Raw genomic sequence first — 144,179 nt, 5'->3', positions numbered from 1 at the left:
TAGGGAGAGCGTTAGGCAGGGAAGAAGACAAAAAAACTGCTTCTGCTGCTAGCGATTTGGCCTGCACAACACACAAGTCACTGTGTGTGCAGTGCAAGGGGAGGCTATATTGTGGTGTATCAGTGGTGTTGGTTGTTGGGCTGCCTTCTAAGGCTTCCTGACACGCTGGCATTGCTGTTTACCAACTGCTCCGCAAACTGCTTTTTTAAAAGCAATCCAATCTCCCTTATCCTCTCGTCACTTTGGTCACAGGCAACTGTGCCATCGAGCATGTCACATAGCGCTCAGATATCAGTGGGCCGCACACAATCCACAAGTGTCCAGTGTCCAAAAGTGTACGCAGAGATTCAAAATCTCCATTATCCTCTCGTCACTTTGGTCACAGGCAGCTGTGCCATCGAGCGTGTCACATAGCGCTCAGATATCAGTGGGCCGCACACAATCCACAAGTGTCCAGTGTCCAAAAGTGTACGCAGAGATTCAAAATCTCCATTATCCTCTCGTCACTTTGGTCACAGGCAGCTGTGCCATCGAGCGTGTCACATAGCGCTCAGATATCAGTGGGCCGCACACAATCCACAAGTGTCCACTGTCCACAAGTGAAAGCAGAGATTCAAAATCTCCATTATCCTCTCGTCACTTTGGTCACAGGCAGCTGTGCCATCGAGCGTGTCACATAGCGCTCAGATATCAGTGGGCCACACACAATCCACAAGTGTCCACTGTCCACAAGTGTACGCAGAGATTCAAAATCTCCATTATCCTCTCGTCACTTTGGCCACAGGCAGCTGTGCCATCGAGCGTGTCACATAGCGCTCAGATATCAGTGGGCCGCACACAATCCACAAGTGTCCACTGTCCACAAGTGTACGCAGAGATTCAAAATCTCCATTATCCTCTCGTCACTTTGGTCACAGGCAGCTGTGCCATCGAGCGTGTCACATAGCGCTCAGATATCAGTGGGCCACACACAATCCACAAGGTCCAGTGTCCAAAAGTGTACGCAGAGATTCAAAATCTCCATTATCCTCTCGTCACTTTGGTCACAGGCAGCTGTGCCATCAAGCGTGTCACATAGCGCTCAGATATCAGTGGGCCGCACACAATCCACAAGTGTCCACTGTCCACAAGTGTACGCAGAGATTCAAAATCTCCATTATCCTCTCGTCACTTTGGTCACAGGCAGCTGTGCCATCGAGCGTGTCACATAGCGCTCAGATATCAGTGGGCCGCACACAATCCACAAGTGTCCACTGTCCACAAGTGTACGCAGAGATTCAAAATCTCCATTATCCTCTCGTCACTTTGGTCACAGGCAGCTGTGCCATCGAGCGTGTCACATAGCGCTCAGATATCAGTGGGCCGCACACAATCCACAAGTGTCCACTGTCCACAAGTGTACGCAGAGATTCAAAATCTCCATTATCCTCTCGTCACTTTGGTCACAGGCAGCTGTGCCATCGAGCGTGTCACATAGCGCTCAGATATCAGTGGGCCGCACACAATCCACAAGTGTCCAGTGTCCAAAAGTGTACGCAGAGATTCAAAATCTCCATTATCCTCTCGTCACTTTGGTCACAGGCAGCTGTGCCATCGAGCGTGTCACATAGCGCTCAGATATCAGTGGGCCGCACACAATCCACAAGTGTCCACTGTCCACAAGTGTACGCAGAGATTCAAAATCTCCATTATCCTCTCGTCACTTTGGTCACAGGCAGCTGTGCCATCGAGCGTGTCACATAGCGCTCAGATATCAGTGGGCCGCACACAATCCACAAGTGTCCAGTGTCCAAAAGTGTACGCAGAGATTCAAAATCTCCATTATCCTCTTGTCACTTTGGTCACAGGCAGCTGTGCCATCGAGCGTGTCACATAGCGCTCAGATATCAGTGGGCCGCACACAATCCACAAGTGTCCACTGTCCACAAGTGTACGCAGAGATTCAAAATCTCCATTATCCTCTCGTCACTTTGGTCACAGACAGCTGTGCCATCGAGCGTGTCACATAGCGCTCAGATATCAGTGGGCCGCACACAATCCACAAGTGTCCACTGTCCACAAGTGTACGCAGAGATTCAAAATCTCCATTATCCTCTCGTCACTTTGGTCACAGGCAGCTGTGCCATCGAGCGTGTCACATAGCGCTCAGATATCAGTGGGCCACACACAATCCACAAGTGTCCACTGTCCACAAGTGTACGCAGAGATTCAAAATCTCCATTATCCTCTCGTCACTTTGGTCACAGGCAGCTGTGCCATCGAGCGTGTCACATAGCGCTCAGATATCAGTGGGCCGCACACAATCCACAAGTGTCCACTGTCCACAAGTGTACGCAGAGATTCAAAATCTCCATTATCCTCTCGTCACTTTGGTCACAGGCAACTGTGCCATCGAGCGTGTCACATAGCGCTCAGATATCAGTGGGCCGCACACAATCCACAAGTGTCCACTGTCCACAAGTGTGTGCAGAAATTCTAAAACTCCCCTGTCCTATAGACACCTTGTACCTTGTTTTACATTACTATATAGTTTGTTGGATTTTGTCTACATTTCTACCAAAAATGAGGAAGGCTGGTGGAAGAGGCCGTGGAATTGGGCGGGGGTTGGCAGCTGGTAATGATGGTGTTGGTGGTGGATCTGATGGTAGTGGCAAGAGCAAAATAGGACCAAATGCAGGAGGTGCTGACCCTGCGTCATCGTCTGTCTACATAAGGCCTCGAACGCTTAGTTTTCTAGGAGTTGGCAAACCGCTTTTAAAGGCAGAGCATCAGGAAAAAGTTTTGTCTTACATTGCTGACTCAGCCTCCAGCTCTATCGCCTCCTCTTCTTCAGTTGTAAAAAGTAAAAGCACTGAGTCGTCATTGGAGGCTCATGTTCATGAACCACACCTTTCCTTGTGTCCTTCACCCCAACCAAGATTGAAGGATGACGCAGGCCATACTACTGATTACTCCATGGAGCTGTTTTCACATACCATGCCTGGATTATCAAGTCAAATGGTGAATTACCCAGGCCAAGATGAATCTGACATGGAGTGCACTGATGCACAGCCGCTGATGGATGATTCTGCTGGTACATTCACTCAGAGCACTACATTGTCCTTGCAGTGTACAGAGCCAGATTTTGACCCTGATGAGACTCAGGTGCCCCTTCCCGCACACTATACCACCATACACGGTGACACAGAGAAAGGTGCACATGACATAGAAGAGGAGGTGATGGATGACCCAGTTGTTGACCCAGATTGGCATCCATTGGGGGAAGAGGGTGCTGCTTCTAATAGCTCAGATGAGGAGCATCCACAGCAGACATCGACATCGCAACAGCTGTTATCTGGCAGGCCCGGAGCACTCCAAAGACAGGTTCCAAACATCAAAAGAGTTGCTGGACAGCTTGTCCAGAGGGTCAAAAGATCACAGCGTGCTAGGCCGCAAAATGTCTGCCAAAGTAGGAAGAGTGCAGTGTGGCAGTTTTTTGAACAAAATCCTCATGATCAGGCCAAGGTTATCTGTAAGAAGTGCGCAAAGACCTTTAGCCGAGGGAAAAATCTGAAAAATTTGAATACCAGTTGCATGCTTAGACATTTAACCAGCATGCACTTGCAAGCGTGGACACAACACAAAACCTCAAGTGCCACATGTGCAACTGATCACAACGAAGGTAGTCAGCAACGCTACATTGTTTCCCCCACTGTAAGCACACCGGTTAGCACAGCAGCAAATGTTGAGGTGTCGTTGCAAGGCCACAGCAGTCAGGGAATCCCACTGTTATATCAACGAAAGACTGATTCTAGGCCATCAGAAAGAACACCAACTCCATCACCATCATCAACCCTCTCTCAGTCCGCCCTGTCCACCGCTACTTCCACCATATGCAGCTCTTAAGTCCAGCTCACCCTCCCAGACACTATGAGTAGGTCAAGAAAGTACTCAGTCTCTCATCCGCGTACACTGGGTTTGAACGCCCACATTGCCAAACTAATCTCGTTTGAGATGATGCCCTTTCGGTTGGTGGAAAGCACAGCTTTCCGCGAACTCATGGCCTATGCAGTACCACGCTATGACCTACCCAGTCGCCACTTCTTCTCTCGCAAAGCCATCCCAGCCCTCCACCATCATGTGAAAGACCGCATTGTCCATGCACTCAAGCAGTCAGTGAGCGGAAAGGTGCACCTCACAACTGATGCATGGTCCAGTCGGCATGGCCAGGGCCGTTACGTGTCCATCACTGCGCACTGGGTTAATGTGGTGGATGCAGGGTCCACAGGGGACAGCGGTGGTGGGACAGTGCTGCCTAGCCCACGGTCTAGGAAACAGTTGGCTGTAGGCGTTCGACCCTCCTCCTCCTCCTCCAGAAGCGACAGCTCGTCCACAGAGCGCAGTCGTACGAGCACTCCATCTGCAGCTGCCACTGTTGCACACGATGTGTCCCCCTATCGAGCAGCTAGTGGAAAGCGTCAGCAGGCTGTGTTGCAGATGATGTGTTTGGGCGACAGACACACCGCCGAGGTGCTGGCCGAGTACTTGAAGCGACAAACTGAGTCATGGCTGGGCAGTGTACATCTTGAGGCAGGCAAGGTAGTTAGTGATAACGGCCGTAATTTTGTGGCAGCCATAGCCCTTTCAAAACTCAGCCACATACCTTGCTTGGCTCACACCTTGAACCTGGTGGTGCAGTGCTTCCTCAAAAATTATCCGGAGTTAACAGCCCTGCTCCAGAAGGTGCGAAGACTGTGCGCGCACATCCGCCGGTCGCCTGTACACTCCGTTCGTATGCAGAAGCTGCAGCGATTGCTCCACCTTCCCAACCACCGCCTCATTATCGACATTGCAACAAGGTGGAACTCCACCCTGCACATGGTGGAGCGGCTGTGCGAGCAGAGGCAGGCCATAATGCATTTGTGGGAGGATACACGGCCAGGCACTTTGAGAGCAGACATGGAGTTGACAGGCGTGCAGTGGTCGAAGCTGAAAGACCTTTGTAAAGTCCTTCAGTGTTTTGAGGAATGCACACGGCTGGTAAGCGCAGACGACGCCATCCTAAGCATGAGCATCCCACTTATGCGTCTGCTCATGCAAACTTTGACGCACCTTAAGGAGCAGGCGTCTGCAGCCAATGTTGATGAGGAGGAAGAGGAGGAGGGAATCCTTGATGACATTCAGCCATTGTCTGCTCAGGGACCTCTCCTGGACGAGGTGGAGGAAGAAGAGGAGGAGGAGGAGGAGGATGATGGGGATGATTACTTAGGGGAGGAGGATGCATCTCGTGGGGCAAGTGAAAATGTTGGCGTGGCAAGGTCTGGTACAGGGTTTGTGCGTGACTGGAGGGATGTGGATTTGCCAGAAAGTGCTCCTCCACCCAGCACTCGCAGTGCATCATTGACACCGGGAACATTGGCCCACATGTCAGATTATGCCTTGCGGATCCTAAAAAGGGACCCCCGCATTGCCAAAATGATGAACGATGACGACTACTGGTTGGCCAGCATCCTGGATCCACGCTATAAAGGCAAATTACAAAACATCATGCCACAGGAGAACCTTGACGTAATATTGGCTAATAAACAAGCAACTCTGGTAAATCGGTTGCTTGAGGCATTCCTAGCACACAGCAGCGGTGATGGTTCTCACACGAGCCGTACAGGCCGGGGGCAGCTTGGCAGAGGTGGTCGTGGTGCACACAGCAGAAGTGGCATTGGAGACAGGGGTTTCATGACAATGTTGTGGACTGATTTTTCAAATACCGCTCACACAACTGGTAATACTGCATCGATGGAAAGTGACAGGAGACAGCAGTTGTCAACTATGGTTACAAACTACTTTTCCTCCCATATCGATGTTCTCCCACACAGGTCATTCCCCTTTGACTATTGGGCCGCTAAACTGGACACCTGGCCTGAATTGGCCCAATATGCCTTACAGGAGCTCGCTTGCCCAGCTGCAAGTGTGCTATCGGAAAGAGTCTTCATTGCAGCTGGATCAATCCTGACAGAAAAAAGGACCCGTCTGTCAACCCAAAATGTGGATGATCCAACCTTCATTAAAATGAACCACGCATGGGTTTCCAAGGATTTTGTCCCACCTTCCCCTGATGACACATAGGGTGACAGAAAAATGGCTTGCTTTGGTCCACCTCTTCCTGGTACTTCACCTATTTCGCCTTTTGCATCAGTTGAATGTCCAACATCAACATATGCCACTTTCTAAAACTCCCTAACTGTGCTGCCTCCCCCCCATGGCCGGGGTCACCACCTAGCGCACGACACCGTGCGAGTGCCGTTGCCCTGGACAGGTGGGTAGGCCGACTCTTGGGCGCGGGCACTGGCACAGGGTCCCTCATAGTGCAATCAAGTGTCTCTGACGGTGGTGGTGCACACCCGCCGTCAGACACACCGCTGTACTATGAGGGGCCCAGTGCCAGTACCGACGCCCACGAGTGGGCCCCCCTTGCTTGGCCAGGGCCCCAGCATTTGCAATCTTTACCTCTCCCTGCTCCTCCGCTGTGTAATCTGGGCCGTCAAATCCATACTGTGCCTGACACCGTCTGAGCCTGCCTCCTGATGTATAGACATATATTTTGAATGTGTACGCTATCCATACATGTTATCCGGGGATACGGTACCCCTTCTAACCTTTGTGAAATGACGTGCAATCCATACTGGGCCTAACACCGTCTGAGCCTGCCTCATGCTGTATAGACATATATTTTGAATGTGTACGCTATCCATACATGTTATCCGGGGATACGGTACCCCTTCTAACCTTTGTGCAATGACGTGCAATCCATACTGGGCCTAACACCGTCTGACCCTGCCTCATGCTGTATAGACATATATTTTGAATGTGTACGCTATCCATACATGTTATCCGGGGATACGGTACCCCTTCTAACCTTTGTGCAATGACATGCAATCCATACTGGGCCTAACACTGTCTGAGCCTGCCTCATGCTGTATAGACATATATTTTGAATGTGTACGCTATCCATACATGTTATCCGGGGATACGGTACCCCTTCTAACCTTTGTGCAATGACGTGCAATCCATACTGGGCCTAACACCGTCTGAGCCTGCCTCATGCTGTATATACATATATTTTGAATGTGTACGCTATCCATACATGTTATCCGGGGATACGGTACCCCTTCTAACCTTTGTGCAATGACGTGCAATCCATACTGGGCCTAACACCGTCTGAGCCTGCCTCATGCTGTATAGACATATATTTTGAATGTGTACGCTATCCATACATGTTATCCAGGGATACGGTCCCCTTTCTAACCTTTGTGCAATGACGTGCAATCCATACTGGGCCTAACACCGTCTGAGCCTGCCTCATGCTGTATAGACATATATTTTGAATGTGTACGCTATCCATACATGTTATCCAGGGATACGGTACCCTTTCTAACCTTTGTGCAATGACGTGCAATCCATACTGGGCCTAACACCGTCTGAGCCTGCCTCATGCTGTATAGACATATATTTTGAATGTGTACGCTATCCATACATGTTATCCGGGGATACGGTACCCCTTCTAACCTTTGTGCAATGACGTGCAATCCATACTGGGCCTAACACCGTCTGAGCCTGCCTCATGCTGTATAGACATATATTTTGAATGTGTACGCTATCCATACATGTTATCCGGGGATACGGTACCCCTTCTAACCTTTGTGCAATGACGTGCAATCCATACTGGGCCTAACACCGTCTGAGCCTGCCTCATGCTGTATAGACATATATTTTGAATGTGTACGCTATCCATACATGTTATCCGGGGATACGGTACCCCTTCTAACCTTTGTGCAATGACGTGCAATCCATACTGGGCCTAACACCGTCTGAGCCTGCCTCATGCTGTATAGACATATATTTTGAATGTGTACGCTATCCATACATGTTATCCGGGGATACGGTACCCCTTCTAACCTTTGTGCAATGACGTGCAATCCATACTGGGCCTAACACCGTCTGAGCCTGCCTCATGCTGTATAGACATATATTTTGAATGTGTACGCTATCCATACATGTTATCCAGGGATACGGTACCCTTTCTAACCTTTGTGCAATGACGTGCAATCCATACTGGGCCTAACACCGTCTGAGCCTGCCTCATGCTGTATAGACATATATTTTGAATGTGTACGCTATCCATACATGTTATCCGGGGATACGGTACCCCTTCTAACCTTTGTGCAATGACGTGCAATCCATACTGGGCCTAACACCGTCTGAGCCTGCCTCATGCTGTATAGACATATATTTTGAATGTGTACGCTATCCATACATGTTATCCGGGGATACGGTACCCCTTCTAACCTTTGTGCAATGACGTGCAATCCATACTGGGCCTAACACCGTCTGAGCCTGCCTCATGCTGTATAGACATATATTTTGAATGTGTACGCTATCCATACATGTTATCCGGGGATACGGTACCCCTTCTAACCTTTGTGCAATGACGTGCAATCCATACTGGGCCTAACACCGTCTGAGCCTGCCTCATGCTGTATAGACATATATTTTGAATGTGTACGCTATCCATACATGTTATCCGGGGATACGGTACCCCTTCTAACCTTTGTGCAATGACGTGCAATCCATACTGGGCCTAACACCGTCTGAGCCTGCCTCATGCTGTATAGACATATATTTTGAATGTGTACGCTATCCATACATGTTATCCAGGGATACGGTACCCTTTCTAACCTTTGTGCAATGACGTGCAATCCATACTGGGCCTAACACCGTCTGAGCCTGCCTCATGCTGTATAGACATATATTTTGAATGTGTACGCTATCCATACATGTTATCCGGGGATACGGTACCCCTTCTAACCTTTGTGCAATGACGTGCAATCCATACTGGGCCTAACACCGTCTGAGCCTGCCTCATGCTGTATAGACATATATTTTGAATGTGTACGCTATCCATACATGTTATCCGGGGATACGGTACCCCTTCTAACCTTTGTGCAATGACGTGCAATCCATACTGGGCCTAACACCGTCTGAGCCTGCCTCATGCTGTATAGACATATATTTTGAATGTGTACGCTATCCATACATGTTATCCGGGGATACGGTACCCCTTCTAACCTTTGTGCAATGACGTGCAATCCATACTGGGCCTAACACCGTCTGAGCCTGCCTCATGCTGTATAGACATATATTTTGAATGTGTACGCTATCCATACATGTTATCCGGGGATACGGTACCCCTTCTAACCTTTGTGCAATGACGTGCAATCCATACTGGGCCTAACACCGTCTGAGCCTGCCTCATGCTGTATAGACATATATTTTGAATGTGTACGCTATCCATACATGTTATCCAGGGATACGGTACCCTTTCTAACCTTTGTGCAATGACGTGCAATCCATACTGGGCCTAACACCGTCTGAGCCTGCCTCATGCTGTATAGACATTGTGATGTACAATATCTGCAAGATATGTTTTCTGTTGCAATGTGCTAACAAATCCTCCATCCTAGGACATTGTAAACTGTCAGTAGTAGGAATTCCTTCCCCCCAGGTTTTACCAACCCTGCCACTTCCTCTGGAAGAGCAGGAATGTTAATTAGCTAGACCATCTTCCTCACACCATTTGGCTTCTCTCAGCTGAAAGAAAAATGCGGGAAAAAGGTCTTTGTTTGAAATAAAACTTTAAGAGCCTGCCCTGCGAAAACCGTACCAAGTAGAGATATGAAAATCATATTTTTGTAACCTGAGCGGTCCCAGCTTCGAGACCGCGTATGTTTCGAAGTTCTACCCTGTCCAGAACATGAGATAGGATTTGCGCCCAAATGGATGGTCATATCGCATAGATGTTTGATGTTTTCTTGATGGGCTCATTACGCTGGGAAACATGATACCACTGATGAGTCCATACCAGCTTCTCCCATAAAGTTATAGCTAATCTAAGTTTTGTAGCCAAAACATAACTTGGATAAGAGAGGTGGGATCAACCCAGAATGCACCTCTCTGTGATGTCACATAGGAAAGTCTATAAGGCATTCCCTGGCAGAACCAGCTCAGAACAGCTGCAGAGTCCGTGCTGACAAGAACTCAGATGAGCGGAGAAGTGCAGCTCCGCCTCCACCCACCTTAGCCGCATGGTCTGCCTAAGGAACAATATGGAACTGTGAGTGTAATCTCTTTGTTTTCTCCACTTTTATTTTATACCTGTACTGTACATATTTTATGTCTCAATTTTATAGCAACTTTTATCTGTAATCACTGTCCTCTTTCGGAAAATAAATGAAATAATTATTTAGATCTGTCTCTATGCTCTAAGACTCGAACTATACGCCTTTGATAGATAATCGCTACTAATTCAAGGGGTTTGCCACGGACCCTCTTAATTTAACACTGTGAATTAAGTAACCGTGACTGGTGGCAGCGCGTTGTGTACGGCTATTACGGCTTGCTGGCAGTCTAGAAGGGTCCTATATTGCTGAGTAAGGGGCTTCAGCCACAGCATTGATAATTCCCTTACTGCAGAAGCCTAATTGCCGGTTCACAACAGGCAGCCCGTCCGGCGACCAATTATCCTAGGTGCAGTTCCCTGACTGACCTGAGGGTAAGGGGGGGCGCCGGAGAGCTGCGAGTTCCAAAGTGGAACTGAGAAAGTGGGATATACATAAATCCCCGCAGTGCTTGGAAGATTGATAGCAGTGGTGGGGCATCCAAATTAAACTCCCCCTGCGGCAAATTGTAGAGCGAGATTAGCTTGCTGGATATTTTTGGTCACATGGTGCCAGTGTTGGGATAACTAAGATAAGCCCCACTGCGCCTGTGATAGCCGTGTGCCGGCATTGTGTCACGCCCCTCCGTCCGCTGATACACCCGTGTCAGTGGTGGGACTGTGACATAGTGGTGACACAGGGTCCGCTGTCCGTCGCGTTTTGGTGGCAGCGGGACCCCCGTTAGTGTCGCCCGTAAGTGGACGAACGGCGGTGGGCTGTTCGTCACAGACATATATTTTGAATGTGTACGCTATCCATACATGTTATCCGGGGATACGGTACCCCTTCTAACCTTTGTGCAATGACGTGCAATCCATACTGGGCCTAACACCGTCTGAGCCTGCCTCATGCTGTATAGACATATATTTTGAATGTGTACGCTATCCATACATGTTATCCGGGGATACGGTACCCTTTCTAACCTTTGTGCAATGACGTGCAATCCATACTGGGCCTAACACCGTCTGAGCCTGCCTCATGCTGTATAGACATATATTTTGAATGTGTACGCTATCCATACATGTTATCCGGGGATACGGTACCCCTTCTAACCTTTGTGCAATGACGTGCAATCCATACTGGGCCTAACACCGTCTGAGCCTGCCTCATGCTGTATAGACATATATTTTGAATGTGTACGCTATCCATACATGTTATCCAGGGATACGGTACCCTTTCTAACCTTTGTGCAATGACGTGCAATCCATACTGGGCCTAACACCGTCTGAGCCTCCCTCATGCTGTATAGACATATATTTTGAATGTGTACGCTATCCATACATGTTATCCAGGGATACGGTACCCTTTCTAACCTTTGTGCAATGACGTGCAATCCATACTGGGCCTAACACCGTCTGAGCCTGCCTCATGCTGTATAGACATATATTTTGAATGTGTACGCTATCCATACATGTTATCCGGGGATACGGTACCCCTTCTAACCTTTGTGCAATGACGTGCAATCCATACTGGGCCTAACACCGTCTGAGCCTGCCTCATGCTGTATAGACATATATTTTGAATGTGTACGCTATCCATACATGTTATCCGGGGATACGGTACCCCTTCTAACCTTTGTGCAATGACGTGCAATCCATACTGGGCCTAACACCATCTGAGCCTGCCTCATGCTGTATAGACATATATTTTGAATGTGTACGCTATCCATACATGTTATCCGGGGATACGGTACCCTTTCTAACCTTTGTGCAATGACGTGCAATCCATACTGGGCCTAACACCGTCTGAGCTTGCCTCATGCTGTATAGACATATATTTTGAATGTGTACGCTATCCATACATGTTATCCGGGGATACGATACCCCTTCTAACCTTTGTGCAATGACGTGCAATCCATACTGGGCCTAACACCGTCTGAGCCTGCCTCATGCTGTATAGACATATATTTTGAATGTGTACGCTATCCATACATGTTATCTGGGGATACGGTACCCCTTCTAACCTTTGTGCAATGACGTGCAATCCATACTGGGCCTAACACCGTCTGAGCCTGCCTCATGCTGTATAGACATATATTTTGAATGTGTACGCTATCCATACATGTTATCCAGGGATACGGTACCCTTTCTAACCTTTGTGCAATCACGTGCAATCCATACTGGGCGTGAGAACGGCTGGCGAGCTGTTAAGCAAGCTACAGCACCTGTCCAGACAAGTACAGGGATTCCCTAGCGAGGAGACTTATTTGATTGTTTTCTATGTTGGGACAGCAATTTTTGGGGAGCACTATACTCTGGAGAATGATAGATGGGGCCCACCATACACTGGAACATTCCAAAGGTGGACATCAGACACTGGAGCAGCATTTACAGGGCCCATTATACACTAGAGCATTAGAAATGGGGCCCATTATGTTTGGAGCATTATTTGGGCCCATAAGACAGTGGAGCTTCATCCATGGGGACCAACATATACTGTAGCATTATGTGGAGCTCATCATATACTGTTTCAAACATTATATGGGACCAATGATTTTGTATGGAGAAATAGATGGGCCTCGTCATGAGATGTAAAAAGTGAGGTATTTTTCATTGTACTATACCGCTATTTCTCTGCCGTATCGGAGCATGATGAGTTGTGGTATGTGTTAAAGGGGCGCTCTTTCGCCCAGGGCACATGAAAACCTGCAGCCAGCCCTCCCCCCCACAAATTTAGCCAAATAACCCCCATTTTTCAGTGCGTAACTTGTATTATGAAGTTAATTAAGGTTGACAAGCTTAAGTAAGAAGAATTGATGCTTTTGGCATTCAAATGGGCACTGTAGGTGTGTTTCCTGTCCTCCTCTCACTGCCGACTTTTATTCCCCATTGACTTACATTGGGTTTCGTGTTTCGGGACGACCCCGACTTTTCCCTATAATCGGACGATCTTGCTCGACCCGACTTTTGGAAAAGTCGGGTTTCACGAAACGAAACGCGACCCTAAAAAAGCAAAAGTCGCTCAACTCTAGTCATTACAAAGCTAACTTCAATATAAGATGAATGATGTGTCTGGGGATACCCTGCTAGGTTCTCTAGCCCAGTTATATAGCCGAGAAGGTTTCAGAACCAAAAGTGTAACTTAGAGAAAAGAGGATGACACCGGTAACTCGGCCCCTTTTATGATGTCATTACCCAGAACTATAGAGCACACTCACTCAGTTGGGAGGTGATTCGAGCTGGAGATTCCATGCCAAAATGAACTCAGATGAGTGGAGACATTTGGCTCCGCCTTCTCCCCACATGGTTAGCCTAAGACCATCTAAGCAAATGTAAGTGTTGATTTCTGCTTTTAAACCTGTTTATTTTATATTTGCATTATACATATCTAATGTCTCAACTTTGTAAGATCGTTTTATATCTGTAAACACTGCCTGTCTTTTGGGAATAAATTATAACTTTATTAGTCTGTCTTCATGCTCTAAAAATGAATTTACGTGCCTTTAAGATAATTACACTACTAATTTGGGGGTTTGCTATGGACCCTCTTAATTAACTCATTGATTAAGAGAATCGTAGCTGGTGGCAGCAAAGTGTGATTTGGCCGAGTGGGCTAGCTGACAATGACGGAAAGGGGTTTTATAAGCTGATTGTGTGGCTGCGGCCAAAACATTTATAATTCCCTCACTGCAGTGGCCTAATCGCCAGTGCACAACAAGCAGCCCGGTCGGCGACCAATTATCCTAGGTGTAGTTCCCTGACTGACCTGAGGGTGAGGGGAGGCGCCGGAGAGCTGCGAGTTCCAAAGTGGAACTGAAAAGTGGGATATACATAAATCCCCGCAGTTCGTGAAATATTGTTAGCAGTGGTGCGACATCCAAAATAACCCCCCTGCGATAAATTGTTAGGGCAAGACTAGCTTGCTGTTTTTTTATCACATTGTGGCAGCGGAGGGATAATTAAGATAAGCCCCCTGTGCATGTGATAGCCGTGTGTCGGCAGTGCATCGCGTCCCTACGTCCGTGACATACCGGTGTCAGCGGCGGGATCGTGAGATATTGGTGACAGCAGTGGGATTGTGAAATATTGGTGGCAGCGGTGGGATGATCATAGAGCATTAGGCTATGTGCACACGTAGTAAAAGGTGCTGCTGATTTTTCCACGCGGATTTGGAAAAATCCGCAGGTAAATTCACAGGTCAAAAGACCTGCGGTTTACCTGCGGATTAGCCTGCGGTTTAGCCCTACGGGTTCACACCTCTACAATGGAGAAGGTGTGAAACCGCTGCGGATTCCACACAAAGAATTGACATGCTGCGGATTTGAACCTGCAGCAAATACGCGCGGAAAAATCCGCAGCATATGCACAGCGTTTTTCATTTTACCATTGAAAACAATGGTACTGTACAACGCAGCTAAATCTGCTGCGGTCACGCGAGCCAAAAACGCTGCGGATCTGCAGCAGAATCCTCAACGTGTGCCCATGGCCTTAGTGATCTAGTTTGAGCAATCATTCCTCTCACTAAAAACCTTCACGGTTCCTGCGGGGATCCTGCATCACAGGTTTTGGAGAACAGACTCAGTGTTTACTAGTCCAGAGACAATTGTGTGTACTTGCGAGTATCCCCTCCCTTCTGTTAGTTTTTCTATTCTATCTTTTATTTGGCTATTTGGCAACCATGGCTACGCCGGGTGAATCTCATTATAAGCAGTTGAAGAAGGACGCCGTGAGTGCCCTGTGCAGGGCATGCAAGATTGATGACACCAACAAGACCAAAGCCCAGTTGGTCACGACTCTGGTGCAATGGGATGAGAGCCAGGGCACAGAAGGCAGCACCAGTGCCAACGGTGCAGCCGCAGAGGTCCAGCTGATGCAGGCCGGCCTGACCGGCAACCAGGAAGTCGTGGACGATATGGACAGGTGCCTACAGCTGATCCTGTAAACTCAAGAGAGAGCTGAGCACCAAACAGAAGCCCAGCGGGAGGCTGAGAGAGCTGAGCGCCAAGCACAGCAAGAGGCCCAGCAGCGGGAAGCCCAAGCTCAGAGAGACTACGAACTTGAGCTGCTTCGGCAGGGGGGAATACCCCCTGGAGCCATGAGCCCAGCAGCCAGAGTCCTAAACCCCGGCCAGAGCATTTTCCTGTGATGAAAAAGGATGGGGACTGGGACACTTTTCTGCGGGCTTTTAAGAAAGCCTGCAGACAGTACCGGCTAACTACGGACCAATGGGCCAGGTACTTGACCCCAGGGCTAAAATGCAAAGCTCTGGAGTCGTCTGCTTCTCTCCCACCAGAAGAAGATGTCAACTATGTGGCCATCAAGCAGGCCCTGATCGCCAAATACTGGCTAACCCCTGAGGTATACCGAAAGAAGTTCCGAAACCTCCAACGTGGCCCACATGACAGTTATAGTGATGTGGTGCAAGGACTCAGGACCCACTTTGACCAGTGGATCCACGGACTGTCAGCGAACACCTTTGAACTACTGAAAGACCTGATGATCCAAGACCAGTTCTTACATCTGTGCCCAGCTGAGGTCCGACAGTTCATCCTGGACCGAGAACCAACGAATGCGGACAAAGCTGTGCAGATCGCCGACAACTATGAGGCCAACCGGAAGCCAGAGACACGGAGGCCAGTCACCGCCAGCTGGAGAGGGGGTAAGCCTGCAACCAACCCCAGTGCCCCTGCCAGCCATCCCTCCGGAGGTCCTGTCCCTGTTGCCAACACCAGGCCTACTACTGACAGTCGCAAGTGTTTCATCTGCAGTCGGACTGCTCATATCAGTGTAACCTGTCTGGAAAGGCAGAAGAACGGCCCAGCCAAGGCCTCTGGGCCCAACGCCTCTGTTCTTTTGGAGGGAGGGGTGGTTGGGAGGATTGATGACAACTTGCAGCACGTCCGGGTGGGGGCCCATCTTGCTACAGGCCTCAAGGACACTGGGGCTGAAAGAACCCTCATCTGCCCTGGACTGGCGGCCCCTGAAGAGTTTTTTGGTTTATTGAGGGGAAAACCCTAACTGTCACCGGGATTGGAGGCACTCGCTGTCACTTGCCAGTGGCCCGGATTTTTCTTGATTGGGGTGCTGGGAGCGGGGTGAGGGAAGTGGGGGTGTCCAAAAACCTGCCCACTGATGTTTTATTGGGGACTGATTTGGGGAGAATGTTTGCCTACTACGTCCTGATGATGATGATGATGATGATGATGATGATGATGATGATGGGAAACTGAATGTGTTACCTGCTAATGCCTTGATGAGTAATGATGCAACTAATAACCATTTTTTCCCCAGGAATGATGGTGATGTAAATGTACCAAAGAAATTTGATAACCATTCTTTTCCTAGGAATGATGCTGATGATGTATCTGTGCTGACTGAACCTGTTAACCATTTCTCTGAAACGGTAAATGTGTCCACGGGTACCGAAGTGCTCAGCCCCGTCGCTCTGCGGAGTGAGACGGCTGAGGAACCCCTAACAGGAGCAAGCGTTGGTGCTCAAGGAAATGGTGAGGTGCATGGGAACCGTGAGGAAGATGATGCCATGCAACTGACCAGTGCCACCAAGGAAGGTAACTGGCCCATAAGTAGCACTGCTCCTGAAGTGTTGGGGGTGGATGGGGAGGTAGAACGCATAGCAGCACCGGCTGGTGGGTCTGTAGAAATCCCCGAGGAGACAGCTTACATAGCCGCTGTCACACGAAGTCAGAGTGCCCGGATTGCAGGTAGCGCCCTGCCTTCTGGACCCTCTTCCGCTACAGGAGAGACTGAACCAGAGGTGAACCCAGAGCAGGTTCCAGAGTGTCCTAGTGAGGAAGGAACCCTGACGTCACTTCTGGCTGCCTCCAGCCAGGAGTTCCAGGCTGCTCTGCACTCAGATGCGAGCCTGGAGAAATTGAGACACCTTGCCTAGACGCCCACCTCCGGGACTGATAAGGAGAGGGTGTTCTGGTAACGAGGAAAGTTGTACAGGGAGACAGTACCAGGAGAATCCCAAAAGGAGTGGTTGAGGGTAAGACAGCTGGTCGTCCCATATCAGTTCAGAACTGAGTTGTTGCGGATTGCCCATGAGATTCCACTCGCTGGACACTTGGGGGTCAGCAAAACTAAGGCACGGCTGTCTCAACACTTCTATTGGCCCAAGATGGGGACAGATGTAACAGACTACTGCCGCTCCTGTACCACCTGTCAAAGAGTGGGTAAGGCGGGGCCTGCTCCTAAGGCTCCCCTTATCCCTTTGCCAGTGATAGAGGAGCCTTTCCAGAGAATCGCGGTGGACATTGTGGGCCCGCTGACCGTCCCCAGCAGCTCTGGAAAGCAATACATTCTCACCGTGGTAGACTACGCTACCCGGTACCCAGAGGCAGTAGCTCTGTCCTCAACCAGGGCAGATAAGGTGGCGGATGCACTGGTGACCATCTTTTCAAGGGTAGGATTTCCCAGGGAGATGCTTACCGATCAAGGGACCCAATTTATGTCTCACCTAATGGAGGCTCTCTGTGAGAAAATGCAGGTGAAGCACATGGTATCGAGTGGGTATCACCCACAGACCAATGGTTTGTGTGAATGCTTCAACCCTCAAACAGATGCCCCGCATGCTGGTTGAAACCCAAGGGCACGACTGGGAGCATTACCTCCCACACCTGCTATTCGCTTTCAGAGATGTTCCGCAGGCCTCGACAGGGTTCTCCCCCTTCGAGCTCCTGTATGGCAGGTGAGTTCGGGGACCCCTTGGGTTGATAATAGAATCCTGGTAAGATGAGCCAAACCCCACAGAAGTGTCCATCGTGGATTATGTCATGTGGTTCCGTGACAAGATGCAGACCTTGACGCAGTTGGTACATGACAATGTGGTGCAGGCTCAAGCTGACCAGAAGCACTGATACGACCAGAACGCCCGGGAGCGGACCTACCAGGTGGGTCAAAAGGTGTGGATACTGGTCGCCGTACCAACGGATAAGCTTCAGGCAGCCCTGGGAAGGCCCATATGTCGACCACCAACAGCTCAGCCCGGTCACCTACGTGCTCATGTTTGACCATGCACAAGGTAGGCGCAAGGCCTTTCACATCAACATGATGAAGGCTCATCATGAACTGGAAGCCTGCGTCCTACCGGCCTGCAACCTGCCCGAGGATGGGGAGGAGGATCCCCTCCTGGACATGCTGGCCCAAGCCAAGGCCGGTGGGTCCATCGAGGACATGGAGATAAGCGATTTTTTAACCATACCCCAGCGGTCGCAGTTGTGGGCCACCTTGGAACTTTTCCGGACCATGTCCTCTAACCGACCCGGACAGACTGACTCAGCGGTACACGAGGTGGACACGGGGAATCATACCCCACTACGGCGAATACCTTATCAGATCTCTGAGGAGGTGCAGCAGGTTATGCGCCAAGAGATCGATGAGATGTTACAGCTGGGGGTGATTTGACGGTCCAGGAGCACGTGAGCTTCACCTGTAGTTCTCGTGCCTAAAAAGGATCGGACCACCTGGTTCTGCATGGACTACAGGGGGCTCAATGCCATCACAACCTCTGATGCACACTCGATGCAGCGCATCGAGGATCTGCTTGAGCGGTTGACAAACGCAAAATACATATCCATCATGGATTTGAGTCGAACATACTGGCAGATTCCCCTGAGCCCTGAGGTGCAGGAGAAATCCGCCTTTATAACCCCCTTTGGACTGTACGAGTCCATGGTCATGCCCTTCGGCATGAAAAATGCCCCTGCCACTTTCCAGTGGATGGTCAACCACCTGCTCCAGGGACTGGAGGAGTATGCAGTGGCGTACCTGGATGACATTGCCGTCTTCAGTTCCACCTGGGAGGAACACCTTCAGCATCTCCAGGAGGTGCTCAAGCGTCTTCACCAGGCAGGCCTGACCATCAATCCGGGAAAGTGCCAGATGGGCATGAGCAAGGTCCACATCCTGGGGGCACCGGGTAGGCGGGGGTTCCATGAGTCAAGAGCCAGAGAAAGTGGACACAATTGTGTCCTGGCCCACCCCAGGACCAAGAAACAGGTGATGTCCTTCTTGGGCACTGCAGGTTACTATAGGTGGCTCGTACAGGACTATAGTGCCCTTGCAAAACCCTTGATGGACCACACCAAGCAGAGTCTGCCCCAAACAGTTCTCCATCCTCCTCCTTCTTGACCTGTCCTCTGCCTTTGACACAGTTGACCACTGCCTACTGCTACAGATACATTCTTCCCTTGGCATCAAAGACCTTGCCCTGTCCTGGATTTCCTCATACCTTTCTAACCGCACATTCAGCGTTTCCCACTCCCACACTACCTCCTCATCCCGCCCCCTCTCTGTTGGAGTCCCCCAAGGCTCTGTCCTGGGACCCCTACTTTTTTCCATCTATACTCTTGGCCTAGGACAACTCATAAAGTCCCATGGCTTCCAGTACCACCTGTATGCAGATGACACTCAGATCTACCTCTCTGGCCCAGATGTCACCTCACTACTGTCCAGAATCCCGGAGTGTCTATCAGCTATATCCTCCTTTTTCACCTCTCGCTTCCTCAAACTCAACGTAGACAAAACTGAACTCATTATCTTTCCTCCATCTCACGTATCTTCCCTACCCGATCTATCTATTATGGTAAATGGCATCACGCTCTCTCTCGCACCTGAAATCTGCTGCCTCGGAGTAACTCTCGACTCTGCCCTGTCCTTCAAACCACACGTCCAATCTCTTGCCACCTCCTGTCGCCTCCAACTCAAAAATATTTCCAGAATCCATCCCTTGCTCAGTCCTCAATCTACTATAACTCTTGTACATGCCCTCATCATCTCCTGCCTTGACTACTGCAACACTCTCCTCTGTGGCCTCCCTGCTAACTCTCTTGCACCACTCCAGTCTGTCCTCAATTCTGCTGCCCGACTAATCCACCTCTCTCCTCGCTACTCCCCTGTCTCCCTCCTCTGCAAATCCCTCCATTGGCTCCCAATTCCCCAACGAATCCAGTTCAAACTACTAACACTGACCTACAAAGCCATCCACAACCTTTCCCCTCCCTATGTCTATGAACTAATCTCCCAATATCTTCCCTCACATAATCTTCGATCCTCCCAAGACCTCCTACTCTCCTCCACACTTATTAGTTCCTCACACAAAACCACCTCCAAGATTTCTCCCGAATATCCCCTAACCTCTGGAATGCCATGCCTCAACACGTCCGATTATCCACCACCCTCAGATCCTTCAAATGGAACCTGAAAACCCATCATTTCAGGAAAGCTTACAGCCTGCAATGACCATTCTGCCGCCTCACCACTGCCTGAGCTGCTGCCTCATCACCATCAGAGCTGCTGCACCCCCGACCTTCTGTCTCTTCGCCACTATCCCGTAGAATGCAAGTCCGCAAGGACAGGGTCCCCTCCCCTCTGTACCAGTCTGTCATTGTAAATTTGTTTACTGCTAACGATATCTATAACTTTGTATGTAACCCCCCCTTCTCATGTACAGCACCATGGAATTAATGGCGCTATATGAATAAATAATAATAATAAAAATAATAATAATAATAAAAAACAGTCAACTGGACAGATGGCTGTGAGGCGGCCTTCCGAGCTTTGAGAACAGCGCCGTGCAGCTCTCCAGTGCTGAAAGCAGTCGACAGCAGTCGCCCGTTCCTGGTCCAGACCGATGCCAGCAAGTTTGGCCTTGGTCTGTGCTCAGTCAGGTCGGCTCAGGGAACCAGGAGCACCCCATGTTGTACCTGAGCCGGAAACTTTTGCCCAGGGAAGTGGCATACTCCACCATCGAGAAGGAGTGCCTGGTCATGGTCTGGGCACTGCAACGTTTGCAGCCCTACATGTGCGGGCCACCTTCACGGTGGTAACCGACCACAACCCTCTGAGCTGGCTGTACACAGTGTCCGGAACCAACGGAAGTTGCTATGCTGGAGCCTTGCTCTTCAGCAGTATGACTTTACTGTACAACAAAAGAAGGGTCGCAAGCATGGAAATGCCGATGGGTTGTCCCGCAGGGGCGAACCCACAGAGGTGCACATGGCAGATTACTGACAGGTTATGCCTCCGTAGCACACTCTAAAAGGGGGAGGTGTAAGGATAATGTAAGATATGACTTCTCCAGAACATTCCAGAATCTTCCATTCTGTACCCTACAGATGAGACGTTTGCCTATCAGCCCCTGTGACCCCCCTTCCTCCCCCAACAGCTCACACACCAGTGTAACTTCACTGCTAGCAGCTCTGTGTAATCTGAGATCCCAGCGAGGAGTCTCCCTCCCGCCTCCCCTCAGTTCAGATTCAAAGCCAGGAAAGGATTTCTTTTGTTTGGAGCAACATGTGCTTGGATAATTATGGGAAATATTAAAGAGGCTGGATCTCAGAAACAATATGCGACAGAGAGATAAAAATTACATATTGGTAACATGCACCGATCGGGCTTCACTACAGTGGTTCTTGCTAAATCCTAGTGTTGACAGAACCAGAGAAACAGAGTTCTCCTATACAGAGTGGAATAAACAGCTAGTGTTTGATGTCATTACAAAGCTAATTTCAATATAAGATGAATGATGTGTCTGGGGATACCCTGCTAGGTTCTCAAGCCCAGTTATATAGCCAAGAAGGTTTCAGAACCAAAAGTGTAACTTAGAGAAAAGGGGATGACCCCGGTAACTCGGCCCCTTTTATGATGTCATGACCCAGAACTACAGAGCACACTCACTCAGTTGGGAGGTGATTCGAGCTGGAGATTCCATACCAAAAGGAACTCAGATGAGTGGAGACGTTTGTCTCCGCCTTCTCCCCACATGGTTAGCCTAAGACCATCTAAGCAAATGTAAGTGTTGATTTCTGCTTTTAAACCTGTTTATTTTATATTTGCATTATACATATCTAATGTCTCAACTTTGTAAGATCGTTTTATCTCTGTAAACACTGCCCGTCTTCTGGGAATAAATTATAACTTTATTAGTCTGTCTTCATGCTCTAAAAATGAATTTACGTGCCTTTAAGATAATTACACTACTAATTTGGGGGTTTGCTATGGAAACTCTTAATTAACTCATTGATTAAGAGAATCGTAGCTGGTGGCAGCAAAGTGTGATTTGGCCGAGTGGGCTAGCTGACAATGACGGAAAGGGGTTTTATAAGCTGATTGTGTGGCTGCAGCCAAAGCATTTATAATTCCCTCACTGTAGCGGCCTAATCGCCAGTGCACAACAAGCAGCCTGGCTGGCGACCAATTATCCTAGATGTAGTTCCCTGACTGAGCTGAGGGTAAGGGTGGCGCCGGAGAGCTGCGAATTCCAAAGTGGAACTGAAAAGTGGGATATACATAAAGCCCCGCAGTTCGTGAAATATTGTTAGCAGTGGTGGGACATCCAAAATAACCCCCCTGCGATAAATTGTTAGGGCAAGACTAGCTTACTGTTTTTTTATCACATTGTGGCAGCGGAGGGATAATTAAGATAAGCCCTACTATGCATGTGATAGCCGTGTGTCTGCAGTGCGTCGCGTCCCTCCGTCCATGACATACCGGTGTCAGCGGAGGGATCTTGACAAATTGGTGACAGCAGTGGGATCGTGACATTTCTGAACAGACGATAGCCCTGTAAATTAGCTGCCCAGTCATGTCTCTTGTCCAGCCATGTCTCAGATATCCCCACCACATCATAATTATGTTCCAACAAGATTAATTCTAATTCCTCCATTTTGTTTCTAGAGGCTTCTGGCTTTAGTATACATGCACTTTATGTATCTCTCTGTACCTCTATTCTTTCTGAAATTATTAATTGTTCTAACCCCACCCACCATGCCACCCCCACCCCCAATTTCATTATTTGTGCCCAGGTCTATATCTGCACTGTCTTCCCCTCCTATAAAATGAATACTCTCACCCCAGTACCTAGTTTAAACACTCCTCCAACCTTGTAGCCATTTTCTCCCCAGCACAGCTGCACCCTCCCCATTGAGGTGCAGCCCATCCCTAGAGTAGAACCTGTAGCCAAGTGAGAAGTCGGCCCAGTTCTCCATGAACCCAATCCCCTCCTTCCTACAGCAATTCCTGAGCCATTTATCTCCCTAATCTCCTGTTGCTTCACATAATCCCAAAAGTAAAAGTCTAAGGCTGTCAGAACTCGGGATCTTGGTATACATGTATACTTTCCTGTGACTGGTCAAAAGTGCACCATGACTTTACGGACACACTGTATTCCACCTTTTCCAGGTCCATCGGAGTAACTCCAACAGTGCCTGTCAGACTGAGCTGGGCAGATTTCCTCTAGACCTGGCAGTTCTGAAGTGGGTGCTGTCACTTCGAGCTCAAAGAACATAGTAGTGTGGCGCCCCTGAGGCTCAGTCGCCACAGAGGTACTGCACCTTCTCCTAAGGTGTAGTGCCCCACCACCTAGGTAAGTTGGGAACTCTGTTATGAATGAGATACTGAGGAGGAAAAAACAAAAAGCAAGCTAAGCCCAGAAAACCGGAGAGGTTGGTAACTAGCGGATTGCAGACCCCTGATCCTATCCACAACAACTAGCAGTAGCCGTGGAGCGTGCCTACGGTGGTCCTAGACGCCTCGTAGAAAGAAGAAAGAAAGAAAGGGAAAATCTAAACTGCCCCAGAGCAGACCCCAAAGCAATAGACAGCCCCAACATGTATTGTCGGTGAAACAAGATGAAAACACAGATAGAAAAATAGGCTGAGCAAACGATGGGGCCCTCACTAACTAGAAAGGACAGGAAAGAAAAGCTGCTGTCTGCAATCACGCAAAAAACCCTGCCAAAAAAAATGTCCAACACGTCTGATAGAAAAAGGCCCTGAAGTCGCTAGACTTCAAAACACTATATCAGCACTCAGGTATATTCTGAAGACAGAGCAAAAGAGAACAACTGATCAGAGACAAAATGGGGATTCAGCCCTGTCCCAGCCAGGGCTGGCTGAAAACGAAAACTAAGTAAACCAGACAAAAACTCATATGAACAATAGCAGAGAAAACTTAGCTTTAGGAAGGCAGGAACCAAACTGGAAACCAGAAGCCACAGTCAGGAAAAATCACCAGCAAGAAACGAGGGAATCGGCTGCCTTAAATCCAATAAGAAACTCCTGATGTCCAATCGCAGTCCTCTTCCTCAGGTGGCCAGTCTCTGCCATTTAGATCAGCTTCATTACCTCCCTTCACCAACAGAGGGAGTCCAGATAGAGAACTCACTACTCCTCTGTCAGCACAGCCAGCTCCATAACCCTCACAAGAAGCCAGAGGCAAACCCGAAAATGAACTCACAACAGAACAACTTTCCACACTCCAAAACCTGCACCCCACACACAGGAAAGTTCAGCAGGACCACATTGTGGCTCCATACTTAGAGGGTAGCAGAGCACCTTTCGTGGGTCCTTGCTTCATAACACGAGATGTGCTGGGAGGTGGGTGGAGTTGAGATATATAAAAGGTTGGGAAGGTTTAGAACTACAGAATCAGTCTGGAGGTGCAGTCTGATAGAGGGTCAGAGAGGAAGGAAGCCACTCGGGAGGAGTGGGGATCCCTGGAAGAAGGGATGGAGGAAGGATTGCTGCAGCTGCCTCAGTGACCTGAGCCAGCTGGCACGGGAAAGGAACAGAAGGAGAAAGACGTAGAACTGCAGCCTAAGCTTCCATAAGAGAGAGAAGGAGCAGTGCGGAATGAAGGAGTAGGAGAACAGAGAGGAGTTGTGGGTTGGAAGAGGAACCCTGCCTATAGGTTCTCAGCGCAAGGCCAGGGCCGGGTCCCCGAGGTTGTATCGACACTTATGGTTCTGCAGCAGACACTAATGGAGTAGTTGGCTGTAAACGCACTACTCCCATCTAAGACTTGGGGCACAACAGCAACTGAATAGAGAGCCAGGACTCCGGAGAAGGGAGTCCCCGAGAGAGGCTACAGCTGTCTGCCATATGAGTAGAGTTGTTAGGAACATCTGACAGGAGGAACTTCAGAGTACCACGGCACTGGAGCTCTTCACACCTTAAGGCGCAATAGAGGAGTCGTTCAGGAGAGGTACATGTTGGCGGAGTGTTGGAAAGGAGAATCCTGACTTGCTCGGGAGGTTGAATGAGTCTCTGCCCCGGAGGACACGGTACGGTGGCAGGCACCAGTGTGTACCACGAACTGTGAGTAAAGCTTTGGAACTGCAAGCCCTGGTGTCTTCCATTCATTTGTGCGCCAACACCATCAGCACCACTACATCTGGGTACCAACATTCCTCACACCGCCTGCGCCTATACACTGCCCTGGGGTTACAGCTTCACCTGTGGGGAGCTACACCATCTATGCTGCAACACACCATCAGCCCCAGAGGATCTGCACGCAGCGTTGGCTTAACATCTTGCTTGCCAAACACCACAGGTGGCGTCACGAACTATCACATAAACTATATCACAAACCACCATTGATTTGGGCGCCCAGGACCACGGACCAGGTCACAGCTGCCGTGACATATCCCACTGACACCGGCCTGGTGCCGAGTACCCCACTGCCCTGGGAGGGCGACCCAATTTTGGCGTCACAAACAGGATGACAAGACCCGATACCATCAGGTTCTGTGTGCCTGAAATTTGTGAGACTTTACACTTTTGAAAATGTGCAGAAGACCTGATTTGATAGACTGTAAAATTAACATTAGAAATGGCTGCTGGCGCGGAGAAGAAGGGCGTGAAGAGACGGGAGGTCCTAGGAAAAGACCACAAAGAGTATGGGGCCTTCCCTGCCTGAATTACTATGTGACAGTGACATGGCCCAGCCCCCGAGGGGTTCGTATTCTGGCTTGGTATGGAGGCGCTGGAAGAAGACACCGCCCCCGGAAGGAGTGGCAGTAGAAGCCAGTGGCGCGAAAGGGGTCGAGGCAGGAAGAAGAACACCAGAACGCCATTTTGGAGAGTGAGGGAAAGAGGCCTGCAGAGCATGGGGAAACGTATCTCCCTGGCGCCATGTCTGAAGGCTCCAACCCGATCTCAGGGATGAATCACCAACAGCTGGAGGACGAGATTATCCAGCTGACGTGCCACCTGCGACTGAGGCGAGAAGCGCTATGGACATTGAACCTGCAGTGCACCCAGGAGGGGCCTACACCTGCGGTACCCGCGACACCAGTACCCGCCGCTGCTGCACCGGATCTTTTCCTGGCAGACCTTGTGGAGCTTGGAGCCGCTGCCATGCCATCGGCAGCGTATTCTGTCCCTTCTTTGCCGCTGATACCGGAGGAGTTGTATACAGCCCAGGGAGCTGAAATGGAGGAAGAGAAGCTCCTGCCCAGATCTGGCATGGCTGCGCAGGTCCAGCCAGTGACCCCCGCGGAATCGGAGCTGCCATGGGCTCCACCGCAAATCCTGGTGTCTCACCGAGCAGCGCTCGCTGCCACCACGCCTGCACCGGAGGAGAGACCGCACCGAAGGGAACTCTCGGGTATATACCCCTGCCTTCCTAATGGGTTGATGGGGAGGGGGAGGAGGACCCTGCTGCTAGGGGTACGGTTAGAGCCGGCACGCCCGATCCGATATCTTCAGGGAAGAGGGGGGTCTGGATCATTTTGGGACGGTGATCTCGGGATTCCTTCTCTGCCAAGTCCCCAGGTAGTGGCCTGCCAGCGCCGACAAGCTGCAGAAGCCCTAGGAGCTAAACCTCGTACCAGGATAGCAGAACCACCTATCGAGGAGGAGCAGTTGATGGGCATTGAGATACAGCATGGGTTCCATTTGCCACAGCTTCAAGGTCCTTTAGTGAGAAACCAGAATCAGGATGAGGACAGTCCCAGTTCAGCTTCCAGAACCCCAGGAGGGGACCACAATTAAGAGAAATTTATAGTAAATCTCGTTATCCAGGAGGGTTTGTTTGCGCTGTTGTGCCTGTTTCTATTTTTGTTGTTATCATGTTTTTCTGGTAGCACTTTTGGTGCCTAATTTTTGCAGTGGCAGTGTTCTTCAATTTTGAACTACAGTGATCATGAACTTGGAGTGTATCACAAACTCTCTTGTAAATAGTTTGCGCCTCTTTAGGTGCTCTCTCTTGGTTTTACATAAAATACACTTTGCGAAGATGGTGTTTTACATATAAAAGACACTTTGCGAAGATAGTGTTTTACATAAGGACACTTTTCGAAGATGATGTGTACCTCAAAGGACACTGCAAGAAATCCCGGCTGGGAGCGGTGTCCAGCACTTACAAGAATCCTTGAAATGTTATACAGTATTTGATAATGTGTTTTATAAGAGTATTAGTAACTGAGAAATGGCTTTTATAGAAGAATTAGGAATGTCTGATATAGAGATGAGTGATATGAATAAAGAATTGAAAGTGACAGGTGACGGACCAGGTATTTGTGGTCAGCGTCTTCCGTCTAGAGAAAGAGAGAAAAATGAGAGAACAATGTGTTACCGAGAATAGCACTTTGAATTGAGAATGGCACTTAGAATTAAAAATTTTAGATAGAATTGTTTGTAACGTTCAAGATGAGTACCTCCTATACTAGGAAGATTAGTATAATAAAAGTTTGTTATGCATTACAAAATTTTTGTATGTTTTTTTGCTATCTACTTTGTTACCTTGCAGCCCACGGACGTGCTGTGTTTAACGGGGGGTATGTGGCGCCTCTGAGGCTCAGTCGCCACAGAGGTACTGCACCTTCTCCTAAGGTGTAGTGCCCCACCAACACTCCAACACCTGCACCCCACACACAGGATAGTTCAGCAGGACCACATTGCGGCTCCATGCTTAGAGGGTAGCAGAGCACCTTTCGTGGGTCCTTGCATCGTAATACGAGATAACATCAGACTCTCACCTACCATCGAAACCTTCAAAAAGAGCCTGAAGACCCACCTCTTCCGACAAGCCTATAACCTGCAGTAACCACCGATCGACCAAACCGCTGCACGACCAGCTCTACCCTCGCCTACTGTATTATCACCCATCCCTTGAAGATTGTGAGCCCTCGCGGGCAGGGTCCTCTCTCCTCCTGTACCAGTTATGACTTGTATTGTTTAAGATTATTGTACTTGTTTTTATGTATACCCCCCTCACATGTAAAGCGCCATGGAATAAATGGCGCTATAACAATAAATAATAATAATAATAATAATAATCTTGCTTGCCAAGCACCACAGGTGGCGTCACGAACTATCACATAAACTATATCACAAACCACCATTGACTTGGGCGCCCAGGGCCATGGACCAGGTCACAGCTGCCGTGACATATCCCACTGACACCGGCCCGGTACCGAGTACCCCATAGCCCTGGGAGGGCCACCCAGTAGCAGTGCTCCGAGCTCCCAACATCATAAAGCCCTGCTACATATAGGTGGTCCACATGAACCAGGACTCCAGAAATAACTCCCAAACCCAACCGGACCAAAACACCAATCACACCAGCCTGACAAAAGCCAGCATTATGAAGATGGCAGACAATGACCAGTAGAGGTATGTCCATGACTGGAGGAATTATATCATCATGTCACAGAAACTGACCATGTACTGGAGTCTACAGAGAGACTGCAGACTGGCTCCATATCTGGAGACTCTCCTGGACCCCAGAGCTTGCAAGATCTTGAGCCAGTATAGACTCAGTGCCCACAATCTGAACATCAAACTCGGCCAGTACAGACAAAGTTGGAAGCACAGGGAAGACAGACTGTGCCCATACAGTGGCCTGGAGGGTGAGATTCACTCCCTGCTACACTGTACCAAATACTCAGCAGTGAGGGACACTCCAGGAGACTCTCCAGTCTCTTCCAGGATTTCAGCCCCATGAAGGAGGAAGAGAAAACATGCAACCTGTTGGGGGAACAAGAAAGTGCGGTGAAGAGAGTAGTGCAGTATGTTAGCGTGGGGGACAGAGCAGCACAGTGTGTTCGCATAATGCCACAGGCTGCGAGAAAGACAACTATGATATGCTATGAACTTCCATAGTCCCCACCCTGTGCCCCATCCATCATTCCTAAAGTCCCTATCCCTATTGTTCACTTTCTTTGGTAAAACCAATACAGTTTCTTTGAATTAGATAGATAATAAATAGATAGATAGATAGATAGATAGATAAGGTACTTTGTGCAGCAAAACATCCTACTGCCACTAGGTGGTGCTCTTATATAGTATCTTTGCTTTTCCTATTTTTTATCTTTCGCATTCTAACTTCATAGGAATTTTTCCGGATCTATTTCGGAATCTTATCACTTCTGTCGTTCCCCATAATAGGTTTCCAACACAAAAAAAATTATTTTACCTTTTGCCTATAGGTGAATGAAGCTACAATATAATGACAGAAACTGCAAAATTCTCATTGATTATCATCAAAATCATGGGCTTATAGAGGAAAATTGAAAATAATCCCATATAGCTCCCTAATTGTTGATTTTTTGTATTTATTTTTTTACTATAGTTAATATTAAAGCTTGTGCCAACGTTCCTAAAAACAGATATGCACATGGTGAAGGAAGCCATTTTTTTAAGTTGCAGTAAACAGATTTTTATGATATTGGACAGAAATCAGGGCTAAGCGATTACTATTTAATAAAAGGAGGACAATGAGGTTCCTACACCCATTTCGAGGGATAGATCAAAACTCGGTGGCGGACAGTTATAAATGAAAAATTCCACACAAAAAAATTAACCCATCCTGACATTAAGCCCTTTATAATTGGCTGAAATAATGTTGCCAAAAATTTGAAATTTTTTATGTAAATGTTGGTCATAAAGAGGGAAAAAATATGAAAATCAGTAGTGGTTTATTAATTTTTGAATTTTTTTTTATTTGCCTTTTTTTAATGGGCTTGAATATAAAATCTGATTACATTTTCACACCTCGGCGGAGAATGTAAGATACCTTCAGCACCATTTTTGGTCGCTTCCTTCTCGGCGTTCGATGTGTTCTAATGTTTATCACGAACAGGGAGAAGAGAGTGCCAAAAACAGCAAACATCATCCCCAAACCTGATCGTTCTGCTCGACCCAGTTCTTCTAAGCCCAGCCAGCTGGCAGGAAGAGATAAGGGCATTAAACTGGTTAGGATATCATTGCCCCCAGGAGCTTGCACTCTATCCAGATAACCAGATAGGGAGTGACAGCTGGGATTAATACGAGCCTATTAAAGGTCTTTGTTTAACACCGATAAGTGTCAACACGGCGTCGAGGTCATGAAAGGGTTATAAAATCGTCATCTACAAATTAAAACCCACCCTTAATGTCGCAGCATTTCGTACCCGCGAAATACTGTGGGAATTAATTCTATATATTTTCCCACATGTCAGCTGGGATTCACAGAGGAGCATCAAATAGGCATTATACCGTGGAAGGGGTGGGGGATGGAGGGTTTAACAATTTAGGAGGGAGACCAAAAATCATCATTTTCTAGAGACAGAGTGACCCAAAGAATTTTTAGATTTTTCCCTTTTATTCAAGTTTCAATTTTTAATAATATTTCATCATTTTGTAAGTTTTTTGTAAACATATTTTGTGGTTTCTGAGGACCATTTTTTTATTAGGAATTTGCAAAAACTAAAAAAAAATTAAGTTTATAAGAAATATATATTTTTTTTAAAAAAAAGGTTTCATTCATGTACATATTCACGCCAACACATTTTATTTCATGTTTTGTGCTTTTTGCCATTTTACAGTTCTGGTTATAATAGGAAAACAGTAAAAAAAAAACAAAAACTTTTTTTACCTCTTTTTTTTTTTGGAGTAGCCATCTATTTATTTTTTGTTACTTTTGATTTTTTTTTATTATAATATAATAGCAACACTGAGGTTTTTTTTTAATACCCACCCCCACAAGAAAGACTTTTCATATTCATTTTTGTTAATGTACTGTAAATCCTCTTTGGCATTCCTATGTTCAATGTTTCCAGGACTCCAAGTTTTTATATAACGGCTGGTGGAAAAGAAAGAGTCTTTTGATGGAATCTGCTCTAAACTAGTCATTTTTCAATGAAAAGGCAGAAAAAAAAACATTATAATAAAAACTATACAAAAATGTTTCAAACCACTTGAGAAAATTTTGAGGAGTCAAAAAACCATGAGTTTTTCAAGCAGAAACTGCTTCAGGAAACTATCCTGCCTTGGGGGAGTTTTTCTTTTCCTGGAGGGTGATGTGCACATGGAGTCTTTTTGGAGTGGAAACAGTAGAAACTGAGAGGAACCTCTCCAATCCCCTTAAAAAAAACTCAAAACTCCTCAAAAAATTTTTATTTCCTTAAGAAGATTTGAAAAGTTTTTGAAGCATTTTGGGAGAGTTTTTTTCTGCATCACTTTTGAGGCCTAATGAGTAGATAGTGTCTACTTTGGAGCGTTTTTCATCAGGAGATGCTTCAAAAAAAGTGACACACACTTTCCCCTTCCCCATCAGGTGTTTTTAAAAGTCAGAAGAGGAAAAAAAAAACTCTGAAAAGACCAAGTCTATGAGCAAGAGGTTTTACAATAGAGGTTGTTAGGTGTGTGCACGCTGAAGTGAAGACCTGATTTGTCAAGACCGGCATTTTTCATACTAGTCTTGATTTGGGGATGGGTTTGAGATGTACGGTATGCACCTCTATTCACGTCTCGCTGCATACCTAACTCCAGTCAGGTATTAAGGAACGCTACCACTTGTCATAAATTTGCCAAGTAGGGGTTGCCACATTCCATCACACTTCCATCACGTACTATACCAGAGAAAAGCGACAAGGGCATAAAAATGCCAAAAGTTGCAAAAATGTAGCTTTTTTAAGGCTATGTGCCCACGTAGCGTTTTTCAAGCGTTTTTTTCCTGAGCAGAAACGCATGCCCTTGCCAGGGAAAACGCATGCGCTTTTTGACACACGTTTTTGACGCGATTTTCAAGCGTTTTGACATGCGTTTTCCTATGCGTTTTTGCAATTACAGTGTATGTATGTGGAATCGCATGCGATTCCGCAGAATTAATGAACATGCTGTGTTTTTTTCCGCTAAGCGTTTCTGCAGCTGAAAAAAACGCACCATTAGCACAACATGTGCGTTTTCCATTCTATTACATTAGATGCTTTTCTTAAGCGTTTCCAAAGCAGAAATGTTTGTCTAAAAGCGCTGCGGAAACGCTTAAAAAACGCAACGTGGGCACACAGCCTAAGGCTTGTTTTCTCGTGTAATAGCTTTAAGAAATTTGAGCCTGTGTCTTTTTGCTGAGTTTTTGGAGCAGAAACTCCAGGTTTTTGAGGTATTTTGAATTTTTGAGAGGGATTTTTAGTGTTTCCGCTAAAAAAATCTCAAAAAAATTTGTGCACATAACTTTGGTGCATATGCACACATTATTGTATTCAGGCAGATTCCTTATGCAACCCACCTGAAAATGTGCTGCGAAACCTCAACTGAAAGTGAACATAGTGCACAGCAATGTAAAATCAACATTGCTGTGCATATGTTCTGTCTTTTGTTACTTTTTTTACCACTTGAGGGTTATGAAACCGTAAAACATTTTAAGAAGAAATATGTTGCCCGTGCTTTATAGATGAAATCTTAGGAAAAAGACACTGGCAGCAGAGCTGCAGCAAAAAACATGGCAAACTGCCAGCAAAACTGCTACGTGAAAAAGAGAACTGACTTTTTCCAGAATCAGCTTCACCTATGTAAACCATGTCCGCCAATGTCTTAAAGATGTTGTGTGCACATACAGCGCTTTTTTAGATGGGTTTTTTTAGGCGCAGACCAGTTACAAATGCTACACAAAAATCTCTTAGGGCATGCTTACACTGCATCCTTTTTCCAACTTTTTACACTCAGAGATTGTTCCCAAAAAATCCTAAAAAAAATATTTAAAATAACACGTCCAACCTTCAGGCATTTTACATTAGGAAGAAGCTCAATATTTTAACATACAATATCAAAAAAATACAGAAAATGCCAGGAAAAAAAATGTAAAAATGAGAAAAGTAGAGTTTCCTTCTGAAAAAAACTGATGTTTTTGACAGCCGGAAAAAGACATAGTGTGAACATGCTCTTTTTGATACCTGGTGGTAAATGTAATTTATTGTCCTCCTCCCAAAAAAATCTATTCCATTTTAAGCAAGGAATTTATTTAGTCAGGGAGATAATTGTTGGTACACTTACATTGTCTTTTTTGACAATATGCCATTGCATCTCCGTACTGCCTGTTTATAAGAAGTTTTCGACAGAAGGGACATTCTCTTGTGCTCCTAGCACCTTGGACTAGGTGTGACCACAAGATTCAAGATTTTTATACACTAATGCTACCACGCTAATTGCGGTTTTAATTAGGACCTTTCCCACAATGTGTCCTTAGGACCGCCAAACATGTGATACCATTTTGAAAGTACTCCACTATGTGAACAGGACTGAAAATTGTTAAATAGGACCTCACCTCCTTACTGACTAAAATACCACAATGTCTGTCCACTATTTCATCTTTCTTTTCCGCTTGCTTATTAAAACTGAACATGGACAAAACAGAATTCATCATATTTCCCCCATCTCACTCTACCCCTCCACCAGACCAATCCATCAACGTCAATGGCTGCTCATTTTCCTCAGGCCCGCATGCTCAGTGCCTCGGGGGTGATCCTCGACTCTGCCCTCTCTTTCGAGCCAAATATCCAAGCCCTAGTCTCCTCCTGCTGACTCATACTCGAAAATATTTCCAGAATCCGTGCATTCCTTGACCATGAAACCACAAAAACACTAGTGCACGCTCTTATCTTCCGCCTCGACTACTGCAACCTCCTACTCTCTGGCCTCCCCTCTAGCACTCTGGCACCACTCTAATCCATCCTAGACTCTGCTGCCCGACTAATCCACCTGTCTCCCTGTTATTCCCCAGTCTGTCCTCTCTGCCTTGCCCTTCACTGGCTTCCTATAGTCCAGAGTCTCCAGTTCAAAACCCTATCTATGACATACAAAGCCATCCACAACCTGTTTCTTCCATACATCTGCGACATGATCTCTTGGTACTTACCTACATGCAACTTTCTATCCTTTCAAGATCTCCTTCTCTACTCTCCTCTTATCTCTTCTTCCCACAACCGCATATAAGACTTCTCCCGTGCTTCCCCCATACTCTGGAACTCTCTACCCCAACACATCAGCCTCTCGCCTACCACGGAAACCTTCAAAAAGAACCTGAAGACCCACCTCTTCCATCAAGCCTACTTCCTGCAGTGATCCTCAGTCTACTGAACTGCCGCACGACCAGCTCTACCCTCTACTAGTGTATCTTCACCCATCCCCTGTTGACTGTGAGTCCTTGTGGACAGGGTCCTCTCTCCTTCCTTACATGTGTGTGCCTAGATTTGCTCATGTTTATTGTACTTGTCTATATTTGCCCCTTCCACATGTAAAGCGCCATGGAATAAATGGCGCTATAAAAATGTATAATAATAATAAATAGGCCTGTGGATGGGTAGATTTATGACTAGGATATATTTGAAAAACCTTCTTCATGAAAGAAGACCCCGGCCTCAAATCAGACAGATCAGTTGAATAGTTTGCTCAAATTTTGTCAGAAAATTAAATTTGTTTTTAAATTATTTGAATTTGTTCCTTAATCTGGGGACTCTCCATATCCCAGAGCATGACAAACATAGGGTGAAAAAAATACATTGCCTCTCGCTTGTCTCACCACCGCAGCCTCATGTCTGGTCCTCCACATGTCCTCTTCGACTCAAAAGGCTTGAGGTTTAAGGCACCAAGAAGGCCTTAGACATTACAACATCATGACATCACGGCACATGCAACTCATGGAGGCCTACTCAGTAAAGATGATGGAACAACCTAGGATAAAGCGTGGAGCACTACATGACGAGCTGAGATGAGGGACAGGTGAGCGGCCAAGATGATTTTTTTTTAATCCCACTTTCTATTATTCAGCAAAATGCCTGCCGGACACCATTTTGCTGAATCCACAAAAGAATTTGGACTGCGGAAAATCAGATCACAGGAGGGAGGACAAATCCAAACAACAACCAGTGGTCATAATAAAATTGCTTTATTTAAATAGTAGGGCAAGGAACATATACAACATGCTTCATAGCTGAATAATCATTGCCAGCGGATAGGGACACAGTAAACCATGTTGCCAATAGTGCTAAAAAATATTGTCATATATAGAATTGCCTTCTAAATATGACAATATTTTTTAGCACTATTGGCAACATGAAACATATATAGCAAAGGCCTAATCAGCAAATGTATCATAATAGAGTACCTATAGAACAACTGCTAGCAAAAAAGCTGATAGGCAGCGAATCCAGTGAAGATCAGAATATACTTGCATATATCTGCATACATACTTGCATACATACTTGCATATTACCTGGAAGACGCCGTTATGGGCAAACAGAGGGTCCCTGTGTCCGCCCCAACACGTGTTTCGGAACACCTTCGTCAGGATTCGTCCTCCTTCCTGTTCTATATGAATTTTGAAACCGGTCAATTATAGTCCTCGGTAGCTGATTATAGTGGTACGTTGACTACAATTGGGTTTGATATGTCTGCAAGATTTTCCCACATGATATCTATACCGGTTTTCACTACGCTTTCTGCTTATTGGAAAATCAGATCAGCTCATCTCTAGCATTCATTGATTTGTTTGGATGCGAGTAGTCCTCCAGAACTGTGCTCTCTTGTTCCTCAACATACCCACTAGTACTTTCCCCCAGGCTTGACAATAATTTGAGCGCAGTGACAAACTTAGTATTGTAGAGTAAAGATATAAATACGTCCAACACATTGTTCTGAGAAAATTAAGCAGAAAATTTAGAAAGAAACAAATTTTGTTCTCAATGAATAAAGTTGCGAAAATTTGTAAATACTGTATATGGTGACGAAAGCCAATATTATTCTTCAACAAAATTAGAAATTTACTTTTCTTGAAAAGGACAATGTAGTTTTGAAGAAATTAGCAGAATTTCAAACTTTTGGTCAAAATTTGAAATTTGAACCAATGATGCACAACACTGATCAATTTCAAAATTAAAATTTTCCAACTTTTTCACAGGCTGATTTATTCCACAAGGGAAAAGAACCACACAAAAACACACCAGTAAATTAACTTTTTTTCAACCTTTTATGCAAATAATAGATCATTTTCTCTGCACCACGACTTGGGGATTAATAAGGTAATCCTATCAAAGTCCATCTGCTGGTATTGTTGGTATAAAGCAAAAATAAACACCACCTTTCCTGGTGCTGTATCCACTCCTGGACATCATTGTACGAGGTAGGAGGAACAGACGAGAAGAATGACTGGTAGCAGATTTCCTGCTGGGGCCGACAAGAAAGACATAAAAAGAATTTAAACAAACTTTTCCCAGTCAGTGGATAGAAAGGCCATTCATGTTGCCTTGTGTAAGTCCTCTGTCCCCTGCTCTCTTTATTAAGTCCATTTTTTTTTAATTCCAGTGTGTGAAGGTTTCTAAAAAGGTGCTATTTCGTGGGTACAATCACAAAGGTCACCGGCCTGAGAAGAAGGTCATTCGGGCTGAATAGTCATACGGGCATTGTCCTGTGGCCTCAGAAGATGTCTTCCTTAACTAACGTGATAAAATAATATAGAACCGCCTCTCCTATAGTCCCTGAGAGACTATACTCAGGGACTTAAAGACAGAGATTAACAAGCCATTAAAACCTACATACATGGCCCTGAACAATGGAAGGTAGTAAGTAATTGCAGTTTATTAGGAAAACTCAAGCGGTTGTCATGATTGCTTTGCAGGCAATAAACTGGTGTATTTCTGTTTTCTTTCTCTTTAGCAATTTTTGGGGAACAAATAACACTAAGACAAAATTGGGTCTTTAATGATTACGATGCATTATTTTACCATTTTTGGTAATTTAATTGCTTACCTATAACTGTCAATTACTATAATATAAAGATCAATATAAAATCATAAAAAGTGACATAAAATAAAAAGGTTTCTATGTTTTATCAAAGTCATTGCTTTCAAGTGTTCTTCTGTGCGGGTGTATAAGTACCGGTCCTGTCTACAGTAAAATTAGAGGGCATTTATTCTTTAAAAATAAAAATGGGTTTGATTTTGTCGGGAATTAAAAAAAACAATATCTATGTTTTATCAAAGTCATTGCTTTCAAGTGTTCTTCGATATACAAGTCCTGGTTTTGGCTACACCAAAATTAGAGGGTATTTATTAAAAAAAAAAAACAACTGAGATCGATCCTGTTGTTAATCAGAATATTTAGAGGACTAGTTCTAGGTCAACCATGGCAGTCAGCATTGGTGCAGGTCTTCTTGCACAAAATACCCGTCCCAAGACAACTATCTACATCACCTTTGGTTGCTTAGTTTTTTAATACTTTTTAGTCTTTTTTTCATCTTCTGACAATTATAATTTTTGGTCCATTTTACGACGGAAACCACTTAGGAACAAAGAAAAAAAAACTTTCCTAAAAAAACCTTTCCAACTATAGATTAAAAAAAACAACAGTTTCCAAAAATGTATCGTTGGGGCCATTTTGGTCATTTTATTGACTCCTATGAAAAGGTGTAACAGGTAAAATACAGAGGGATCTAAATTCTACTGTAGTGTTTTGTAGTGGAAGGTGAATGTGGCCCAAAGGACATATATACGACTTTTGTGAGTCAAAATTATAAAAAAAAAAAAAAAACTAAGCCTAAAATCTTTTTTTTTCTGGATCCATAGTGGTCATTATTGCAGACATCAAACCTCATACTCTCACACCGACCCTGGAGATATCAGATCCATCCTCTTCCCCCCTCCACCTACTTTCCCTTTCTAAATTTCAGTCACACAGTAATGGTGCAGCTATTAACCCTCACCAAAAAAAATGTCCCCTTTCAATAAGGTTCCATTCCCTCTGGACCTAAACATTACTCACTGAAATCCACCAGATATCTAATTAATATCTGTACAACTTTTACTCGAGAACCCGACATTATGATTTTTTATGTTTTTATTGGATTTGACTAGTGTTATATGAATCAAGATTATTAAAGACAAAACAGTAAGAACTAATTTTATACAGTTTATACTTTATACATTTCATTAATCAATTAGTCAGTGTTTTTTTTTCCTTAAATGTGACGATTAAATCTTGTTAACACTGTCACCATTTATCCATTTTTTTATGTGTGTGTTTTTTACATTTTGAACTACCTCAAAAAATAAAACAAAGTCTAAGTTCAAAATTAAATTTTATTTCACTTTTATACAGTTTCATAAAATTACAGGAAATATTTGACATAAATGTCATACAGCGCTTATAAATTGTGTTACATAATAATCTCCATGTTTCCACTGGGAAAACTTTGTTTTCAACAACAAACATCAAAATCCTAAAAATTCAATATAAATAACTAGAATACTGTAAAAATGCTTTTTAGGACCCAAAAATTGCCTGAAATAACAGACATAACTCATTAGTTTGTATGTTTATGCCTACATAATGACATCATATAATGATTATAATGATTCATGATCATTTTCTAACAAATTTTCCCACCTTCTATTCCGAAATGTAGATTATTTGTATTTTACAACATTTTGTAATTTTGTATTCACGCGACAGTGTAATAATACGGTAATTTTTCATTACAGCCCCTAATATAACCCCTAATTTTTACCTATAAGAACATCCTATCATTTTATTCAGGTCTTCTAAAAGAATAATGGAAAACACTTTGTATTCAGTCAAGTTATTCACTAAATGTTCCACAAATTTACCTAAACTTTCTGTTAAAAAAAATATAATTTAAAGATTCAGTTTTGTTAACACTGAGACCACTTAAAATTGTTGACCTGGTCTTAAAATTAACAGTTAATAACAATAATAATAATAATAATCATCATCATTGTGTATTGCAATTCATAATAAATTATTTTACTACATAAAATGACTTCTTCCGATTAGCCCTAAAAACTGAAAAACACCAATTTTATCCTATATACAATTAGCCATAAAGCAAAACCATAAATAGAACTCCAAAAAGAAAATTCTTTAATTACGGCCAGGGTAACAATTTAAAGATATGTAAGTTTATTGCAGATTTCATAAAAGACATGGATAATAAAAATCAGACAACAACAACCCACAGATACAGAAAAAAAGAAAGATGGATACACTCGAGAGTAATAGAAAAATCCTGATAGATCATGCAAAAAGCAATATATATACTGTATATATAGCTGGTGTCTATAAATACAGACACCGATGATACTCAATTGTCGCCTTTGTGTATATATATATATATATATATATATATATATATATATATAAATAAATAATTTCAATGTGACTACGATATTAGTCCCATATGCACATTATCATACCACTCATAGTTAAATTAGAGAAATAGCCTCCAAATATGGACAATCATAGAAAGTAACATAATCCACACTGCACAGTGCCCTATAATGTAAAAACACAATAGCAGATATGCACATCCTGTGCCAAGGGTATAAAGCCATGCAGCACAATCAGCAAGGCCTGTAATGTAGCATAAGAACAAGTGGAGGTATAATTACCTATGACTGGTAAATGGGGACCCACCGCACCTGACGTGCGTTTCGCTTGAAATGCTTCGTCCAAGGATCTCCCAATAAGCCATAAAACAAAAATATCTATAAAAGGGTTTTTGAGAACAAAAATAACATTTTTTTTTTGTTTTCCATTAAATGATATAATGCACAGCTTAAACCTGATCACTCTGGATTACTTTATCACATGTTAAATTAGGGAAACTATTATATAAAAAAGATAGACAGACAGACAGACAGACAGATAGATAGATAGATAATAGATCAATTTCTAATAGGTAGAGAGATAATAGATGATAGATAGAAGATAGATAGATAGATAGATTTTCAAGAGGTAGAGAGAGAATAGACAGATGAAAGATAGATGATAGACAGATAAAAGATAGATGATAGATAATAGACAGATAGATAGATAAATAGATAGATGGACAATAGATATAGAATAGATAGATATTTTTTAATAGGTAGAGAGATAGTAAATAGATAAAGAGAGAGATAGATAGATAATAGATAGATAGATAGATAGATAGATAGATAGATAGATGAACAGCACCAACGCCTCCCAGACAACTATTCCGCTGTCATATAAATATGTTATAAGAAAAGCAGGCAGCATTCCAAAAATACTCAACAAAGGCGACTTTATTAGTCCATCTCCAGTGTGACAACGTGAACATCCTTTCTAAAGTTGATGGCTAGATAGATAGATAGATAGATGATAGATAGATAGATAGATAGATAATAGATAGATGATAGATAGATAATAGATAGATACATAGATAGCTAATAGACAGATAGATAGATATATAGATAGATAATAGATAGATGATAGATAGATATATAATAGATAGATAGATTTATAGATGATAGATAGATGATAGTTAGATAATAGATAGATAGGTAGATAGAAAGATAGATAGATAGATAGATAGATAGATAGATAGATGATAGATAATAGATAGATAGATAGAGGAATAGAAAGATGTGTAATAGATAATAGATAGATAAATAATAGATGATAGATCTATGGATAGATATATGTATAGGTAATTAATTGAAAAAATAAATATATATGATACATTGGATTGAACAATAGGTGCAGCTCTAGCAACAACAAATAAAAGATAAAGGGTCCAAAGCCCCCAGGCAGAACCAAACCTTGATAATATCCAGAAGAATGGATTCAGCACTCCAAGGTCAAAAAATGTGAGTGGTTTATTGACCCATTATGATGGCGACATTTCATTCCAAGTGCCTGAGAAAGTTCCACACTTGGAACAAAGCATCACCATCATAATGGGTCAATAAACCACTCACATTTTTTGACCTTGGAGTGCTGAATCCATTCTTCTGGAAATATAGGAGAGATAGAGAAATTGATAGATAGACAGGCAGACAGATAGATAGACAGATAGATAGATAGATAGACGGGCAGACAGATAGATAGATAGATAGATAGATAGACGGGCAGACAGATAGATAGAAGGATAGATAGATAATAGATAAATAGACAAATATGAGATACAGAGATAGAATATTTTTTCCTTTTTGTGAAAAAAGTTGCCAATATACGGTAAGTAATATATATGATGAGCCAAATTTACACAATATCAGCTCTAATATTTTTTCCTCTTTTAAACATTTAGAAAAAGTTTGATGCCACCTCGCTCAAAATTGTGCATAATCCATAAATCCACTGTTTATCGAGAAGCAAACATAATTAATGTTATAGAATAAAAATCAGTGTGAAAAAAAAGAATTCATTTTACTTATTAGAAAACGTCATTCTTACACACTGATGGATAATAATTCCTAATTACTAGTGACATAATAGAAACTGACCCACGGAATAAATGTGGAAAGGCGCAATGTACAATATATTTCTCAAAATTAAAGAAAAAAAAAAAAAAGAAAAGCAAAATCATTTTTGCTTTACGTCTAAGCCTAAATTCTAAAAAGCTAAATTCCAAATTCTTAGACTGAAAACAGTGATGGAAAAATTTCTAAAGGTCCAAATGGAATTAGTACAAAAAATACATATGTAGGTATAAATAGGCATTTTTCTTTTATATTTAGGAGTTTAAAAAAAATTTGATTTAAATTTGTGGCAAACCCTTTTAACAATGTGAAAAAAAATCAGTTCAAAAAAGTTGAAAATATCAAACGTATCTAGACAAAGAATTACAGATTTTTCTTGAAAATTACTTTAAAGGACCAAAGGTCAAAGAAAAAAGTGAGGAGTAATTGAAGATGTGGTTCTCCCTTTGGGTTAATTTCAATATACCTGATTGGAAAAAAAAAAAGCTCCACTACTCATGAAAAAAAAACCTCCAAATGCCACATACGACATACGGATAATGAATCTGTTACTAAAGACTGCGAACAATGGTGAAATGCGCTTTGTGCTGATCACCTTTTGGCTTTGTGATCAGCGCTGGTTTACCATTCCGCTTAGATGTTGTCGACAATAAAATGGTTGGTGCGTTGTGCGAGGAATTCACACTGCAAACCCATCATTTCTGCCATGTGAGCCTGTTATTACCGTCACTTGTTATTGTTAACCGCAACTGTTGTGTTATTATGGCGCACAAGCTTTTCACATCACTTTAGTTGTTTATTTTACCTACAAAAGCTAAAAGTCAAAAATGTTATTTCTATTTAAAAAAAAAAGTAATAAAATTAATAAATAAAAAAAAAAAAGGTCACTGATGTCCAGAGGATGAACTGTTTTTCTTTCTGTTGGAAAATTTAGAATACCAGTTAGATGCAACTGATATTTGCAGTACGCTACTACGGCCATTAACCAAAGCATTTACGTTTAGGAAGGTTAAGTTAGAGTGTAACATTTATTTTTTAACACATTTATTTTTTACACAAACATACATGTTTAACCATATAAATATATATATATACACACGTTTAACTATATATATACAGTATATGTATACATTTATATTTATATGCAAACATATAAATGTACACATATATATGCATATATACAAGTTTTATTGAATCTACATATACACACAAATATATGCATACATATGAATATACAAAAAGATATGCATATATATATTCACATTTGACTATCAATACAGTATATGTATGCATTCATATACATATTCATCTATAAATACACACGCAAACGCGTCTGAATATATATATTTGTATACACATACACATTTACATACATAAAAATGCAAATGAAGATATGCATAGATACACATAAATGTTTGACTATATATGTATATATATATAAAATACACACATGCATATATATATATATATACTGTGTCTTTCTAGATTTTTCTTCGAAGAATATCCATCAATTTTGATGTTCCTTGAAGAAAAAAGAAAATATCATCCAGGATTCTGATTAAAGATGCAGATGTGTCCTGAAAAATAATGCTGCTGTAACCTACACTCCCATACAGCGCACAGTATTTCAAATTTGCATATATGCTAATGAGGCTATAATGATCAGTCAGATATGCATGACTGTAAGGACTTGACTAAAATAAATACATAAAAAAGGTGAAAAAAATGGATTCCCACCCTTTGAAATAAAATCCCTTCTGTTGGTTAGTCCACCCTTTACCACATCTGCATATCTTTTTTTTTAAATATAATACGTATACTTTACGTATAAGCTACGTGGAGCGTTCCTTTGTAGTTCATGTATCCTTACACCATGTCAGTTCCCCCTTTTTCCTCTCAAGGAGCTTCCTTCCACTCTCCAAAACGATCCCATTTTCTTCAAGAGCTTTCCCCTCAAAGACCAGAGAAAGAAAACAAGAGGGGGAAATATATTTTGAAATTGGGTGAAAAGACTTTCAAAGACGTATTCTACTTGGAATGAATTTTTCACATCTGCCATTCATAGGTAAGCTTCTAAAATTCTCTATTCCTGGCATACAATAGGATAACGACGTAGCTATGGGAGAAAATAAGATAGAAATAGTACTGAGTGCCGTTGTGAAAGCACAGTAGCTATTAAGTTCTTTTCTAAAAAATAAAATTAAAAATATTTAAAAAATTATGTATACTTTTTCAAATTAAAAAATTAAGAAAAAAAATAGTGCAATTTTGAAAACATTGTAAATTCCGTAAACAGTACAGTAAAGAGATTTTTTTAGGTAAAAAAGGGAAAGCAATCAAGAGGTGTCTGTAGTTAATTATAATTATATGCCTCTTAGCTTCCTTTCGGCTAATGAGCATTTTTTTTTAACAAGGTGGTGTAAGGGGGGTGGGGGAAGGTCACGTGGGTTTATCGAAGGCGTGCTGAAATCAGCTCCCAGGGAGTGCTAACAATATGAAAAGATTTGTCTGAACAAAAGACAGAGACACAAGAGGCTCAAATTATCCAACTTGGTGAGAAAATAATATTAATATATCCACAGACGCAAAAGAGAATGAGAAGAAATTAAATTTTTTAGCAAATTTCAATAATTTACATTTGACAATTTATAATTTGCAGGCTTTAGATTTAAAGTCGATAATAGGAATGTAGAAAAGAAAAACTATAAATATTTTGATTTACTTCATTTGCCGACGATATGACAAAAACACCAAGCTAAGGTTTTGTTTTTTTAAGTTATAAAATCAAAATGTTTTCAATATCATAAACAAAACACCAGACTCACCTATATTTGAATCAGTGCTGAAAATCCCCCTTAAAAGGAATCATGCAGTCATGGGGTGACAATTTTGTAGAGGTGGATGATATAAACAGAATATCCTAAGGTTTCAAAAATAAAAAATGAAAAATTTTGGAAAGTCGATAAACAGCAGTTGATAATAATCCATATCTTTCTGATTTTGTTTTCTTTTTTTTTTGTTTTAATCTGTCCACAATCAGAGCAGAGGAGATATGGTGGACCCATTTGGCAGAAGCTGTTATTTTGAAGCCGTAAGTATGGGAATTGTTTATTTAGCTGAAAGGACCGGACATGCAAATTTTCTTGGCTAATTATGCTGGTATGGAAGTCTGGGTACTTCAAATGCATTAAAAAAAGCACACACAAGGGTTTAGTCAGTGGAACAAAACAAGCGTTGGAATTGAAGGCTGGTCTATGGGAGAGAACAGGGTGTCTGCGAGGGCCTTTTGACAATGAACTTGAGACATCTCATTAACATTCAGTAGACTGCCTGTCAAGTTCAGGACGTACTGAGTTCCCAGGCAAGAAGACAGAAAAGTGAATTCATTGTGCATTTTCTACGGACCATTAGTCCAACTTCCAAAGACGGTCTCAAAATGAGCCCTGGAAACCAGACGTAAAAGAAAAAAAAAATGTAGATACAGAACCTATGAAGAAGGCAATTTAAACACCTCTGGAAGATCAAGGAGGACAATATTTGTCCAGCAATGGTCAAGTTTGGATAATTTGTAGAGAACGTATTGACCAAACTGTAAAGTTAAAAAAATAGTGTATAATGGTCATTTAAAGTGACTTCGATTGGAATTTTTTATTTCGTAAAGGGAAATATTCCCCAAATTGAAAATTAGAGTCTAAGAATTTGATCTTTTTTTGTCTAAAAATTCATTTTTTTTCTTCCTAGGAAGATTGAGTAGAATTTCTAAATTTGTGAAATAAAGTATAAGAGGAGGGGACCGCAGTTTATTAGGTGTCCATAAGCCATCCCACGCCCCTTCTTCTCCTTTCTTACCACTCCCCCTTGTTCAGTCATACCCCAATCAACATTTTCTTTGGTCAAAACTGAAAAGAATGCAAGGAGGAGCCAGAGGAGAAAGAAGTATTTATGTGAAAAGAGCCACGCTATGATTGTCTTTCACTCATTTTTTTTCTTGCCCGGGAGCTTCGGGTGGTGGAGAGGCTCTTGAAGTCGATAATTGTGGGGTATTTGTGTCTACTATGGAGCTGCATAATCATTCGGCATGAAGACCTGACTTGTGGTGCAAAAAAAAAAAAGGCTGTGGAGGCAGAGCAAAGCGCATAGGCATAAAGAAAAGGACGGATTCTGAGACCCCTCAAAAGCCATGGAGAAAAATCCTGAATGGATAGCACCTTTTTTACGTCACTCGGAGATGCAACCAACTGCCACAAGAGGGTAGGATGTCAGAAAAGACACTCATTTTGCTAGCATCTCCAAGAATCCTGCATCCACAGGGGCAATGCTGAGATTACACGGTGAGTAATATATTTTTTTATTAGAATTTCTTTTTTTTATTGAGCCGTAATTTTCAATTATATTTAATTCTTTAAGAAATCAAATTCATGATTTCCAAAATTGATTTTTTGTATGGCAATTTCTAAATATGCCATTCAACTGATCTGTAGAATATTTATGATGTTATGATTAAGCGGCACAATTTAAGGAAAAAGAACTCTCATAGACATGTCTTAGCTGTAGGCCAAATATTATAAAACATTCACCATGACCGGAGATTTAACCCTTCAGCCAGAGCTCCGTATGGCATTACGAGCAGACACGGCATCTCTCTTCTCATTATAATATTCCGTGCCAGCACATAGCATCTTAATTTAACAGGATTGGGGGAGGCAAAGTGGAATTGTGCCGGAACGATGGGCCCCCTATTATGTGTATGAAAAGGCCTAGACGAGCAGTGACTTCTTGTATACCTATTCTGCATTTCCACTTACCAGGTTGTGTACGACTGAAGTGACCGAAATGGAAAAAATTTCCATTTACAAGAGAGAATTAATTGACATAAGAAAGAACAGTCAAAAAAACAAACAATGAATTTAATGTAAACTCCCAACTGTAAATGTTTCCATTTTTAATTATTTATAGATTTAAAAAAACATAATTCTTATTATTATTATGATTCATAGTATTTTTTAAAAAAAAGAAAAATAATAATTTTTTCAGAATTGGTTTGCAATAGTGTAGGGCCTAAGATGAAATAACTGCTTGCTCTTAATTTTATACATGAGGCTTATATCAATGCGTTTAGCTGTGGATTATTGTAGTTTGTGACAATTATAGTATTCCATAGGTCAGAGTGATAGATAGATAGATAGATAGATAGATAGATAGATAGATAGATAGATAGATAGATAGTGGATTATATAAATAGATAGATAATATAAAGATAATGCATTATAGATAAAAGATAGATAGAATATAGATGATAGATAGAATATAGATGATAGATAATAGATAGATAGATAGATAGATAGATAGATGATAGATAGATAGATGATAGATAATAGATAGATGATAGATAGATAAATGATAGATAAATGATGATAGATAATAGATGATAGATAGACAGATAATAGATAGATAACAGATAGATAAACAGATAATTGACAGATAGATAATAGATAAATATATAATAGATAATGTAGAAGATAGATAGATAGATAGATAGATAATACATAGATAGACAGATAATAGATAGATGATGCATAGATAATAGATAAATAGATAGATAGATAATAGATAGATGATAGATAGACAGATAGATAGACAGATAGATAGATAGATATATAGATAGATAGATAGATAGATAGATAGATAGATAGATAGAGACTTTTGATGCCAGGCCTAGACATATACTATTATTTGTCTCTCACTGCTGATAGTGACATGTAGAGTTGATGATTGCCCACACTGATTATCCTGTGATACAGATTATGTTGGTATATTGATTATAGATGCAATAATTGATACACAAGCAATAACCTTCCCAGATGTCAGTGTCCCCTTGCGCAGTGTCGGTGGATGTGTATCAGACACTACCATCTGATCAGCAGGCCTCAGCGACATGTTTGGCCACACGTAATGTTCCCTGTTACCCTAATGGTGGCTGCATGTGCTCGGTGGGGGATTTTTGCCCCTGGTACAGGCCGCAAGCTGCATATTGCCAGCTTACAATATATAATTGTATTTCTTATTTTCTTTTGTAGAGACATAAGAGGGGGCAATTCAAGAACAAAAAGGTATGAAAGCTTCAATTCTGTCACCTGATCTCTCTCTCTCTAAATATATATATATATATTCTTTGCACCCTTATACTATTTTATTGTTTTATTATAAATATTAAGCAAAGTCACACCGACAAACCATAAACATAGACTGCAAGAAAGAGAACTATGATATGCCATGGACTTCTATAGCCCCATCCTGGATCTGCCCCCATCCCCCCATCCACCTTCCCTATGCCATGGACTTCTATAGCCCCATCCTGGATCTGCCCCCATCCACCATCCCTATGCCATGGACTTCTATGGCACCCACCCTGGATATGCCCTAATCCCCCATCCACCTTCCCTATGCCATGGACTTCTATAGCCCCATCCTGGATCTGCCCCCATCCACCATCCCTATGCCATGGACTTCTATAGCCCCATCCTGGATCTGCCCCCATCCACCATCCCTATGCCATGGACTTCTATAGCCCCATCCTGGATCTGCCCCCATACACCTTTCCTACAGCCCCTACCCAACATCCCTACAGTCCCTATCCCTATTCCCTTTTGAACACTTGCTTTGGCAAAACTAATGTGTATTTAGTCCTGCCAATAAAGCTTCTTTGAATCTTGAATCTTGAACTACAGGCATCCAAAATCTATCTATCATTTATCTATCTATCATCTATCTATCTATCTATCTATCTATCTATCTATCTATCTATCTATCTATCTCTAGATCCAATATCAATCCAACAAATTCTATGCACCATATATATTTATCTATATATCTCTGTCAACTATAATCTCTCTATTTATCTCTCATATCTATCTATCATCTTTTATCTATCTATCTATCTGTCATCTATCTGTTTTCTATCTATCATCTATCTATCTATCTATTAATCTATCTATCCAGCTATCATCTTTAGAAAGGATGTTCACGTTGCCACACTCTCTGTTATCTATTATCTATTTCTCCGTTATCTATTATCTATTTCTATCTATCTCATATCTATCTGTCTGTCTACCTATAAGGAGATAGACATACTGCCCACTTTCCCCTTGTAGACACAGTATCATTACAGCATATTTTAATGTGCAACGTGCACTTGGACATGCTTTGTATGTGATAGTGTTGTGTTCTGCCCGACAGTAGGGAGAGCTAGGGTTAATGATTGGGACCAACCCAGAGTGGGAGTGGCTAAAGTGAAAGGACAGAGATGTTTCCTGTTAGAAAGACATATGGGATCCAGTGTGCCACAGAAGCATACCTAAAGTCTAATTAGTGAGCAGGGCCACGTGACATTGGTGTTCCTGAATTGAGTGGAGATCAAGGCAGTGGATAGCGACATCCGCAGTAAAGGAAGAAAAATGATCAAAGGACAGAGTGATGTACCAGAGATGGATCCTGGGACAAGACGCTTAGAAGTACAGCCCGAGTTCACCTGACAGACAGGTATCGGTAGTTCCCAGGTGTCATCAAGCAGAGAAGCTAAGTGCTTTCTACAGTGGCACACCAGTTCCCCTAAGGGAGAGGAGGACATGGAACCACGGGTTGAGGACAGGACTCTCACTTACCGGACTATAGTACCGCATTGGGCTGTGGTGAAGACAAAGGAACTTGAGGCAGAAACAAGTAAGCTTGGAAGAGGTAGAGAGACCACATGTGAAGATGCCCCATATTGTACATGCCAAGCAGGTGACGTTGGGCACCCACTGTCTATTCTACATAATCCCCAACAAGTTACTGGTAACTATAAGGCTATGTGCACACGCTGCGGTTTTGGCCACTGCGGATCTGCAGCAGTTCTGCAGACAGTGTACAGTAGCATGTTATCCTATGGGATTTACAATCCACTGTGCACATGCTGCGGATTCTTAACTGCGGAAAAGCTGCGGTTTTGAATCCGCAGAAAGAAATGACATGTCACTTCTCTTCTGCGGATTCTGCTGCGGTTTACCATCTCCTCCATTGTAGAGGTGATAAACCGCAGGGAAAACCGCAGGTCAATCCGCAGGTGAAACTGCAGGTCATTTTACCTGTGGTTCCGCAGATACAAATCCGTAGACCAATCCGCAGCGTGTGCACATAGCCTAAGCCTGTTTATTTCCGAGTGTTGATTGCCCTTATTGAATCGTTTAATATCCGATCCTGGACAATCAAAGTTACCAGCATCATATGGTCTGAAAGGGCCTAGCAAACCATAAATAAATATCACACACCAGCCAGGACCCCAAACTACATGTAGCGTGCCGGGGCCTCAAAGATGAGCACCTGTTACATATCTATCTATTATCTATCATCTAACTATCTGTTATCTAGCTATTACCTATCATCTATTATCTAGCTATGTCTTACCTATCTGTTATTTTTCATCTATAGCTACTAGCTATGTATCTATCCATCCATCTATTAACTATATCTATTACCTATTGTCTCTCTATTATCTATCTATCTATCTATCTATCTATCTATCTATCTATCTATCTATCTATCTATCTATCTAGCTAGCTAGCTATCCATCATTCCACCTATGTCTCATATCAATCTATCCATCTATCATACAGTATTTATTTCTCATATCTTCTATCTATCAAGCTATCTGTCTCTTCACAACCTTAGAGGGCAAAACTGTGATGTAAAAAGAAAATATTCACACAAGGTTGCTTACAAGCAAAGGAGAGAAAGTGAATCCCGGAGGTGGAGCTTCCAGACTGTAATTACATAGAGCAGCTAATAAACAGTATTATAAAGCAGGGGAGGGCACTATGTGGCGGTGCACAATGGAGCCCAACATCACCGTGTCTGACAGTGCTGGATAATAGCAGAAGAGCACATACAGCTCTAAAAGGAGAGAAAGAGCTCTACAATGTGTTATTTATATGTTATTTGTGTAGTATAAACAGGGTGTATACAGTGTAAACAGCCACATACACACAGCCACATACACACAGGTACATACAGCCACATACACACCGGTACATACAGTCACATACACACAGGTAGATACAGCCACATATACACAAGTACATACAGCCACATACACACAAGTACATACAGTCACATACACACCGGTACATACAGCCATATACACACAGGTACACACAGCCACATACACACAGGTACATACAGCCACATACACACAGGTACATACAGCCACATACACACAGGTACATACAGCCACATACACACCGGTACATACAGCCACATACACACAGGTAGATACAGCCACATACACACAGGTACATACAGACACTTACACACAGGTACATACAGTCACATACACACCGGTACATACAGCCACATACACACAGGTATATACAGCCACATACACACAAGTACATACAGCCACATACACACAGGTACATACAGCCACATACACACAGGCATATACAGCCACATACACACAAGTACATACAGCAACATACACACAGGTACATACAGCCACATACACACAGGTACATACAGCCACATACACACAGGTATATACAGCCACATACACACAAGTACATACAGCCACATACACACAGGTACATGCAGCCACATACACACAGGAACATACAGCCACATACACACAGGTACATACAGCCACATACACATGGATATATACAGCCACATACACACAGGTATACACTACCTCATACACACAGGTACATACAGCCACATACACACAGGTACATACAGCCACATACACACAGGCATATACAGCCACATACACACAAGTACATACAGCCACATACACACAGGAACATACAGCCACATACACACAGGTACATACAGCCACATACACACAGGTATATACAGCCACATACACACAAGTACATACAGCCACATACACACAGGTACATGCAGCCACATACACACAGGTACATACAGCCACATACACACAGGTACATACAGCCACATACACACAGGTACATACAGCCACATACACACAGGCATATACAGCCACATACACACAAGTACATACAGCCACATACACAAAGGTACATACAGCCACATACACACAGGTAGATACAGCCACATACACACAGGTATATACAGCCACATACACACAAGTACATACAGCCACATACACACAGGTACATGCAGCCACATACACACAGGAACATACAGCCACATACACACAGGTACATACAGCCACATACACACAGGTATATACAGCCACATACACACAGGTACATACAGCCACATACACACAAGTACATACAGCCACATACACAAAGGTACATACAGCCACATACACACAGGTATATACAGCCACATACACACAGGTATATACAGCCACATACACACAAGTACATACAGCCACATACACACAGGTACATGCAGCCACATACACACAGGAACATACAGCCACATACACACAGGTACATACAGCCACATACACATGGATATATACAGCCACATACACACAGGTATACACTACCTCATACACACAGGTACATACAGCCACATACACACAGGTACATACAGCCACATACACACAGGCATATACAGCCACATACACACAAGTACATACAGCCACATACACACAGGTACATACAGCCACATACACACAGGTACATACAGCCACATACACACAGGTATATACAGCCACATACACACAAGTACATACAGCCACATACACACAGGTACATGCAGCCACATACACACAGGTACATACAGCCACATACACACAGGTACATACAGCCACATACACACAGGTACATACAGCCACATACACACAGGTATATACAGCCACATACACACAAGTACATACAGCCACATACACACAGGTGCATACAGCCACATACACACGGGTACATACAGCCATATACACACAGGTACACACAGCCACATACACACAGGTACATACAGCCACATACACACAGGTACATACAGCCACATACACACAGGTACATACAGCCACATACACACAAGTACATACAGCCACATACACACAGGTGCATACAGCCACATACACACGGGTACATACAGCCATATACACACAGGTACACACAGCCACATACACACAGGTACATACAGCCACATACACACAGGTACATACAGCCACATACACACAGGTACATACAGCCACATACACACAGGTACATACAGACACTTACACACAGGTACATACAGTCACATACACACCGGTACATACAGCCATATACACACAGGTACATAGAGACACTTACACACAGGTACATACAGTCACATACACACCGGTACATACAGCCACATACACACAGGTATATACAGCCACATACACACAAGTACATACAGCCACATACACACAGGTACATACAGCCACATACACACAGGCATATACAGCCACATACACACAAGTACATACAGCAACATACACACAGGTACATACAGCCACATACACACAGGTACATACAGCCACATACACACAGGTATATACAGCCACATACACACAAGTACATACAGCCACATACACACAGGTACATGCAGCCACATACACACAGGAACATACAGCCACATACACACAGGTACATACAGCCACATACACATGGATATATACAGCCACATACACACAGGTATACACTACCTCATACACACAGGTACATACAGCCACATACACACAGGTACATACAGCCACATACACACAGGCATATACAGCCACATACACACAAGTACATACAGCCACATACACACAGGTACATGCAGCCACATACACACAGGTACATACAGCCACATACACACAGGTACATACAGCCACATACACACAGGTACATACAGCCACATACACACAGGCATATACAGCCACATACACACAAGTACATACAGCCACATACACAAAGGTACATACAGCCACATACACACAGGTATATACAGCCACATACACACAGGTATATACAGCCACATACACACAAGTACATACAGCCACATACACACAGGTACATGCAGCCACATACACACAGGAACATACAGCCACATACACACAGGTACATACAGCCACATACACACAGGTATATACAGCCACATACACACAGGTACATACAGCCACATACACACAAGTACATACAGCCACATACACAAAGGTACATACAGCCACATACACACAGGTATATACAGCCACATACACACAGGTATATACAGCCACATACACACAAGTACATACAGCCACATACACACAGGTACATGCAGCCACATACACACAGGAACATACAGCCACATACACACAGGTACATACAGCCACATACACATGGATATATACAGCCACATACACACAGGTATACACTACCTCATACACACAGGTACATACAGCCACATACACACAGGTACATACAGCCACATACACACAGGCATATACAGCCACATACACACAAGTACATACAGCCACATACACACAGGTACATACAGCCACATACACACAGGTACATACAGCCACATACACACAGGTATATACAGCCACATACACACAAGTACATACAGCCACATACACACAGGTACATGCAGCCACATACACACAGGTACATACAGCCACATACACACAGGTACATACAGCCACATACACACAGGTACATACAGCCACATACACACAGGTATATACAGCCACATACACACAAGTACATACAGCCACATACACACAGGTGCATACAGCCACATACACACGGGTACATACATCCACATACACACAGGTATATACAGCCACATACACACAGGTACATACAGCCACATACACACAGTTACATACAGCCACATACACACAGGTGCATACAGCCACATACAGGTATATACAGCGACATACACACAGGTAGATACAGCCACATACACACAGGTACATACAGCCACATACACACAGGTACATACAGTCACATACAAACCGGTACATACAGCCACATACACACAGGTAGATACAGCCACATACACACAGGTACATACAGACACATACACACAGGTGCATACAGCCACATACACACAGGTACATACAGCCACATACACACGGGTACATACAGCCACATACACACAGATATATACAGCCACATACACACAGGTACATACAGCCACATACACACAGGTATATACAGCCACATACACACAAGTACATACAGCCACATACACACAGGTACATACAGCCACATACACACAGGTATAAACAGCCACATACACACAAGTACATACAGCCGCATACAGCCACATACACACGGGTACATACAGCCACATACACACAGGTATATACAGCCACATACACACAGGTACATACAGCCACATACACACAGGTACATGCAGCCACATACACACAGGAACATACAGCCACATACACACAGGTACATACAGCCACATACACATGGATATATACAGCCACATACACACAGGTATACACTACCTCATACACACAGGTACATACAGCCACATACACACAGGTACATACAGCCACATACACACAGGCATATACAGCCACATACACACAAGTACATACAGCCACATACACACAGGTACATACAGCCACATACACACAGGTATATACAGCCACATACACACAAGTACATACAGCCACATACACACAGGTACATACAGCCACATACACACAGGTATAAACAGCCACATACACACAAGTACATACAGCCACATACACACAGGTGCATACAGCCACATACACACGGGTACATACAGCCACATACACACAGGTATATACAGCCACATACACACAGGTACTTACAGCCACATACACACAGGTGCATACAGCCACATACAGGTATATACAGCCACATACACACAGGTAGATACAGCCACATACACACAGGTACATACAGCCACATACACACAGGTACATACAGTCACATACACACCGGTACATACAGCCACATACACACAGGTAGATACATCCACATACACACAGGTACATACAGACACATACATACAGGTGCATACAGCCACATACACACAGGTACATACAGCCACATACACACGGGTACATACAGCCACATACACACAGGTATATACAGCCACATACACACAGGTACATACAGCCACATACACACAGGTGCATACAGCCACATACACACAGGTATATACAGCCACATACACACAGGTACATACAGCCACATACACACAGGTACATACAGCCACATACACACAGGTAGATACAGCCACATACACACAAGTACATACAGCCACATACACACAAGTACATACAGCCACATACACACAAGTACATACAGCCACATACACACAGGTACATACAGTCACATACACACCGGTACATACAGCCACATACACACAGGTAGATACAGCCACATACACACAAGTACATACAGCCACATACACACAAGTACATACAGCCACATACACACAGGTACATACAGCCACATACACACAGGTACATACAGCCACATACACACAGGTATATACAGCCACATACACACAGGTACATACAGCCACATACACACAGGTAGATACAGCCACATACACACAGGTACATACAGACACTTACACACAGGTACATACAGTCACATACACACCGGTACATACAGCCATATACACACAGGTACATACAGACACTTACACACAGGTACATACAGTCACATACACACCGGTACATACAGCCACATACACACAGGTATATACAGCCACATACACGCAAGTACATACAGCCACATACACACAGGTACATACAGCCACATACACACAGGCATATACAGTCACATACACACAAGTACATACAGCCACATACACACAGGTACATACAGCCACATACACACAGGTATATACAGCCACATACACACAGGTATAAACAGCCACATACACACAAGTACATACAGCCACATACACACAGGTGCATACAGCCACATACACACGGGGACATACAGCCACATACACACAGGTATATACAGCCACATACACACAGGTACATACAGCCACATACACACAGGTACATACAGCCACATACACACAGGTGCATACAGCCACATACAGGTATATACAGCCACATACACACAGGTAGATACAGCCACATACACACAGGTACATACAGCCACATACACACAGGTACATACAGTCACATACACACCGGTACATACAGCCACATACACACAGGTAGATACAGCCACATACACACAGGTACATACAGACACATACACACAGGTGCATACAGCCACATACACACAGGTACATACAGCCACATACACACGGGTACATACAGCCACATACACACAGGTATATACAGCCACATACACACAGGTACATACAGCCACATACACACAGGTGCATACAGCCACATACACACAGGTATATACAGCCACATACACACAGGTACATGCAGCCACATACACACAGGAACATACAGCCACATACACACAGGTACATACAGCCACATACACATGGATATATACAGCCACATACACACAGGTATACACTACCTCATACACACAGGTACATACAGCCACATACACACAGGTACATACAGCCACATACACACAGGCATATACAGCCACATACACACAAGTACATACAGCCACATACACACAGGTACATACAGCCACATACACACAGGTACATACAGCCACATACACACAGGTATATACAGCCACATACACACAAGTACATACAGCCACATACACACAGGTACATGCAGCCACATACACACAGGTACATACAGCCACATACACACAGGTACATACAGCCACATACACACAGGTACATACAGCCACATACACACAGGTATATACAGCCACATACACACAAGTACATACAGCCACATACACACAGGTGCATACAGCCACATACACACGGGTACATACATCCACATACACACAGGTATATACAGCCACATACACACAGGTACATACAGCCACATACACACAGGTACATACAGCCACATACACACAGGTGCATACAGCCACATACAGGTATATACAGCGACATACACACAGGTAGATACAGCCACATACACACAGGTACATACAGCCACATACACACAGGTACATACAGTCACATACACACCGGTACATACAGACACATACACACAGGTGCATACAGCCACATACACACAGGTACATACAGCCACATACACACGGGTACATACAGCCACATACACACAGGTATATACAGCCACATACACACAGGTACATACAGCCACATACACACAGGTATATACAGCCACATACACACAAGTACATACAGCCACATACACACAGGTAGATACAGCCACATACACACAGGTACATACAGCCACATACACACAGGTATAAACAGCCACATACACACAAGTACATACAGCCGCATACAGCCACATACACACGGGTACATACAGCCACATACACACAGGTATATACAGCCACATACACACAGGTACATACAGCCACATACACACAGGTACATGCAGCCACATACACACAGGAACATACAGCCACATACACACAGGTACATACAGCCACATACACATGGATATATACAGCCACATACACACAGGTATACACTACCTCATACACACAGGTTCATACAGCCACATACACACAGGTACATACAACCACATACACACAGGCATATACAGCCACATACACACAAGTACATACAGCCACATACACACAGGTACATACAGCCACATACACACAGGTATATACAGCCACATACACACAAGTACATACAGCCACATACACACAGGTACATACAGCCACATACACACAGGTATAAACAGCCACATACACACAAGTACATACAACCACATACACACAGGTGCATACAGCCACATACACACGGGTACATACAGCCACATACACACAGGTATATACAGCCACATACACACAGGTACATACAGCCACATACACACAGGTACATACAGCCACATACACACAGGTGCATACAGCCACATACAGGTATATACAGCCACATACACACAGGTAGATACAGCCACATACACACAGGTACATACAGCCACATACACACAGGTACATACAGTCACATACACACCGGTACATACAGCCACATACACACAGGTAGATACAGCCACATACACACAGGTAGATACAGCCACATACACACAAGTACATACAGCCACATACACACAAGTACATACAGCCACATACACACAAGTACATACAGCCACATACACACAGGTACATACAGTCACATACACACCGGTACATACAGCCACATACACACAGGTAGATACAGCCACATACACACAAGTACATACAGCCACATACACACAAGTACATACAGCCACATACACACAGGTACATACAGCCACATACACACAGGTACATACAGCCACATACACACAGGTATATACAGCCACATACACACAGGTACATACAGCCACATACACACAGGTGCATACAGCCACATACACACAGGTAGATACAGACACTTACACACAGGTACATACAGTCACATACACACCGGTACATACAGCCATATACACACAGGTACATACAGACACTTACTCACAGGTACATACAGTCACATACACACCGGTACATACAGCCACATACACACAGGTATATACAGCCACATACACACAAGTACATACAGCCACATACACACAGGTACATACAGCCACATACACACAGGCATATACAGCCACATACACACAAGTACATACAGCCACATACACACAGGTACATACAGCCACATACACACAGGTATATACAGCCACATACACACAGGTATAAACAGCCACATACACACAAGTACATACAGCCACATACACACAGGTGCATACAGCCACATACACACGGGTACATACAGCCACATACACACAGGTACATACAGCCACATACACACAGGTGCATACAGCCACATACAGGTATATACAGCCACATACACACAGGTAGATACAGCCACATACACACAGGTACATACAGCCACATACACACAGGTACATACAGTCACATACACACCGGTACATACAGCCACATACACACAGGTAGATACAGCCACATACACACAGGTACATACAGACACATACACACAGGTGCATACAGCCACATACACACAGGTACATACAGCCACATACACACGGGTACATACAGCCACATACACACAGGTATATACAGCCACATACACACAGGTACATACAGCCACATACACACAGGTGCATACAGCCACATACACACAGGTATATACAGCCACATACACACAGGTACATACAGCCACATACACACAGGTACATACAGCCACATACACACAGGTAGATACAGCCACATACACACAAGTACATACAGCCACATACACACAAGTACATACAGCCACATACACACAAGTACATACAGCCACATACACACAGGTACATACAGTCACATACACACCGGTACATACAGCCACATACACACAGGTAGATACAGCCACATACACACAAGTACATACAGCCACATACACACAAGTACATACAGCCACATACACACAGGTACATACAGCCACATACACACAGGTACATACAGCCACATACACACAGGTATATACAGCCACATACACATAGGTACATACAGCCACATACACACAGGTGCATACAGCCACATACACACAGGTAGATACAGCCACATACACACAGGTACATACAGACACTTACACACAGGTACATACAGTCACATACACACCGGTACATACAGCCATATACACACAGGTACATACAGACACTTACACACAGGTACATACAGTCACATACACACCGGTACATACAGCCACATACACACAGGTATATACAGCCACATACACACAAGTACATACAGCCACATACACACAGGTACATACAGCCACATACACACAGGCATATACAGCCACATACACACAAGTACATACAGCCACATACACACAGGTACATACAGCCACATACACACAGGTATATACAGCCACATACACACAGGTATAAACAGCCACATACACACAAGTACATACAGCCACATACACACAGGTGCATACAGCCACATACACACGGGTACATACAGCCACATACACACAGTTATATACAGCCACATACACACAGGTACATACAGCCACATACACACAGGTACATACAGCCACATACACACAGGTGCATACAGCCACATACAGGTATATACAGCCACATACACACAGGTAGATACAGCCACATACACACAGGTACATACAGCCACATACACACAGGTACATACAGTCACATACACACCAGTACATACAGCCACATACACACAGGTAGATACAGCCACATACACACAGGTACATACAGACACATACACACAGGTGCATACAGCCACATACACACAGGTACATACAGCCACATACACACGGGTACATACAGCCACATACACACAGGTATATACAGCCACATACACACAGGTACATACAGCCACATACACACAGGTGCATACAGCCACATACACACAGGTATATACAGCCACATACACACAGGTACATACAGCCACATACACATAGGTACATACAGCCACATACACACAGGTATATACAGCCACATACACACAGGTACATACAGCCACATACACACAGGTGCATACAGCCACATACACACAGGTAGATACAGCCACATACACACAGGTACATACAGACACTTACACACAGGTACATACAGTCACATACACACCGGTACATACAGCTAAATACACACAGGTACATACAGACACTTACACACAGGTACATACAGTCACATACACACCGGTACATACAGCCACATACACACAGGTATATACAGCCACATACACACAAGTACATACAGCCACATACACACAGGTACATACAGCCACATACACACAGGCATATACAGCCACATACACACAAGTACATACAGCCACATACACACAGGTACATACAGCCACATACACACAGGTACATACAGCCACATACACACAGGTATATACAGCCACATACACACAAGTACATACAGCCACATACACACAGGTACATGCAGCCACATACACACAGGTACATGCAGCCACATACACACAGGAACATACAGCCACATACACACAGGTACATACAGCCACATACACATGGATATATACAGCCACATAAACACAGGTATACACTACCTCATACACACAGGTACATACAGCCACATACACACAGGTACATACAGCCACATACACACAGGCATATACAGCCACATACACACAAGTACATACAGCCACATACACACAGGTACATACAGCCACATACACACAGGTACATACAGCCACATACACACAGGTATATACAGCCACATACACACAAGTACATACAGCCACATACACACAGGTACATACAGCCACATACACACAGGTATAAACAGCCACATACACACAAGTACATCCAGCCACATACACACAGGTGCATACAGCCACATACACACGGGTACATACAGCCACATACACACAGGTATATACAGCCACATACACACAGGTACATACAGCCACATACACACAGGTACATACAGCCACACACACACAGGTGCATACAGCCACATACAGGTATATACAGCCACATACACACAGGTAGATACAGCCACATACACACAGGTACATACAGCCACATACACACAGGTACATACAGTCACATACACACCGGTACATACAGCCACATACACACAGGTAGATACAGCCACATACACACAGGTACAGACAGACACATACACACAGGTGCATACCGCCACATACACACAGGTACATACAGCCACATACACACAGGTATATACAGCCACATACACACAGGTACATGCAGCCACATACACACAGGTGCATACAGCCACATACACACAGGTATATACAGCCACATACACACAGGTGCATACAGCCACATACACACAGGTAGATACAGCCACATACACACAAGTACATACAGCCACATACACACAAGTACATACAGCCACATACACACAAGTACATACATCCACATACACACAGTTACATACAGTCACATACACACAAGTACATACAGCCACATAGACACAAGTGCATACAGCCACATACACACAAGTGCATACAGCCACATACACACAAGTACATACAGCCACATACACACAGGTAGATACAGCCACATACACACAAGTACATACAGCCACATACACACAAGTACATACAGTCACATACACACCGGTACATACAGCCACATACACACAGGTAGATACAGCCACATACACACAAGTACATACAGCCACATACACACAAGTGCATACAGCCACATACACACAAGTGCATACAGCCACATACACACAAGTACATACAGCCACATACACACAGGTAGATACAGCCACATACACACAGGTACATACAGCCACATACACACAGGTAGATACAGCCACATACACACAAGTACATACAGCCACATACACACAGGTACATACAGTCACATACACACCGGTACATACAGCCACATACACAGGTACATACAGTCACATACACACCGGTACATACAGCCACATACACACAGGTAGATACAGCCACATATACACAAGTACATACAGCCACATACACACAAGTACATACAGCCACATACACACCGGTACATACAGCCACATACACACAGGTAGATACAGCCACATACACACAAGTACATACAGCCACATACACACAAGTACATACAGCCACATACACACAAGTACATACAGCCACATACACACAAGTACTTTCAGCCACATACACACAGGTAGATACAGCCACATACACACAAGTATATACAGCCACATACACACAAGTACATACAGCCACATACACACCGGTACATACAGCCACATACACACAGGTAGATACAGCCACATACACACAAGCACATACAGCCACATACACACAAGTACATACAGCCACATACACACAAGTACATACAGCCACATACACACAGGTACATACAGTCGCATACACACCGGTACATACAGCCGCATACACACAGGTAGATACAGCCGCATACACACAAGTACATACAGCCACATACACACAAGTGCATACAGCCACATACACACAAGTACATACAGCCACATACACACAGGTAGATGCAGCCACATACACACAGGTACATACAGCCACATACACACAGGTACATACAGTCACATACACACCGGTACATACAGCCACAAACACACAGGTAGATACAGCCACATACACATAAGTACATACAGCCACATACACACAGGTAGATACAGCCACATACACACAAGTACATACAGCCACATACACACAAGTACATAGAGCCACATACACAGAAGTACATACAGCCACATACACACAGGTAGATACTGCCACATACACACAGGTAGATACAGCCACATACACATAAGTACATACAGCCACATACACACAGGTAGATACAGCCACATACACACAAGTACATACAGCCACATACACACAAGTACATAGAGCCACATACACACAAGTACATAAAGCCACATACACACAGGTAGATACTGCCACATACACACAGGTAGATACAGCCACATACACACAAGTACATACAGCCACATACACACAAGTACATACAGCCACATACACACAGGTATATACAGTCACATATACACAAGTACATACAGCCACATACACACCGGTACATACAGCCACATACACACAGGTAGATACAGCCACATACACACAAGTACATACAGCCACATACACACAGGTACATACAGTCACATACACACCGGTACATACAGCCACATACATACAGGTAGATACAGCCACATACACACAAGTACATACAGCCACATACACACCGGTACATACAGCCAAATACACACAGGTAGATACAGCCACATACACACAGGTAGATACAGCCACATACACACAGGTAGATACAGCCACATACACACAGGTACATACAGCCACATACACACAGGTCCATACAGTCACATACACACCGGTACATACAGCCACATACACACAGGTAGATACAGCCACATACACACAAGTACATACAGCCACATACACACAAGTACATACAGCCACATACACACAAGTACATACAGCCACATACACACAGGTAGATACAGCCACATACACACAAGTACATACAGCCACATACACACAAGTACATACAGCCACATACACACCGGTACATACAGCCACATACACACAAGTACATACAGCCATATACACACAAGTACATACAGCCACATACACACAAGTACATACAGCCACATACTCACAAGTACATACAGCCACATACACACAGGTAGATACAGCCACATACACACAGGTACATACAGCTACATACACACAGGTACATACAGTCTCATACACACCGGTACATACCGCCACATACACACAGGTACATACAGCCACATAAACACCGGTACATACAGCCACATACACACAAGTACATACAGCCACATACACACAGGTAGATACAGCCACATACACACAAGTACATACAGCCACATACACACAAGTATATACAGCCACATACACACAAGTACATACAGCCATATACACACAGGTATATACAGTCACGTACACACATGTACATCTACATACACACAGGTATACACAGCCACATACACACAGGTAGATATAGCCACTGCTAGAGGGGCACTGCTAGACCTATTAAAAACCAACAGGCCAGACCGCATATCAAATGTAAGGGTTGGGGGTCACTTGGGTAATAGTGATCACAAATTAATAAGTTTTCATGTATCCTTTAATAAGATGTGCAGTAGAGTGGTTACAAGGACACTAAACTTCAGGAAAGCAAATTTCCAACGGATAAGAGATGATCTTGGTGCAATTAACTGGGACGATATCCTGAGACATAAAAATACACAAAGAAAATGGGAGACGTTTATTAGCATCCTGAATAGGACCTGTGCACAATATATACCGTATGGGAATAAACATGCGAGAAATAGGAGGAAACCACTATGGCTAAATAGAGCTGTAAGGGGTGCAATAAGAGATAAAAATAAAGCATTTAGCGAATTATGGCAAGTAGGTAGTGATGAGGCATTAAATAAATAAAGAAAATTAAATAAATTCTGTAAAAAGCAAATCAAGACAGCAAAGATTGAGACAGAGAGACTCATTGCCAGAGAAAGTAAAAATAATCCCAAAATATTCTTTAACTACATAAAAAGTAAGAAACTAAAAAATGATAGTTTTGGTCCCCTTAAAAATAGTCTTGGTGAAATGGTGGAGGAGGATGAGGAAAAAGCCAATACGCTAAATGACTTTTTTCAACAGTATTTACACAAGAAAATCCCATGACGGATAACATGATCAGTGATAACAAAAATTCTCCATTAAATGTCACCTGCTTAACCCAGCAGGAAGTACGGAGGCATCTAAAAATCACTAAAATTGACAAATCCCCGGGCCCGGATGGGATACACCCCGGAGTACTGCAGGAATTAAGCACAGTCATAGATAGACCATTATTTTTAATCTTTAAAGATTCCATAATAACAGGGTCTGTACCACAGGACTGGCGTAAAGCAAATGTGGTGTCAATATTTAAAAAGGGGACAAAAACTGAACTCGGAAATTGTAGGCCAGTAAATTGAACCTCAACTGTGGGTAAAATCCTGGAGGGTTTTCTAAGAGATACTATACTGGAGTATCTGGAGAAGAATAACCTCATGACCCAAAATCAACATGGGTTTACAAGGGACCGTTCCTGTCAGACTAATCTGATAAGCTTTTATGAAGAGGTAAGTTCCGGACTGGACAAAGGGAATGCAGTGGACGTGGTGTACAAGGACTTTTCAAAAGCTTTTGATACGGTGCCACACAAAAGGTTGATACATAAAATGAGAACAATGGGGATAGGGGAAAATATGTGTAGGTAGGTTAAGAGCTGGCTCAGGGATAGAAAACAAAGGGTGGTTATTAATGGAGCACACTCGGTTAGCAGTGGGGTACCCCAGGGGTCAGTTTTGGGCCCGCTTCTTTTTAACATATTTATTAATGACCTTGTAGGGGGCATAGAGAGTAGAATTTCAATATTTGCAGATGACACTAAACTCTGCAGGGTAATCAATACAAAGGAGGACAATTTTATATTACAGGAGGATTTATGTAAACTAGAAGCTTGGGCTGATAAATGGCAAATGAGCTTTAATGGGGATAAATGTAAGGTCATGCACTTGGGTAGAACGAACAAGATGTATAATTATGTGCTTAATTGTAAAACACTGGGCAAAACTGTCACTGAAAAGGACCTGGGTGTATGGGTGGACGACAAACTCACATTTAGTGGCCAGTGTCAGGCAGCTGCTGCAAAGGCAAATAAAATAATGGGATACATTAAAAGAGGCATAGATGCTCATGAGGAGAACATAATTTTACCTCTATATAAGTCACTAGTGCAACCACTCTTAGAATACTGTGTACAGTTCTGGTCTCCGGTGTATAAGAAAGACATAGCTGAACTGGAGCGGGTGCAGAGAAGAGCGTCCAAGGTTATTAGGGAACTAGGGGGTCTGCAATACCAAGACAGGTTATTACACTTGGGGTTATTTAGTTTGGAGAATCGAAGGCTTAGGGGTGATCTTATTACAATGTATAAATATATGCGGGGACAGTACAAAGACCTTTCTAATGATCTTTTTACTCTTATACCTGTGACGGGGACAAGGGGGCATCCTCTACGTCTGGAGGAAAGAAGGTTTAAGCATACTCATAGACGCGGATTCTTTACTGTAAGAGCAGTGAGACTATGGAACTCTCTGCCATATGATGTTGTAATGAGCGATTCCCTACTAAAATTTAAGAAGGGGCTGGATGCCTTTCTTGAAAAGTATAATATTACAGGGTATATACACTAATTTCCTTAATATTGCGTTGATCCAGGGAGCTAGTCTGATTGCCGTATGTGGAGTCGGGAAGGAATTTTTTTCCCCAATGTGAAGCTTACTGTTTGCCACATGGTTTTTTTTTGCCTTCCTCTGGATCAACATGTTAGGGCAAGTTAGGATAGGATATGGGTTGAACTAGATGGACTTAAAGTCTCCTTTCAACCTTAATAACTATGTTACTATGTTACATACACACAAGTACATACAGCCACATACACACAGGTATTAACAGCCACATACACACAGGTACCTACAGCCACATACACACAGGTATATACAGCCACATACACACAGGTATATACAGCCACATACACACAAGTACATGCAGCCACATACACACAGGTACATACAGCCACATACACACAGGTATTTACAGCCACATACACACAGGTATTTACAGCCACATACACACAGGTATTTACAGCCACATACACACAGGTATACACTACCTCATACACACAGGTACAGACAGCCACATACACACAGGTATATACAGCCACATACACATGGGTACATACAGCCACATACACACAGGTACATACAGCCACATACACACAGGTACATACAGCCACATACACACGGATATATACAGCCACATACACACAGGTATACACTACCTCATACACACAAGTACATACAGCCACATACACACAGGTATTTACAGCCACATACACACAGGTATTTACAGCCACATACACACAGGTATACACTACATCATACACACAGGTACAGACAGCCACATACACACAGGTATATACAGCCACATACACACAGGTATTTACAGCCACATACACACCGGTATGCACTACCTCATACACACAGCCACATACACACAGGTAGATACGGCCACATACACACAAGTACATACAGCCACATACACACAGGTACATACAGCCACATACACACAGGTACATACAGCCACATACACACAGGTAGATACAGCCACATACACACAGGTATATACAGCCACATACACACAGGTACATACAGCCACATACACACAGGTATTTACAGCCACATACACACAGGTATACACTACCTCATACACACAGGGTCATACAGCCACATGCACACCGGTATACACTGCCACATACACACCAGTATATGGGTCGCCCTCCCAGGGCTGTGGGGTACTCGGTAGCGGGCCGGTATCAGTGGGATGTGTCACGGTGGTGGTGACCCGGACCGTGGCCCTGGGTGCCCAAGTAATTGGAAGATGTAAATGGTGGAATGTAGTTAATGGAATAGTTTCTGACACCACCTGTGGTGTTCGGCAAAGGGAGGTGTTAAGCCGACGCTCCAGACAGATCCTCCGGGACAGATGGTGTGGTGCAGCAATGATGGTATAGCCCTCCACAGGCAGGGCTGTTGTTCCAGGGCAGGGTAGATGTGGAGACACTTAGATGGTGTAGTGTCCGGCGTAGGGGATGTAGCAGTGCCAGGTGGACGGGCGCAGGAAGAAATGGAGGACACCAGGGCATGTAGTTTCAAAGCTTTACTCACAGTCTGTAGTGCCCGCTTCTGAGCCGTGTCCTCCGGGTCAGGGACTCCGTCAACCTCCAGGCAAGATGGAAAGCTCCCTTCCACACTCCGCCAACTTATGTGCCTTTCCTGAACGTCTCCTCTATAGCGCCTTTAAGTGTGAAGATCTCCAGTACCGTGTTACACTGACAGATGTTCCCGAGAACTCTACTTGCACGGCAGACAGCTATAGTCTGCTTCGGAGACTCTCTACTCCTAAGTCCTGGCTCTCTATCCATATTGTGCCCTCAAGTTTTAGATGGGAGTAGTGCATTTACAGCCCACTACTCCACCGGTGTCTGCTGCAGAACCATTAGTGTTCATACAACCTCGGGGACCGGGCCCCGGCCTTGCGCTTAGAACTTCTAGGCAGGGTTCTTCCTCTAACCCACGTCCTCTGTGTTCCCTTTTACTCCTACGTTCCGTACTTGTCCTTTCTCTTCTATGGAAGCTCAGGTTTCAGGTCAATGTCCTTCTCCTTCTTTCCTTTCCTTTCCATGCCAGCTGGCTCAGATCACTGAGGCAGCTGCAGCACTCCTTCCTCCATCCCTTCTTCCAGGGATCCCCACTCCTCCCGAGTGGCTTCCTTCCTCACTGACCTCCTGTCAGACTGACCTGTCATCCTAAACCATCCCGCTCATATATATATTCTGAACTCCACCCACCTCCCAGCACATCTAGTGTTCCAAGCAGGGAACTACCAAAGGTGCTCTGCCTCTCTCTAAGCAAGAGCCGCAATGTGGTTTTGCTGAACTACTCTATTGTGTGGGGTGCGAGCGTGGTCAGGAGTCCCCAACTTACCTGGATGGTGGGGCACCACACCTTAGGAGAAGGTGAATTACCTCTGTGGCGACTGAGCCTCAGGGGCGCCACATATACACTGCCTCAAACACACAGGTACATACAGCCACATACACACCGGTATACACTGCCTCATACACACAGGTACATACAGCCACATACAGTGTGAGGGCCTGACTCAGCTGCTTCCAAAGGTAGACCCAGGAATGCTTCTTGTGGTAAACCACCTGCTGGTTTATTGTGGAACAGCATAACCTATAGCAGGGTTCAATAAATTAAGCATGGCCTTTCTGGCATAACGGAAAAACAAAAGATAACGTATAGCAAAGTCCATAAGTTTGAGCGATTCGCCCGCTCAGACCACCATGTGTCTTCAGCTCCACCTGGAGCCACATCTGGAGTCTCTCCTCTCCAAACCACAACACAGAGAAAAAAAAACAGTGGCTGTACATTTAACATCCCAGTCACACTCTTGAGGTGGAGATATGGTGAGTAGGAGTCCTGTAAATCTCTTACCTACTCACCTACAAACTTGCCTATAACATGGCTGATTAACTCTTTCAGCACATAGCATGCAGAAGAGAAACTTATGGGTTTCTAGTTCATGGAAGAAAGCAGTCTCCCTGACACCTCACATACAGTGCCAGTGACCCTGTCACAAAAGCCACACACACACAGGTACATACAGCCACATACACACAGGTATATACAGTCACATACACACCGGTACATACAGCCACATACACACGGGTACATACAGACACTTACACACAGGTACATACAGCCACATACACTCAGGTATATACAGTCACATACACACAGGTACATACAGTCACATACATACCGGTACATACAGCCACATACACACGGGTACATACAGCCACTTACACACAGGTACATACAGCCACATACACACAGGTACATACAGCCACATACACTCAGGTATATACAGTCACATACACACAGGTACATACAGTCACATACATACTGGTACATACAGCCACATGCACACGGGTACATACAGCCACTTACACACAGGTACAAACAGCCACATACACACAGGTACATACAGCCACATACACACAGGTACATACAGCCACATACACACAGGAACATACAGCCACATACACACAGGTACATACAGCCACATACACATGGATATATGCAGCCACATACACACAGGTATACACTACCTCATACACACAGGTACATACAGCCACATGCACACAGGAACATACAGCCACATACACACGGATATATACAGCCACATAAACACAGGTAGATACAGTCACATACACACCGGTACATACAGCCACATACACATGGGTACATACAGCCACATACACACAGGTACATATAGCCACATACACACGGGTACATACAGCCACATACACATGGATATAGAGAGCCACATAAACACAGGTATATACAGTCACATACACACCGGTACATACAGCCATGTACACACCGGTACATACAGCCACATACACACAGGTACACACAGGTACATACAGCCACATACACATGGGTACATATAGCCACATACACACAGGTACATATAGCCACATACACACAGGTACATACAGCCACATACACACGGATATATACAGCCACATAAACACAGGTATATACAGTTACATACACATGGGTACATCCAGCCACATGCACACACATATATACAGCCACATACATACGGGTACATACAGCCACATGCACATAGGTACATACAGCCACATGCACACAGGTATATACAGCCACATTCACACAGGTATATACAGTCACATACTGTTAGGGACGGCGGAATGCACTAAATAAAGTATTAAATAATAGAAAGTGCGTTCGCCACCTGGGGTCCACCATGCAGTAGGTGTTAAAACCGCTGCTAGACAATGGCAGGCGCGCTATATGGTGGTATAGCACATGCGGGTTATAACATAGAGTGTATACTAGCGCATGGCCGAGCGGCCATGCGAACCTTTTATAGCCGGGACCCTCCGGAAGCTTCCAAATCTCTGAGATGGATCAATCAGATCACGAGAAGGACCTGGGCATGTGACTCCCGAATCCAATGGGAGATCGTCTCGTGAGCATGCCCAGGAGAGCGACGGAGGGACTTAGCCTCTGGAGCAATTTGCTGCTGAGCAGCCTGCATTGCTATTGCTGACCCAAAGGTGGCATCAACTGCCAGACCCACAGAGCAGGACTGGGCAGAGAGTCTGGGACGCCGGGACTGCTGAGCAATCTCCTCTGTGGTTGATAGATAATGGGATACCGCAGAATGTGATGCTCTGGATTCCTGTTGAGCCGCTGCAGGAACCCGACGCCTAACACGTACATACATACAGCCACATGCACACAGGTATATACAGTCACATAAACTCAGGTACATACAGCCACATACACACAGGTATATACAGCCACAAACACACACAGTTGGTGATATCAACTTCCTGTTTGTGAAACACTAGTATATGGGAGGGGAGAAACTTTTCAAGATGGGTGGTGACCATGGTGGCCATTTTGAAGTCGACCATTTTGGATCCAACTTTATTTTTTTCAATGAGAAAAGGGTTATGTGACACATCAAATTTATTGAGAATTTCTCAAGAAAAACAACGGTCTGCTTGGTTTTAATGTAGTTTTAATCTTTCATGAGTTATTTACAAGTTTATGACCACTTAAAAAATGTGTTCAAAGTGCTGCCCATTGTGTTGGATTGTTAATGCAACCCTCTTCTCCCACTCTTGACACACTGATAGCAGCACTGCAGAAGAAATGCTAGCACAGGCTTCCAGTATCCGTTGTTTCAAATGCTGCACATCTCGTATCTTCACAGCATAGACAATTGCCTTCAGATAACCCCAAAGATAAAAGTCTAAGGCCTGTTTCACACATCAGTTTTTTCTGTCAGTTAAAATCCGCTAAAATGGCGGACAACGCATCCGTTCCTGTACTGACCACAACGTTTGCCACCGGACCGTTGTTTTAACAGATCCGGAGTATAAAGGAACCGCTGCCCGGGGAGGGGAGAGAGAGAGAATTTTTTCAGTCGCCAGAACTGAGTTTAAGGTTAAATTTCCGACACAGGCATTTCTTCCGGGCATGCGCAATAGAAAATGCGGATCCGGCCGAGGTAAAAACCTTTCACTGTCCGTCCTGTCCGCTCAGCGGATGGCAAAATCTTGGCAGATCTGTAAAAAAACCAGATCGAACGGATGACCATCCGTCAAGATCCGCCGTTAATACAAGTCAATGGGGAAAAAAACGGATCCACCAAGAAAAATGGCGGATCCGTTTTTTTTGCAAAACGGCGGATTTTGACTGATGGGGAAAAACGGATGTGTGAAACAGGCCTAAGGGGGTCAGATCGGGAGACCTTGGTGGCCATTCAACTGGCCCACGACGACCAATCCACTTTCCAGGAAAGTGTTCATGTAGGAATGCTCAGACCTGACATCCATAATTGATAGTATGGTGTGGTATATGGGATACAAAGATAGTGGGGCCATTCTTCATCAATGGAAACCTCAATGCCACTGGATATCTGAAATTGCTACATAATGATATGTTGTCCTCTTTATGCACTGAAGATGGCACGTTCCTTGAGTTTTTCCAGCAAGATGGTGCACCACCACATTATGGATGTCAGGTCCGAGCATTCCTACAAGGAATCTAACCCGCTTAGACAAGCATTTCTTCTGCAGTGTTGCTATCAGTGTGTCAAGAGTGGGAGAAGAGGGTTGCATTGGCAATCCATCACAATGGGAACTTTGAACACATTCTATTAGTGGTCATAAACTTGTAAATAACTCATGAAAGAATAAATTATGTTAAAACCAAGCACACCATTGTTTTTCTTGTCAAATTCTCAATAAGTTTGAGCTTTCACATGACCCTCTTCCCATTGGAAAAAATAAAGTTGGATCCAAAATGGCCGACTTCAAAATGGCCGCATTAGTCACCACCCATCTTGAAAAGTTTCCCCCCTCCCATATACTAATGTGTTAGGGCTAGCGAAACGCACCAAGTAATAAAATAATAGTAAGGTGCGTTCGCAGCCCGGGGTCCACCATGCAGGGGTGGTAAACTGCTGCTTAGTAATAGCGGAAGTATAAAGTGGTGTACAAAAGGTCACACGTGGGTTAACGTCACCCAGTTTGAACAGAAGCAAACTCTGTTAACTCACAGAGCCGCGATACCGCAGAACATAAATGCTGGTGCCTGTTTAGCTCACAGAGCCCGGCCATGGAGCGTACAGAAAGCGGTCACAGAACTCTGCCCCAAGGACACGGGTCAGAGTCCCTCTAGACCTTTTGAGCACGCGGCGTCGCACCTGCGGACGCCACTATGGAGTGTCGGGCATGTGCACCGTGGACACTGATGCCTGTCTCAGACTCTGTCCTACCTACACCTAAGGCCTGTTTCACACATACATTTTTGGTCATCAGTCAAAATCCGCGAATTTTATTTCCCCCCATTAAATTGCATTAGTGGCGGATTTTGACTGATGGTCGTCCGTTGGGTCCGTTAATTGATGGATAATAACGGGCGGACCAGACCGACACTGCAACGTTTTTTTTTGGTTGACGGTCCGCTATTTTTAACTGCGCATGCCCGAAAGGTGAAAGCCGGGAGCAGTTTTAACCCTGAAATCCTGTCCCAGGATCCGCTAAAATTCTCTCTCTCTCGCATAACAGGCTAGGCTGCACAACACATGCGTAACAAGGGTAGGGGTTTCTTAATGAGTCATTCACCAGAGACATTCATACACGCATACGACACTCACTCCTCATAGTCTGATAATGCAGTCTATACTAGCGCATGGCCGAGTGGCCATGCAAACCTTTTATAGCCGCTTCCATCCGGGACCTTCCTCACCTTTCTGATGGTCCAGTCTGAGCTGGAGAAGGACCTGAGCATGTGACCTCTGATCTCCAATGAGAGATCGTCCCACGGGCATGCTCAGTGGACCGAAAGGAGGACTTAGTCCCTGGAGTATCTTGCTGCTGACCAGCATGCGTTGCTATGGCTGGACCAGAGGTAGCAGGAGCAACCAAACCCACGGAGCTGGACTGAGCAGAGTGGTGGGATTGATGAGTCTGCTGAGCAGGTTCCTCTGTGGCCGGATAGGAATGGGAGACTGCCGGATGCAAGGCTCGGGATTCCTGCTGTGCAGTGACAGGAACCTGGCGCCTAACATAATGTGCCACAGACAGAAAGTAGATATCATCGACCAATCCCATTTTATTTAGGTATATCCATATAAATGGCCCACTCTGTATATACAGGTACATACAGCCACATACACACAAGTATATACAGCCACAGGCACATAAAACCACGTACAACAGGTACATACAGCCACATGCACACAGCTATATACAACCACATACACACAGGTAAAAAAGAGCCACATGCAACAGGTACATACAGCCACATGCACACAGGTACATACAATCACATACACACAGGTATATAAAGCCACATACACACAGGTACATACAGCCACATACACACAGGTATATAAAGCCACATACACACAGGTACATACAGTCACATACACACAGGTATATAAAGCCACATACACACAGGTACATACAGCCACATACACATAGGTACATACAGCCACATTCACATAGTTACATACAGGTACATACAGCCACAAACACACAGGTACATACAGCCACATGCACACAGGTATATACAGCCACATACACACAGGTAAACAGGTACGGACTGGGACTGAAATTCAGCCCTGGCATTTGAAATCACACAGGTCCATTTTATTCCTGTCAACAAGCACCAGATGAAATATATTACTAACTAGCTGAAGAGCCCGGCGCTGCCCGGGCATAGTAACTAACTGTGGATAGTTATAACAAATTATAATTATCCTCCATCCCATAGTCCCGTGCCCATATACCCATCATACATATCCACTATCTCATAGGCCTGTGCCCATATACCCATCATACATATCCACCATCTCATAGGCCTGTGCCCATATACCCATCATACATATTCTCCATCCCATAGTCCCATGCCCATATACCCATCATACATATCCTCCATCCCATAGTCGAGTGCCCATATATCCATCACACATCCTCCATCCCATAGTCCCATGCCCATATACCCATCACACATCCTCCATCCCATAGTCCCATGCCCATATACCCTTCATACATATTTGCCATCCCATAGTCGAGTGCCCATATACCCATCACACATCCTCCATCCCATAGTCCCATGCCCATATAGCCATCACACATCCTCCATCCCATAGTCCCATGCCCATATACCCTTCATACATATTTGCCATCCCATAGCCGAGTGCCCATATACCCATCACAAATCCTTCATCTCATAGTCCCATGCCCATAAACCCATCATACATATCCTCCATGCCATAGTCCTGTGGCCATAAACCCATCATACATATCCGCCATCCCATAGTCCCGTGCCCATATACCCTTCATACATATCCTCCATCCCATAGTCCCGTGCCCATATACTCATCATACATATCCTCCATCCCATAGTCCAGTGCCCATATACCCATCACACATCCTCCATCCCGTAGTCCCGTGCCCATATACCCATCATACATATGCTCCATCTCATAGTCCAGTGCCCATATACCCATCACACATCCTCCATCCCATAGTCCCGTGCCCATATACCCGTCATACATATCCTCCATCCCATAGTCCCGTGCCCACATACCCATCACACATCCTCCATCCCATAGTCCCGTGCCCATATACCCGTCATACATATCCTCCATCCCATAGTCCAGTGCCCATATACCCATCACACATCCTCCATCCCATAGTCAACCATTATGACATCATAATGAGGGGCGGGGCTTGACGCGTGCACACTTTTTCCCCAGTATGTAGATGGGGCAAAATTGTTTGGTGAATTAGACCGCGCGGGGTTAAAATTTCACCTCACAACATAGCTTAGGACGCTCTCTGGGTCCTGATGTGTTACTGTGCCAAATTTTGTGGCTGCAGCTGTGACGGTGCGGATGCCAATCCCGGACATACACACACACACACACACACATGCACACACACATACAATACATACATACACACTTTGAGCTTTATATATTAGATATTACCTTGGATGAAGGAAAGCAAGATTTACTACATTACCAATATTAATAATGATTCCCGTGACCTGCTGGGATAAGTGATGGATTTTTGGTGACTTTGTGCTCCGTCACAACTCTTAACAGTATGAGTGTCTTGAGAACACCAATTCTGTTAACAAGGTAGCAGCCAAAGCAGCCCATAACCAGACAAGCCCTCCTGGCATTTGCCAGAATGGCCAAATGGCCAGTCCAGCCCTACAGGTAAATACAGCCACATACACATAGCTACATACAGCCACATACATACAGGTACATACAGCCACATACACACCGGTACATACAGCCATATACACACAGGTACACACAGCCACATACACACAGGTACATACAGCCACATACACAGAGGTATACACTGCCTCATACACACAAGCACATACAGCCACATACACACAAGTACATACAGCCACATACACAGAGGTATACACTGCCTCATACACACAGGCACATACAGCCACATACACACAAGTACATACAGCCACATACACAGAGGTATACACTGCCTCATACACACAGGCACATACAGCCACATACACACAAGTACATACAGCCACATACACAGAGGTATACACTGCCTCATACACACAGGCACATACAGCCACATACACACAAGTACATACAGCCACATACACAGAGGTATACACTGCCTCATACACACAGGCACATACAGCCACATACACACAAGTACATACAGCCACATACAAACAGGTATACACTGCCTCATACACACAGGCACATACAGCTACATACACACAGGTACATGCAGCCACATCCACACAGGTATTTACAGCCACATCCACACAGGTACATACAGCCACATCCACACAGGTACATACAGCCACATACACACAGGTACATACAGTCACATACACACAGGTACATACAGCCATATACACACAGGTACATACAGCCACATACACACCGGTATATACAGCCACATACACACAGGTACATACAGCCACATACACACCGGTATATACAGCCACATACACACAGGTACATACAGCTACATACACATAGGTACATACAGCCCCATACACAGAGGTATACACTGCCTCATACACACAGGCACATACAGCAACATACATACAGCCACATACACACAAGTACATACAGCCACAAACACACAGTTATATACAGACACATACACAAGGGTATACACTGCTTCATACACACAGGTAGATACAGCCACATACAGACAGGTATATACAGCTGCATACATACAGGTACATACAGCTACATACACACGGGTACATACACACAGGTATGTACAGCCACATACATACAGCCACATGCACACAGTTAGATAGAGCCACATACATACAGACACATACACATAGGTACATACAGCCACATACACACAGGTACATACAGCCACTTACACACAGGTACATACAGCCACAAACACACAGGTACATACAGCCACAAACACACAGGTACATACAGCCACATACACACAGGTACATACAGCCACATACACACAGGTAGATACAGCCACATACAGACAGGCATATACAGCCGCATACATACAGGTACATACAGCTACATACACACAGGTACTTACAGCTACATACGCACAGATACATACAGCTACATACAAATAGGTACATACACACAGGTATATACAGCCACATACATACAGCCACATGCAGCCACATGCACACAGGTAGATAGAGCCACATACATACAGCCACATACACACAGGTACATACAGCCACTTACACACTGGTACATACAGCCACATGCACACAGGTATTTACAGCCACATACACACAAGTACCTACAGCCACATACACACAAGTACATACAGCCACATACACACAGGTACATACAGCCACATACAACAGGAACATACAGCCGCATACACATAGGTACATACAGCCACATATACAGAAGTATACACTGCCTCATACACACAGGCACATACAGCCACATACACACAAGTACATACAGCCACAAAAACACAGTTATATACAGCCACATACACAAGGGTATACACTGCTTGATACACACAGGTAGATACAGCCACATACAGACAGGTGTATACAGCCGCATACATACAGGTACATACAGCTACATACACACAGGTACATACAGCCACATACACACAGCTACTTACAGCTACATACACACAGGTACATACAGCCACATACACACAGGAACATACAGCCACATACACACAGGTATATACAGCCACATACATACAGCCAGATACATACAGGTACATACAGCCACATACACACAGGTAGATATAGCCACATACAGACAGGTATATACAGCCGCATACATACAGGTACATACAGCTACATACACACAGGTACTTACAGCTACATACGCACAGGTACATACAGCCATATACACACAGGTATATACAACCACATACATACAGCCACATATACATAGGTAGATACAGCCACATACACACAGGTAGATACAGCCACCTACACATAGGTACATACAGCCACATACACACAGTAATATACAGCCACATACACAAGGGTATACACTGCCTCATACACACAGGTAGATACAGCCACATGCACACAGTTATATACATCCACATACACAGGTACATACAGCCACATACACACAGTTATACACAGCCACATACACACAAGTATATACAGCCACATACACACAGGTATACACAGCCACATACACACAAGTACAGACAGCCATATGTGATGATTACACATATCCCCTGGTGATATTGGCCTAGAGATTTTGGTACTTATTTTTTTTCTGCATGAAGTTTGCGTTATTGTGATTTTTATTGAAATTATGTAAAATGGTGTATTTTACTGTCAGATGTCAAGGAATCGTAAGTCATATACTGTAGAAAATAATTTACTATAAAGCAGTTACTGTTTCGAATTTGGGAGCTATGTAATAGGCAAGAGTGTAGACAATATCCATGTATGAGAGGTAGATAGATAATAGATAGATAGATGATAGATAATAGATAGATGATAGATAGATAGATAGATAGATAGATTAATAGATGATAGATAGATAATAGATGGATGATACATAATAGATGATAGATAGATAGATATACAGATAATAAATAGATAATAGAAAGAGAACAGATAATAGATAGATATTAGATAGATAATAGCTACATAGATAATAGACAGATATAAGATAGATAGATAGATGATAGATAGATAGATAGATAGAGTTGTGGCCAAAAGTATTGACACCCCTGCAATTCTGTCAGATAATCCTCAGTTTCTTCCTGAAAATGATTGCAAACACAAATTCTTTGGTATTATTATCTTCATTTAATTTGTCTCAAATGAAAAAACACAAAAGAGAATGAAGCAAAAAGCAAAACATTGATCATTTCACAAAAAAACTCCAAAAAACACAAAAGAGAATGAAGCAAAAAGCAAAACATTGATCATTTCACAAAAAAACTCCAAAAATACAAAAGTATTGGCACCCTCAGCCTAATACTTGGTTGTGCAACCTTTAGCCAAAATAACTGCGACCAACCGCTTCCGGTAATCATCAATGAGTTTCTTACAATGCTCTGCTGGAATTTTTGACCATTCATCTTTGGCAAACTGCTCCAGGTCCCTGATATTAGAAGGGTGCCTTCTCCAAACTGCCATTTTTAGATCTCTCCACATGTGTTCTATGGGATTCAGATCTGGACTCATTGCTGGCCACCTTAGAAGTCTCCAGTGCTTTCTCTCAAACCATTTTCTATTGCTTTTTGAATTGTGTTTTGGGTCATTGTCCTGCTGGAAGACCCACCTCTGAGGGAGACCCAGCTTTCTCACACTGGGCCCTACATTATGCTGCAAAATTTGTTGGTAGTCTTCAGACTTCATAATGCCATGCACACGGTCAAGCAGTCCAGTGCCAGAGGCAGCAAAGCAACCCAAAACATCAGGGAACCTCCGCCATGTTTGACTGTATGGACCGTGTTTTTTTCTTTGAATGCCTCTTTTTTTCTCCTGTAAACTCTATGTTGATGCCTTTGCCCAAAATGCTCTACTTTTGTCTCATCTGACCAGAGAACATTCTTCCAAAACGTTTTAGGCTTTTTCAGGTAAGTTTTGGCAATCTCCAGCCTGGCTTTTTTATGTCTCGGGGTAAGAAGTGGGGTCTTCCTGGGTCTCCTACCATACAGTCCCTTTTCATTCAGACGCCGACAGATAGTGCGGGTTGACACTGTTGTACTCTCGGACTGCAGGGCAGCTTGAACTTGTTTGGATGTTAGTCGAGGTTCTTTATCCAACATCCGCACAATCTTGCGTTGAAATCTCTTGTCAATTTTTCTTTTCCATCCACATCTAGGGAGGTTAGCCACAGTGCCATGGGCTTTAAACTTCTTGATGACACTGCGCACGGTAGACACAGGAACATTCAGGTCTTTGGAGATGGACTTGTAGCCTTGGGATTGCTCATGCTTCCTCACAATTTGGTTTCTCAATTCCTCAGACAGTTCTTTGGTCTTCTTTCTTTTCTCCATGCTCAATGTGGTACACACAAGGACACAGGACAGAGGTTGAGTCAACTTTAATCCATGTCAACTGGCTGCAAGTGTGATTTAGTTATTGCCAACACCTGTTAGGTGCCACAGGTAAGTTACAGGTGCTGTTAATTACACAAATTAGAGAAGCATAACATGATTTTTCCAACAGTGCCAATACTTTTGTCCACCCTCTTTTTTATGTTTGGTGTGGAATTATATCCAATTTGGCTTTAGGACAATTCTTTTTGTGTTTTTTCATTTAATACAAATTAAATGAAGATAATAATACCAAAGAATTTGTGTTTGCAATCATTTTCAGGAAGAAACTGAGTATTATCTGACAAAATTGCAGTGGTGTCAATACTTTTGGCCACAACTGTAGATAGATAGATAGATGTTATAATGATAGATGATATGAGATATATGGAAAGATGTCTTGTAGATAGATGAAGAGATGTGGAATATGCAAACTGTGGTTGGAGAGATCTTTGTAGTAAACATATTCATTGTTGTTGTGCTGAGGTGGCTCCAGCACTGTCGCTCCTCCTCTATGTCGATGGTGGGGCGGCGCAGAGAACCGCCTCATTCTGCGTCCTATGAGCTGTGACTGTTTCCAAAATATATCCTACATGATATTCCCCATAATGATTACCTCAGATATCCTTCAGCCTATATTATACAGGGATGAATGGATTTTTGATTTTAAGAGCTCCTTGTACATATATATCTGTGCAATGGGTATGGAAAGTATTCAGACCCCTTTAAATTTTTCTATCTTTGTTTCATTGCAGCCATTTGGTAAATTCAAAAAAGCTAATTTTTTTCTCATTAATGTACACTCTGATTGAAAAAAAACAGAAATGTATATGTTTTTGGAAATGTATTAAAAAAGAAAAACTGAAATATCACATGGTCATAAGTATTCAGACCCTTTGCTCAGTATTGAGTAGAAGCTCCCTTTTGAGCTTGTACAGCCATGAATCTTCTTGGGAATGATGCAACAAATTTTTCACACCTGAATTTAGGGATCCTCTGCCATTCTTCCTTGACATCCTCTCCAGTTCCGTCAGGTTGGATGGTGAACGTTGATGGACAGCCATTTTTAGGTCTCTCCAGAGATGCTCAATTGGGTTTAGGTCAGGACTCTGGCTGGGCCAGTCAGGAATGGTCACAGAGTTGTTCTGAAGCCACTCCTTTGTTATTTTAGCTGTGTTCTTAGGGTCATTGTCTTGTTGGAAGGTGAACCTTCGACCAAGCCTGATGTCCAGAGCACTTTGGAAGAGGTTTTCATGCAGGATATCTCTGTACTTGGCAGTATTCATGTTTTCTTCAATGGCAACCAGTCCCTGTCCCTGCAGCTGAAAAGCACCCTCATAGCATGATGCTGCCACCACCATGTTTCACTGTTGGGATTGTATTGGGCAGGTGATGAGCAGTGCCTGGTTTTCTCCGCACATAACGCTTAGAATTATCACCATAAAGTTCTATCTTCATCTCATCAGACTAGATAATCTTATTTCTCATAGTCTGGGAGTCCTTCTTGTGTTTTTTAGAAAATTCTATACAGGTTTTCATATATCTTGCACTGAGGAGAGGCTTCCGTCGGGCCACTCTTCCATAAAGGCCCAACTGGTGGAGGGCTGCAGTGATAGTTGACTTTGTGGAACTTTCTCCCATCTCCCTACTGCATCTGTGGAGCTCAGCCACAGTGATCTTGGGGTTCTTCTTTACCTCTCTCACCAAGGCTCTTCTCCCATGATTGTTCAGTTTGGCTGGATGGCCAGGTCTAGGAAGACTTCTGATGGTCCCAAACTTCTTCAATTTAAGGACTACGGAGGCCACTGTTCTCTTAGGAACCTTGAGTACTGCAGAAATTCTTTTGTAACCTTGGCCAGATCTGTGCCACAATTCTGTATCTGAGCTCTTTGGCCAGTTCCTTTGACCTCATGATTCTCATTTGGTCTGACATGCACTGTGAACGGTAAGGTCTTATATAGACAGGTGTGTGCATTTACAAATCAAGTCCTATCAGTTTAATTAAACACAGCTGGACTCCAATGAAGGAGTATAACTATCTCAAGGAGGATCACAAGGAAATGGACAGCATGTGACTTAAATGTGAGTGTCTGAGCAAAGGGTCTGAATACTTATGACTATGTGTTAATTCAATTTATCTTTTTTAATATATTTCCAAAAATTTCTACATTTCTGTTTTTTTTCAGTCAAGATGGGGTGCAGAGTGTACATTAATGAGAAAATAAATGAACTTTTTTGAATTTACCAAATGGCTGCAATGAAACAAAGAATGAAAAATTTAAAGGGGTCTAAATGCTTTCCGTACCCACAGTTCATCTGCTGAATTCATTACTGCATTAATTTGATGCTTCTGCATATCCGAGTGTGTAAAATGCCATGTGCATAGAGGATTCTCGACACATACATTATGCAGATCACTGACAAGAAACAGTTCATATAAGGCATTCATGTGATGGAATATTCTATGCATTTGCAACTTCATGTTCTATATGCCGAGAACCACATACCTAAAATATTGCTTCAAGCAATGATAGTAATGGCTCCCTGGGAGAAAATTCAAGTGTGATGTTGGAAAGGCGGTTAGGAAGAAAGGGGAAGTAAATTAATTAGATAGATAGATAGATAACAGATAGATCGATAGATAGATAAATAGATAGATAATAGGTAGATAGATTAATAGATAGATAATGGACAGATAGATAGATAGATAGATAGATTAAAAAAAGGGCATCACTACTAAAATTATACAATTGGTGCAAAACCTATTCAGCAGTGTCCAAACAAGTTAATAAAATAAAAAAATAGGCAGAACTCCAAATTAAGTCTGAAAAAAGTGGATACTTTACTGATCCTCAGGTGGTGACGTTTCAATGGTGACCTGACTTTATCAAGCCAAATAGATAGATAGATAGATAGATAGATAGATAGATAGATAGATAGATAGATAGATTATAGATAGATAATTAGTAGATTATAGATAGATCGATAGATAGATAGATAGATAGATAGGTGATAGATAATAGATAGATAGATAGATAGATAGATAGATAGATAGATAGATAATAGATAGTAGATAGATAGTAGATGGATAGATAGATAGATAGATAGATAGATAGATAATGGTAGGTAAGGTTATATTATAATAAAAACAGACAGTGGAGAAAACCCTGAGATCTCTATCATAGGACTTCCATTTTAGGGGACTAACCCCTTGGTCACAAAAATTGCTGCTTGGGTCTCTAAAATATTATAAAAAATTGTGACATTTTTTCAAGCAGTCGGAAGAAAGCACTACGATCTATAGTCAGCACCAGTTATCTATCCTATCTGGGAGGCTTTGAGGGTTTAAAGGGCTATTCTTCTTTTAGACATTTGTGGCATATCTACAATCTGAATTGGGCCCAGTCTTGCACTGGCGGAAATGATGTGACAGTGCATGCGCGACTTTCTACATTTAATTCAATGGGAGTTCCACTTCTCAAGTATGCTTGCTTGAATATGCCATAAATATCTCTGATGAGAATATCTTTTTAAAGGGTTATTCCCAGCTTTATAAATGGCTATTGTTGGATAGTTAATCATTTTGCAATTTACTGCTTATTAAAATTTTCATCCATTCTTCAGATATTAAAATTTTTCTTTTGTGTACAGCTTGTTTCCTTGGAGACCGATCGCCTGTGCTAGACAGCAAACTATGCACAGCACTTGCAAGCTCTTTTTTATTAAGCTTGTAAGCATTGATTTGAAGCTGGCCATGATCACTGGAGCGTGCTGTTACCTCCCAATCTTAGCCAGCTTCAGTGCACTGCGTTAAAGCAAGACAGCAGTGGTGGTCGGTCTCCTAGGAAACAAGCTATGAACAAAACAAAATAAATAATATCTAAAGAATGGCTTTAAATTTTAATAAGCAGTAAATTGAAAAAGTACTTGTTCTTATATGTCCTATCGAACAATATAAACCTAAATAAAGAAGAGAAAAACCCTTTAAGCAATATGACAAGTAACATCTAAAAAAAACACCATGCAAGGAGCAAAGGTGATCACTGTGATCTATAGCTGTATCTGCTTCAGTCATTGATGCTATCAGCTAAATTATGAGGGCTTAAAGGGGCACTCCTATCTTGGATGTTTCTACATGTCTTATATTATAGTTGATCAAAAAGATTCACAGGACCCTTATTCAACGTCCATGTCAGTTGCAATGTCTGTGGGACCAGAGCCACATAAACCTTCTTCTATTATCCTCAGCACCTCTTCTGATTAGTAATCCAGGCGGGACATCATATTGCATCACTCTGCAATGATGATATCACACCAGACCTACTAATGAGAAGAGTAGCCAGGGCTGACAACAGGTAAGAAGAGGTTTTAGGCCTCAGCTCCAGTGGCTATGGACCGTGAATCTGTGAATCTTTTTGATCAAATCAACAATATTCATCTGATAGATGCGGGTCACAATTTTGGGAACTGCACCAGTCTTGAGAACAGGGACCTGTCTTGTACCCTTGGGTGTGGTGGGGTGACCGCACATGCGCAGGTTACTCCATTTACTTCAATGGGAAAACGCTTGCTTTGGCTATGCCATAAAAAAACTGAGATTGGAATACCACTTTAAAGAGGCCAGTCATCATGTAACAAAATGGTCAGTTTTTGCTTTTATTTTATTCTTGCTACTCCCCTGAGTATTCCATTTTTTGTTTTTCTAAATTCCGGCATACGGTTCCAGAGATTATGGGCCTTTTTATTTGGTGCTACTTATTACGGTCTTTGACAAATGGGTGTTGCTCACAGGGTAATTATGCAGAGCATCTTGAGGACATGCCCCAGAGCCATGCCTATTTAGTGAAGACCATAAAAAGTGGCACCAAACAAAAAGACCTATCTCTGTGGAATCATATAGGAAATTTTAGAAAAACAAAAAATGGAATAATCAGAATAATCAGGGGACCATTGGGAATAAAATAAGAGCAAAATCTAGCCATTTTTTTCACTTGGTTAAGGGATCTCTTTAAGTAATATGAAGATTGATGATCTATGTTTCTGTTGCACTCAGGCAGTAAAGGGTTACATAAAGAATAGAAGGCTGGACCAAAGAACTTACAACCAAAATGAAGCCAGTTTAGTAGACAGTAAGATAGAATAGAGAAGGAGGGATATAAAACCCGTAGCAAATGGTGCAGTCCAACATCCAGATATTGCTTTTAACTCTATCCCCCTGAAACGCCCCATTGATGAAACAAAATATCTGCCAGTCAGTCCGGATTGTTGACATCACAGCTATTCTGACCAATGGCAGGCGAGCAAAGGAGGGGTGTGTTAATAATGAATGGACGTGCATTGGACTAACACCCCTAGAGCAGACGATACATCAGCGCAGCAGCATTGCAAGGTGCAACCTCCGTGCTATGGAGGAACGGAGAAATCCACCAAGGCAGAAGGATCTCTGGATACACATTAACCCTGCATTCTGCTTTCCAGGAATTCTCGGGGCCTTTTTTTTCATGCTTTCACATTTCAGATTATAATCACCTTCCGCTATAATTCCCAGGGAATTTTCTCTTCAAGACAAGGTGAAAGGAAACCCAAGCCTCACCACTCTCCTCTATTCTATTCTATACATTGTCTTCTCTTCTGATTTTTCGAAGTGTCTGTTGTAATCAGGAAGAACGGATTTTTGAATTTTGGCCTTAATTTTCATTTTTACATCTGCCTCTGGAGAGCGACTAAATTTTAATTAATGAGTCTTACAGGAGATTTAGATTCTCTATCGTGAGGTCCCTTTTGTAATGGAATCGAAGAATGTTCTCACCGCTTGATTTAACTAACGAGGCAGTATGTAATTAAACCACAAGGTTTGGCGGAGGTAGCCGCAGACCTCATCTAGGGCGTGTTCGAAATGAATATTTTCCCCTGTATGGACCATTGTGTAATACATATGACTTTTCTTTATGTTGGTATTTTAGTATTTGATTGTTGTGTTGATTTTCTTATACAGTTCTACGCCTTGGTACTGATTTTTTTAATGTGGTTTTACGTCTTTGTTTTGACCGGTAAATCGTTATTAATGCTGTAACGTACATGTTAGTAATATCTGTATTTTCTAATTAGAATTCAACACAGAAGAATGTTGCCGAGGAGAAGACTTCTCAGTAAGAGTGGCTGGCATCATCAGTGGGATGAATAGGGGTTAATTGTTATCTTTGGTTATCTAGCTGTATGAGTGTTGTCAATTCTTCATAAAGCTAGATAACCGAAAGTAAAAATAACCCCATTACGCGCCTTGTTACCAGTGTTGAGTAGAAGACCCACCTGGAACTTACAGATAGAAAAAGATTGGATCGAAGAACTCCAAAATATTTTCAGTCTTAATTTGCTCCCGGAACTTAAATCTGGAGGTAGGACTCTTCTCATCCATCTTCTGTCACCTATAATGACATATCAATGACCTTGTTGTGGACTGTATCAAGACCTCCATGTGCCTCGTGGGTTGAGTTACCAACAGGTATTCTATGGGACGAAAGACTTTGCCAGGACTTAAAAATCAAAATATCCAAAATGTGCCATGTGGATAAAAACGGATGGATGTATATGATGAAATAATGAAAAAGAAAATTCTGATCATCATGAGGCCTACGTAAACCATCTGAACGGATTATTGTTTTTTCTAGACAATTGTGCAAATGGGCCTACAGGAGGCCGAAGATTGAATATTAAGGATATTTTTTTAATTGGGTTCGTTTATCTTTTCAGTGAGAATTTAATTACATTTTTGGAAAATGTAAAATATGTAGAATGGGTTGTGGGGAAAATTGTTTAAAAATTATTGATCTAGCTTAAAAAAACTGCTATTTTAGGTTAGTTAAATGCATGGAAAAAAGAAAAAAAATATTATAGACTTAAAGCTCCCTAGGCAATCATGTATATGAGGCTGTAGATTGAGTTTTAATTTTTTTTACTTTTTAATTATGAACTAAATGTAGTTTTTAGAAAATCATAAAAAATGGGCTATGGTGGAAAATATTTAAAAAATGAATGCTAAGAGAAAAAAATGTCAAAAGATATTTTGTATTCAGTTTTCTTTATGAGTCTTCATGAGGGTGAATAATTAATTTTAAGGATCTGTATTTTTTAATTCTGGTTATTTCCTTTATCTTTTAAGTGGGAATTTAATTTCAGTTTTGGAAATTGTAATATTTGGAAAAAATGGGGTATAGGCAAAATAATTTAAAAATTAATGGTCTAGTTAAAAAAGAAAGCTGTTTTAAACTGAATAAACTTAAATAAAAAGGTTAAAAAATATTAAGTTTACATTTTTAAGATCTTTCTTTTAAAATCCCTTTCTATTATAATTGGACTACCTTGGCGGAGGATAGAAAAAAAAAGAATCTGTCTTTAGCCCCTGTTTGACTTAGCCCTGTATAATTAACTTGTTTTACACTAGAATGGCTTTGTAAGAAAACTTTTTATTTCGCTCCGTGAAAGCGACATTTGACCAGAGGTCTCTGCCTGCTGAGGGGATTGGGTTATTAATCCCACCCCCTATGTAAAGGGATTATGCAGTTAGTAAATGCTCTAAATGAAAGATCTACTGGAATCAAACCAAAACAGGCACAAGGGGATATTTATCTCCATTGATTTTGGTTCCATTTCTAACAGTTAATAGGGTTAAGCTGTAATCGGAAATGTGATTGCAAAATGCATGGATATTTAGAGAGTGCTACAAAAAATGCAATTTTTGAAAAACATCAAGCTGGTTTAATGTAACCTGTAAAACTAAAATGTATAAAATTGTTGCCATGAAATCCAAGGATCTTGCAATCTGTAGGCCTAAAGGACTCAACATCCTGGACTGACCGGCACCAAGTCACAATATCAATCTCCCCAATAGTCCAATCTGACTAATTTTACAGTATTAAACCACTTGAAATCTACAATTATAGACAGAGAATTTTACCCCCAACATTTAGCAGCTTCTATGGTGCTTGAACATCCTGGTGGATATGGCTATCATCATTAGGGTGTGGCTTAAAAATGTTAACCAATGGCTCCTTGGTTATATACAGCTCTGGCAAAAATTAAGAGACCACCACATCAAAACCCTGTCAGGGGCAGCCCATTCCCCAGACCTGAACCCCATTGAAAACCTCTGGAATGTAATCAAGAGGATGATGGATAGTCACAAGCCATCAAACAAAGAAGAACTGCTTACATGCATGTTTGCGCCAGAAGTAGTGTAAAAGAAGGGTGACAAGCATGCCAAGACGCATGAAAGCTGTGATTAAAAATCATGGTTATTCCACAAAATATTGATTTCTGAATTCTTGTTCTAGAAGAGTAGTATGAATAAAAAGCTCTCATCACAATAATCAACCCAATGTTCTAAAAAAATTATCTTCATAAATAAATTATACCAATCTTGCAACTAATTTTTGGCACCTTGGACATTTTTAAGCCAATTAATATGTAAAGGTCCAACGGCAAGTAGAAATTCAATTACAAATCCTGAGGACATCAAATAATTTAGAATAATTGGTATTTCAATGGCATTAACAGGATACCAAAAAATGTTGCCAAAATGAATCAAGTAATTCTTAGAAACTATTTTTCAAGTTGTAATGTCACACATATTATCTGGAACAGTCAATTTGACTCATAAAAAAACAAAAAACAAATCTAAAAGTATCAACAATACGTTTTTCCAAATGACCACAGTTGTGTTTTGTCATTGTCAAACCACGTCTTATTTTTATCTTATATTTTTGTAAAAAAAATAAATTGGGTAAAAATTGGACTGATTATCCTCATTTTTTATTTATTTCTTTAATATCTCCAAAGCTATATTATATGGATAAGGTTAAATTTTCCAAGGGGGAGAAAAGTTGTTTATTGATCAATGTGCTAATTTTTATTCCACTTGTGAAATGATACATAATGTGCTGCATGTTATTGAATAAACCATTTATCAAAGAGTTAAGAACAATGCCATTGACTGATTTGCTTTAACCTAACAAACATGTAATTTGCAAACAGAGATAAAAAATTCTAAGAAAAAAAAGTATATATCAAACTACGTAATTAAAAAAAAAACAAAATTGGCAACAGGACAATATTGAGTTTAGAGCTCAGTCATTACTGAATTTGGCCATGATTTGAGTATCTTACAATGAGTATTTGATATACTAGGTAATTAAAACTATTGTTCCTGATGAGACCTCAGCCTCTGACTACTCTTAATATATAGTATATTAAATTACACTGATAACACACGTGGGTATCCAAGCAAAGGGAAGGTGGAAGACTGCCTCCAACCATTATTTCCTTATCTTATCCACTAGTAAGAATGGGATAAAGATTTGTAGCTAATTAAGCATTTGATAACTGCTGAGCATTAGATAATATAATAGTCATTCTACCCAATCATTATAAGGTTATAATAACCTCAGCCGCTTTCAGCTATCAGCTCGGATGGTGCTAACCATTAGCATCCATCGTGTTGATATGTATTTCAACATGTACCGGGTATCGCGTGTTACAATAGATTCATTTATACACCCTGTAGCCTACAGAAAGTTTAATCCCATCTTGACGTGGATATCGATAATCAATATTTTTATGTCAATTACATAGTATTTATAAAACAATATTCAATTTCATGGAATGTTTGGAAAAAAATGGAATAAAATATTTAGTTTCAGTTACGTTGAGCATATTGCTATTGCATTGCGGTATTTTTAATTTATAAAAAAAAAATATTTATTTTTTTTTTTTTAACATTTTTAGACTGTTTGAGAAGTATATTACTATATTGGACACCTCTAATGTTTATTACTTAAACCTACACACTCTCTATCCAAAAAAAGGCCAAAAACACCAATGCCCAAAAGTTTGAAAATCTTAATCTCATTTGCTATTTTTTTAATAGATAACAATTTATGTATTTAGGAACTACGCAGCTAGAAAATTTTTCAAAACAGTATTCTCCTTTAGGCCCAATCATGACAGTCGATGGCCCAATAAACTATTTCATCTCATATAGCACTAGACTTAACCCCTTAACGACCAGGGGTATTTTTGGTTTTGCATTTTCATTTTTTTTGCTCCCCTTCTTCCCAGAGTCATAACTTTTTTATTTTTTTGTCAAAATGGCCATGTGAGGGATTGTTTTTTGCGGGATGAGTTCTAATCTGGAACAACGGGAAAAAAAATTCCAAGTGCGGTGAAATTGCAAAAAAAGTGCAATTCCACACTTGTTTTTTGTTTGACATTTTTCTAGGTTCACTACATGCTAAGACTGACCTGCCATTATGATTCTCCAGGTCTTTATGAGTTCATAGACACCAAACATGTCTAGGTTCTTTTTTTATCTATATGGTGAAAAAAAATTCCAAACATTGTAAAAAAGAAAAAAAAAGTTGCCATTACCCAAGACCCGTAGCGTCTCCATTTTTTGGGATCTCGGGCCAGGTGAAGGCTTATGTTTTGCACGCTGAGCTGACGTTTTTATTAATACCAATTTGGTTCTTTTGAGCGCCTGTTATTGCAATGTTGCAGTGACCAAAAAACGTAATTCTGGAGTTCCGATTTTTTTTTTTTTTATCGCTACGCTGTTTACCGATTGGATTAATTCTTTTTATATATTGATAGATCAGGTGATTCTGAACGTGGCGATATCAAATATGTGTATATTTAAAAAATTTTTTGATTATTTTGAATGAGGCGAACTTTTTTGAACTTTTATTTATTTTTGTAAAATATTTTTTAAAACTTTTTTTTACTTTTTACTTGCTTCAATAGTCTCCATGGGAGACTTGAAGCTGCAGTTGTCCGATCACCTCTGTTCACTTGCTATGAGTGCCGACCACCAGGCAGCACTAATAGTGATCCAGCAATGACAACCCCAGGGGTTTTCTGCTGACCTTGGGTTGCCATGCCAACCCATCGGTGACCCACGGTCATGTGACATGGGTGCCGATTGGAGGAGGTAATGACGCGCTTCCTGCGCGTGCATGTTAAATGCCGCTGTCAGAGTTTGACAGCAGTATTTAAAATGTTAACAGCAGCAGGTGAATCGTGATTCCACCCGCTGCTGTTTCGGGCACATGTCAGCTGATCAGATCAGCTGTTATGTGCCGGAAAAGGTGTGGGCTCATAGCTGGAGCCCGCACCAAACAGGGGAAGGCGTCCAATGACGGACTCTGTCTGTCATTTGACGTTAAGGGGTTAAAGGGATATTCTCATCTCCAAGATACTATTCCAATATGTAGTGGGTGTAATAATAATAATATAATATTAGCAAATTTCTCCAATTAGAAATGTAGTATAGTTTTTCTGATTCGCTAAGTCTCTTTCCTCATGTGCCTGGATACCTAAGGTCCTGCAATACTTGCACATAAGGAAAGATACATAACAAATCATAAAAACCGTACTACATTTCTAATTGGAGGCATTTGCGAATATTATTATTATCATTGTTAAACCAACTACAAATTGGGATAGGATCTTGGAGATGGGAATACCTCTTTAAGACCCTCATACACATTAGAGTATCATTGGCCAAACCTGTCAATATCCATGGGTTTAGTGGACAGTCTAGTGTGTATGACGGCCCAATGACAGATGATTGACAGGAAAGGGATGGATCTGGTATGTTTGATTTCGAACTGCCAATACTTTTGTTATCAGACAATCAGGCCGCCGCCAAGTAAGTCTGGCAGTGGCTGTCTTCTAGAGAATATAGGACCACCCAGCATAGCGAGCAGTCCTGTGTATAGGACAATCAGCTAAGATATCTGCTAGGGGAATGGTTGGCCAAACCATTGCTCGGCCGACAGTCGTCTAAAATTTATGGGAGTTTAAAAGGGTGCCAGAAAATAGTAGTGTAATGTCTATGGTTGTCTATAGTGAAAAAAATATCCCATCATACTGATGGCCATGATCATACAATTCCTAGTCCACAGATCCTTAAGGCCTCCAAACATATTACACTAAAGTTGGCAAAACCTGCTGATATAAGTAGAATTGGATGGTGATGTAATATGTATGAAGACCTCCCAACACTCTCAGATGATGCTGAGCAAGCACTTTGAATTTATAACAGGAGATCCTTTTGTACTCCAGGAGATAAACCACAACTCTCTCATACAGAACATTGTAGAGCACAGCCAAGGTGTATCTTCTTATGTGTGGAATAGTACAGGATGTAGCTGACAGCAGAGCAATTACCATCTGAAAGCTATCTAATGTGTATGTAAGGGTCTCGTTTCACATAGCGACGTACCAGCAAACCCGACAACGATACAACCTGGTAGGGATCGCTGGTGCATCGCTACATGGTCGCTAGTAAGCTTCCAAAAGGGCAGATCTCTTCAATGATGCAGCAACGATACGACAATCTGTATAACGACCTCGGTGGTCGTTGGTACCTTGTCACACAGAAGCTTTTCTGACGACTCACGCCTGCGTCCCTGAGTTCTGCATCTCCAACGAGGTCGCTCGTCGGCGTCAAACACAGCGATGGCGATGCATGCTGGCCAGCGGGACGCCAACGATCAAAAATTGGCCCAGGACATTCAAGCACGATCAGCGATATCCAGCGAGGGGGGACGGTCGCCGTTATGTGTCACACGTAGCGAGATCGCTGGTGAGGACGCTGTTGCGTCACATAATCGATGACGTTTCAGCGATCTCGCTAACGATTTTGTTATGTGAGACAGGGCCTTAAGACATTGGAGGCCATAATCAGTTGTTATAGGCTATGTACTTATCAGGAAACATGTAGGACAATCTCACTGAGTAAATTAAACCTTTTTTTAACTCTCAGAGAGCTTGGGTTCTCCAACATGGTCAGATTTTGACCCAACTGTCATATTGGGCAGAATATGGCCAAAATAATGATGATGGAGACAACTTTTTGCTATTGATTAGCATAATTGTTCTTACTAAATGCTAAAATTACTGCTGGTCTTTCTCACAACATGATATTGTTGCCAACTCATCAAAAATCTGGTCTAAATTTTTATTCTGGCAGATCAGTTTTCAATTTGAACAATTGCTTTTAATTTCACAGTAGTTATTTCCTTTGTATGTCCATTTTTGAAATTCATATCTAGACTTGGTACCGTGTCTTCAGGGAAAATTGTCTCCCAACCGACTTCTGAACTTTTAACAGTCAAAAACACAGCACGACAAGGCCTTGAGGCCTGGAAAATGGCCAAATTTTTAAGCTTTGCTCTAATTCATCATGGTGTCTGTCAACATTGTGCTTTGTTTGCCAAATTTGCCTTCAGCAAAGGTTTTCACAAAGAGATTCTAGGTTTGAATAAATATTTTTTATAATCCTGGAACATGAGTGGAATATAAAAAAAAAAATGAAAATATAAAATCCACAATTTTACCGAAAAAGGACATTTTGTGATACAAATTTTTTGGGGGCAAAACAGATATGGACAGTATCATTCTCACAAACAATACAGATTGCCATTATTATCAGATACTCTTGTCTTTCCAAATTTATTACCAATTCTTATGGAGACTTTTTAATAAATGTAATTAGAAATCAATTTTCACAGACGAGCGTGAATGGGAATGTCTAACAGTCCCAAATATTTTCTCAGCACTTACAAAAAAAAAATCTCAAAGGACATTCATTCCCAAGAGACGCAATCAATCATCCACTGCTCAAGTTCATTTCTCAGACAACGGGGTCTCCCACTTGTTAAGTCCATTGTTCCTGGGGGTCTGATCCAAGGAAAAGACCTGATCATTCGCTTAAGCTATAACAAAAACTGTCTGACTTTAACAATTTGGTTGAACAGAAGTAATTTAGACATCCAAAATCATGCAGCTTGACGTGAAAAAAAACAAAAATATTAAAAAGAAAAAACAAGCAAGATAAAAGGTTGACTAATCAAGTTAGTAAATATCGTATTTTACAACAAAAGGAAAATGGTCTTAGGTACAGCATTTTTCAAATCAATTAAAAAAAGGTGGTTATGAAAGTGAAATATGTAATTTACCATACTCAACAATGTGAGAACCAGCAAATCAGAAAGGAACAATAGACATTTTTCTATGAAATATCTCATGTAAGATACTGCTTTGTACGTATAAGAATAATGTTTTCATGTACATATCTACAACATTATGGTTTATTCATTTCTTTAGGTCTTTAAACCTATCCGGGGGAACTAATTATTTTTCAAGGCCACATCCTTTCTATAATTGTGGAGTACATTAACCAGATTTGCAGTGTCCTTTGTGCAAGTTCTATGTGGTGTGAACTCTCCTTCTTCATTGATGGGTTGTGTGATGGACAAGTCGGAAGAGAATTCCTCTCAATTAGAGTCTTCTTCAAGCTAAAGGATACATAATTTCACGTTTGTATGCTGGGGGCAATCAGTGAAAGGATAAATGGGTCAATTCACCCTGCAGGGAGCCTGACAGGTAAAGCAATTGCGCTGCTAACAGGTATTGATTAGGAACAGGTTAATTTTATCAGCTTAAAGCAATAACTTGAAAGTCACTCCAAGACATGAATAAGGTACTCATTACTTGTCTTTATTTAGTCAAAAAACTTCACTATGCAAGAATACACTTAGATCAATACATGGTCACATCTATAATGTTCCCCGATGTGTAGACGCAAAATGTGGTTGGTTTATTGGCTTAGCTTACATACAAAGCTAGATGAAATAACAAACATAGGACCCATGGAAGAGAAATCAGTTTCCTTCATGCTGGTGTATGCCATATCTCATAAGACATGGAACCACCCCCACCTTCCCCTTTCATGATGCCAGATCCAGTCCTAACTCCACTGGTGAGCTCTTAGCTCCAATAATCCCACAATAAGAGTTTTCTTCGCTTGTTATGACACCCTGCGAAAGCTGTGGAGAGCAGTCTTTTCTTTTGCCTTGTCCTATGCGGCCAGCCAGTGGCCTGAATGTGAGGCTTTTTTTTGTGACTGTGTGTGCCTAACTAATTGAACTGGAGGGTTTCAGTCTGGATGGAATACAATGGGCTTTTTGTTGGTGTTTGCTTTCTGCGGTGAGGACAGTGTGCCTCGTTTTCTTAACCCTCTGACTGGATGGTAGTTTTCCAGAAAGTAAAAAATTATTTACGATATAAATATAAATAAATAATTATACTTTAAAAGAAAAAAGAATCACAATTTTTTTTGAATATTTATGAGAAGTTAAATTTCCAGTTTGGAGCCTGTTGAAGGTTCCATAAACTATCCCATAAAGAGCAATAGTTACTTCTACTATATAATTTACGGAGTGAAAAGTGGCCACAGGGGAGCATTTCTTGCTCTGCGTGACCTGTCCTGTCCTGAATTCCACAAACAATGGTAGAGTTGAACAGTTTGATTTGTGCTGCCCAGGCTATGATGCACGGCCTAGTAAACACCAGAGGATCTAAGAATGTCATGATAAGGATGTTGGGTACAGATGTGTAGACAGTCTACCACTGGATCAAATTGGACTTTGGAAGAGGGCAACGTGGATCAAATTGCTTGTCTCTATTTGACATGAATAGGCATTGTTGTAATGTCCAATTTTTACTGTGGAGGCGCTACAAGGAAATTGAAACAGGTTGCTAGGAGTTCCCATGAATGACAAGCAATAAGTAGGGTTCCCTGAAGAGAGATACTGTAGGATCAGCTTATTATAGAGGCACTTTTCAAGCAAAAAAAAGATTTCCAAAGCAGAGGACCGATTTTATATTTTGTTGATAAGGATAAGTGAAGTTCAGCCTTCATTAAACTCTGCTGAATTGCTCAATGATGATGGAATTCTTGCCCTATCTTCTATCAGGTTCCTATGGCTTGTGGGATATTCCACAACAAAAAGGCATAAGGTCCTCAAAATGGTAATAAAATAGAAACTACAGCCTTTACTGCAAAAAAACAAGTTCTCATATAACTCTACTAGCTGGAAAATAAAAATGGCATAGCTCTTAGAAGGTGGGGAGGAAAAATAGAAAGCAAGTAAGTTAAGAGAGGCCTATGGGGACCAAAGACCTTTATAAACCTGGTGTAAGCCCTCTGTCAGTTCCTGGACCTGCGAAATAATCATATGGTCCTCTGGTAACCAGTCCAAATCTGTTTGAAAGCAAAGATAACTCTTTGAAATTTGATAATTCGGTCAATTTGTTCTAATCATGCGGTAAATTTGATTCGGTCTAAATAAAATTTGATCCAGACCCCAAAGCATAATGAATATAGGGCCAAGAAGATGTTAGAAAATAAATAATGATACTTGACTGTCCTAAGCCTAACCCTCCCCTGTCCTGCTGGTCTAGCAACCCATGCGTTTCTCCATTCACTTTGGATCTTTTTTTTGCATTCTGATTGGTTTTCTGTCCAGATCTTTGTCACCGTCAAGGTCTTAGTTGTTGATGTGGGGTGTCACACACATCAGAGATCATGTGGTGCAACACAAGTGATTAAGATCTTGACCAAAGACAGATACAAATAATAATAATCTTTATTTTTATATAGCACTAACATATTCCGCAGTGCTTTACATACATCATCACTGTCCCCGATGGGGCTCACAATCTAAATTCCCTATCAGTATTTCTTTATAATGTGGGAGGAAACCCACGCAAACACAGGGAGAACATACAAACTCCTTGCAGATGTTGTCCTTGGTGGGATTTGAACCCAGGACTCCAGGGCTGCAATGCTGACCACTGAGCCACCATGCTGCCCTAAATACCAAAGTAAACCAATCAGAAAACAGATCTGAAGTGAGTGGAGGCCTGGGAGGTGATCTGCGGTGGCAGGACAGGTGAGGGGTGGGTCTAGGAAAACTGAGTACAATCTTTTATTATTTTTACCCCTTTCCAGCTCAATAAATAATTTCCAAAATAGTGCCTGGCTTTCCTTTATTTTTCTGTATTTGTGCCAATACCCTCTAATAGAGTTGAGCGAAACGGGTCGGTCAAATTCATAAGTCGCCGACTTTCGCTAAAGTCGGATTTCATGAAACGAAACCCGACCATAGCGTGAGGTCGGCCATGAGGTCGGCGACCAGAGCGCCAAAGTCGCGTTTCAAATGATGCTTCCAGCGCCCTTTTTCAGCCAATGATGGAGGACGCACACTGTGGGCAACGCGATGACATGGGCAGCGGTCACCACCATCTTTGAGAAGGGCATGCAAATGATTGGCTTGCTTTGTGTCTCATCACAGGGGCTATAAAAGGGCGTGCACGCCGACCGCCATCTTACTTCTGCCGATCTTAGAATAGGGAGAGCTGCTGCTGGTGCTGATTCTGTAGGGAGAGCGTTAGGCAGGGAAGAAGAACAAAAAACTGCTTCTGCTGTTAGCGATTTCCACTGTACAACACAACAGTTTGTGTGCAATGACAGGGGAGGATATATTTGTGTGCATCAGCTCTGTTTGTTATTAGGCTGTCTTATAAGGCTCCCTGATAGCTGCATTGCTGTTTTCACACTGCTGTGCAAACTGCTTTTTTAAAAGCAAAAATACTTTTCTTCCTCTTTTCTGCACAGTTACCAAGCGTTCATTTTTCCACACTTTTGTGTGCAGCAGTCCTGCTTATTAGGCTGCCTGCTGCCATACTTGGACTGAGAGCATCATTGTCAGCCTCCTAAAATCTCTAGGGAAATTCAAATTCTCCCCAATACTATATACACCTTGTCATACACCAGCCAATTTCAGCCTGTTAAATTGAGGTGGAATCTATAGTGGGCCTGAGATAATAGGTCATAATAGGATAATTCAAATTATCCACAATACTATATACACCTTGTACCTTGTTTTACAGTACCATATAGCTGGTGGTATTTTGGGTACATATTCCCAAAAATGAGGAAGTATGGTAGAAGAGACCGTGGACGTGGGCTGGGGTTGCCAGCTGGTACTGATGGTAGTGGTGGTGGTGGTGCATCTGCTGGTAGTGGCAAAAGCACAATAGCACCTAAGGCAGGAGGTGTTGAGCCTGCGTCATCGTCTGGCTCCACAAGGCCTCGAAGGCTCCCTTTTCTGGGAGTAGGTAAACCGCTTTTAAAGCCGGAGCTTCAGGAACAAGTTTTGGCTTACATTGCTGACACAGCCTCCAGCTCTATCGCCTCCTCTTCTGGAGTTTCAAAAAATATAAGCACTGAGTCGTCAGTGGAGGCTACTGGTCAGGAACAACACCTTTCCTTGTGTCCTTCACCCCTACCAAAAGTGAAGGATGCGGCAGGCCACACTACAGATTACTCCATGGAGCTCTTTTCACATACCATGCCTGGGTTATCAAGTCAAATTGTGAATTCCCCAGTCCAAGATGAATCTGACATGGAGTGCACTGATGCACAGCCACTGCTAGATTTTTCTGCTGGTATATTCACTCAGAGCACTACATTGTCCTCGCAGTGTACTGAGCCAGAATCTGACCCTGATGAAACTCAGGCTCCCCTTCCCGCATACTATACCACCTACACGGTGACAAAGAGGAAGGTGCAGATGAAAGTGCAGGTTCCTTGAGCAGGTGGGGGGGCATACTCATGGGCGACGGCACTGGCATAGGGCCCCTCATAGTACGCAAAAGTGTCTCTGCCGGTGGGAGGGCCCACCCGCCTGGAGGGCCCACCCGCCGTCAGACACACCGCCATACTATGAGGGGCCCTGTGCCAGTGCCGTCGCCAATGAGTGGGCCACCCCTGCTTGCTCAGGATCACAGCACTTGCAAAGTTGAAATACTTACCTCTCCCTGCTCCACCGCCGTGACGTCTTCCGCGTTTCCTGACAGTGACATTCTGGTCAGAGAGCACAATGACATCACGTCTGTACGCCCTCTGCCTAAACAGTCCAAGTGCAGAGAGATGGAAGATGGGGACAACGAGGAGTCCAGACTAGTACAGGGATTCTCTAGCAAGGAGACTTATTTAATTGTTTTAAAGGTTGGGAGCAATTTTTGGGGAGCACTATACTCTGGAGAATGATATATGGGGCCCACCATACACTGGAGCATTCCAAAGGTGGACATCAGACACTGGAGCAGCATTTACAGGGCCCATTATACACTGGAGCATTGGAAATGGGGCCCATTATATATGGAACATTATTTGGGCCCATAAGACACTGGAGCATCATCCATGGGGCCCATCATATACTGGAGCATTGTAAATGGGGCAGATTATATATGGAGCATTATTTGGATCAATCGTACACTAGAGCATCATCTGTGAGGCCCATCATATGCTGGAGCTTTCCAAATGGGGGACATCAGACACTGGAGCAGCATTTACAGGGCCCATTATACACTGGAGCATTAGAAATGGGGCCCATTATATATGGAGCATTATTTGGGCCCATAAGACAGTGGAGCTTCATCCATGGGGACCAACATATACTGTAGCATTATGTGGAGCTCATCATATACTGTATCGAACATTATATGGGACCAATGATTCTGTATGGAGAAATATATGGGCCTCATTACTCTGTATGGCGCACTATGCGGTGGCCATAATACTGTATGGAGTAATATACTGTCCGTTTTTGGAGCTATTGGAGAATTTAAAATGGATATCAGTCATGTGATGTAAGAAGTGAAGTATTTTTCATTGTACTATACTGCTATTTCTCTGCCATATCAGAGGATCATGAATTGTGGCATGTGTTAAAGGAGCCCAGTGACACTCTTTGGCCCTGGGCCCACGAAAATCTTGAGCCAGCCCTACCCCCTCACAACTTTAGCCAAATAACCCCCAGTTTTCAATGCCTAACTATTATTATAAAGTAAATTAAGGTTGACAAGCTTAAGTAATAAGAATTGATGTTTTTGGCATTAAAATGGGCACTGTAGGTGTGTTTCCTGTCCTCCACTCACTGCCGACTTTTCTTCCCCATTGACTTGCATTGGGTTTCGTGTTTCAGTCGGCCTTTGACTTTTCACGATAATTGGCCGATTGCGTTCGACTCGACTTTTGCGAAAGTCGGGTGGTCCGAACCCGACTCGACCCGAAAAAAGGGAAAGTTGCTCATCTCTACCCTCTAACAATCTCTGGGTAAATTGGCAAATATCAGTATTACTGTATCTAAGTCAGCAAGTATACCATATTACTGTGGTTTCCTCAGAAGTGTATCTAGGCTTTCTGGCACCCAGGGCAAGAATTTGGTTTGGTGCCTTTAGTCATGTACCGACAAGCTGCTCTTCCTAATGCTCTCAATGTTCATTGAAAAACTGAGAGAAGCAGGAAGAGAAGCTTGTTGTCACAGGACCATAAGTATGAATATCGCATAGTGAGTGAAGTATCCATGTGATGACCACTGGAAACTGCAGAGCTGAATCCTGACATTGCAGACTTCTGAATTCTCACAACGAATGCACTACACACTTTTAGGATTCTCCCGTACCGGTGTCAAGAGTACACGGTCATGTCAGCACAAGCATGTGATTTATATACTTCTGACCACATTCCGACTAGACGTGCCTGGCCTCGCTCTGTACATTTTCATGGAATGAGGCCATGCATGTCTAGTCAGCACGTGACCGCATGTATGTAAATTACCAGCATGAGAGAATCCTAACAGCGTTCAGTGAGCACTGTGAGAATTCAGAAGTCTGTAGTCACAGAGAATGACTGCAGACTCAGCACAAACCTGGACAACCCTTTTATTGCTTCTAACAAACAAAAATATGAGAATTAGTCAGTATCACAAACAATATTTACATCCTGGTACCTTATAGATTACTTTGTTTCTGGAGTCATTCTCCTTTTCTTCTTCTTGTCCAGACCCCATGATGAGTTTTCTCCTCCACAGCCGTCTCTGCAGACTTCCATCTTCTCCGGTCTTCTGCAGCAAATCTCCACACAACGCCCTTAAAGATAGAAGTGTAATTATAATGCTCCTAAATAAAAATATCTGCAATATACTGAGGCCTCACACTATTCCCCTCCCTCCTCATACTGTCTCCTCTATCATCCTCCTGTTCACCATACTGTCTCTTCATATCTTTACCCTCTCACTCTCTATACTGTCTGCTCACACATACTCCTGACTCCCCATACTGTGTCTGCACACATCCCATCACTCTCACTCCCCATACTGTGTCCACATACATTTATCCGTTCGCTCCCCATACTGTCTGCACCCATCTCCACTCACCATACTGTGTCTGCACTCATCCCGCATACTGTTTCCTCATACATGCCCTTATACATACTCTTCATTGTGTCCTCAAATCTCCCCACACATTAAATCCCCCATCCCCACTCCAAATCCCCCACAAATCCCCCCATCCCCATGCCAAATCCCCCATACACATTAAGTACTCCCATCCCCACGCCAAATCCCCCCACACATTAAATACATCCCATCTCCACTCCAAATCCCGCCACACATTAAGTACCCCATTCCCACTCCAAATCTTCCCACATTAAATAACCCCCCATCCCCACTCCAAATCCCGCAACACATTAAATAACCCCCAATCCCCATTTCAAATTCTCCACACATTAAATAACTCCTCCATCCCCACTTCAAATCCCACACACATTAAATAACACCCCATCCCCACTCCAAATCCCCCACACATTAAATAACCCCTCATCCCCACTCCAAATCCCCCCACACATTAAGTATCCCCATGCACAATCCAAATCCCCCCACACATTAAATAACCCCTCATCCCCACTCCAAATCCCCACACACATTAGGTTTCCCCATCTCCACTCCAAATCCCCCCCACATTAAATAACCACTTATCCCCACTCCTAATCCCCCACAAATAAAGTCCCCCCATCCCCACTTCAAATCCCCCCACACATTAAATAACCCCCATCCCCACTCTAAATCCCCCCCACATATTATGTTCACCCCATCCCCATTACAAATCCCTCCCACACATTAAATGACCCCCCTTCCCTACTCTAAATCCCCCACACACATTATGTTCCCCCATCCCCACTACAAATCCCCCCTTAATCTTTGGTGGTTTCTTCAGTTCTACAGTGGAGCAAACTTACCACCAGTGTTACCCCTTCTGGGAGCCACTGGCGAGTGACATCAGCAGCGTGATCACATGACCTGATCATGCTGCTGGCGTCGCTCTGACTCGACAGTCAGAGCTTCAATTGTACTGGTGTCTGTACAGATGCCAGTACAATTGATCCCAGGGAGCCGGCGCATTGCAGCTTCTCTGCACCAGTTGTCAGCTTGACAGCCGACAAAGAGAACGGCCGACTCCCAGGCTGGGGGGCAGCAGAATGCAGCCGCCAGGGGGAGACAGTGCAGACCGCAGCTTTAGGCGGCCCAGACTGCGCCCCCCTGCCAGCTTCGCCCGGGGCACATGCCCCTGCTGCCCCCCCCAGATGCACCGCTTTTCCCAGTTTACTGAACCCATTTAACAGCAGTGTATGTGGGTCACTCTATGATCAAGATCCCCTTTCTTTACTAGAATGTCTCTCTCCGGAGGACCTGACCTGTCCTACATTACACAAGGAATGTATTGATTTGAATGGTCACTGTATAATATTACATTTCCCAATTGGTGGGACTGTAGTAGAAATGAGCGTTTACTTTTAGCTTACTTTATAAATTAGCTAATCACTCTGGTTCCCAGTCATGTGACAATCTGTGATCAACCTAGTGTCAAGAAACCTTTCTAACAATAGAATTGTCCAGAGCGGAGAGACCCTTTAAAGTCAATCTTTCGAATATTTTGGCCTAAGCATTGAGCTTCTTTTATGCAACTATTGAACATTTTGGTTTAATGCTACCGATATACAGTACATGTGTATGTCTGACTAGATCTTGTTGTCCAATACTAAGTTACTAGAAATAATAGGGGCATTTATGACAAATACTAGAAGACTGAACCTAATTGAATTAGCTACAAATCTCTATGGAAATTTGGGTGTCTCATAAATCTGAATTTTTGGGCATTTGATTTGACAAACAGTTCAGTGTGCCTGAAATGGATAAAAAACAATAAAAGCAAATAAAACTTCTCCACAGCCCTCTGCACACCTGTCTCACCACTGACTGATCCTCCAATCACTCCTCTTCAGCCTCCTGTTGATCTTCACCCACGTGACAGAGTCGAGCATAGTAAACAACACCAATGCTGGAGGCCCATAATGAGAGGAAGACAGAAGACAGAGGAGCCGATTGGAGGGCAGCGGTGGCACGATAGGTATGGTGGAGGCCGAGGAGTGGTGAGTATATTTTTGGGGTTTTGCAATTTATAACCGTTAGATTCAAGTTGCACAGAATTTTTTTGATACAAGTCAAATTTCCCTACCAAACATTGAGCAAATCTGATGAACTTGAATTGAATTTCAGAAGAATCGTTCATCTCTAGTATTTACCCATGTTTTTGAAGACAAAAAAAATGTGCTTTGGAAATCGGATAACAAAGTTTTGCTTATTGCAATTATGCAAAAATTAAAAAATCGTAATAAAAGAGTTACGGCTAGTGTTCAGACATGTTTTTTTTTCTCCCCAGGAAAAAAAATCACTGCCGCCAAAAAACGGTTGAGTTGCTCTATAACTGGAAAGGGATAACACAACTGTGGACTCCATCCAAAAAAAATAAAAGGACGAGACGCCATCCTTTTTAACTATTGGATGTGATTTAATGGTTCTGCACCATGAGGATGAAGGGCTCAGGCAGTTTGCCACATCCATCTTTTGAAGAACAAATAAGCTTTGTGAAACTGGCAGATGCTAGCAGACACGGGCCTCCACATCTAGCCACATTTACCGTTTATAGACCCATAAAAAACCCTGTACACTTCCGTCCATGAGATAAAAGGACTATGCAAAAAAAGCAAAGTGTGTATATTACCTCCACTATAAAAATCTAAAATTTCACATTCCATTGAGTATGTCCTTTTTTTCCGTGGCCATATGTCAGTAACAAATATTTTTTAAAAAACTATAATAAAAAGTAAAAATTATATTTTTCCATATATTATCATAATTATATCATGATCTTGTTTTTTTTACTTTTTGGTGCTTTTAACATTGAATCTTCAGTAAAAAAAATATTTATTGATAAAATTTATAATTTTATTTACAACCTGTAAATTGTGAATAAATTCACTTATACAGAATTACATAAAGAAGGACAATTTTTTACCTGTAGTTTGTTGTGATTGCTCAATGTATTTTTGAAACTATTTAATATTTTTTTTTTACAGATTTCTAAACTTTTTTTTTCATGCTATGATGAAATGCTATTAGAATTACTGAAATATCAGAAATTACAATTGAAACGCTTTATTTTAAAGAAAAGTAAAACATTCTTAAAAAAAACCTAGTAGACATCTTTAAACATGAATTAATTTGATGTAACTGTATTTTGGAATTTTTATAATTTTTGAGCAATTTTAACTCAATTTTCTAGCATCTTGTTTGAATTTTCAAGGTGCCACAATAAATTTCATTGGACCATAAATGGAAAGGTAAGATATCTGTGTACTGTAAAAATGGAAATTACACAAAAGAGTTTTTCACCCCCAAACATCATATTTCTTTTTTCTGAATAAAATATTTCCTAAGTTAAAATTTAATTCTGAAATTTAGGATTCACCATGAAAAAAACTGGGGTGGGTGGGGGATGTGAGAAATAAAATAAATCTATTTTTTTACAGAGACTTGCAGAATACAACAAATCATGCAAAATCAATTTCCAAATATTGATATGCCTCTCTAAATTACAGCATAAATTTCGTAAGTGCCCCCCTGTAAGTCAATCTTTAAAATTTCCATATCTTTCAAATTTCTAATTTCCATATTAGAAAACGTAGCAGATCTGCAACTAATGTTTAGTCTAACTGTGAATGGATTCTGGGTGTTACTGGTAGATGTAACAGATTGCTAGAGAAAGATGGGGTAGTCACTTGGCAACAATTAACAGCCCCCCACCACTTTGTCTTTTATCTTATGGAGATGTATAATTTGCATGTGGGAACAAGGCTACACAGAGTTCCACACACATTCGGCTTTCTCATTTCAAGCCTATGTGACAAAGAGTTAAAACCATTAGGAAAATGAAGACCTTCATCCAATAGTTAAATCTGATTTGCATACATCTGCATAATGAATGTCATTTGCATTCCTTGAGGTTGGCTGCTTCTGTGGGAGAAGTAAAGGGGAGATCTTGTTTTGTAAAAGAATGCATGTGCGTGTGTGATCTCTTTTTCTGTCCCCCATATAAAATAAAAAGGACACTGTTTCCTTGTATTCTCCTTTCCTTCCTTCCGTACAACACAAAAGAGCTGAACACAGTGTCCCTCTCACAGCAATCAGTATATTCTTCTCGTCTTCTCCTCACACCACTGAATGATATGTTCCTCTCTCTCCTCCTGTTCAGCACCTACGGATGTTCCACCATCTTAAGCTTGGTGAGACCCTACAAAATGGCCGACCTCTCACACAGGTACCGAGTGAGATTTTCCATAATGAAGCATGGCACCCACCGAGATCATATCACTCTAAGAAAGCGAGTTACTGTATGATTATCAAGCTGGATGATATCATATCCTTTCCCGCTGAACTTGGCAACCATCCTATAATTCATTTGCATGTAACAGTCTGCGGAGGATTTCTCCAGTTTTTAATTGTCAGACATCAATTAGCAGATAAGATTATGCATGTGGGCGATTAAGATTTCCAGCCCATCCCCCTTCTTTCCCTTTGCTTCGCTTTATAGAAAATAGCGCACAGTCAAATTATGTTCTAGATTTAAGAGGTAAGTAAAAATTTACAGACAGGGGTGTTTGGTTTCAAACATTTTATAAACTTAAATTATACATTTCCTTGACAAATTTGGAAAGCTAGAGTGAAGCAAGATGATAAGGATGGGAGAGGTACATGATCAGATAAGATCAGGTCCTCAATATCTATCACTTTTATTTTTTGAAGGTTCTGTTTGTTTTTGTGAGAATTTTTGGAACCATATTTTTTAGGTTTCTGTTTAGAACTTTCATGGGGATAAGAAATGGAGAAGACTTTAGGTAATTTCATACATTGGTCTTATAGTTATATTAGTCATGGATAAGACAACTTTCTTATGAAAAGAATAAGAGATTTTGGGGTTCTTATCCCAGGGGATAGTTTATCAAAGTCGTTCCTACGACTTCAGGCATGAGAAATTTTGCGAAAAAATTCCAAATCCTATTTCATATTTCTTATAGGTCTTCAATTCACCAAGCAATAAGTGGTGTTATAAATGAGCGCTGTCACTCCAAATAAACCAAGTCTAGATATATTCTCCAATTTGATGTGCAGCGGATTGATTTGTCAAGAATTTCAGGTACTGCAAAGCCTTCAATGGCCCTTAAAAGATCTGGGTAACTCTGAGGTTTCTTAGGACTGTACTTGAAACCCTTTTCAAGCTCTTGACATAAATGCTTTTTTAGTAATGTCAAAGTGACCTCTACATATATGGTTATGTGTAAACCAGTGGTATTTGCTAATCACTGCTGTCCTGTCACACACTATCTGTAATATTTATTCAGTTGTTTTTTTTCCCTATTTCCCTATCTCTATTGCTGAGCTGTGAGCTTTGACATTCTACCAGTATCCAGTTTCAAGCAAATTGGCTGCTGCATTCTTTGCCTCTGCTTTTATAAAGGCTATGATAGTTCTTACTCAATGGCTATGCTATACCATGTAATGTGATAACTGCATGACAATGTGGGTAAATTCAGTATGCCCGTGTCTTAGGTCATGTGAGCCTTGTCTTAGTGATGCAAACTTGTGCTTCGTGAAAAATGGTGGTAGGCTTTTTTTGTGCATTATGCATGAATTGAATTGAAAATTTGTGTGAATTTTACAGGTACAGTGAATTTCCTAAAATTTGTTATGGATTCCAAATTTTATTCAAAATTGTTCCAATTTCTTCTGGTAACTTTCAAGGTACTTGCATGTTATTGTGCCTCTATAATCAGGATAAAACACTTATATGTCCCTTATATGTGTTCTGTCAATATGACATGTCAATATGCCAAGTAAATTTGGTAGACTCCAACCTCAAAAAGAGGGGCCCTCGATCAGCATTCACTCCCGTTTATTTGAGTGATTTCTAATTTAAAATAGAATACCAAAAAGGAGTCAAATGATGATTTAGTCTGTTTCCCCACTTTACTGATATTGTTGACATATTGTACTTCACAGGAATTAAAGTAATGTGGAAAGAAAAAATGAATATTTTACTTTTTTTCCACAAACATGTTACTTTAGATACAAATTTTTTCATTTTCAGAGGGGTAACAGAAGAAAATGCACAATGTAGGTTGTTGCCCAATTTCTCCTGAGTACGCCAATATGCCATATGTGGTGGAAAACTACAGTTTGGGTGTATGGCAGGGCTCGGAAGGAAAGGAGCACCATTTGATTTTTGGAATGCAAAATTGGTTGGAATCAATAGCAGACTCCATGTTGCGTTTGGAGAGCCTCCGATGTGCCTAAACAGTAGAAAGACCCTCAAGGAATTTATATAGATGTGTTGTGAGATCCATGTACCCACAGGTGCTTCATAGAATTTTATGATGTTGATCTGTGGAAAAAAAACAAAAATTAAATTTTTCCCACATAAATGTTGTTTTACCTCCAAATTTTTATTTTTACAAGGGTAACAGGAGAAAATGGTCCCCGAAATTTGTTGTGCAATTTATTCTGAGTATATTGATACCCTATATGTGCTGGAAAGCTACTGTTTGGCCGCATGGTAGAGCTCGGAAATGAATGAGTTCCATTTGCTTTTTGCAACGCAAAATTATCTAGATATGTGGGGAGTACCTTGAACCCCCAGGTGCTTCACAGACTTTTATAACGTTGAGTCGTAAAAATAAAAAGAAATCACATTTTTTCCACAAAAATGTTGTTTGAGCCTCAATGGTTTTTTTCCAGAAGAAAATATACCCCAAAATGTGTTGTGCATTCTCTTGAGTATGCTGATACCCATACACTGTGCAAAACTAGTGATTAGCGAGAACTAAAAGGCTGGGGTGCTCATTGCTCAGGTCAAGCAAATTGGAATGCTTGGGCGCTCGAACTGAGCAACGAGCCCAATGTAAGTCTATGGTAAAACCGAGTATTTTTACCACGACCCACCCGGGGGTCCTTTTACGGTCCAAAAACGTCTGAAAATGATGGACACAGTGCTCAAATGACATGGGAACATCATGGTGAAGACCCCTGGAAGCATTTCTGACTCCCAGGTCACAGCTGTGAACAATGTTGTCAGAGTCTTATGCCATTTTTACAGGTGCACAATAAAACATAAAAAAACTAAACCAAAATGGATTTTTCTGGGAAATATGTTAAGGAACATTCTTTCCAAGGTAATGACTTTTATATAAGGCAAAATAAATAACCCAAAACAAAAATGTTCCTCCACAACTTGGGCTATATTCACACTTAGCGTTTTTGATGCGTTTTTCAACTTTAGCTTTGTTTTCATCCAAGACAAATGCATTCATTGGGAAATATCATTTTAACAGTTTACAACTTTATTTGGCCATGTGGTGTGTGACACATCATCAGACGCATCGTGTTTCATTTATGAAGGAGCGACTCTGAAAGTCAAAAAGTCTATTTTTATAGGGCCAGCAGTCGGTCCTCACTATTCTTAGAAAGCCATCAGCCGACTATGCTTTGTTGTTCCCATTATTAACCCCTTCACCCCCAAGGGTGGTTTGCACGTTCATGACCGGGCCAATTTTTACAATTCTGACCACTGTATCTTTATGAGGTCATAACTCTGGAATGCTTCCATGGATCCCGGTGATTCTGACATTGTTTTCTCGTGACATATTGTACTTCATGCTAGTGGTAAAATTTCATTCAAATAACTTGCGTTTATTTGTGAGAAAAATGGAAATTTGGCAAAAATTTTGAAAATTTCACAATTTTCCAACTTTGAATTTTTTTGCTCTTAAATCACAGAGATATGGCACCAAAAAAACTTGATAACTAACATTTCTCACATGTTTACTTTACATCAGCACAATTTTGGAACCAAAATTTTTTTTTGTTAGGAAGTTATAAGGGTTAAAAGTTGACCAGCGATTTCTCATTTTTACAACACCATTTTATTTTTACGGACCACATCACATTTGAAGCCACTTTGAGGGGTCTATATGATAGAAAATACCCAAAAGTGACACGATTCTAAAAACTGCACCCCTTAAGGTGCTCAAAACCACATTCAAGAAGTTTATTAACCCTTTAGGTGCATCACAGGAATTTTTTTGAATAGTTAAAAAAAATGAACATCTAACTTTTTTTCACAAAAAAAGTACTTCAGGTTCAATTTTTTTTATTTTACCAAGGGTAACAGGAGAAATTGGACTGCAAAAGTTATTGTGCAATTTGTCCTGAGTATGCTGATACCTGATATGTGGGGGGGACAACTGTTTCGGCGCATGGCAGAGCTCAGAATGGAAGGAGCGCAGTTTGACTTTTTCAATGCAAAATTGTCTGGAATTCAGATCGGACGCCATGTCACGTTTGGAGAGTCCCTTATGTACCTAAACAGTGGAAACCCCCTACAAGTGACCCCATTTTGGAAACTAGACCCCCCAAGGAACTTATCTAGATATGTGGTGAGAACTTTGAACCCACAAGGGCTTTACAGAAGTTTATAACGTACAGCGGTACAATTAAAAAATCATATTTTTTCCACAAAAATGATCTTTTCACCCCAATTTTTATTTTCCCAAGGGTAACAGGACCCTAAAAGTTATTGTGCAATTTGTCCTGAGTATGCTGATACCCCACATGTGGGGGAAAACCACTATTTGGGCGCATGGCAGAGCTCGGAAGGGAAGCAGTGCCATTTGACGTTTTTGGCTGGAATTGAGATCGGACATCATGTCGTGATTGGAAAACCCCTGATGTACCAAAACAGTGGAAACCCCCCACAAATGACACCATTTTGGAAACTAGACCCCCTAAGGAACTTATCTAGATGTGTGGTGAGAACTTTGAACCCCCAAGGGCTTCACAGAAGTTTATAACATAAAGCCGTACAATTAAATAATCATATTTTTTCCACAAAAATGATCGTTTCACCCTCAATTCTTATTTTCCAAGGGTAACAGGAACCTAAAAGTTATTGTGCAATTTGTCCTGAGTACGCTGATACCCCACATGTGGGGGTAAACCACTATTTGGACGCATGGCAGAGCTCGGAAGGGAAGCAGCGCCATTTGACGTTTTTGGCTGGAATTGAGATCGGACACCATGTCGCGATTGGAAACCCCCCCCCCACAAATGACACCATTTTGGAAACTAGATCCCCCAAGGAACTTATCTAGATGTGTGGTGAGCACTTTGAACCCCCCAGTGCTTCACAGAAGTTTATAACGCCCGGGCGTGAAAATAAAAAATTCGTATTTTTTCCACAAACATGATCTTTTAGTCACCATTTTTTTATTTTCCCAAGGGTACCAGGAGAAATTGGACCCCAAAAGTTGTTGTCCAATTTGTCCTGAGTATGCTGATACCCCATATGTGGGAGAAAACTACTGTATGGGCACACGTCGGGGCTCGGAAGGGAAGTAGTGACGTTTTGGAATGCAGACTTTGATGGAATGGTCTGCGGGTGTCATGTTGCCTTTGGAGAGCCCCCAATGTTCCTTACCAGTGGAAACCCCCCACAAATGACCCCATTTTGAAAACTAGACCCCCTAAGGAACTTATCTAGATGTGAGGTGAGCACTTTGAACCCCCAAGGGCTTCACAGAAGTTTATAATGCCCGGGCATGAAAATAAAAAAATCGTATTTTTTCCACAAACTTGATCAATTAGTCCCCAATTTTGTTATTTTCCCAAGGGTAACAGGAGAAATTGAACCCCAAAAGTTGTTGTACAATTTGTCCTGAGTACGCTGACGCCCCGAATGTGGGAGAAAACTACTGCATGGACACACGTCGGGGCTCGGAAGGGAAGTAGTGACGTTTTGGAATGCAGACTTTGATGGAATGGTCTGCGGGTGTCATGTTGCCTTTGGAGAGCCCCTAATGTACCTAAACAGTGGAAACCCCCACAAATGACACCATTTTGAAAACTAGACCCCCTAAGGAACTTATCTAGATGTGTGGTGAGCACTTTGAACCCCCAAGGGCTTCACAGAAGTTTATAATTCCCGGGCATGAAAATAAAAAAATTGTATTTTTTCCACAAACATGATCAATTAGTCCCCAATTTTTTCATTTTCCCAAGGGTAACAGGAGAAATTGGACCCCAAAAGTTGTTGTCCAACTTGTCATGAGTACGCTGACACCCCATATGTGGGATAAAACTACTGTATGGACACACGTCAGGGCTCGGAAGGGAAGTAGTGACGTTTTGGAATGCAGACTTTGATGGAATGGTCTGTGGGTGTCATGTGCGTTTGGAGAGCCCCTGATGTACCAAAACTATTGAAACTCCCCACAAGTGACCCCATTTTGGACACTAGACCCCCCACGGAACTTATCTAGATGTGTGGTGAGCACTTTGAACCCCCAAGTGCTTCACAGAATTTTATAACGCTTGGACGTGAAAATAAAAAAATCATTTTTTTCCACAAAAATATTTTTGCCCCCAATTTTTTATTTTCCTAAGGGTAACAGGAGAAATTGGACCCCAAAATATTGTTTTGCAATTTGTCCTGAGTAGGCTGATACCCTACATGTGGGGGTAAAACACTGTTTGGGCGCATGTCAGAGCTTGGAAGGGAAGGAGCACCATTTGACTTTTTCAACTCAGAATTGGCTGGAATTGAAATCAGACGCCATGTTGCATTTGGAGAGCCCCTGATGTGCCCAAACAGTGGAAACCCCCAATTCTAACTCCAACCCGAACCCCAACACACCCCTAACCCTAATCTCAGCCCTATCCCTAACCCTAGCCCTAACCCTAGCCCTAACCCTAGCCCTAGCCCTAACCCTAGCCCTAGCCCTAACCCTAACCCTAACCCTACCCTAACCCTAATCCTAACCCTAATGGTAAAATGGAAATAAATACATTTTTTTTTATTTTATTAATTTTCCCTAACTAAGGGGGTGATAACGGGGGGTTTGATTTACTATTTATGGCAGTTTTTATGTTTGGCGGCTGTCGCACGCTAAAAGACGCTTTTTATTGTAAAAATAGTTTTTGCATCACCACATATTGAGAGCTATAATTTTTCCGTATTTTGAACCACCGAGTCATGTGAGGTCTTATTTTTTGCGGGACGAGTTGACGTTTTTATTGGTACCATTTTCGGGCACGTGACATTTTTTGATCGCTTTTTATTCCGATTTTTGGGACGCAGAATGAACAAAAACCAGCGTTACATGAATTTCTTTTGGGGGGGGTGCGTTTACACCGTTTCGCGTGTGGTAAAATTGATAAAGCGGTTTTATTCTTCGGGTCAGTACGGTTACAGCGATACCTCAATTAGGTCGTTTTTTTTATGTTTTGTCGGTTCTATGCAATGAAAACTATTTTATATTAAAAAATAATTATTTTTGCATCGCTTTATTCTGCGAGCTATAACTTTTTTATTTTTTCGCTGATGATGCTGTGTGGTGGCTCGTTTTTGCGGGACAAGATGACGTTTTCAGCGGTACCATGGATATTTATATGCGTCTTTTTGATCGCGCGTTATTACACTTTTTGTTTGGCGGTATGATAATAAATCATTATTTTTTGCTTCGTTTTTTATTTTTATTTTTTAAGGGGTTCGCTAAAGGGGTTAACTAATGGGACAGTTTTATAGGGCGGGTCGTTACGGACGCGGCGATACCTAATATGTGTACTTTTATTGTTTTTTTTTTTATTTTCAAAAAATGGATTTATTTGGGGGAATATTTTTTTTTTTTGTAATTTATTTGGAGATTTTTTTAAAATTATTTTAACACTTTATTTTTATTTTTTTTTTACTTTATTAAATAGTCCCAGGTGGGACATCACTGTTCTGTGACAGATCGCTGATCTGTCACATCACAGATCACTGTGACAGATCAGCGATCTGTCACAGGCAGTGCACAAGGCTTCCTCATGCCTGCGCTTTGCAGGCACTGAGGAAGCCAGCTTCCTGCAGGCCCCCGAAGGCCCCCGTCGCCATCTTGGATTCGGGGGCCTGCAGGAAAGGAGCCCCCGGCAGCAGTGCTGCACATTGCGCTGCCGTGGGGGGCTCAGGGAAGCACGGAGGGAGCCCCCTCCCTGCCGATGCTTCCCTTTAACCCCGGTACACCGCGATCATGTTTGATCGCGGTGTGCAAGGGGTTAACGTGTCGGGGGCGGTCCGTGACCGCCCCTGACACATTGTGCCGGGTGTCAGCTGTGATAATTAGCTGACACCCGGCCGCGATCAGCGGCGCTCACCACGTGGGTGCCGCTGATCGCGGTAGACGTACTGTCCCGTCCATGGGCATAGGGGCCCGGGTCCCATGGACGGGATAGTACATCTGATGTCAGGAAGGGGTTAAACATTGGGTCCCTTATACTGCTATTGCATATGCAGTGAGTGGCAGGGCTGCCAAAATTTGGACACACCCCAACAACCCGTTGAACAGACGTCATGGATGACCACATACAACCAAAGTTCCCAGTATTCATTTGGTACTCCCATACTGTTTGCTTATGCATTGAATGCAAGGCCTGCCCTGCAACAAAGTTACACGCACCCCAATAAGCTTTTGAACCGAGATACTGGATGGCCACATAGAACCAAAGTTCCCAGTATTCATTTGGTACTCCCATGCTATTTGCTTATGCATTGAATGCAAGGCTTGCCGTGCACCAAAGATACACGCACCCCAATAAGCCTTTGAACCCACGCACTGGATGGCCGCAGGAAAACCCACTTCACATTATTCATTTGGTACTCCCATACTGTTTGCTTATGTATTGAAGGCAAGGCCTGCCCTGCACCAAAGTTACATGCACCCCAATAAGCCTTTGCACCCACATGCTGAATGGCCACAGGAAAATCCACTTCAGATTATTCATTTGGCACTCCCATACTGTTTGCTTATGCTTTGAATGCAAGGCCTTCCCTGCACCAAAGTTACATGCACCCCAATAAGCCTTTAAACTGAGGTACTGGATGGCCACACGCAACCAAAGTTCCCAGTAACATAGTAACATAGTTATTAAGGTTGAAGGGAGACTTTAAGTCCATCTAGTTCAACCCATATCCTATCCTAACTTGCCCTAACATGTTCATCCAGAGGAAGGCAAAAAAGCCCCATGTGGCAAGCAGTAAGCTTAACATTGGGGAAAAAATTCCTTCCCGACTACACATACGGCAATCAGACTAGCTCCCTGGATAAACGCAATATTAAGGAAACTAGTGTATATACCCTGTAATATTATACTTTTCAAGAAAGGCATCCAGTCCCTTCTTAAATTTTAGTAGGGAATCACTCATTACAACATCATATGGCAGAGAGTTCCATAGTCTCACTGCTCTTACAGTAAAGAATCCGCGTCTGTGAGTATGCTTAAACCTTCTTTCCTCCAGACGTAGAGGATGCCCCCTTGTCCCCGTCACAGGTCTAAGAGTAAAAAGATCATTAGAAAGGTCTTGGTATTGTCCCCGCATATATTTATACATTGTAATAAGATCACCCCTAAGCCTTCGATTCTCCAAACTAAATAACCCCAAGTGTAATAACTTGTCTTGGTATTGCAGACCCCCTAGTTCCCTAATAACCTTGGTCGCTCTTCTCTGCACCCGCTCCAGTTCAGCTATGTCTTTCTTATACACCGGAGACCAGAACTGTACACAGTATTCTAAGTGTGGTCGCACTAGTGACTTATATAGAGGTAAAATTATGTTCTCCTCATGAGCATCTATGCCTCTTTTAATGCATCCCATTATTTTATTTGCCTTTGCAGCAGCTGCCTGACACTGGCCGCTAAATGTGAGTTTGTCGTCCACCCATACACCCAGGTCTTTTTCAGTGACTGTTTTGCCCAGTGTTTTACAATTAAGCACATAATTATACATCTTGTTCGTTCTACCCAAGTGCATGACCTTACATTTATCCCCATTAAAGCTCATTTGCCATTTATCAGCCCAAGCTTCTAGTTTACATAAATCCTCCTATAATATAAAATTGTCCTCCTCTGTATTGATTACCCTGCAGAGTTTAGTGTCATCTGAAAATATTGAAATTCTACTCTCTATGCCCCCTACAAGGTCATTAATAAATATGTTAAAAAGAAGCGGGCCCAAAACTGACCCAAAACTGATTCATTTGGAACTCCCATACTGTTTTCTTATGCATTGAATGCAAGGCCTGCCCCGCACCAAAGTTACATGCACCCCAGTAAGCCTTTGAACACACGTACTGGATGGACACATGCAATCCAAGTTCCCACTATTCATTTGGTACTCCTATGCTGTTTGTTTATGCATTGAATGCAAGGCCTGCCCTGCCCCAAAGTTGCACGCACACCAATAAGCCTTTGAACACATGTACTGGATGGCCACAGGAAAACCCACTTCACATTATTCATTTGGTACTCCCATACTGTTTGCTTATGCATTTAATGCAAGGCCTGCCTTGCACCAAAGTTATTCACATCCCAATAAACCTTTGAACTGAGGTACTGGATGGCCACATGAAATCAAAGTTCACAGTATTCATTTGGTACTCACACACTGTTTGCTTATGCAATGAATGCAAGGCCTGCCCTGCACCAAAGTTACATGCACCCCAATAAGCCTTTGAACCGAGGTACACATGGAACCAAAGTTCCCAGTATTCATTTGGTACTCCCATACTGTTTGCTTATGCATTGAATGCAAGGCCTGCCCTGCACCAAAGTTACACACATCCCATTAAGCATTTGAACACTTCCTCTCACTGTTGGGGTACATCAGGGCTCAGTCCTTGGCCCCCTTCTCTTCTCTCTCTACACGGCCCCATTTGTAAAAGAATTCTGGTGAACATAATGGGTGAGAACAATCAATGTAAAGGTAGGAATATCCTAAATAACCACCCAAATTCAGGACAAATAAAAAAAACTGCATAGTAAATGACAAAAAAAAAAAGACGGCAGTCATAAAGTAAAAAAAAAAGCTAAAAACTTTATTAAGCTTGTAATAAATATTACCAGACAGACTGCAAAAAATGAAGCTAAAAGATGGAACCTGATGGATCACAACATCATAAGAAATTGCCCAGGGTGGGTATGCCCATGTATAGGAGTATTCACAGAAGTATATATAAAATCAAAGTAGTAGGTGCTACAAGTAAAGTGTCCCTATGGGGCTACATAGAGTATCACTCATGCTAACAGACAATGTCATCATGAGATCATGCATTAATTGGCATATATAAGCCACAATCCCTTGCAGGTGCCACAGCAGGGTGAATAAATAACCTTTTGTACGTAACACAAAATCACAGCATAATAAATAAATACCTTGTGAAGAGTGAAACAACAGGACCGACTCACACGCCCTGATGAGCGTTTCGGGGGTGCCTTACTCAAGGGGCATATGGCAGGGACAGGGCGCAAGGTATAAATGCCCTAAACCCGGAAGCTTAGTGTGGCGCCATGCCGCCCCAACAGTCGTCACGTCCGCCGGATCGCGCTCCAGCAGGTAGCCGAAAACCGGAAACACGTGGGGCCTCACGTGACCCGGAAGTCGACACACCGCCGAGAAACAGAGCAGCCGACATAGCGACACCAGAGCGCATGCGCCCCACACTCAGCGGCAGAAGGAACAATATTTAGTGCTGGCAAGTGTGGGCACAACATAATAATGTACACAGAACACGGAAAAGACATATACTGCAAAAATCTTGTGAAACAATACAAGTATGCGTCATAGTTAGATATACATACATCAGATATATATAAAAAATCAATAGGGTTCGCATGGTAAAGTGTATAGAAAAATAAACAAATTATTACACAACATATAACAAAATCAACAAGTGTAACTGCGCATGGGTGATGCAGCAGCATAGAATCAAATATCATCAATAGCTCAATATAAATATCAATATCACACCCATGCAAAAGTGGCACATGCTGATAATAAAAACAATACATGTACAAAAATCAATGCACAAATAGATTTCAACCAGGACTCAGATATTCCCAAAATATCCAAACTGGAACCCCTAATCCGACGAGACCCTGATGGTGCACATGTAGGAAAGCAATACAATGCCACAAATTAAACAAACCCTACAGAATGAATCCCCACAGTAAACAATATGACAATCTAACCAAGGAAGAGCGTGTTAGATTGTAATATTTTCAAACTCTTCCTGATGTGGTGCTGAAGCCGGCTGACAAGGGTGGTAATGTCGTCTTGTGGCCAACAAAATTGTACGAAAAGGAAGCTTTTCATCAATTGAACAATCATATATGTTATAAGTAGTGTTGAGCATTCCGATACCGCAAGTATCGGGTATCGGCCGATACTTGCTGTATCGGAATTCCGATACCGACTTCCGATATTTTTTCAATATCGGAATTCGGCATCGGAATCGGAAGTTCAGTTGATTGACGGCCTGACGTCATCATGATGCGCGGTGTGTGCGCATCATGATGCGCCGTCATTTCGGGCCTTCCGGGGGTCTCTGCCGGCCTGCCGGGGGGCTGTGTGGACTGCCCGGGGTCTCTGCCGGCCTGCCGGGGGGCTGTGCCGGCCTGCCGGTGGTCTGTGCACCCTGTGGGGGTCTGTGCCGGCCTGCCGGGGGGCTGTGCCGGCCTGCCGGGGGGCTGTGCTGATGTCCGGGGGTCTGTGCAAGCATCGTCCGATGGGACTACAAGTCCCATCGGGCGATGCCTGCTACCATGACAGTGATTGACACATTAGCCAATGATGGGACAGTAGTAGTCCCATCATCCGGCTAATGTGTTAAATGTTAAAAAAAAAAAAAAAATACTACATACATACTACATGCATGCTACATACATACTACATGCTACATACATACTACATATATACTACATACATACTACATACATGCTACATACATACTACATGCATGCTACATACATACTACATGCTACATACATACTACATGCATGCTACATACATACTACATATATACTACATACATACTACATACATGCTACATACATACTGCATGCTACATACATACTACATACATACTACATACATACTACATGCATGCTACATACATACTACATATATACTACATGCATGCTACATACATACTACATGCTACATACATACTACATATATACTACATGCTACATACATACATGCTACATACATACTGCATGCTACATACATACTACATGCTACATACATACCACATACATACTACATACATACTACATGCTACATACATACTACATATATACTACATGCATGCTACATACATACTACATGCTACATACATACCACATACATACTACATACATGCTACATATATACTACATGCATGCTACATACATACTACATATATACTACATGCATGCTACATACATACTACATGCTACATGCATGCTACATACATACTACATACATACTACATGCTACATACATACCACATATATACTACATACATACAATACATTCATACAATACATACATAGACATACAGTACATATAACATAGAGTAACATACTTACCAATACTTGTCACATTGTTCCCCGAAGCCATTGTCTTTCCGGAATAAATATTAACATAACAAACCACAAAAATACTCACCCACGATCCGAAGCAGTCCACGAGTGTGTCCCACGACGATCTTGGGTAGAGAACTGCAGCATCAGATGATGCTGCCGTTCTCTACGGGCTGCAGGAATCCAATGACGGAAGGTAGGTATCCTTCCGCACTGTATTCCTCCGCCACTTAAAAAAAAAAAAGTCGCTAGTCTCACTTTATGCCATTGCTGCGTGGGAATTTCCCACACAGCAATGGCATAAAGTGAGACTAGGGACTTTTTTTTTTTTTTTAAGTGGCGGAGGAATACAGTGCGGAAGGATACCTACCTTCCGTCATTGGATTCCTGCAGCCCGTAGAGAACGGCAGCATCATCTGATGCTGCAGTTCTCTACCCAAGATCGTCGTGGGACACACTCGTGGACTGCTTCGGATCGTGGGTGAGTATTTTTGTGGTTTGTTATGTTAATATTTATTCCGGAAAGACAATGGCTTCGGGGAACAATGTGACAAGTATTGGTAAGTATGTTACTCTATGTTATATGTACTGTATGTCTATGTATGTATTGTATGAATGTATTGTATGTATGTAGTATATATGTAGTATGTATGTAGCATGTAGTATGTATGTAGCATGCATGTAGTATATATGTAGTATGTATGTAGCATGTAGTATGTATGTAGCATGCATGTAGTATGTATGTAGCATGCATGTAGTATGTATATGGTATGTATGTAGCATGTAGTATGTATGTAGCATGCATGTAGTATATATGTGTTATGTATGTGGTATGTATGTAGCATGCATGTAGCATGCATGTAGTATGTATGTAGTATGTATGTAGTATATATGTGGTATGTATGTAGCATGTAGTATGTATGTAGTATGTATGTAGCATGCATGTAGCATGCAGTATGTATGTAGCATGCATGTAGTATATATGTAGTATGTATGTAGCATGTAGTATGTAGCATGCATGTAGTATATATGTAGTATGTAGCATGTAGTATGTATGTAGCATGCATGTAGTATATATGTGTTATGTATGTAGCATGTAGCATGCATGTAGCATGCATGTAGTATGTATGTAGTATATATGTGGTATGTATGTAGCATGCAGTATGTATGTAGCATGCATGTAGTATATATGTAGTATGTATGTTGCATGTAGTATGAATGTAGCATGTATGTAGTATGTAGTATGAATGTAGCATGTATGTAGTATGCATGTTGTATGTATGTAGCATGTAATTTTTTTTTTTTTTTTTTTTTTTTTTTACATTTAACACATTAGCCGGATGATGGGACTACTACTGTCCCATCATTGGCTAATGTGTCAATCACTGTCATGGTAGCAGGCATCGCCCGATGGGACTTGTAGTCCCATCGGACGATGCCTGCACAGACCCCCGGAGCCTGCACAGACCACCGGCAGGCCGGCACAGCCCCCCGGCAGGCCGGCACAGCCCCCCGGCAGGCCGGCACAGCCCCCCGGAGCCTGCACAGCCCCCCGGCAGGCCGGCACAGCCCCCCGGCAGGCCGGCACAGCCCCCCGGAGCCTGCACAGCCCCCCGGAGCCTGCACAGACCACCGGCAGGCCGGCACAGACCACCGGAGCCTGCACAGACCCCCTGGCAGGCCGGCACAGCCCCCCGAAAGGCCCGTACAGACCCCAGAGAGGCTGTACAAGGGCAGGAAAGGGTTTTTCTTATTCCGATACCGGAAGTCCCATAGACTTGAATGGGACTTTCGGTATCGGAATCGGCGATACCGATACTTTTTTTAAAGATCGGCCGATACCATCCGATACGATACTTTGAAGTATCGGACGGTATCGCTCAACTCTAGTTATAAGAAATTAACATATAACCATTTGAGTGCCTATTCTGGCCAGTTAGAGATCATTATACAAAGGGCGGCACAAAGCGACATTATCACCAAGGAGCTGGCTTCGGCACTACTTGTAAGAGAGCCCACTGTGGCTACATTCTATTTACTTCCGAAAGTCCATAAGGATCTGGAGTCACAACCTGGATGACCAATAGTGTCAGGGAGGGGTAACTTTTTAGAACATGTCAATCGGTGGATTGATTTCCACCTACAACCCCTCGTGACTGCTCTTCCATCATATTTAAAGGATACAGGAGATTTGTTGCGCAAGGTCGATGGCCTTTGCCTTGAGGGTGAATCTCTACTAGTTTCAGCAGATGTGGAGTCCCTTTACACTAATATCAAACACAAAGATGTCATTGCTGCAGTTAAATTTTTTCTTCAAACATCTAATTGATCCATTGGCCTTAGGGGACTCCTGCTGGAACTATTAGAATTCACCCTCACCCACAATTTCTTTGTGTTCAAGGGGTCCTTCTTCCTGCAGCTCCAGGGGACAGCCATGGGGGCGGCCTTTGCGCCGGCCTATGCTAACCTGTTCCTGTGGTTGTGGGAGAGGGACCTCTTCATGTCGGGCCGGATGTTGTCGATAGACCACGTCCCCTTTTGGGCGTGTACATCGATGTTTGTCTGGCAGGGCACGGCCGTTGACCTTGCGCAATTTGTTAAGTGTCTCAACAGTAGTGATCTAAATATCCCTCTCGCATTTGAGTGGGATATGACAAAAATTAATTTTCTTGATGTTTCCATTTGCAAGGATCACAGTGGTAATGTGTACAATGATATATTACAGAAGCCTACCTCCTCAAATAGAAACAAAATAGGAGAGAGGAGGGGGCACTCCTACTGTGATACCCGGTGGTCAAATAGAGTAGGTTAGGAACAAAGTACACTAACTTGCCGTGGTTATGCTGCCGGCATAACCACGTCTGCAGAGCCTGCAGTGCTTATCGTGCACCATTCGTCATCCTGGCTTCCAAGTTCCAAGGTTAGCTGGTCACAAGGGGCGTCACGTGATGCTGATGTCACCACAGGTCCTCCGTCTTTCAGGTCTTTCAGGATGGATGGAAGCCTGCTGGGTCCGTGCTGCACCAAGCCGCTCACCCAAGAAGGGTATAAAATGCAAGGAAAGAGAAGTACGGCTGATTAGGGCGCTCAGACCAAGACAGACACTTGCTTTGGATGGAAAAGAAACTTCTTTACTTGGTCATTATGTCCTCTCAAAGCTTTTTGGTGGTGAATGCACCTTCACCTGCTGAGGTCGTCAGTCGTCAGTGCAGGCCTCTCGTCAGAAACAACACCTCTCCTTGTATCCTTCATCCACACCAAAAGTGAAGGAAGCTGCAGCACACACTTCAGATTACTCCATGGAGCTCTTTTCACATACCATTCCTGGGTTATCAAGTTAAATCCTGTATTCCCCAGTCCAAGATGAATCTGACATGGAGTGCACTGATGCACAGCCGCTGCAAGATGAATCTGCTGGTACATTCACACACAGCAGTACATTGCCCTCACAGTCTACTGAGCCCGAATCAGACCCTGATGAAACTCAGGTGCCCCTTCCCACATAGTATACCACCTTACACGGTGACACAGAGGAAGGTACAGAGGAAGGTCCAGATGACATTGAAGACGAGGTCATGGATGACCCAGTTGTTGACCCGGATTGGCATCCATTGGGGGAAGAGGGTGCTGGTGACAATAGGTCAGAACAGGAGAAGGGTCCTCAGCAGGCATCGTCATCGCAGCAGCGGTTATCCCGCAGGCCCGTTTCTGTCAAAAAACTTGGCAAGAAAACTAAAAGAGTTACAGGACAGCTTGGCCAGATGGTTAAATCAGCACAGCAAGCAAGCCCTGAAAATTTGTACCATAGTAGGAAGAGTGCAGTGTGGCACTTTTTTTAACAAAATCCTACTGATGACGCAAAGATTATCTATAAGAAGTGCCGAAGGACCTTTAGCAGAGGGAAATTTGAATACCAGTTGCATGCTTAGACATTTAACCAACATGCACTTTCAAGCGTGGATGGACTACAAAAGTTCAGGTAGCACATGTGCACCTGCTCCGACTGAAGTTAGCCAGCAACGCTCCATCGCTTCCCCCACTGTAAGGCCACTGCTCAGCACACCACCATCAAGAAATGTTGAGGTGTCATCGCTAGGCCAAAGCAGTCAGGCAATCACAATATTTTCGTGAGGAAACACTGAATCTAGGCCATCAACACCCTCACCATCACCAACCCTTTCTCAGTCCGTCATGTCCAATGCTAGTTCCCCCATATGCAGCTCTCAAGTCCAGCTCACTCTACCAGACACTCTGAGTAGGACAAGAAAGTACTCATCCTCTCATTCGTGTACACTGGCTTTGAATGCCTACATTGCCAAACTGATCTAATTAGAGATGATGCCCTTCCGTTTGGTAGAAAGTGAAGCTTTCCAAGAGCTCATGGTCTACCCTGTCCCACGCTATGACCTACCCAGTCGGCACTTCTTTTCTCGAAAAGCCATCCCTGCCCTCCATTGGCATGTGAAAGACCGCATTGTCCATGCACTAAAGCAAGGCGTTCAACCCTCCTCCTCCTCCAGAAGCGAAAGCTTGTCGACAGAGCGCAGTCGCACGAGCACTCCATCCACATCTGTCAGTGTTGCACACGAGGTGTCCCACTATCGAACAGCTAGTGGTAAGCGGCAGCAGGCTGTTTTAAAAATGATGTCTTTGGGCGACAGTAGACACACCACAGAGGTACTGGCCAACTACTTGCATCTAAAAACTGAGTCATGGCTGGGCAGTCTACATCTTGAGCCAGGCAAGGTAGTCAGTGATAATGGGTGGAATTTTGTGGCAGCCATAGCCCTTTCAAAACTCACACACATACCTTGTCTGGCTCACACCTAGAACCTGGTGGCGCAGTGCTTCCTAAATAATTATCCGGAGTTAACAGCCCTGCTCCATAAGGTGCGGAGACTGTGCTCGCACATCTGTCGCTCAAACGTCCACTACAGTCGTATGCAGAAGATGAATCGATCACTCAACCTCCCCAAGCACCGCCTAATCATAGACGTTGCTACAAGATGGAACTCCACCATGCACACGGTTGAGAGGCTGTGCGAGCAGAGGCAGGCTGTAATGCATTTTTAATGCATACATGGGCAGGCAGTTTGAGGGAAGACATGGAATTGTCGGGTGTGCAGTGGTCAAAGCTGAAAGACCTCTGTAAAGTCCTTCAGTGTTTTGAGGAATGCACACACCTGGTAAGCGCAGACAATGCCATCATAAGCATGAGCATACCACTTATGCGTCTGCTCATGCAAACTTTGACGAACATTAAGGATCAGGCGTCTGCAGCTGAGGAGCAACAGGAGGAGGAGGAGGAGGAGGGAAGCCTTGATGACAGTCAGCCATTGTCTGGTCAGGGAACTGGAATGGATGAGGTGGAGGAAGAAGAGGAAGATGAGGAGGAGGAGGATTATTTTGGGGAGGAGGATGCTTCTCAGGGGGCAAGAGAACATGTGGGCGTGCCAAGGTCAGATACAGGGTTTGTGCATGACTGGAGGGATGTGGATTTGCCAGAAAGTGCTCATCCACCCACCACTGGCAGTGCAGCATTGACACCTGGAACATTGGCCCACATGTGTGACTATGCCTTGTGGATCCTAAAAAGGGACCCCCGCATTGCCAAAATGATGAGGGATGACGACTACTGGTTGGCCAGCATCCTCGATCCACGCTATAAAGGCAAATTACTAATCATGTCACAGGAGAACCTAGAGCTAATATTGGCTAACAAACAAGCAAGTCTGGTAAACAGGTTGTTTGAGGCATTCCCAGCACACAGCAGGAGAGCTGGGTCTCCCACGAGTCGTAGTGGGCAAAATGGAAGAGGTGTTTGTGATGCACACAGCCGAACTGGGGTAGGAGACAGGGGTTTCCTGACCATGTTGTGGTCTGATTTCTCAAGTCCTGCGCACACGACAGCTAATACAGAATCGATTGCAAGTGACAGGAGACAGCAGTAGTCAACTATGGTTACAAACTACTTCTCCTCCCATACCGAGGTTCTCCCTCACAGGTCATTCCCTTTTGATTATTGGGCCTCAAAACTGGACACATGGCCTGAATTGGCACAATATGCCTTACAGGAGATCGCTTGCCCTGCTGGTAGTGTACTACTGAAAGAGTCTTCAGTGCTGCTGGATCAATCCTGACAGAAAAAAGGACCCGTCTGTCGACCCAAAATGTTGATGATCTAACCTTCATTAAAATGAACCATGCATGGGTTTCAAAAGACTTTGTCCCACCCTCCCCTGATAACACATCGGTTGCCAGAGAAAAGGCTTCTTTTTAGTCCTACTCTTCTTCTTACTTCTCCAGTTCCTCCATTTGCAGCGGCTGAAAGTCCAGCCTACACATCAACATATGCCATTTTTTAAAGCACCCTAAATGGGCTGCCCCCCACCTCAGTCCTGGGGTGAACACCTGCCGCATCCGGGCAAGTTCTGTTGCCCTGAACAGGTGTGTGGCTCCACCCTTGGGCGACAGCACTGGCACAGGGCCTCTCATAGTACAATAAAGTGTCTCTGACGGTGGGGGGGCCCACTCACCGTCAGACACACTGGCGTACTATGAGGGGCCCTGTGCCAGTACCAGCGCCCACGAGTGGGTCCCCCCTGCTTGCTCAGGGACACAGCACTTGCAATACTTACCTCTCCCTGCTCCACCGCCGTGACGTCTTCCGCCTTTCCTGACAGTGACATTCAGGTTACAGAGCGCGATGACATCACATCTGTATGCCCTCTACCGAAACAGTACAAGTGCAGAGAGCTTGAAGATGGCAATGCTGAGGAGTCCAGAGTAGAGCAGTGCCCAGCGAGGAGAGGTATTTAATTTTTTTAAATGTTGGGAGCATTTTTTGGGGAGCAATATACACTGTAGAATGATATATGGGGCCCATCATACACTGGGGTATCATCCATTTGGCCCATCATATACTGGAGCATTCTAAATGGGGCAGATCAGACACTGGAGCTGCATCTATGGGGCCCATTATACACTGGAGCATTAGAAATGGGGCCCATTATATATGGAGCATTATTTGGGCCCATAAGGCAGTGGAGCATCATCCATGGGGCCCATCATATACTGGAGCATTCTAAATGGGGCAGATCAGACACTGGAGCAGCATCTATGGGGCCCATTATACACTGGAGCATTAGAAATGGGGCCCATTATATATGGAGCATTATTTGGGCCTATAAAACACTGGAGCATCATCCATGGGGACCATCATATATTGTAGCATTATGTGGAGCTCATCATATACTGTATGGAACATTATATGGGACCAATTATTCTGTATGGAGAAATATATGGGGCTCATTATTCTGTATGGCGCACTAGGTGGTGGCCATAATACTGTATGGAGCAATATAGTGTCGTTTTTTTGAGCTATTGTAGAATTTAAAATAGATTTCAGTCATGTCATGTAAGCAGTGAAGTATTTTTATTGCACTATACCTATATTTCTGTGCCGTATCAGAGCATTATGAATTGTGGCATGTGTTAAAAGGGCGCACTAACACTCTTTGGCCCAGGGCACACGAAAACCTGGCGCCAGCCCTACCCCCCCACAACTTTAGCCAAATAACCCCTAGTTTTCAATGCTTAACTATTATTATAAAGTAAATTAAGGTTGCCAAGCTTAAGTAATAAGAATCGATGTGGTTGGCATTGAAATGGGCACTATAGGTGTGTTTACTGTCCTCCACTCCCTGCTGACTTTGCTTCCCCATTGACTTGCATTGGGTTTTGTGTTTCAGTCGGACACCGATTTTCGTTTGACCCGACTTTTTAGAAAGTTGGGTTTCATGAAACCCGACTCGACCAGAAAAAAGGCAAAGTCACTCATCTCTAGCTATGATGTATCGCCACATCATTTGTTTTTATTCTTTTTTTAACTTTCTTTTCTTTTACATGTAGATATCTGGTTTTGTTCCATTTACATACCTACACCCGGACAATTGGAGGATGGCCATCGATTCTTTTCTTTGGAATGGACTATTCTTCTTCGTATGCATTATTTGTGTATGTTGTTACTACCATGCACATTGTTTATTGTGGGAATTCATTCTGTAGGGTTTGTTTATTTTGTGGCATTGTATTGCTTTCCTACATGTGCACCTCCGGGCCCGACCATTGCCTTCATTGACCAATTCTCTACCTGGCTCCTTCACTTTCTCTCTACTGACATTCCCACCATCATCATGGGTGATTTCAACATCCCCATTGATACCCACCAGTCGGCAGCCTCCAAACTCGTGTCCCTTACTTCATCGTTTGGACTTACTCAGTGGTCCTCCTCAGCCACCCACGCAAATGGACATACACTAGACCTGGTCTTCACCCACCTCTGCTCTCTTTCTAACTTCACCACCTCTCCTCTCCCTCTGTCTGACCACCATCTACTCACTTTCTCATCCCTGTCCTCCTCACCTGTCACCCGTGTCCAGCAGCATGCGCACCCCCGCAGAAACCTCACATATCTAGACACTTGCACACTCTCTGACTCTATTCTACCACTGTCCTCTATATCCTCACTCCACGACACTGACACTGCCACTAGTTTCCACAATGCCACTCTTGCATCGGCTATCGACTCAGTCGCCCCTGTCATGCATAACAGAGTGCGACGAATCAATAGCCAACCCTGACACAATAACACCACTATTATTATTATTATGCATTTATATAGCGCCATTTATTCCATTGCGCTTTACATGTGAAAAGGGGAAATATAGACAAGTATAATAAACATGTGTAAGACAGCGGACACACAAGTACAAAAGGAGAGGAGACCCCGCCCGCGAGGGCACACATTCTAAAGAGATGGGTGAGGATACAGTAGGAGAGGGTAGAGCAGGTCGGGAGGTGGTTCAGTAGACCGAGGATCATTGCAGGCTGTAGGCTTGTCGGAACAGGTTGGTCTTCAGGTTCTTCTTGAAGGTTTCCGTTGATGGTGAGAGTCTGATGTGTTGCGGCAGAGAGTTCCAGAGTATGGGGGAAGCACGGGAGAAGTCTTGTATGCGGTTGTGGGAAGAAGAGATAAAGGGAGAGTAGAGAAGGAGATCTTGAGATGATCGAAGGTTGCGTGCAAGTAGGTCCCTGGAGACCATGTCACAGATCTATGGAGGAGACAGGTTGTGGATGGTTTGCATGTCATGGTTAGGGTTTTGAATTGGAGCCTCTGGGCAATAGGAAACCAGTGAAGGGCCTGGCATAGGGGGGAGGCTGGGGAATAGCGGGGAGACAGGTGGATTAGTCGGGCAGCAGAGTGTAGGATGGACTGGAGTGGTGCCAGAGTGCTAGAGGGGAGGCCAGAGGTTGCAGTAGTCGAGGCGGGAGATGATAAGAGCATACACTAGTGTTTTTGTGGTTTCGTGGTTGAGGAATGAGCGGATCCGGGAAATATTTTTGAGTTTGAGGGGGCAGGAGGAGGTGAGGGCTTGGAAATGTGGTTTGAGAGAGATTGCAGAGTCGAGGATCACCCCAAGGCACCGAGCGTGTGGGACTGGGGAAAGCGAGCAGCCATTGATATTGATGGATAGGTCTGGTGGAGGGGTAGAGTGAGATGGGGGAAAGATGATGAATTCTGTTTTGTCCATGTTCAGCTTGAGAAAACGAGCAGAGAAGAAGGCTGAGATAGCAGACAGACATTGTGGGATTTTGGTCAATAAGGAGGTGAGGTCGGGTCCAGATAGGTAGATCTGCGTGTCATCGGTAGAGGTGATACTGCAAACTGTGGGATTTTATGAGCTGTCCCAAGCCGAAGGTGTAGATGGAGAATAGTAGGGGTCCTAAGACTGAACCTTGAGGAACACCGACAGACAGGGGCTGAGGTGAGGAGGTGGTGTGTGAGAGGGAGACACTAAATGTTCGGTCTGTTAGGTATGATGAGATCCAGGATAGGGCCAAATCTGTGATGCCAAGAGATGAGAGAATCTGTAGCAGGAGGGAATGGTCCATGGTGTTGAAGGCAGAGGACAGGTCCAGGAGAAGGAGGACAGAGTAGTGTCGCTTGCTCTTGGCGGTTAGTAAGTCATTAGTGACTTTAGCTAGAAGCCAGATTGTAACCGGTCAAAGAGGGAACAGGAGGAGAGGTGGGAGGACAGTTCAAGATATACATGCTGTTCCAGTAGTCTTGAGGCGTAAGGGAGAAGAGATATTGGGCGATAGTTAGACACAGAGGATGGGTCATGGGAGGGCTTTTTGAGGATGGGTGTGATTGAGGCGTGTTTGAAGCATGAGGGAAAGACATCATTTGTAAGTGAAAGGTTGAAGAGGTGTGTTATAGTTGGGATGAAGACTGTGGATAAGTTAGGGATGAGGTGGGACGGGAGCGGTTGGTGAGGTGTGATCTTGACAGAAGGGTGGAGAGCTGATCTTCTGTCATGGTGGGGAAGCTGGCTTTTGCAGAGCAGGGCTGAGCGGCTAAGAAGGGCATTGGGGGCTGCGGACCAAAGCTTTGTCTGATCATATCGATCTTCTGCTTAAAGAAGGAGGCAAAGTCTTCAGCAGAAATTAGAGGAGAGGGAGGAGGTGCTGTGGGACAGAGTAGAGAATTGAAAGTGTTGAAGAGCTGTTTAGGGTTGTGAGATAGGGAGGATATGAGAGATGCGAAGTAAGTTTGTTTTGCGGCAGAGAGCGTGGACTTAAAACTGGCAATGGACTGCTTGCATGCGTTGAAGTGCTCAGTAGAGTGGGTTCTCTTCCATCTCCGCTCAGCAGCCCTGGAAACCCGTCTCAGTTCTTTGATCAGGCTGGTCAGCCATGGCTGCCTCTTGATTGTTTGAGTTTTGCTCTGCATGAGGGGGGCATCCGAATCAAGTGTTGCTGTTATTGTAGTGTTATAAAAAGTGGCAGCAGCATCTGTGTCATGAAGGGAGGCTATGTCTATAAGAGGGAGAAGGGACTCAGAGAGTGATTGTAAATTGAGGTGTTTGACATTCCTGCGAGGGTGAGCAAGTTTATGGAGCGGGGGTTGCGCAGTAGTAGAGGAGAGGGAAGAGAATGTCAGTAGGTTGTGGTCAGACAGGGGGAGGGGTGAGTTATTGAGATTAGTGAGGGAGCAGAGACAGGTGAAGCTTCGGCTAGCATCCAGAATTGCAGAACGGCACTGGAAGAAAATGCATTCGCAAGACGACTTCACTGCACTCAAACAAGAAACACTTGCATTCAAATCAGCTCTCACCTCTGCTAAACAGGCCTTCTTTACATCCCTTGTATCTTCCTTATCCCACACACAGTTGGTCAATATTATTAACTCCCTCCTCCGCCCACCACTGCCTCCCTCCGACTTCCCTAATCTCTGCCAATGACTTTGCCGCACACTTCAAAAACAACATAGACCAAACACGGCAAGTCTTTATTGCCCAACCAACACAACCCCTTTGTATACCAGACCAATGCCCAAACCCCATAACCTCCTTATCTAACATCACTGAAGGGGAGCTTGCTCATCTTCTCTCCAAATCACACCTCACCACTTGTGCACTTGACCCTACCCCCATCCCACCTCCTCTCCAACATCACCACCACTCTTATCCCATCCCTAACCCACCTCTTCAACCTATCACTAACTTCTGGTACCTTCCCTTTTGCTTTCAAATATACCACAATCATGCCTATCCTTAAAAAGCCAACCCTCGATCCAACAGCCACGTCCAGCTATCGCTCAATATCGCTGCTCCCATTCGCTTCTAAACTCCTGGAGCAGCATGTCCACGCTGAACTTTCCTCCCACTTATCATCTAACTTGCTCTTTGACAATCTACAATCTGGCTTCCGCCCCCATCATTCCACTGAGACAGCCCTGACCAAAAATACCAACGACCTACATACAGCCAAAGCTAACAGACAATACTCTATACTCCTCCTTCTAGACCTGTCCTCTGCTTTCGACACAGTTGACCACTGCCTCCTACTACAGATCCTCTCCTCCTTTGGCATCAAAGACCTCGCCCTATCCTGGATCTCCTGATACCTTTCCAACCGCACATTCAGCGTCTCCCACTCCCACACTACCTCCTCATCCCACCCTCTCTCTGTTGGAATCCCCCAAGGCTCTGTTCTAGGACCCCTACTCTTCTCAATCTACACACTTGGCCTGGGGCAACTCATAAAGTCCCATGGATTTCAGTACCACCTTTCTGCCGATGATACTCAGATCTACCTCTCTGGCCCAGACATCACCTCTCTGCTCTCCAGAATCCCAGAGTGTCTATCAGCCATATCCTTCTTCTTCTCCTCTCGCTTGCTCAAACTCAATGTGGACAAATCTGAACTGATCATCTTTCCCCCATCTCACAGATCTTCCTTACCCAACCTTTCTATAACAATTGACAACATCACGCTTTTCCCAGTACCAGAAGTTCGCTGCCTCAGAGTAACCCTTGACTCTGCCCTGTCCTTCAAACTGCACATCCAAGCTCTCTCCACCTCCTGTCGCCTCCAGCTCAAAAATATTTCCAGAATCCATCCCTTCCTCAATCTACTCAAAAGCTTGTGCATGCCCTCATCATGTCCCGCCTCGACTATTGCAACATCCTTTTCTGTGGCCTCCCTGCTAACACCCTTGCACCTCTCCAGTCCATCCTCAACTCTGCCGCCCGACTAATTCATCTCTTTCCTCGCTACTCCTCCGCTTCTCCCCTCTGCAAATCTCTTCACTGGCTCCCACTCCCTCAGCGTATCCAATTCAAATTACTAATACTGACCTACAAGGCCATCTACAATCTGTCTCCTCCATACATCTCTGAACTTATCTCAAGATATCTTCCCTCACATAATCTCCGGTCCTCCCAAGACGTCCTTCTCTCCTCCACACTTATTCGCTCCTCACCCAACCGCCTCCAAGACTTCTCCCGAATAGCCTCCATCCTATGGAATTCCCTGCCCCAACACGTCCAGCTATCAACCACACTTGGATCCTTCAGACGGAACCTGAAAACCCATCTCTTCAGGAAAGCCTACAGCCTGCAATGATCCCCGCTGCCTCCTCACCACTACTGGAGTTACCGCCTCACCATCGCTGGAGCTGCTGCAACCCCCCAACCTACTGTCTCCTTCCCCACCATCCTGTAGCATGTAAGCCCGTAAGGGCAGGGTCCTCTCTCCCCTCTAAATCAGTCTGTGATTGTTAGTTTGTTTACTGTAAGTGATATCTGTAATTTGTATGTAACCCCCTTCTCATGTGCAGCACCATGGAACTTTATAAATAAATAATAATAATACTCAGGGTCTCGTTGGATTAGGGGTTCTAGTTTGGATATTTTGGGAATATCTGGGCCTTGGTTGAAATCTATTTGTGCACTTATTTTTGTACATGTATTGTTTTTATAATCATCATGTGTCACTTTTGCATGGGTGTGCAGTATAAGATTTATTAATGATGCTATATTTATATTGAGCTATTGGTAGGGATGAGCGATATTGCCCGATATCGTATCGGAATTCCGATTTCCGATATTGAAAAAATATCGGATATCGGAATTTCCGATATCAATGCAAGTCAATGGGAGAAAAAAATCGGAATTACAAAATGACCCCTACAGTGCTATATAATGGATAAAATGGAGGGGAAACACCTCAGGATAATGGGGAAGGAGTTTGCAGAGGCAGAGGAGCAAAAAAATTGCTAGAAAAATGCACAGAGCGAGAGCTGTAGCAGGAAAACTGGTCACCATCTTCTTAACAGCGGTGTTTTTTCTTTGGGTTAGGATTAGTTGGGGTAGGGTTAGGGTTTATGGTTAGTAGGGTAGGGTTTATGATTAGTAGGGTTAGGGTTAGGGGTTAGGGTTAGTTAGGGTTATGGTTAGGGTTAGTAGGGTTAGGGTAAGAGTTAGGGGTTAGGGTTAGTTAGGGTTAGGGTTATGCTTATGGATAGTAGGGTTAGGGTTAGGGGTTAGGGTTAGTTAGGGTTAGGGTTAGTAGGGTTAGGGTAAGGGTTAGGGGTTAGGGTTAGTTAGGGTTAGGGTTATGTTTATGGATAGTAGGGTTAGTGGTTAGGGTTAGTTATGGTTATGGTTAGGGTTAGTAGGGTTAGGGTAAGGGTTAGGGGTTAGGGTTAGTTAGGGTTAGGGTTACGTTTATGGATAGTAGGGTTTATGGATAACAGGCTGATAATTTTTAGGAGGGGGGGTGAGTACATATGGCATCGATTGTTGTATGGGTTGCCTGGGTCCTAGGGTGCCTTGCCGGGGGCACTTGCTCGCTAGATGAGGAGGAAGAGAAATAGAGGAATGTAGGATCTTCCACACTGGCTGAATCCTTGTCAGAGGCAAGGAAAAAGTCTGCCTCCTCTGGTGAATATGTCTTCTTGACGAATGGGCCATTTTTATTTTATTCTTATAACCAGTGGGGATGTGTGTGTAAGGCCGGTTTCACATTTGCGGTTGTGTCTGCAGCGTTTCTGATGCATACATTCGCATGCGTCAGGCGTCCCTATCTTTAACATGGTGTACGCAGGGACATGAGTTTGTATGCGATCACCCGCGCTTGCTTACACATGCGTCATTTCGGGGCGTGCGGCGGGGTGCGGCTAATGCAGCATGTTGCAATTTTTGTGGCGTCAAATTGCCGTGTCCATGCGGACGCTTGCGGAAGGAGTGCTTCTAAACAACACATTACAGTCTATGGGAACGCATGCATATGCAAGGACATGCGTTCACTTGCGTTTTCGTACGCATGCATTTTTCTGAGTAAACATGTCCAGGAACTGGTTTTAGCCACCCCCTCACACAAAGATGTATAAAAAGAGGGTGTGGGCACTGGAAGTCCAGTACTCTCCAGACTGTGGAAGAGATTGGAAGACTCCACACTGTGAAAGATATCTGTGAAGACTCTGAATTTACCAAAATGTGAGTATACAAGCTTATGTCTGTGTGTCTGTTTTTCTCCCTGCAGTCTGCAATAATTTCTGTCTCTTTCTTGCAGCATTAATCACCATATCACCATGGCCTCAAGTCCAGAGCACAATGAATACACCGGACAGGAGAGTGAAGTGAGTACATTTGCAACTGATTGGTAAGTATTCAGTGTCGCTTTACATATGTGGCATCACTTTACATATGTGGCAAAATCATGTATTTTCTTTTACAGAACACTTCAACAAGCGCAGAGGAACAGGAGCAGGAGCAGCAGACTCAGGCCCAAGTTCTTACAAGACGGCGTGTAAGTTTGTATTTTTTTTTCTCGACTGTTTAGTTTTTCTTGACTTTTTTTTCTTTCTCTTTTTTTTTTAATTGTTTTATCTTTCCAACATTAATGTCTCTTTTTCATTTCTAGGTTCCACAACAGGAGGAGGAATACCTGGACAACAACCTCCTGGTCACACTAGTGCAGGAGCAAGTTGCGTTGTGGGACACCCGGGAGCAGTAGCACTCGGACAACGTGGTGATTCAATGGCTGTGGAATGAGGTGGCCCGATCAATGATGGATAACTGGGATGGATGGATGACTGGGACAATGCCACGCCCAAGTCAGAAAGTAATTTCATAAGTATTGCAATGTGGTCTGACACGGCAATGAACCTGTAAGGCCGGGAATCACCCAACCGTGTGTGATGCGATAAACTCCTGCGAGTTTCTCGCATCACTCACGGTTGTATGATCCCAGCCTAAAGTGCATTATTTAACAATTTTTTTTCCCCCTTCAGAGTGAACAAAGTCAGAACCCGTTGGCGTTCGATGAAGGATCGCTTCAACAAGGACCTGAGACAGGAGATCCAAGTTCGCAGTGGTGCCGCAGCAAGGATCCGGAAATATAAATACCACCGGATGCTGGCTTTCCTGAGGCCTGTCCTTGCTCAGACAACGTAAGTATTTTTGTGTTGTATTCCATTGTGTTGCATTCCCTAATCTGAATTTTTCTATTCCACAGGAGTTGGCGCTTGTACAATTGTTATTTTTTGGTAGTAATGTTTTTCTATTCTTTTCACAGAACCTGGAGCAGCACCCTCGAACCTGGATCGTCCTCTGGAGAATTCACCAGCCATTCACCAGCGATGCAGCAAGTGGGCCGGCATCACAGGCTGGAGAACAGGCAGCTGGTCCATCCGATGTTCCCCTGTCCCAGGCCTCTGCCACTGTATTTTTTGGGTCTTCCCACCAGTGGCAGAATGCCATGGACAGGACACTCATGCCCTAGTTTATTCACTTGAGCTCGGTCTTCCAGAATGGCCTGAAGGCGGTGGTAGATAGACTGGAAAGTGGTTTGACCCATATTAACACACTTTTCCAGGCTGTCAACCAATGCCTTGACCGTCTGGAAGCCGACCTCCAGAGACTGGCACACCATTTTTTTACTGTGATAGAGCGGGGCCTGTCGGAACACCTTACCCCTGAACTCCAGCTCAATGTGATGCAGGCCTGCAATGCTGCTTATGTTCAGGCTATGTGTGGCGCCCCTGAGGGTCCAGTCGCCACAGAGGTACTGCACCTCACCCAGAGGTGTGGTATTCCACAACCAGGTAAGGTGGAGACACCCGACCATCATTCCATCCCACATCCCACACACACACAAATAGTGTAGCAGAGCACCCTTTATGGCCTCTGTTTGGAACACGAAGAGTGTTGGGAGATGGGCGGAGCATAGTTATAGAGGGAAGATTGTAGGAAGTAAGATTAGGATTCCCTCAGAGGGAGGGAAGGAGAAGGACATGTCTGGAGCAGCTCTTGTGATTAGAGGCTGCTGGACGGATTCGATTATAAAGGAAGCTCCCTGAAAGGAAAGAAGGTTCTTCTGGGACACAGCTAGAGCATACTCCCCGTGGGTCCCTTATCCATGCTGACTGACGTCAGGTGGAGGAAGAAACTGGTTGCAAAGTGTCACTGCCCCTAGCCTAGTTAGCATACTTCAGGGTGCTACTAGCAAGCCGATAGCTTTGGTTACTTTACGGACCATCGCCCCTACCACAGTTAGTCCAACTGGAAAGGCAGCTATATAGGATCACAGAAACAGCAGGGCGTTGTCTGACAGGATTCACAGCTGCTGGCTTGGAACGATAACTGTGAAGTGCTGGAAAGGAAGAAAGGAGTAAAGCTGCATATTGTGTGGAGATAGCCAAGAAAGGTACATACTGACAGGGAGTGCTGGAAGGGTGTACTTCATCTTATCTGGAATTTGTCTGGACCCCTCACCTGGAGAACACGGCACTGAAGCGGGCCTCTGTGCATGCCAGAACTGTGAGTAAACCCATTGGAACTACATGCAATTGTGGCATCTGCCTTCTTTCTGTGCCTCTCACCCAGCTCTGCTACATCCAACCCTCCACACTACCTCACCATCTACAAACTCGTCTCCACTGCCCTGGGACTACAGATCTACCTGTGGAGAGCTTTAACAACTCTGCTGTATCATAACATCTGTCCCAGAGAAGCAACACTGCAGTGCTGGTCATCATTGACCAGAATACCACAGGTGGCCTCATGAATTCCTACATATAATCTTTATTCCCATTCAATTCTACCCCTGTTACATGACCGCCTGGGGCCATGGACTGTGTCACTGTCACTGTGACACATCCCTTGAAGATGACCAGCCCAGTACCGAGTATCCCACGGCCCCTGGGGCGCATCATATGCAGCAGACTCAGTACTTCCAGCAGCCACACATGGCATTTCCAACTGTGCCACCACTAACACGCTTTACCTCAATACCGAGTTCTGCTGCATACCACTGTACGGCCACCACCATGGCCAGTCTTGCCGCACACCACTACAGTGCCACCACCATGCCGAGTCCTGCTCTTGCACAGCCGTTCACCGCCACTACAATGCCGGTAAAGGATTCAGCACAGCTGTCCACTGCCACCACCATGCCGGTTATGGATTAAGCACGGCTGTCCACATCCACTACCAAGCCGGTTTCGGATCCCACCAATCCCACCCTCTCAAGGAGACGGAAAATCCACCAGTCGAGTCAAGGCAATCACAAAAAGAGGCGGGAAACAAGATCTGTCGTACTACCTCCACCCTCACCTCTCAATGTGTCTGTGTTGTCCAATTTGTCTCTCCCTTCCAATGCATCTCTCCCTTCCCATGCTTCCACTCCTAATGTGTCTACTTCAATCCTTGACCTCTCAGACCCCACACATTTAGTAGGCCCTTCCCCTGGAACCTCATCATCGCTCACACCTAGCCAATCCTCCCAGCTCCACACCCCCCAGGTCCATAACATTCCCCCCTTTCCGCAGCGTGTGCACACACCCTTATTATTTCATAAAAAAAAATTTTTTTGGTTGCAAAATAAATTTGTGTTGTTTTTCCCCTATCACTGCTTGTTCTTTGACTCTTTGGTCACCGGCAATACACACCGTGCACCGGCAACACACACGTCACCGTCTACACACACTGTGTTTTTGCCACCTCATAGCACCATGACACACAATCTGCTCCTCCTTTTCTTTCTTTGCTTTACACTGCAGCTTTGCTTCTTGTGTCTGTCATGGAGCTATGAGGTGGTAAAAACACAAAGAGGACTGAAAATCCTCCAAAAAATTGATTAATGCAGCACAAAGGGCCAGGGGTCAGCAATGCTCACCTGCCCAGGTGTCAGCACTAGTGCACTCAGGACGCTGGGTTTTCTGCATCCTGAGTGCACTAGTTTTGACACAAGGGCAGATGAGTAAAGATATGAGGTGGATTAGCTCCATCATCTCTTCAGTCTGCATTCATTTATTTAGCTATAGAAATGCAGACTGAAGAGACAATGGAGTTAATCTGACGTCACCTACCATAGCACTGACCTCAGAGCGAAGAGGTGTAGTGTAAAGCATGGGTGACATAACCCAATTTGGTAATAATCCACTCCCTGTTTCAGGCAATCTGCATGAGACAGGGAGTTGATACTATAAATACTGTAGTTGTGAACCGGTGATCACCTTATTAAACTTAAAAAAAGGATTGTAATGTAGAGGGCATTTGGGACAAGTGTTTCACTAGAGGTGTTTTATTGTCAGCAAACATTAAAGGTACATTTTAACATTCCAGGTACATAACATTACATAACATTACAAGAACATTTTAAACCACTTCATCTTGCCATGCCACACGTCCAATATCAGAAGCAAAGTAGGCCGCAAATGTATCTGGATCGCCATCCAGGACAGTGGGGTTACTCGGTACCGGGCCAGTGTCTCAGAGGAAGGTGTCACAGTGGCGGTGACCCGGTCCGTGGCCCTGGGCATCCATGCAAAAGGGATGAAACGTAGCTGAATAAAGTTTATAGGTAGATGATACGTGGCGCCACCTGTGGTGCTCGGCAATGAAGGTGTTAAGCCGACGCTGCAGTGCAGATCCTCTGGGACAGATGGTATAAGGCAGCAGGGATGTAATAGCTCCCCACAGGTAGAGCTGTAGTCCCAGGGCATTAATAGTAGGAGTTGAGGTAGATGGTGTAGTGTTAGGCACAGAGATGTAGCAGTGCTGAGTGAGTTGGCGCAGGAAGAAGGCAATGACACAGCTGAGTGCAGTTCCGATAGTTTACTCACAGTTCAGTTGCATGCAGATGCCCACTTGGTGCTGCGTCCTTCAGGCCAGGAGTCCAGCAAACTTCCCAGACGGATAGAGTACACCTTTCCAGCACTCCCCTCAATATGTACCTTTCCTGACAGTCTCACTGTGTTGCTTTTCCCGCCTTCTGCTATGCAACACCTCACAGTCAGTGTCCCAGGCTAGCAGCTGAGGATCCTGACGGATAACATGCACAATTTGATTCCTTGATCCTACTCCTTGCTGCCTTTCTGGCGAGATAACTGTGGATAGTGGCTGTGGCCCCTAAAGTGACCACAGCCGTCGGCTTTGCTAGTTAAGTCCTTAGTTCCACTCCACAAGGCTAAGGGGCCGAGTCCCTTCTGCGACCTGATTCCTCCACCTGATGGCTATCAGCGTGGAACGAGCCCCACGGGTGGCCTCTGCCTATCCCGTGCCTCTAGAATCCCTTCCCTTTTTCAGGGAACCTTCCTTCCGTCCTTATCTTTCCCCAGCAGCTCCTCCAGCATAGGAGCTGCTGGACCACACGTCCGTTCACTTCCTCCCCCTAAGGAGAATCTCCCTCACTTTCCCTTCCACTCTCCCGCTCAGCTACAAGCTCCACCCACCTCCCAGCACCCATTTCTATCCAAACAGGACAAGTCAATCCCTGTCTGGCCATAGTGTAAGTGTGAGGTGAGTGTCAGAGTACTTGACAGGTGTTCTGAGTGTGGTTGGGTGTCTCTCCCTTACCTGGGAAGTGGGATACCACACCTCTGGGTGAGGTGTAGTACCTCTGTGGTGACTGAACCCTCAGGGGCGCCACATACCCCCCGCTAAACACAGCACATCCGCGGGCTGAAACAAAGTAAGAAAACATGATGTTACTGGAACATACAAAAATATTTTTAACACGTGTTATCAGATAAAACATTTTTAACTCAACTTCCCTTTATGGGAGGCACTTTCTCTTGAACATTACATTTTAAAAACAATCTATTTCACATATACTATCTTACATTATTTACATTATGCCAATACCCATCCTATATTTCTTATCCCCTAAGTGTTATGTAACTCTTGTCACATTGTCATTACTCTTAAAGTGCTACTTGGGCAACCGCTTTCCTATCAGGCTCGCCACCAGATCTGGACACACCGTCCCTGCAACACTGTTTTCACTTTCCAATAAGTGCTGCTACTATCACTTCAAAAATTCTGTACCATTATATAATATAATAATAATATAATAAATTTTATTTCTATAGCGCCGACATATTCAGCAGCACTTTACATTTCAGAGGGGATTTGTACAGACAATAGACATTACAGCATAGCAATAATCACATAGATTATAACAAATACCAAGAGGAATGAGGGCCCTGCTCGCAAGCTTACAATCTATGAGGAAAAAAGGGAGACACGAAAGGTGGGTGGTAACAGTTGCCCTGATTGTATGGACCAGCCATAATGTTAAGTGTGTATCAGTACAGACACAGAGGGCTAATGGATGCATAAAGCATGTGGGAACATGATGCGGGGAACCTGGTTATGGTAAAACTTTTGGCTGTGCCACACAGGGATAGATTAGGTTAATATGTTGAGGTGATAGGCCAGTCTGAATAAATGTGTTTTCAGGACACGCTTAAAATTGTGGGGATTGGGGACTAATCGTATTGACCTGGGAAGTGCATTCCAAAGAATTGGCACAGCACGTGTATAGTCTTGGAGACGGGAGTGAGAGGTTATGATTATTGAGGATGCTAACCTCAGGTCATCAGCAGAACGGAGGGCGCGGGTAGGGTGGTATACTGAAACAGGGGAGGAGATGTAGGGTGGTGCTGATCCATGGAGGGCTTTGTGGGTGAGGGTAATAATATTATTATTATTATTATAATATTATATACATTATAACAGACGGCACTCTATACTTCCTAGTGCTATACAATAGTACAAATATATCAAAACATTCCTATTTTTCCCTATGACATTATCAATCCTATCTTACAATACTGTACACAGTCAATTTGCATGTACAGATATATTAACATTTTTATTGATTACAATAAAAAACAGTAATTAGCAATGGTAAATGGCAGATATTCTCCCAGCCGGGGTATCTTCTAATGTCCTTGTAGGGTGTGGAGGACTCACTCCAAACCATCAATGGTGGTCTTGGGTGGGCTGCAAGACATAACTGGTCTTCTCCATTAGACCTCATCTTCAGCCACACCTAACGGGTTTTTCTTCAGGTATGTCGTTGCTGTGCAATGATGGAATCTTATTTTCCTGGGGTTAACTATTTACAAGAATTTTGCAAAAAGAGTACTGTTCACTTTGATGGGAAACGTGCAAAAACCCTTGTGGGTAACTTATGTACATTAGTGCAAGTCAGTTCAGTTCTCCTGATTAGCATTGCTCTATTGATCAGAAGCATCAGGTTTTGGTCGCTTACATGGTAAAACTTGGGTGCTGCCACTTGATGGCTGTGCAAGCACAGGACCATTTGTGTCCATAGGCACATTGCCTAGCTCCAGGATTATGGATTCCACACCCGGTGTCTGTGTGGCTGGTGTGAACTATGTTGGTGGGGGTGTCAGGGGTTCCACCAGGGTGTCATCATCTGCAGCAGTGATGTCATCGCCGGTTACCTGCATTCCTCCTGCGCCGGACTCATTCGATTGTGACACCGCTGTCAGTTGCGTCTGCAGCTCCTCAACTTCTCATTCCAGGAGCGCCAGGTCAGCTACCGATGGCCGGTTGTAGCCTCCATCTTCCTGGCCGGGGGAGCCTCCAGCTTCCACCCCACACCCAGCAGGCATCTTCTCAATGCTCACCATGGCATCTTCCTGGTGCTCTCCCTTCTCTTCCGCCCTGTTTCCCGCGGTGGGGCCTCTCTCCGCCCCCTGTGGGTGGTGTCACTTTTCTTTGCCGCCAGACCAGGCTAGGAGGCGGACACCTCCGACTGTTGGCCATGATGCTGTCATGTAGAAGTAAAGGCAGGGGACATTCATATTGTTTCGCATTCTTTCTTGGGTGCCACCCACGAAGGCACACCCTACTTAACCGCCATGGCGGCCATCTTTACAGTCAAAGTCACAGTTCAGTAAATCAATTCCTTTTCACATTTTAGGTTCAGAATTTCACAAATCAGTCAAATGTTCGGCACACAGGACCCGCTGGCACCGGGCTTCATAAATCCTGTTCGTGATGCCAAAATGGATCGCCCGCCAGGACAGTGGGGTTACTCGGTACCGGGCCGGTGTCTCAGAGGAAGGTGTCACAGTGGCGGTGACCCGGTCTGTGGCCCTGGGCGTCCATACAAAAGGGGTGAAACGTAGCTGAAGGTAGATGATACATGACGCCAACTGTGGTGCTCGGCAATGAAGGTGTTAAGCCGATGCTGCAGTGCAGATCCTCTGGGACAGATGGTATAAGGCAGCAGAGATGTAATAGCTCTCCACAGGTAGAGCTGTAGTCCCAGGGCAGTAATAGTAGGAGCTGAGGTAGATGTGTAGTGTTAGGCACAGAGATGTAGCAGTGCTGAGTGGGTTGGCACAGGAAGAAGGCAATGACACAGCTGAGTGCAGTTCTGGTAGTTTACTCACAGTTCAGTTGCATGCAGATGCCCACTTGGTGCTGCATCCTTCAGGCCAGGAGTCCAGCAAACTTCCCAGATGGATAGAGTACACCTTTCCAGCACTCCCCTCAATATGTAACTTTCCTGGCCATCTCACTGTGTTGCTTTTCCTGCCTTCTCCTACGCAACACCTCACAGTCAGTGTCCCAGGCTAGCAGCTGAGGATCCTGACGGATAACATGCACAATTCGTTTCCTTGATCCTACTCCTTGCTGCCTTTCCGGCGAGATAACTGTGGATAGTGGCTGTGGCCCCTAAAGTGACTACAGCTGGCGGCTTTGCTAGTTAAGTCCTTAGTTCCACTCCACTAGGCTAAGGGGCCGAGTCCCTTCTGCAACCTGATTCCTCCACCTCATGGCTATCAGCGTGCAACGAGCCCCACGGGTGGCCTCTGCCTATCCCATGCCTCTAGAATCCCTTCCCTCTTCCAGGGAACCTTCCTTCCGTCCTTATCTTCCACCAGCAGCTTCTCCAGCATAGTAGCTGCTGGACCACACGTCCGTTCACATCCTCCCCCTAAGGAGAATCTCCCTCACTTTCCCTTCCGCTCTCCCGCTCAGCCTACAAGCTCCACCCACCTCCCAGCACCCATTTCTATCCAAACAGGGCAAGTCATTCCCTGTCTGGCCATAGTGTAAGTGTGAGGTGAGTGTCAGAGTACTTGACAGGTGTTCTGAGTGTGGTTAGGTGTCTCTCCCTTACCTGGGAAGTGGGATACCACACCTCTGGGTAAGGTGCAGTACCTCTGTGGCGACTGAACCCTCAGGGGCGCCACATATCCTTCATTTTGGCAACTTCAACTGTTGACCTCAGAGGGTGATGATGATTATCTGGCAATGGGATACAAACAGGTTCATCAAGTTCAATGTTGGGTCGCTCTTTAGCCATTATGTAGTTGTGCAGAACCACACACGCCTTGACCACCTCATCGACTGTCTCAATTTTGAGATTAATTGCTGTCCCTAAAATGTGCCATTTCGAGACAAGCATACCAAAGGCACACTCAACAGTTCTTCGTGTCCTGGTCAGTCGGTAATTAAAAATCCTTTTTGTGTGGTTCAAGTCCTGACTGGAGTATGGTTTAAGTAGGTTTCTACACATCTGAAAGGCCTCATCCCCAACCACAACAAATGGAATTGGTGGGGCTTCAGTGTTTTGAAGAGGTCGTGGCAGGTGGAAATTAAAATTATTCCTATACAACCGTTGGCCCATGTCCGAGTTTTTAAATGTCTGGGAGTCATTACCA

General features: G+C 43.5%; 2 protein-coding genes and 2 long non-coding RNA genes across 4 annotated transcripts; all 4 read left to right on the top strand.

Annotated features, from left to right (window-relative positions):
- The first annotated feature begins 43,428 nt into the window (after window positions 1-43,428).
- Window positions 43,429-90,232, top strand: LOC141083011 (uncharacterized). Its single transcript, XR_012230623.1, has 4 exons — window positions 43,429-43,548; window positions 44,524-45,814; window positions 47,561-47,593; window positions 87,372-90,232. It is a non-coding gene; the product is annotated as an uncharacterized lncRNA (long non-coding RNA).
- LOC141083098 (uncharacterized) lies at window positions 49,239-78,053 on the top strand. The gene is made up of 4 exons (XM_073567285.1): window positions 49,239-49,265; window positions 50,465-52,585; window positions 75,256-75,279; window positions 77,162-78,053. The coding sequence occupies exons 1-4, from the start codon at window positions 49,239-49,241 to the stop codon at window positions 77,759-77,761; spliced, it is 2,772 nt and encodes a 923-aa protein (XP_073423386.1). The 3' UTR covers window positions 77,762-78,053.
- Window positions 53,939-58,317, top strand: LOC141083010 (uncharacterized). The gene is made up of 2 exons (XM_073567148.1): window positions 53,939-57,167; window positions 57,918-58,317. The coding sequence occupies exons 1-2, from the start codon at window positions 54,030-54,032 to the stop codon at window positions 58,209-58,211; spliced, it is 3,432 nt and encodes a 1,143-aa protein (XP_073423249.1). The 5' UTR covers window positions 53,939-54,029; the 3' UTR covers window positions 58,212-58,317.
- Window positions 90,233-105,626: 15,394 nt separating the features above from the next.
- On the top strand, window positions 105,627-133,056 carry LOC141083009 (uncharacterized). The gene is made up of 3 exons (XR_012230622.1): window positions 105,627-106,979; window positions 107,425-107,543; window positions 127,748-133,056. It is a non-coding gene; the product is annotated as an uncharacterized lncRNA (long non-coding RNA).
- The last annotated feature ends 11,123 nt before the right edge of the window (window positions 133,057-144,179 follow it).

This window comes from Dendrobates tinctorius, unplaced genomic scaffold, assembly GCF_039654945.1.
Source record: "Dendrobates tinctorius isolate UK_male_01 unplaced genomic scaffold, ASM3965494v1 ptg000019l, whole genome shotgun sequence".
NCBI lineage: Eukaryota > Metazoa > Chordata > Amphibia > Anura > Dendrobatidae > Dendrobates > Dendrobates tinctorius.
The sequence above is the reverse complement of the archived record's forward strand: the minus strand, read 5'-3'. Positions and strand labels throughout refer to the sequence as shown.

Bases quoted from the DNA above. Each gene is read 5' to 3' on its own strand.
- LOC141083098 (XM_073567285.1), top strand. From the start codon at position 49,239: ATGCCCCATATTGTACATGCCAAGCAG. The intron at 49,266-50,464 runs GTGACGTTGGGC...TTATTTGTGTAG, and splicing joins ATATTGTACATGCCAAGCAG to TATAAACAGGGTGTATACAG. The intron at 75,280-77,161 runs GTATATACAGCC...ACATACACAGAG, and splicing joins ATACAGCCACATGCACACAG to GTATACACTGCCTCATACAC.
- LOC141083010 (XM_073567148.1), top strand. From the start codon at position 54,030: ATGCAGCCACATACACACAGGTACATACAGCCACATACACACAGGTAC. The intron at 57,168-57,917 runs GTACATACAGCC...ACATACACACAG, and splicing joins ATGCAGCCACATACACACAG to GAACATACAGCCACATACAC.